Source organism: Marmota monax, unplaced genomic scaffold (genome assembly GCF_021218885.2).
Source record: "Marmota monax isolate L192 unplaced genomic scaffold, Marmota_monax_Labrador192_F-V1.1 WCK01_AAM20220418_F8-fsc00005, whole genome shotgun sequence".
In the NCBI taxonomy this organism is placed as follows: Eukaryota; Metazoa; Chordata; class Mammalia; order Rodentia; family Sciuridae; genus Marmota; species Marmota monax.
The window spans coordinates 32,843,790-32,987,968 of record NW_026692254.1 but is presented as its reverse complement, the minus strand read 5'-3'; positions in this window follow the sequence as shown (position 1 = coordinate 32,987,968).

Sequence of the window (144,179 nt, the reverse complement as noted above, 5' to 3'; positions counted from 1 at the left end):
AGTGTCAGGGGAGCTAACACTGCACCCAGGGTCGAGGGGACCTCCTCCTCTATGGCGGAGAACTCTCAAAACAGATGTCGGGGGAAGCTCCCACTGCACCCAGGGTTGAGGGGACACTCTCTAAGGGGGAGCACCTTCGAATAGGGTGTCCTAGGGAGCTTACACCACAACCAGGATTGAGAGAACACTCCCCACTAGGGGGGAGAACCCTTGAACTGGGGTATCGGGGGGAGGCCCTCTGCACCCAGAGACAAGGGGACCACCCTCTAGGGAAGAGAACCCTCGAACTGGGGTTTTGGCGGGAGCTCTCACCACACACAGGTTCAAGAGGACTCCCCCATCTAGGGGGAGCCCCTTCGAATCGAGGTGTCAGGGAGACCTCTCACCACTCCCAGGGTCTAGAGGACTCCCCCCACTAGGGGAAAACCCCTTTGAACCAGGGTGTCAGAGGAGCTGTATATACCATCGCACCCAGGTTAAGGGGACACACCCCTCTAGTGGGAAATCCCTCTGACCAGGGTGTTGGGGAGAGCTCCCACTGCATTCCGGGTAGAGGGGACCCCCACTCTAGGCCAAAGACCCCTCAACTGGGATGTCGGTGAGAGCTCTACCGCACCCAGGGAAGAGGGGACCCCCAGTATAGGGGGGAGACTCCTCTAACAGGGGTGTCAGGGGGAGCTCCCACCCCCCCAGTGTTGAGGGGATCCCCCCTCTAGGGCAGAGATAATGTGAACCAGGGTGTTGTGGGAAACTCACACCCCCACTCTACGAAGAACACCATGGAACCGGGGTGTCATGGGGAGCTCCCACTACACCCAGGGTCAAGAGGACCACCCCTCTATGGGGAAACCCCTTGAACTGGGGTGTCAGGCGGACCTCCCAGTGCACCCAGGTTCGAGGAGACTTCCCCTGAAATGGGACTGTTGGGGAAAGCTCCCACTGCACCCAGGGTCAAGGGGACCCCCTTCTGAAGGAGACCCCTCACAAAAGGGTGTCGGCGGGAGCTCCCATCACACCCAAGTTCGAGGGAAACCCTCCTCTAGGGGGGAGACCCCTCAAACCGAAGAGTCAGGGGACCCCCCCACCGCACCCAGGGTGGAGGGGCCTACCCCTTCTAGGGAGGAGACTTCTGGAACCGAGGTGGCGGGGGACCCCCACCGCACCCAAGGTTGGGGGACTCCCCTGAAGGGAAGAGACCCTTTGAACCGGGGTGTTGGGGGACCCTGACACTGCACCCAGGGATGAAGGGACTCCCCCTCTATGGGAAAGACCCCTCAAAACGGGGCATCGTGGGGACAACCCTACCACACCCAGGGTCGAGGGGACTCCCCACTCTAGGAATGAAACCCCTCCAACCGTGATGTTGGGGGTCCCCCTCCACCACACCCAGGGTCGAGGGGACTCCCCTTCTAAGGGGGAGATGCCTCAAACCAGAATGTAAGGGTGACACCCCTCCACTGTACCCAGAGTCCAGGGGACTCCCCACTGTCAGGGGAGACACTTTGAACCGGGGTGTAGGGAGTAGCTCGTATACCATCGCACTCAGTGTCGACGGGACTCCCCCATCTAGGGGGAGACCATCCGAACTGGGGTGTCGGGGGGACCTTTCTCCAAATCCAGGGTCTAGGGGACTCTCGCCTCTAGAGGGGAGACCCCTCAAACAGGGGTGTCAGGTAAACCTCCCACCAAACCCAGAGTTGAGGGCACTCACCTCTCTATGGGGGAGCCCCGTCAAACCAGGGTGTCGGGTGGAGATTGTATACCATCTCACCCAGGGTTGAAGGGACTCACCCCTCTAGTGGGAAACCCCTTGAACCGGGGTGTTAGTGGGAACTCCCACTGCTCCCAGGGTTGTGGGGACTCACCCCACTAGGGGGGAGACCACTCGAACCAGGGTGTCGGGAAAGCTCATATATCATCACAGCCCTCTCGATCTGAGGTGACAGGGGGAGCTCCCACAGCACCCCGGTTGGAGGGGACCCACTCCTCTATGGTGGCAAACCCTCGAACCTGGGTGTCTGGGGAACTCCCACTCCACCCAGGGTCGAGGAAACCCCTTCCTCTAGGGGGCGAGATGCCTTGAACTGGGTGTCAGGGTTAGCACCTACCGCACCCAGGGTCAAGGGGATCCCCTTTTGAAGGGTAGACTGCTTGCCCAGGGTGTTGGGGGAAGCTCCCACCACACCCAAGTTCGAGGTGAACCCCTCTCTCAGGGGGTTATCCCTCAAACTGGAGAGTCAGGGGTACCCCCACCGCACCCAGGGTAGAGGGACCTCCTCACTATAGGGGGGGAGAATACTTGAAACAGGGTGTGGGGGGACCCCCACCACACCTAGGGTCAAGTTAACTCCCCCCTCTAGGGGGTGTTTGGGGGACTTCTCACAATTCCCAGGGTCGAGGGGTCTCCCCCCTCTAAGTGGAAGGCCCTTTGAACAGGGGTGTCAGGGGGACCTTGTATACCATCACACCCAGGGTTGAGGAGACGCACCCATCTAGTGGGAAACCCATTGAACCAGGGTGTCGGGGGGAGCTCCCACTACACCCCGGATAGAGGGGACCCACCCTTCTAGGTCAAAGATCCCTTGAACATGGATGTTGGTGAGAGATCCCACCACAACCAGGGTGGAGAGGACCCTAAGTATAAAGGGGAAACTCCTCGAACCAGGGTGTCGGGGGGAGCTCCCGTCCCACCTAGTGTAGAGGGGACCCCCCCAGTGTAGAGACACCATGAACCGGGATGTATGAGGGAGCTCCCACCACACCCAGGGTTGCAGTGACCCACCCTCTAGGCCGTAAACCCCTAGAAACGGGATGTTGGGGGTGCTCTCACCACACACAGGATCGAGGGCACTCCCCCCTAGGGAGGAGACCCCTCGATCAGGGGTGTTGGGTGGAGCTCCCATAGCATCCAGGGCCAAAGGGACTCCCTACTCTAGGGCGGAGTTCCCTCCGGGGGGGTGGGGGTGGCGGGGCTCCCTCCGCACCTATGGTCGAGGGCACCTTCCACTCTAGGGCAGAGACTCCTTGAACTGGGGTGTCGAGGGGAGGTCCCACTGCACCCAGAGTCGAGGGGACCCACTCACTAGGGGAGAGATGCCTTGAACCAGGGTGTTGGGGTGGGCTCATATACCATTGCACCCAGGGTCAAGGAGATTCCCCCTGTAGTGGGGAGACCCTTTGAACTGGGGTGTCGGGGACAACCCACCATATGAAGGATCCGGGACTCTCCTCCCTGTACGGGGGAGACCTATCAAACCGGGATATAGGGAGGACACCCCACAGCACCCAGGGTTGTGGGTGATCCCCTCTGTAGGATGGAGACCCATCAAACCCGGATATGCGGGGAACGACCACTGAACCAAGAGTCAGGGCCTCTCCCTTGTGTAGGGATGTCGGGGGACCCCCCCACCGCACCCAGGGTTGGGAGGGCTCCCCACTGTGTGGCAAAGACCCCTCTAACCGGGGTGTCAGGGACCCCTCACAGCACCAGGGTCGGGCTCTCCCCCCTCTAGGGGGAGACCTATTGAACCCAGAAGTCGGGGGGACACACCACCGCACCCAGTGATGGGGGCATTCCCCTCTCTAGGGGGGAGACTACTCTGACATGGGTGTTGGGGGGAACATCCCTGCCACCAGGGTCAGAGGCGCTCCCCCATCTTGGTGGAGACCCCTCGAACTGGGGTGTCAGGAGAAGCTCGTATACCATCGCACTCAGGGTCGAGGGGATTCACCTCTCTAGGAGGAGAACCCTCAAACCGGGGTGTTGGAGAAACCTCCCACAACATCAAGGGTCAACAGGAACTCCCTCATCTTGGGGGGAGACTCCTCAAACCGGGGTGTTGTGGGGAGCTCTTATACCACCGCACCCAGGGTCCAGGGGACTCACCTCTCTAGGGGGATACCCCTCGAACAGGGGTGTCAGGGATCACACCCAGGGGTAGAGGGGACTCTATGTCTTCTCTAACCGGCATGTCGGGGGTACCACCCACTGTACCCAGTGTCCAGTGGACTCCCCACTCATAGGGTGGAGACCCGGTGTCAGGGGGAATTCCTCACTGCACCCAGAGTTGAGGTGACTCCCCCACTGTATGGGGGAGACTTCTTGAACCAGGGTGTCATGGGACACCCCTCCGCAACATGGTAGATGGGACTCTACCCCCATAGGGGGAAGACGCCTTGACCAGGGAGTTGGGGGAACACCCCACCACACCCAGGTCAAGGGGTCTCCCCCATTTAGGGGGGGAATCCAAAAACCATTGTGTCGTGTGGACCCCCCTCCGCACCAGTGTCGAGTGGACTCCCCCCTCTAAGGGGAAGACATCTTGAACCGGGGTGTTGGAGGGACGCCTCCTGCACCACAACCAGGATTGAGGAGACTCCCCCCTCTAGGGGGAGAAACCTTGAACTGGATTGTTGGGGGGACCCCTGCACTGTACCCAGGGTCAGGGGCTTTCCCCTCTAGGGGGAGACTCCTTGAAACAGGGTATGGGGGGAGCTCATACACAATCGCACCCAGTGTTGATGGGACTCCCCCCTATAGGGGGAGACCATCCGAACCGGGGTGTCGGGGTACCCCCTCTGCACCCAGGGACGAGGGTACTCCTCAATCTAGAGGGGAGACCACTGAAACGAGTTGTCGTGAGGATTCCCCCAACACATCCAAACTCGAGGGGACTCCCCCCTCTAGGTGGGAGACACCTCTAACTGGGTTGTCGGGGTGACCCCCCTCCACTGCACCCAGGGACCAGGGGACTGCCCCCTCTTGTGGGCAGACACCTCAAACCAGGGTGCAGGGAGAGCTCCCTCTGCAACCAGGGTTGAGAAGACCCCCCTCTATGAGGGAGACCCCTCAAACAGGGGTGTCAGGGGGAGTTCATATACATTCGCACCCAGAATCTAGGGGACCCCACCTCTAGGGTGGAGACCTATCAAACAAGGGTGTCAGTGTGAGCTCATATATCATTGCACCCAGGGTCTAGGGAACCCATCTCTATGGTGGAGACCCCTCGAACCGGCGTGTTGGTGAGAGCTTGTATACCATCGCACCCAGGCTTGAGGTGACCCCTCTCTAGGGGGGAGACCCCTCAAACCAGGGTGTCAGGGGTAGCTCATATACCATCGCACCCAGTGTCAAGGGGATCCCCCCTAGGCGGGAAACCTCTCAAGCCGGGATGTCAGGGGGAGCTCATACACCAATGCACCCAGGGTCAATGGACACCACCCTAGGCAGGAGACCCCTCGAACCAGGGTGTTGGTGGGAGCTTGTATACAATTGTACCCAGTGTCGAGGGAACCTCCCTCTAGGTGGGAAACCACTCAAACTGGGGTGTCATGGGGAGCTCGTACACCATCCACCCAGGGTCGAGGGGATACCTTCTCTAGGGGAGAGACCCCTTGAACCAGCGTGTTCGGGGGAGCTCCTATACAATCACACCCAGGGGCGAGGGGACTCCCCCCTGTAGATGGGGTGTCAGGAGACCCCTCCCACCACATCCAGGTTCGAGGAGCTCCACCCTCTAGGGGGGAGATGCCTCAAACGGGGTGTCGGGGGATCATCCCCACCACACGCAAGGTTGGGAGGACTGTGCCCTCTACTGGGTAGATCCCTAGAACTGGGGTGTCGGGGCCCCCCACCACACCCCAGGGTCGAGGGGACTCCCCCCTTTAGGAAAGAGTCCCTCTAACCATGGTGTCATGGGAATCCCCCTCCACCGCACCCTGGGTTGGGAGTGGAGACCCCTCGAACCGGGGTTCTAGGGAAACACCCACTGCACCCAGGGTCAGGATGATTTCCCCTTTAGGTGGGAAACCTCTCAACCCGGGGTGTCTGGGGAAGGTTGTATACCATCGCACACAGAGTCGACGTCACTCCCCACTTTAGGGGGAGACCATTTGAACAGTGGTGTCGGGAGGACCTCTCACCGCACCCAGGGTCAAGGGGACTCCCCCGTCTAGAGGGGAGAACATCCAAACCAGGGGGTCAGGGGAACCTCCCTCTGAACCCAGGGTCGAGGGGACTCCCCATTCTAGTGGGGAGCCCCTTCGAACTGGGGTGTTGGCAGGATCTCTCAGCACATCCAGGGTTGAGAGGACTCCCCACTCTAAGGGGGAGCCCCTTTGAACTGGGGTGTCTGGAGGATCACCACTCTAGGGTCGAGGGGACTCCCCTGTCAAGGGGGGAGTCCCTTCAAAATGGGGTGTTGGGGGAAGCTCATATACCATTGCACCAGGGTTTAGGGTATGCAATCCTCTGGTGGGAAACCCCTCAAACCAGGGTGTCGGGGGGAGCTTGTACATCATCACACCCCCCTCCAACCATGGTGTCAGGGAGAGCTTCCACCACACCCAAAGTAGAGGGTACCCCTCTCTGGGGCAAAGACCCCTCAAACTGGGGTTTCGGTTAGAGCTCCCACTGCACCCAGGGTCAAGGAGACCTCCAGTATAGGGTGGAGACTCCTCGAACCGGGGAGCCTAGAAGGGCTCCCAGTGTCTAGGGGACACCCCTCTAGGGCAGAGACACTGTGAACCAGGGTGTTGTGGGAAGCTCCCACCACACCCAGGGTGGTGGTGTTATCCCCCTCTAGGTCATAGACCTCTCGAACCAGGGTGTCATTGGGAGCTCCCACTTAAACCAAGGTCAAGGGGACTGCCCCCTCTAGGACAGACTCCCCTCAAACTGGGGTATTGGGTGGAGCTCCCACTGCACCTATTGTCAGGGGGACCACCCCTCTAGAGGGGAGACCTCTCGAACCAAGGTTGTGAGGGGAGTTTCCACCCCACCCAAAATCAAGGGGACCTCCCCCAATAGGGTGGAGACCCTTCAAACCGGGGCATCGGGTGGAGCTCCCACCACACATAGGGTCAAATGGACCCCCCTTCTAGGGAAGAGATCCCACTAAACGGGGTGTCAGGGGAGCTCCCAACCCATCCAAAGTTGAGGGGACCCCACTTCTAGGGTGGAGGCCCCTCGAACCGGAGTGTCAGGGGCAGCTCCCACCGGACCCAGGGCTGTTAGAGTCTGTAAACAAGTCAAAATAACACCTGGCATTTTGCCAGGGGAATGTTAGAGTTCCTAAACAAGTCTGGAAGGTGCCTGGCAAAATGCCAGAGGGAGTGGTTTGAGAAGTAACAAAAGCGAGCCATTAAGTGTGGAGATTCCTTATTGGTTGACTGATGTATCTAGTTTATGCTAATTAGATAAGCTGTGTGGAATGTATAAATACTGCTCCTGTCCTGCAATAAAGGGCTTCCACTCCTGCTGTATCAAGGTACACAAGTTGCTCGTCACCCCCCCCCCCCCCGGTTATTTTGCTGCAGCTGGCCTGCAGCAGATGGTGGCCCGTACCAGGAGCCCTGGGACACTTGGGGGTAAGTGACGAAAAAAAAAAAAAAGCTGCCCGTCCATAGATAGGACGGAAGCAAATCTGCTCGTCCCTAGGCAGATAGGGCTAGAGGAAAAATGGCCATTTTGAGAAAATGGAGAAGATTGATACAGTATGTTTGTGTCTTGTTTGTCTCAGTGTATTGTATTGTCTTTGTGATGAAAATATGGAAGGGGTGAGAAGTAAATTACTAAGGGAAGAAGGCACCCCAGTGGAACCAAGAATAGTTAGGGCATGTGTTGATAAGAGCCCAGGAACTCTAGTCAGAAAGAAAAAGAAAGTTCAGAAGAAGAAGGATTATCAGGAAAAAAGTTGCAGCAAAAGGCTATTACTGAATACTTTTCATTACCGGAGGGTGCATCAATCAGCACAGCGGTGGCTGCCATGTGCTCAAGCTGGTCATGGCGCAGCAAGGGCTTTCCAAGCGGCGGCAACCGGCTCTTCCCCGCCCCCTGCCCCACTGCAAGAGCCCAAATCCAAGCCTGACCCGGAGGCACAGTCTCGCAGGCTCTTGCTCCCTGTGCCCAGTAGCAGTTTGAGTGCGGGACACTCCCCAGGACCATCTGGGGCTGCCCTGGACGCTACAGCCAGCAGAAGACGCTACCGGCGTCCCTGATGTTTGGTCATTTTTAATGCCAATAACTAAGCTACAATGGTTCTCCCACACCTGGAAGCTGATGAGTAATGAGCACTATTAATGCTTATTTCAAATGCAAAAAAACCTTGAGATAATGTACTAAATTGTACAGAAGGTTGTTTTCTTAGTAGAATGCTACAGGATTTTCTTTAGCCATCCAGAGTTCCTGCCTTCGTCCCAGTGCCGGTAAAGACCAAGGTGGAAGAATTTTCAGTGTTGCTGAAAACCGGACCAGACTTCGGATCAAGGTAGCTGCCTGCAGAACTTACCTGGACTGTGATTTAAGCTAGTTACCTGCAGAATTTACCTGGACTGTGATTTAAGCTAGCTGCCTGCAGAACTTACCTGGACTGTGATTTACCTGGACTGTGAGTTAATCTATTGAGACACTGCTTTACCTGGACTGAGACAACAAAATGTAATCTACAACAAATTGTAACTCGGTAACTTTGCAAATGGTGTCATTGCTGGTATAATTTTTCCAAGGGCTTCTTGCATGGAGCCATCAATTGGCTTGGTATTGTGGCATTTTGTATCCTCCCTTTCTGTTTGTAGCAGGTTATTTATGGTGTTTCTGTAAAAACCACTATGATCGTTATTTAAATTAAACAGAAGGGGGAAATGTTAGAGTCTGTAAACAAGTCAAAATAACACCTGGCATTTTGCCAGGGGAATGTTAGAGTTCCTAAACAAGTCTGGATGGTGCCTGGCAAAATGCCAGAGGGAGTGGTTTGAGAAGTAACAAAAACGAGCCATTAAGTGTGGAGATTCCTTATTGGTTGACTGATGTATCTAGTTTATGCTAATTAGATAAGCTGTGTGGAATGTATAAATACTGCTCCTGTCCTGCCATAAAGGGCTTCCACTCCTGCTGTATCAACGTACACAAGTTGTTCGTCACACCCCCCCCCCCCGATTATTTTGCCCAGCCAGCCCGGCTGTGGCACAGGGCCAAGAGGACTCCCACTCTAGGGTGGAGACCCCTGGAAACAGGGTGTCAGGGGAACTCCAACAGCACCAGGATTGAGGGGACCATGCTTTAGGGTGGAGACCCCTCAAACTGGGGTGTCGGGGGAGCTCCCACCACACCAAGGCTCAAAGGGACCCCCCCCCTTGAGGATGGAGACTTCTTGAACCAAGGTGTCGTGGGGAGCTCCCACCACACCCAGTGTCAAGGGAACCCCCCTCTAGGACAGAGACACTGTGAACCGGTGTGTTGGGGGGTGCTTCCACCGCACCCAGGTTCGTGGTGAACCCCCCTCTAGGGCAGAGACCCCTCGAACCAGGGTGTCAGAGGGAGCTCCCACAGCACCCAGGGTCAAGGGGAGCCCCCCTCTGGTGTGGACACTCCTCGAACCGAAGTTTCAGAAGGAGCTCCCACGGGACCCAGGGTAGAGGATTCCCCCCTATAGGGTGGAGACCCCTCAAACTGGGGTGTCTTGGGGGGGAGAGATTGTATACCATTGCAACCCCCTCTATCCGATGTGTTGGGGGCAGCTCCCACAGCACCCAGGGTCTAAGTGCCGGGCATGTAGACCCCTCCAACCAGGGTGTCACGGGGAACTCCCACCACACCCAGGGTTGAGGAAACTCCTCCTCTGGGGCGGAGATCCCTCCAACCAGGTTGGCAGCGGGAGCTCTTACCGCACCCTGGGTCAAGGGGACCCCACAATCTAGTGGATATCCTGCAATCTGGGAAATGGGGGAGCTCCCACCACACCCAGGGTCCAGGGATCCCCGTTAGGGCAGAAACCCCATGAATGGGGGTATCAGTAGGAACTCCCACAACACCCAGGGTCGAGGGGACCACCCCTCTAGGGCAGAGACCCCTCGATCCAGAGTGTGGAGGGGAGCTTCCACTGCACCCATAGTTGAGGGGATGCTGCAGTCTGGCTGGGCACAAAATAACTGAGCCTCCACATAGCCTTGTAGGTTCAAAACAGGAACTCCTTTATTCTCTGCACTCCTGTGAATGCCATGCACCTGGCCTTCTCCCAGGACACACCACACACCAACCGGAAATCCCTCCTCCAGCACTTCTCCAACCAATGGTAACTCTCTAGGAATCCCAGAGAGAACTCCAAAGTAGCAGGCCTAGGCTGACAGCAGGGGTCTAATATACAATTGAATACACAGCTTAACATAACCATTATCATCTCAATGGCTTGCTGGTGTCACCTCTCAACCACTCCATTCTGGCAAAAATGCCATGCGTCATCCTGACTTGGCTGTGGCCCTCAACAAGGGGACACCCCTTCTATGACAAAGATCCCTCTAACTGGGGTGTCAAGGGGAGCTCCCATAACACCCAGGGTGGAGGGGACTCCCGCCTGTAGGGGGAGACCTCCAACACCGGGGTGTCCTTGGAGTTTCCACCAAACACAGGGTCTAGGCGACTCCCTCTTCTAGGTGGGAGACCCTTCGAACTGGAGTGTCAGGGGGAGTTTGTATACCATCGCACCCAGGATTGAGGGGACTCACACTTCTAGGGGAAAACACCTCATACCAGGGTTTTGTCAGGGGACTTCCCACTGCACCCAGGGTCGAGGGGACTCCCCCCACTAGAGGAAAGACCCTTGGAACTCCTGTGTCCGGGGTAGCTTGTATACAATCGCACCCAGGGTTGAGGGGACTCACACCTCTAGGGGGAACCCCCTAACATGGGTTTGAGGGGAGCTTATACACCATCTTACTCAGGGTCAAGGGAACCCCCCTCTAGGGGGGAGAACCCTCAAACCACGTGTCGAGGGGAACTCGTATATCATCGCACCCATCTCGAACCAGGGTGTCTGGGGAAGCTTTCACCACATCCAGGGTCGAGGGAAACCTCCATCTAGGGGGGAGACCCCTGAAACAGGGGTGTTAGGGGAGCTCCCACTGTGCCCAGGGTTGAGGGGACCCCCCAACTTGGGCAGAGACCCCTTGAACTCAGTGTTGGGGGAACTCCCACCACACCAATGTTAGGGGACACACCAATCTAGGGGGTAGACCCCTCAAAAGAGGGTGTTGGGGGACCCACCCCACTGCACCCTGGTTTGAGGGGACTCCCCTCTTTAGGGGGAGATGTCTCAAACCTGGTTGTCAGGGTGATCCTCCTACACCACACCCAGGATCCAGGGGACTCCCCACTCTCGGGGGGTGACACCTTGAAATGGGGTGCCAGGAGAGCTCCTACAGTACCCAGGGTCGAGGGGACCCCCACTATGTTGGACTCCCCTTGAGCTGGGGTGTCGGGGGGAGCTCACACCACACCAAGTGTCAAGAAGACATCGGCATTAGAGAGGAGACCCCTCGAACTGTGGTGTTGGGGAGAATTAACACAGCACCCAGGGATGAGGGGCCCCACCCCACTAGGACGGAGATCCTTTGAACCAGGGTGTTGGGGGAAGCTCCCAGGGTGCCCAGGGTCGATACGACCCCTCCTCTAGGGCAGAGATCCCTTGATCAGGGGTGTCAGGGGGGGAGATTTCATTGCACCCAGGTTCGAGGGGCCCCCCAATCTAAGGCGGAGACCCATCTAACCAGGGTGTCAGGGGAAGCTCCCACCACATCCAGGGTAGAAGGAACCCCCAACTCGAGGGTGGAGACCCCTCAAACCAGGGTATATAGGGAGCTCCCTTCACACTCAGGGTTGAGGGGAGCCCCCAACTAGGGTGGAGACCCCTCCAACCAGGGTTTCTTGGGGAGCTTCACCACACCCATGGTCCAGGGGGTTCCTGCTTATAGGGGGAGACCTCCCAAACCGGGGTGTCTTGGGGAGTTCCCATCATACCCAGGGTCGAGGGGACTCACCCTTCTAGGGGGGAGACCCTTTGAACCAGGGTGCTGAGATGGAGCTTGTATAACATCACACACAAGGTTGAGGGGACTCAACCCTCTGGGGGAAACACCTCCAAACGGCGTGTTCGGGGAACCTCCCACTGCACTCAGGTTTGAGGGAACTCCTGCCTGTAGGGGGGAGATCTCCCGAACTGGGGTGTCCTGGGGAGTTCCCACCACACCCACGGTTGACAGGACTCCCCCCTCTAGGGGGAGAGCCTTTGAACCAGGGTGTCAGGGATAGCTTGTATACTATCGCACTCAGGGTTTAGTGGACTCACATCTCTAGGGGAAAGTGTGTCTAATCATGGTGTCGGTGGGAAATTTTATACCATTGCAAACCCCTCGAATAATTGGGGTGTCGGGGGAAGCTTTCACCACACCAAGGGTCCCAGGGACTCCCTTCTAGGGGGAAAACCCCTGTAATGGGGGTGTTAGGGGGAGCTCCCACCTCAACCATTGTCGAGGAGACCCCACCTTCTAGGGGGGACACCTCAAAATGGAGTGTTGGGGGGAGCTCCCACCACACACAGGGTTGAGGGAACCCTTCTCTAGGGTGGAGACCCCTAGAAGCGTGGTGTCAGGAAGAGCTCCAACCACACCCAGGGTCGAGGTGACCTCTCCCTCTAGGGTGGAGACCCCTTGAACAAGGGTGTCAAGGGAAGCTCTCACCACACCCAGGGTTGAGGGGACCTCCCCCTCTGGACAGAGACCCCACGAACCAGGGTGTCGGGTGGAGCTCCCACCGCACCCAAAGTTGAGGGGACCCGCCCCCTCTAGGGTGCAGACCCCTCGAACCAGAGTGTCTGGGGACTCCCACCACACCCAGGGTTGAGCAAACCCACTTTAGGGCAGAGACCCCTAGAACCAAAGTGTCGGGGGGGCTCCAACCGCACCCAGGGTCAAGGGGACCCTCCTCCTAGGATGGAGACCCCACAGCACCAAGGGTCGACAATATCCCCAATCTAAGGCAGAGAACCCTCAAACTGGGGACTCGAGTAGAGCTACCCCGGCACCCAGTGATGAGAGGACCTCCCCCTCTGGGAGGAGATCCTTCGAACTGGGGTGTTGGGGAAGCTCACACAACACCCAGGGTCGATTGGACCCTGTCTTTAGGGCAGAGACCCTTCGCACAAGGGTACTGGGGGGGGAGCTTTCAACACACCCATGTTTGAGGGGACCCCCATTTGAAGGCGGAGACCCTTCAATCTGGGTTGTTGGGGTGCTCCCACCGCAGCCAGGGTCTAGGGGACTCCCGCCTGTAGGTGGGAGACCTCTCAAACTGGGGTGTCCTGAAGAGTTCCCATAGAACCAAGGGTCGAGGAGCCTCCCACTCTAGGGGGGAGACCCTTATAACCGGGGTGCCTGGGAGAGCTCATATACCATCCTGTTGAGGGACACAGCCGAGTCGGGATAATGCATGGCATTTTTGCCAGAAGTAGTGGTTGAGAGGTGACTCTAGCGAGCCATTAAGATGATGACTTTTGAGTTCTGGCGGAGTTCCCATTGAGTTCCGCTTGAGCTCTTGTGGAGATACCTGGAGAGTTCCCATTGGTTGGGGAAATGCTGGAGGAGGGATTTGCGGTTGATGTGTGGTTCCTGGAGGAGCCGCGTGGTGTTCGGGGGAGTTCCAAGGAGCATGTGTGGAGTGTGCTGGTGGAGTTCAGAAATAAAGTTTGTTCCTGCTTCAGTGGCTCGTGATTTGTGCCCAGCCAGACTGCAGCATTTGGCAGCCCATGCGGGGAATGCCTGAAGCTCGGAGGTAAGGAAAATTGCTCGCCCCTGAGGGAAGGCGAGAGAATGGGTTACCATTTCAAAAAACAATGTGTTCTTGTTTTGATTTGTTTTGTTTTTGTGTCAAGCCGCCAATCCCTGGAACTTTCTCAGGCAAACTGGGAAAAATGCTTGGCTCAAGGTTTGAAGTTTTTCGCCCCTGAGGAAGAGATAGAAATAGACCACAAATGCACATGTCAAGAAAATAAGAAAATAATACAACGATTTTTTGTTCCGTTTTTGTTTCATTCTGTTTCAGTTTTGTTTTGTGTTTTCTTGTTGGGTTGCATTATCTTTATAGTAGATTAGAAATTAGTGAAAAACAAACTGAAAGAGTGTTAAGTAAATTGTTAGAGGCCCAGACTATGATAGAAAACATGTTAGATCAAGCAAAAGAGAAGGTCTCTCGAGCTAGTCAGATAGAGGAAGAAAATTTAAAGGAAGAAAGCTTAGAGGAGAAACAGCTATGAGGGGGGAAGCTACAACAGGAGGCTGCTACTAACTCTGTTCTATCACCAGAGGGTGTAATTCAACCAACAGCTCGACCTATGGAGACAGCTGAGTGGCCCTCATCTCCTATAGTTGATAGATGGGATCCTGAGACAGGACCTCAAAGATTAGCATGCCCTGTACTTGAGCAGGCAGGAGGGCAGAAAATTCAATGTGCTTTAGATTACAAAACAGCGAAGCAGTTAAAGGAGGCTGTAACAACCTATGGTCCCCAAGCACCCTTCACTGTAAGCATGGTCGAATCCATTACCAACTTGGACATGACACCAGCAGACTGGGCTAGCATGTGTAAATCTGTGCTAAATGGAGGACAATATTTGTTATGGAAGGTTGCCAATGAAGAATTTTGCATGGAGATGGCTAGGCAAAATGCAGCAGCCAGTTACCCTCAAAGAAATCTAGATATGTTGTTACGAAAAGGACCTTATGAGGGTCAACGGCAGCATATTGAGTATGATCCTGCTATATATTCACAAATTGCTGTAGATGCAGTTAGGACATGGAAGACTTTACAAGGACATGGAGATTTACAAGGTCAATTATCTAAGGTAATACAGGGAGCTAATAAACCTTATGCTGAATTTGTAGATAGAGTTACCCAAACAGCTACCAGAGTTTTGGGGGATACAGAACAAGCAATGCCATTATTAAAACAACTGGCTTATGAGCCAGCAAATTGTTGGTGCAGAAAGGTCATTAGACCATGGAAACATGAAGATTTAAACACATATATTAAATTATGTAGAGACATTAATGAACAAGGGCAAGTCTTGGCAGCTGCAGTACAACAGGCTTTAGATGCCAGGATAAAAACATGATACAATTGTGAACAAACAGGACATTTTAAAAGGAATTGCCCCATAGGAGGACAGTTTAACAAAAATAGGTATCAAAGGGATAGAATACAGGGTATTTGCCCACGATGCCATAGAAGGAGACATTGGGCTAATGAATGCCATTCTCAAACCACCATAGAGTGTACTCCATTATCAAAAAACGGAAAAGGACCAGGTGTTTACCCACCACATTGTGGAGAAAGGCATCGGGCTCCATTGCCAAAAATGGACAGGGGGGCCCAATGCTCCAGGGCCCATGACCACAAATATACGGGGAACTGGAGAAACCCAGAAACACCATGGAGGAACCCAGCAACACCATCAGGGTATAGTTGAAAGAGCTCATCAAACTATTAAAATGTACTTATTAAAGCAAAAAGAGGGAATTGGAAAGGGGTATATATCCCCCAAAGATAAACTTAAAATAACCCTTTTTACTCTAAACTTTTTAAATTTGGATTCATCAGGGCTTAGTGCTGCGGAAAGGCATATGTATCAAAAAAAATGTACATAAGCCTAAGGTACTTTGGAAGGATATTCTAACAGGACAATGGAAAGGTCCTGACCCATTGATTGTCTGGAGTCAGGTTCTGTTTGTGTGTTTCCACAGGGAGAACAGCAGCCAATTTGGATTCCAGAGAGACTAACCAAAGCGATTTCTACAGACCAAAAAGAAGATGATTTGACTCAAATCCATAATAGCTGATATCCAGAGCTCCAGCTTGGCTATTCTTACATCTGCAATAGTGATTAACCAGGATGATTTTTTCAATATCTATTTTATTATTGCCCTTTCCCACATCATAAAGTTCTATTTTATTTTTTGAGCTCACACAGACCTAGGTTAATGTTTTTCTGATCAGTTTTATTTTTTGACTGGAGTTTTTAAACATTTCAATGGAGATTTCATCTGTGTAAAGCTACAAGGCCTTTACTATTGTCTTATGTGTTGTATGTTATGTGTGCACACTTGTGTTTTGTGTTGTATGTCTGTATGTGCCTATGTCCATATATCATATATGATGAGCGCTCATGAAAAAATGGATCCAAATTTTTTATTCATGTGATTTAAATGGTTTAATTTAAATTGGGTAAACAGCTGTTGAGGATTGTTTTAATATGCGAACAAAAAAGGAGGTTAACAGATCTTTTTGTTTACTTTCACCTTTCCTTTTCATTATATTTAATAATTCTGTTCAGGATAATGTAAATTGTTCAGAAAATTATTTTCTTAGTACCTGTTGGAATGTTACATAATTTTATTTTTAGCCATCATTGCCAGAATTCCTATCTTCATCCCAGTGCGGGTGAAGACAAAGATAAAACCAAACTACAGCTTCTTCAATAGTTATCACTACAAACTGTATAAACTGATGCATCAATGAATAATAACTCAACAAGTAATGCTCAATCAAGGAGTCGATTTACTTTGGGAGGAAATGGACATATATGGATTCCTCTGCTTTAAACTGCTTGCAGAACTTGCCTGGACTATGTATCACTTGTATGCATTGTGAATTATCTGTTGATGCAACGAATTGTGGTAGTGCTGGCGTATCTTTGCAGATGGTGTCACCAGTGGTACAATTTTTCCAAAGGAGCCGTCAATTGGCTTGGTGTCTAGGCATTTCTGTATCCTCCTCCCTTCTGCTAGTGATGGTCTAAAATTTGGGGGCAAAGAACCTCAGCCCCCCCACTGGCACCAAGGCCAAATTTGGGGGCCAACAGAGGTGAGGCAAAAAACCTCACCCCCCACTGGTGCAAAGGCCAAATTTGGAGGCCAACAGAGGGGAGGCAAAGCTCTCACGGGGATTCCCGGAGAGTTCCCATTGGTTGGGGAAATGCCGGAGGAGGGATTTGCGGTTGGTGTGTGGTTCCTGGAGGAGCCGCATGGCGTTTGGGAAAGTTCCCGGGAGCGTGTGTGGAGTGTGCTGGTGGAGTTCAGAAATAAAGTTTGTTCCTGCTTCAGTGGCTCCTGATTTGTGCCCAGCAGACTGCGGCACCATCCTACCCAGGGTTGAGGGTACTCACACCTCTAAGAGGAAACCACTCAAACTAGGGTGTTGGGGGAACTCATATAACATCACACCCAGGATCGAGGGGACAACCATCAAGGTGTGAGACCCTTCGAACCGGGGTGTCGGGGGGAGCTCATATACCATCAACCCAGGGTCAAGACTACTCCCTCACTAGGGGAGAGACCCCTCAAACCGGGGTGTTGGGGGGAGCTTGTATACCATCCCACGCCAGTGGAGGGGAGTCCCCCTGTAGTGGGGGTCACCTTGAACCGGTGTATCAGGCGAACTCCCTAACATAAACAGGGTCAGGGGCACTCCCCCCATATGAGGGAGACCCCTTTAACCGGGGTGTTTGGGGGACACCCACCACACCCAGGTCCTGGGTGCTCCCCCCCTTTAGAGCAGAGACCCCTCTAACCAAGGTGTTGGGGAGACACCCACCGCACCCAGGGTCGAGGACGCTCCCCCTTGTAGGGCGGTGACCCCTCAAATTGGGGTGTGGAGGAATCCCCCACTGAAACCAGGGTTGGGGGCACACCCCCCTCTATGGCAAAGACCACTCGAACCCGGGTGTGGGGGGACCCCCACCAAACCAAGGTTTGAGGGCACTGCCCCATGTATGGTGGAGACCCCTCAAACAGGGGGGTTGGGGGACCTCCACTGCACTCAGGGTAGGGATGCTACCCCTGTAAGTCAAAGATCCCTCGAAACGGAGTGTTGGCAGGACCCCTCACCGCACCACAGTTGGGGCGCTCGCCCAGCTAGGGGCAAGACCCCTCGAACCAGGGTGTCAGGGGGAGCTCCCACTGCATCCAGGGTTGTGGGGACTCCCCACTCTAGGGCAAAGACCCCTTGAACCGAGGTGTTGGGGGGAACTCCAACAGCACCAGGGTTGAGGGGACCCCCCTTTAGGGTGGAGGCCCCTCCAACTGGGGTGTTGGGAGGAGCTCCCACTACACCCAGGCTCGAGGGGACCCCCCTCTAGTGGGGAGACTCCTCGAACTGGGGTGTCTCAGGGACCTCCCACTGCACCCATGGTCAAGGAGACTCCCTTCTCTAGGGGGGAGATGCGTCCAACCGGAAGGTCAGGGTGACCCTCTTCCACTGTACCCAGGGTATAGGGGATTCCCTGCTCTCGGGGCAGACACGTCAAACCAGGGTGCGGGGGAGCTCCCTCCGCACCCAGGTCAAGCGGATCCCCCCTCTACAGGGTAGACCCCTCGAACTGTGGTATTGGGGGCAATTTGTTTACATTCGCACCCAGAGTCGGGGGTACCCCCCCTCTAAGGAGGAGACCCCTCGAAGAGTAGTGTCAGTGTAAGTTTGTATACCATCGCATCCCGGGTCCAGGGGACCCCCCTCAAGGGGGGAGACCCCTCAAACCGGGTTGTTAGAACGATCTCATATACCATTGCACTCAGGGTTGAGGGGACCCCACCTCTAGAGGGGAGACTCCTTAAACCGAAGTGTCAGGAGAATCTCATATACCATCACACTCAGGGTCTAGGGGACCCCCTCTAGGGGGGAGACCCTTCAAAAAGGGGTCTCAGGGGCGCTCATATACCATCGCCCCCAGGGTCGAGAAGACCCCCCTCTAGGGGAGAGACCCATTGAACTGGGGTGTTGACTGGAGCTCGTATACAATCTCACCCAGGCTCATGGTGACCCACCCTAGGTGGGAGACCCCTTGAACTGGGGTGTCAGGGGGAACTCATATACCATCGCACCCAGGTTCGAGGGGACCCCTCCTAGGCTGGAGCCCCCTCAAACTGGGGTGTTGGGGGCATTTCATATAAAATCACACACAAGTTCAAGGGGACTCCCTCCTGTAGGGGGGAGACCCCTTAATCCGGGTGTCAGTGGGACCCCCACCACACCCAGGATCAAGGGATTTCATCCCTCTAGTGGGGAGATGCCTTGAAATGGGGTGTTGGGGGGATTATCCCCACTGCACCCAGGGTCGGGGGGACTACCCTATCTATTGAGGAGATGCTCGAACTGGGATGTTGGGGTCCACACCACCGCATCCAGGGTCGGGGGAATCCCCCCTCTAAGGAAGAGTCCCTTCTAACCCATGGTATCTGGGAGACCCCCTCCACCTAACCCAGAGTCACAGGGACTCCCTCCTCTAGGGGGGAGACCCCTCAAACCACGGTTTGGTGGGAACACCCCACCACGCCCAGGTTCAGGGGGATTTCCCCTTTAGGCGGGAGACCTCCCACACCAGGGTGTCTAGGGGAGCTCTTATACCATCGAAGACAGTGTAGATGTGACTCCCCTCTTTAGGGGGGAGCCCCTTCAAACTGGGGTGTTGGGAGGAACTCCCTTCTCACCCAGGATCAATGGGACTTCTTCCTCTAGGGAGGAGCCCCTTTGAACCTGGGTGTCAAGGAACCTCTCAACACCCCCAGGGTCAAAGGGCCTCCCCCCTCTAGTGGGAAACCCTTTGAACTGGGGTTTGGGGGTAGCTCATACACCATCGCACCCCCTCAAACCAGGGTGTCCGGGAGAGCTCCCAATGCACCCCGGGTAGAGAGACCCCCAGGATAGGGGAGAGACTCCTCAAACTGGAGTGTTGGGGGGAGTTTCACGCCACCCAGTTCGGGGGGACCTCCTCTCTAGGGCAGAGACACTGTGAACCTAGGTGTAGGGAGGGGCTCATACCCCACCCAGGGTCACAGTAAACCCCACTCTAGGGCAGAGATCCCTCTAACCTGGGTGTCAGAAGGAGCTACCACCACATCCAGGGTTGAGGGGACCCACCCTCTAGGGCATAAACCCCTCAAACTGGAGTGTTGCAGGGAGTTCCCACTGCACCCAGGGTCAAAGGGATCACCCTACTAGGGCTGAGACCCTGCTAACTGGAGTGTTGGAAGGAGCTCCCACCTCACCCAGTGTCAAGGGGACTCCCCCATGTAGGGCAGAGACCCCTGCGAGCCAGGATATTGGAGGGAGCTCCCACTGCACCCATTGTTGAGAGGACCCCCCTTCTATGGCAAAGACCCCTCGAACCAGGGTGTTGGGGGGAGCTCCCATAGCACCCAGGGTCAAGAAGACCTCCCCTTCTTGGGCGGAGAACCCTCAAACCGAGTGTCAGGGGGAACTGCCACTGCATCCAGGCTCGAAGAGACACTCTTCTAGTGTGGAGACCCCTCAAACTGGGGTGTCAGTGGGAGCTCCCAGTGCACCCAGGGTCGAGGGAACCTTCCACTCTAGGGCAGAGACCCCTTGAAATGGGTGTCGGGGGTGGTCCCTCCACACTCAGGGTCTAGGGAACCCCCTTCTAGGGCAGAGACCCCTGGAACCATGGTGTCAGGGGAAGCTCCTATAACATTGCACCCAGGTTTGAGGGGACTCATTCCTCTAGGGGGAAACACCTTGAACCAGGTTATCGGGGGAACCTCCCACCGCACTCAGGTTCAAGGGGACTCCTGCCTGTAGGGGGGATACCTCCCAAACCAGGTTGTCCTGGGGACCTCCCACTGCATCCAGGATTGAGGGGACTCCCCCTTTTAGGAGGGAGACCCTTTGAACCGGGTTCCCAGCTGGAACTCGTATACCATTGCACCCCCCTTGAACCAGGGTTTCGGGAAAAGCTTTCTCCGCATCCAGGGTCGAGGGAAACCCCCGTCTAGGGGAAAGACCCCTGAAACAGGGATGTGGGAGGGAGCTACCACTGCATCCAGTGTCGAGGGCACCCCTCCCTCTAGGGGGGGAGACCCCTCAAACTGGGATATCAGGGGGAACTCTTACCGCACCCAGGGTCGAGAGGACCCTGCCTCTAGGGCAGAGACTCCTCGAACTGGGTGTTGGGGGAATCTCTCACCTCACCCAGGTGAGGGGACGCACCCTCTAGGGGGGAGAACCCTCAAACCAGGGTGTCATGGGGAGCTCCCATCACACTCAAGGTTGAGGGGATCCCCCAATCTAGCTCTAGCGGGTAGAACCCTCTAACCCGGATGTCAGGGGAGCTCCCACAGCACCCAGGGTCGAGTGGACACCCTTTCTCGGGGGGAGACACCTCAAACCGGTGTGTCAGAGGGAGCTTATATACCTTTGCACCCAGGGTAAAGGGGACTCCCCCTCTAGGGGTGAGTTCCCTCGAACCAGGGTGTCAAGGGGACCTTCCACTGCACCCAGGGTTGAGGGCACTCCCCCGTGTAGGGGGAGACCCCTAGAACAATGGTGTCGGGGGAACTGCCACCACACACAGGGTCGAGGCACTCCCCCATGTAGGGGGGAGTCCTCTCCAACGGAGGTCTAGACGAGACCTCCCACTGCTCCCAGGGTCAATGGTGCTCCCCCACTATAGGGAGGAGACCACTTGAACTGGGCTGTCTGAAGGATCTCATCTACCATCGCACCCAGGTTTGAGGGAACAATCCCTGGGTGGGGGAACCCCTATAACTGGGGTATAGGGGGAGCTTGTATACCATTGCACACAGGGTCAAGGGGACTCTCCCCTCTAGGGGGTAAACCCCTCAAAACGGGGTGTTTGGAGGAACCCCTCTACCACACCCTGGGTCGATGGTCTCCCCCGTATAGGGGGGAGATGCCTCGAACAAGGTTGTTGGGGTGACCCCATACTCTGCACCCAGTGTCCATGGACTCCCTATTCTCTGGGTAAGACACCTCAAATTGGGGTTAGGGGGGAGCTCCTCCTGCACCCAGGGTCGAGGGGACCTCCACTCTATGGGGTAGAACCTTCAAACCGGGGTGTCAGTGTGAGATGGTATACCATCGCACCCAGGGTGGAGGGTCTGCCCCCTCTAGCGGGGAGACCCTTCAAACTTGGGTGTCAGGGGGAGCTTGTATACCATCGCATGCAGGGTCAAGGGGACCCCCCTCTAGTGGGGAGACCCCTTAAACTGGGGTGTCGGGAGGAGCTTATATACCATTGCACCCAGGGTCGAGGTGACCCCCCCAAGAAGGAGACTACTAAGAACGGGGTGTCAGGGGAGCTCGTATACCATCACACCCAGGGTAGAAGCGACCACCCCTCTAGGGTGGAGACCCCTCGAACTGGGGTGTCGGGGGAGCTCGTATACCATGAGACCCAGGGACGAGGGGACCCCATCCTAGGCTGGAGACCCCTTGTACAGGGGTGTCAGGGAATGCTCTTATACCAACTTACCCAGGGTCAAGGGAACCCCCCCTCTAGGGGGGAGTTCCCTCGAACTGGGGTGTCTGGGAGAGCTGGTATACCATCGCACCCAGTGTCAAGGGGGACACCTTAGTAGTGGGGAAACATCTCAAAGCTGAATGTCAGGGGGAGTTTCCACCACACCCAAGTTCAAGGGGAACACCCCTCTATTTGGGGAGACCCCTCAAACTGGAGAGTCAGGCGACACCCCTACTGCACCCAGGTTCGAGGGTCCTCCCCCCTCTAGGGAAACTCCCCTCGAACCGGGGTGGCAGGGGGAGTTCCCAACACACTCAAAATCGAGGGGACCTTTCCCAATCAGGTGGAGAACCCACGAACCAGGGCGCCGGGTGGAGCTCCCTCAGCACCTAGGGTCGAGGGGACCCTACCTCTAGGGCGGAGACCCCTATAACCGAGGTGACCGGGGGAGCTCCCACTTCACCCAGTGTCGAGAGGACCCCCCCCACTAAGGTGAAGACCTCTTAAACAGGGTTGTCAGGGGTAGCTTCCACCGCACCCAGGGTCGAGAGGACTCCCACCTCTAGGGCGGAGAGCCCTTGAACCAGGGTTTTGCGGGAGCTCCCACTGTACCCATAGTTGAGGAGACCCCTCCTCTATGGCAATGACCCCTCAAACTGGGTGTCTGGGGGAGCTCCCCCTGCACCACTGTTTGAGGGGACTGCCCCATCTTGGGTGAAGACCCCTCAAACCAAAGTATAAAGGGGAGCTCCCATTGCACCCAGAGTCAAGGGGACCCCCCCTTCAGTGGAGACCCCTCGACAAGGAGTTGAGGAAGAAGCACCCACTGCACCCAGGGTCAAGAGGATCCACCCCTCTAGGACAAAGACCCCTCGAACCAGGTCTCAGGGGGAGCTCCTATTGCGCCTAGGTTCAAGGGGACCCCAACTCTAGGGAGGAGACCCCTCGAACTGGGGTGTCGTGGGGTGCTCCAATCGCACCCAGGGTCAAGGGTACCTTCCACTCTAAGGCAGAGACCCCTCGAACCATGGTGTCAGGGGGGGGTCCCACCGCACCCAGCGTCGAAGAGACCCCCCCCTTCATGGGCGGAGACTGCTTGAACGGGAGTGTCAGGGGGAGCTCCCACCACACCCAGGGTCCAGGGGACACCCCCTCTAGGGCTGAGACCCATCGAACTAGGGTATCGGGGGATCTCCCACCACACCCAGGTTCTAGGGGACTCCTGCCTGTAGGGGAGAGACCTCCTGAACTGGTGTGTCCTGGGGAGCTCCCACCACACCCAGGGTCGAGGAGACTCCCCCCTCTAGTGGGGAGACCCTTCGAACCAGAGTGTCGGGGGGAGCTCATATACCATCGTACCCAGTGTTGAGGGGATTCACCCCTCTAGGGAAAACCCCTAGAACGGCGGTATTGAGGAGACCTTCCACTGCAACCAGGTTCTAGGGGACACCTCCTCTAAGGGAGGAGACCCCTCAAATTGGGGTGTTGTGGGGAGCTTATATACCACCGCACCCCCCATGAACCAGGGTGTTAGGGGAAGCTTTCACCGCACCCAGCATTGAGGGCCCCCATCTATGTGGGAGAGACTTCTAACTGGGGTGTCAGGGGAGCTGCCACCACACCCAGTGTCGAGGGGACCGCCCCTCAAGGGGGAGACACCTTGAATCTTGGGTGGGGGGAGCTCCAACTGTACCCAGGGTTGAGGGGACCCCCATTCTAGTGTGGAGACCCTGCGAACCAGGGTGTCGGGGAAAGTTTCCACTGCACCCAATGTCAAGGGGTGCCCCCCTCTAGGGGGACACCCTTCGAATAGTGTGGTTGGGGGAGCTCCAACTGCACCCAGTGTTGAGGGAACCCCCACTCTAGGGCAGAGACCCTGTGAACGGGGTGTTGGGGGGAGATCCCACTGCACTCAGGGTCGAGGGTATCCCCCCTCTAGGGCAGAGACCCTTCAAAACAGGGTGTCAGGGAGAATGCCCACATCACCTAGGGTCAAGGGGACTCTAGCTTTAAGGTGGAGACCCCTCAAACCGGGGTGTCGGTGGGAACACCCAAGGCACACAGGGTCAAGGGGACACCCCCTCTAAGGTGGAGACCCCTCCAACTGGGGTGTCAGGTGGAGCTCCCACCTCACCAAGGTCGAGAAGACCCGCGCTCTAGGGCGGAGAACCCTTGAACCATTGTGTCGGGGAGAGCTACCACCGCACCCAGAGATGTGGGGACCCCAGTCTAGGGTGGAGACCCCTAGAACCAGGGTGTTTGGGGAAGCTCACACCACACCCAGGGTTGATGGGATCCCCCCATTTAGGGCAGAGACCCCCTTGAAACGGATGTCATTGGGAGCTTTCATTGCACCCATGTTCGAGGGGACCTCCCACTCTGAGGCAGAGACACTTAAAACCGGGTTGTGGGGGGGGGGAACTCCCACTGCACTAAGTGTCGGGGGACTCCCCCACTAGGGAGGAGACCTTTCCAACTGGGGTGTCCGGGGGAGCTCCCACCACACCCAGGGTCGAGGGGACCCCCCTTAAAGGGCTGAGACCCCTCTAACCAGGGTTTCTGGGGGGGGGGGACTCCCACCACACCCAGGGTCGAGGGGAATTCCGTCTGTAGGGGGGAGACCTCCAGAACTGGGGTGTCCTCGGGAGTTCCCACAGCCCCCAGGGTCAAGGGGACTCCACCCTCGAGGGGGAAGATCCTTCCAACCAGGGTATCGGGGAGAGCTCGTATACCATCACACCCAGGGTTGAGGAGACTCACCATTCTAGGGGAAAACCCCTCGAATTGGGGTGATGGCGGGACCTCCATCCGCACCCAAGTTCGAGGAGACTCCTCCATCTCTGAGGGAGACCCCTGGAATGGGGGTGTGGGGAGAGATCCCACTGCACTCAGCATCAAGGGTAACCCCCACTCTAGGGCAGAGACCCCCTCAAACTGGGTGTTGGTGGGAGCTACCACCACACCCAGGGTGGAGGGGACCCCAGCTCTAGTGCAGAGAACCCTCGAACTCGGTGTTAGGGAGAGTTCCCACCACACCCAGGGTTGAGGGGATGAACCCACTAGGAGGGAGATCCCTTGAACTGGGTATCATGGGGAGCTCCGCACCCATCGTCGAGGGAACACTCCCCTCTAAGGAAGAGAACCCTGTAACCGAGGTGTTGGGAGGAGCTCCCATCGTACCCAGGGTAATTGGCCTCCACTTTAGAGAGGAGAACTCTCAAGCTGGGGTGATGGGGGGAGCTCCCAACACACCTAAGGTCATGGAGAACCCCCCTTCCAGGGGGAAGAACACTCACACAGAGGTGTAGGGGGGAGCTCCCACCACACCCAGAGTCGAAGGGACACCTCCTGTAGGGAGGAGATCCCTCAACCTGGGGTATCAGGGGGAGCTCCCATCGCACACAGGGTCAATTGGACAATCCCTCTCGAGGGGAGAACCCTTGGACTAGGGTGTCAGTGGGAGCTCTCACCACATAGGGTCGAGGGAAGCCCTCCCGTAGCAGTAGAACCCTCGAACCTGGGTGTCAGGGGGAGCTCCCACTGCACCCAGGTTTGAAAGGACTCCCTTCTCTAGGTGGGACAACCCTCAAATCTGGGTTTTGGGGGAGCTCTATACCATCGCGCCCCCCTGGAACCAGGGTGTCGGGAGAAGCTATCACCGCACCCAGGTTCAAGAGGACCCCCAATCTACAGGGGAGACCCTCGAACCAAGGTGTCGGGGGAGCTCCCATGACAACCAGGGTCGAGGGGACCACCCCCTCTATGGGGTGAACTCTTGAACCGGGGTGTTGGAGGAAACTTTCACTGCATCCAGTGACGAGGGGACACCCCACACAAGGGGGAAAAATCCTTGAACCGGGGTGTCGTGGGAAGCACGCTTGGCACCCAAGGTTGAGGTGACCACCCCTCTGGTGGAGACCCCTTGAACTGGGGTGTCAAGGGGGCCCCCACCACTGCACAAGGGTCAGGGACTCCCCCTTTATGGAAGAGACTCCTCTAACTGAGGTGTCAGGGGAACCCCAAACGTACCCAGATTTAAGGGGACTCCCTCCCATAGGGGCAAGACCTCTTGAACCGGCGTGTTGAGGGGACCCCCCACTGCACCCAGAGTCGAGGAGACTGCCTTTTTTAGGGGGAAACCCCTCAAACTGGGGTGTCAGGGGGACCCCCTTTGCACCCAGGGTCAATGGGAATCTACCCCCATAGGAAAAAGACCCCTCGAACTGGGCTGTCAGTGGAACCCAACACCACATCCAAGTCGAGGTGTCTTCCCCACCACAAACTGGGGTGTTGGGGGGAACCTCCAACCAAACCCATGGTTGAGGGGGCTCCCCCCTCTAAGGGGGAGAGTCCCCTAAAACTGGGGTATTGGGGGACCCCCATCTGCAACCAGGGTCAGAGGAATTTCCACTCTAGGTGGGATATCCCTCTAACCGGAATGTCAGGGGGAGCTCCCACTGAACCCAGAGTTGAGGGGACCCCCTCTCTGAAGTTGGAGACCCCTCACACCGGGGTGTCGGGGTAGCTCCCACTGTACCCAAGTTCAAGGAGAACCCCCCCTCTATGGGGGGAGAACCCTCTAACCAGAGTTGAGTGGACCAACCCCTCCGCATCAAGGGGCCAGGGGTCTCCATTCACTAGGGGGGAAACCCCTTGAACCGGGGTGTTGGGGAGACCCCCCCACTGCACCCAGGGTCAAGGGGACTCCCCCCTCTAGGAAAGATACCCCACCAATGTAGTGTAGCTGGACCCCCCCCCCACCGCACTCCTCCCTCTAGGGGGGAGATGCCTCGAAATGGTTGTCAGGATGAGCCCCCTCCACAATACTCAGGGTCCAGGGGACTACCCCCTCTCGGCTGACACCTCAAACCGGGTGCGGGGGGAGCTCCAGCACACCCAGGTCCAGGGGACCACCCCTCTACGGGGAAGACCACTCAAAGTAGGATGTTGGGGGGAGTTCGTGTACATTAGCACCAAGAGTTGAGGGGAACCCCCTCTAGGGGGAGACCCTCAAACAGGAGTGTCAGTGTGAGCACGTATACCATCACATCCAGGGTCGAGGGGACCCCCCTCTAGTGGGGAGACTACTCGAAAAGGGGTATCAGGGGAGCTTGTATACCATCGCCACCAGGGTCACAGGAACCAACCCTCTACGGGGGAGAGCCCTTGTACCGGGGTGTCAGGGGGAGATCCCTCTGCACCCAGAGTCGTGGGACCCCTTCTCTAGGGCAGAGACCCCTCGAACCAGGTGCCAGGGGGAGTTCCACTGCACCCAGGGTTGAGGGGACACAGCCTATAGGAGGGAGATCCCTCTAATGAATGTCTGGGGAGCTCCCATTGCACCCATAGTCGAGAGAATACTCCCCACTAAGGAAGAGAACCTTCTAATTGAGGTGTCGTGGGGAGCTCCCACCGCACCCAGGGTAATTGGCTGCCCCTCTAGAGAGGAGAACCCTCAAACCACCACACACAGGGTCGAGGGGACACCCCTCTCTAAGGGGAAGAACCCTCAAACCAGATGTTGGGGGAGTTCCCACTGCACCCAGAGTCAAAGGGACACCTCCTCTTGGGGAGAGACCCCTCAACCAGGGTTGTCAGGGGGAGCTCCCACTGCACCCAGGGTCGAGTGGATGCCCCCTCTAGAGGGGAGAACCCTCAAACCGGGGTGTGGGGGGAGCTCTTACCACACATAGGGTCGAAGGAACCCCCCGAGTGGGTAGAACCTGGAACTGGGATGTTGGGGGAGGTCCCACCATGCCCAGGGTTGAGGGAAACCCCACCGTAGTGGATAGAACCCTTGAACCAGGGTGTCAGGGGAAGCTCCCACTGCACCCAGGGTCGAGAAGACTCCCTACTCTAGGTGAGACAACTATCGAATTGGGGTGTCGGGGGAGGTCTATACTATTGCAGCCCCTGGAACCAGGGTGTCAGGGGAAGCTATCACCCACCCAGGGTGTAGAGGACCCACCCTCTAGGGCGGAGACAACTCCAACAGGGGTGTCAAGAGGAGTTCCCACCGCAACCAGTGTCAAGGGGACCCCCCTATAGGGGGGAGACCCTCAAACCAAGGTGTCGAGGGTAGCTCCCACTGTACCCAGGGTCAAGGGGATACCCACTTTAGGGCAAATACCCCTCAAATTGGGGAGTGGGGGGAGCTCCCGCAGCACCCGGGGTCAGGGGGCTGCCACCTCTAGGGGGGAGACCCCTCAAAATGGGGTATTGTGGGAATCCCCACACCGCACCCAGGTCAAGGGGACTCCCCTCACTAGGAAGGAAACCCTACCAACCGGGGTGTAGGTCGACCTCCCACTGCACTGAGTATCGAGGAGACTCCCCCTTCTAGGGGGGAGATGCCTCGGACTGGGTTGTTGGGGTGACCCCCCACCACCATACACAGGGTCCATGGACTACCCCCTCTCAGGGAAGACACCTCAAACCAGGGTGTGGGGGGAGCTCCAGCGCACCCAGGGTGAGGGGATCCCCCCTCTACAGGGACCACTTGAACCAGGATGTCGGGGGGAGTTCATATACATTCACATCCAGAGTCGAGGGGAACCCCCTCTAGGGGGAAGACACCTTGAACAGGGGTGTCAGTGTGAGCTCATATACCATCACATCCAGGGTCTAAGGGATACCCCTCTAGTGGGGAGACCCATCCAGACGGGGTGTCGGGAGAGCTCCTATACCATGGCCCCCAGGGTCAAGGGGAACCCCCTCTAGGGGGGAGAACCCTCAAACTGGGGTGTCAGGGGAGATTGTATAAAATTGCAACCAGGTTCGAGAGCACTCCAACTAGGCGGGAGACCCCTCCAACTGGGGTTTTGGGAGCAGCTCCCTCCAAACCCAGAGTTGAGGGGACCACTTCTCTAGGGTGGAGATCCTTTGAGCCTGGATGTTGAGGGAAGCTCCCACCGCAACAAAGGTCGACAGGACCCCCGATCTGGTGCAGAGACCCCTCGAACCAGGATGTGTATGGAGCTCCCACCATACCCATAGTTAGGGGACCCCACCTCTATGGCAAAAAACCTTCAATCCATGGTGTCAGGGGGAGCTCCCGCAGCACCGGGCCGAGGGGACCACCCCTCTAGGACTGAGACCCCTCGAAACTGGGTGTCCTAGGGAGCTTTCACTGCACCCAGGGTTGAGGGGACTCCCATCTGTATGGGGAAGACCTCCTGAACTAGAGTGTCCTGGGGAGTTCCCACTGCACCCAGAGTCAGGGGGACTCCTCCCTCTAGAGGGGGAGACCCTTTGAACTGGGGTGTCATGGGGAGCTCATATACCATAGCACCCAGCATAGAGGGGACTCACTCCTCCAGGGGGAAATCCCTCGTACCGAGGTGTTGGGGGACCTCCCACCATAACCAGGTTTGAGGAGACTCCCCCATCTACGGGGGAGACCCCTGGAATGGGGTGTTGGGGGGAGATCCCACTGCACCCAGCATCAATGGGACCCCACCTCCAGGGCAGAGATCCTTCAAACTGGGTGTCGGGGGAGCCCCCTAATAGGGCAGAGACCCCTCTAACGGGGTGGCAGGGGTAGCTCACACTGCACCCATGGTCAAGGGGACCCCACAATCTAGGGCAGAGACCCTGCGATCTGGGGTGTCGGGGGGAGCTCCCACTGCACCCAGCATCGAGTGGACCCCCCTTTACGGCAGAGACCCCAAGAACTGGGGTATTGGGGGGAGCTCCCAACACACCCAGGGGTGAGGGGACCCCACCTCTATGACAAAGACCCCTCGAACCAGGGTGTCAAGGGGAGCTCCCACCACACCCAGGGTTGAGGGGACACCCGCCTGTAGGGTGGAGACCTTCCGAACTGGGTGTCCTTGGAGTTCCCCTTTAACACAGGGTAGAGTTGACTCCCCCTTTTAGGGGGGACACCCTTCAAACCAGGGTGTTGGGGGTAACTCATATACCATCACAACCCCTCGAACCGGGGTGTCGGGGGAAGCTTTCACCACATCCAGGGTCAAGGGGAATCCCCCTCTGGGGGGAGACCGTTGAAACAGGTGTGTCGGGGAGAACTCCCACCGCATCCAGTGTTGAGGGAACGCCTCCATCTAGGGGGGAGACCCCTCAAACCAGGATGTTGGGGGAGTTCCTACCACACCCAGGGTTGAGGAGACCTCCTCTCCAGGGTGGAGAACCCTCGAACTGGGTGTGGGGGGGAACTCCCACGGCACCCAAGTGAGGGGACGCACCCTCAAGGAGGGATAACTTTTGAACTGGGGTGTCCAGGGGATCTCCCTCCGCACCCAGGTTTGAGGGGACCCCCCACTCTAGCAGGTAGAAGCCTCTTACCGGGGTGTCGGGGATAGCTCCCACCACACCCAGGGTCTACTCGACCCTGGGGAGACCCCTCCAACCGGGGTGTGGGAGGGAGCTCATGTACCATCGCACCAAGGATACAGGGGACTCCGCCCTAGAGTGGAAATCACCCAAACCGGGGTGTCGAGGGGACCTTCCACTGTACCCAGGGTGTAGGGCACTCCCCTTTGTAGGGGGATGTTAGGGTCTGTAAACAAGTCAGGATGGCGCCTGGCATTTTGCCAGAGGGAGTGGTTTGTGAAGTAACGCCAGTGAGCCATTAAGTGTGGAGATTCCTTATTGGTTGACTGCTGTATCTAGTTTATGTTAATTAAGATAAGCTGTGTGGAATGTATATATACCGCTCCTGTCCTACAATAAATGGCTCCCACTCCTGCTGTATCAATGTACACAAGTTGCTCCTCACCCCCCGGTTATTTTGCTGCAGCCGTACTGCAGTAGGGGGAGACCCGTCCAAGCAGGGTATCAAGGGAACCGCCACCGCACACAGGGTCGAGACACTCCCCCATATAGGGGGGAGACCCTTTGAATGGGGGTGTTGGGAGGACCTCCCACTGCTCCCAGGGTCAATGGCGCTCCCTCCTGTAGGGGGAAGACGACTTGAATGGGCTGTCAGAAGAATCTCATGTACCATCACACCCAGGTTCCAGGAGACAACCGCTAGAGGGAAACCACTATAACTGGGCTGTCAGGGGAGCTCGTATACCTTCGCACACAAGGTCAGGGGGAGCCCCATTGAATCAAGGTGTTGGGGAGCTCATATACCATTGCACCCAGGATAGAGGGGACCCCCCATCTACATGGGGCACCCCTCAAACCAGGGTGTCGAGGGGAGATCGCATAACATCACACCCAGTGTTGAGGGGACTCCCCTTTCTAGGTGGGAGACCCCTCCAAACAGGGTATAGTGGGGACACCCCCACCACACCCAGGGTCGAGGGAACTCACCCCCTTAGGGGGAAGATGCCTCGAACCAGGTTGTCGGGGTGACCCCCATACAGAGCACCCAGGGTCAAAGGGACTTCCCACTCTCAGGGGAAGACACCTCAAAACCAGGAGTGGGGGAGCTCTCACCGCACCCAGAGTTGAGGGGACCCCCTCTCTAGGGGGGAGACCCTTGAACGGGGGTGTCAGTGTGACCTCGTGTATCATCACACCGATGGTCAAGGGGAACCCCTCTCTATGGGGGGGACACCTCAAACCGTGGAGTTGGGGGGAGCTCGTATACCATCACACCCAGAGTCGAGGGGAACCCCCCCTCTAGGGGGGGAGACCATTCGAAACATTGTGTCAGGGGAGCTCCACCATCGCACTCAGGGTCGAGTTGACCATCCCTCTAGTGTGGAGGACCCACAAACTGGGGTGTTGGGTTGAGGTTGTATACCATTGGACCCACGGACCAGGGGACCCCACTCTATGCGAGAGGTCCCTTGAACTGGGGTGTTGGGGAAAGCTTGTTGAGGGACCCCCCCTCTAGGCGGGAGACCCCTTGAACTGGGGTGTCAGGGGGAGCTTGTATATCATTGTACCCAGGGTCGAGGGAATCCCCCATCTAGGAGTGAAACCCCTCGAGGTGTCGGGGGGGAGCTCCTATACCATTGCAGGCAGGGTCAAGGGGACCCCACCTAAGCAAGAGACCCCTCGAAGTAGGGTGTCTGGGGGAGTTGCATAAAATTGCAACCAGGGTCAAGGGGACTCCACCCTGTAGCAGGGAGACCCCTTGAACTGGGGTGTCGGTGAGACGCCCCCACTGCACCCAGGATCGAGGGGACCCATCCTTCTATGGGGGAGATACCTTGAAACGGGGTGTTGGGGGATCCTCCTCACCGCATCCAGGGTCAGGGAGACTCCCCCATCTACTGGGGAGATCCCTCGAACCAGGATGTTGGGGGACCCAACACCGCACCCAGGGTCTGGGGTCTCCACTTTCTAGGGAAGAGTCCCCTCTAATCATGGTATCCAGGAGACACCCCTCCACCTAAGCAAGGATGGGGTGACTCCCCACTATAGGGGGGAGACCCCTTGAACCAGCGTTCCGGGGGAACACCCCACTGCCCTCAGGTTCAGGGTGAATTCCCATTTAGGTGGGAGACCCCTTGCACCGGGGTGTTGGAGGGAAATCCCACCACACCCAAGTTCGAGGGGAACCCCCTTCTATGGTTGGAGACCCCTCTAACCAGAGGTAAGTGGACCACACCCACCGCACGCAGGGTCAAGGGGCCTCCCTCCTCTAGGGGGGAGACCCCTAGAACTGGGGAGTGGGGGGGACCCCTCTATCGCACCCAACATTGAGGGGATGCCCCCCTCTAGGGAAGAGACCCCTCGAAACGGGGTGTCCGAGGGACCACCCCAACACACACAGGTCAGGGCACTCCCCCTGCTCTGGGGGTGACCCCTCAAACTGGGGTGTCTGGGGGACCCCCACACCACACCCAGGGTCAAGGTGACTCCCTCTCTAGGAAGGAGACCCCTTCAACCGTGGTGTCGTTGGACCCCCCTCACCGTACCCAGTGTTGAGGGCACTCCACCCTCTAGGATGGAGATGCCTCAAACCAGGTTGTTGGGGTGACCCCCCCAACATACCCAGGGTACTGGGGACTACCCGCTCTCGGGGGAGACACCTAGAACTAGGGTGCGGAGGGAGCTCCCAGCGCACCCAGATCTGGGAACCCCCTCTATGGTGGAGACCACTCGAACCAGACCAGGATGTCTGGGGGAGTTCGTATACATTTGCACCTAGAGTCGAGGGGACTCACCCTCTAGGGGGGAGTCCCCTGGAAAAGGTGTGTCAGTGTGAGCTCGTATACCAACGCACCCAGGGTTGAGAGGATCCCCCCTCTAGGGGGGAGATCCCTCGAAATGGCGTGTCGGGGGAGCTCCTATACCATGACCCCCAGGGTCGAGGGGACACCCTCTCTAGCGGGGAGACCCCTTGAACTGGGGTGTCAGTGTGAGCTTGTATACAATTGCACTCATGGTCAAGTGGACCTCGACTAGGCAGGAGACCCAGCGAATTGTGGTGTCAGGGAGCTCGTATACCATCGAACACAGTGTCAAGGGGACCCCCCCTCTAGGAAAGAGGCACCATAAACGGGGTGTTTGGGGGAGCTTCCAACACACCCAGGGGCCTGGTGAACCCCCCTCTAGGGCTTGGAACACTCAAACTAGGGTCAGGGGGAGCTCCCACTGCACCCATGGTCGAAGGGACCCCCCCTAGTGTGAACACCCCTCAAACCGGGTTGTTTTTGGAAGCTCCCACTGCACCCAGGGTTGAGGTTACCCCCCGGTAGGGGTGAGACCCCTGGAACTGGGGTGGCAGGGGGAGTTCCCATCACACACAGGATCTAGGGTACCTCCCCATAAAGTGTGGAGACCCCATGAAGCGGGGCATCAGGGGGAGCTCCCACTGCACCTAGGGTTGAGGGGAGCTCCCACCACACCCAGGGTAGAGGGGAAACCCCATCTAAGGTGGAGACCCCTTGAACCACGATGTCAGGGGGTACTTTCCCACCACACCCAGGGTTAGGGGGAATTTCCCCTCTAGGGGGGAGACTCCTCGAACTGGGGTTTGGGGGTAGCTCGTATACCATCGAACTCAGTGTAGACGTGACTCCCCACTGGAAGGGGAGACCATCCAAACCGGGGTGTCAGGGCGATCTGCCTCTGAATTCAGGGTGGAGAGGACTTCCCGCTTCTAGGTTGGAGACCACTCGAACTGGGGTGTTGGGCAAACCTACTACCGAAACCAGTGGGGAGTGCACTGAATCCCTCTTGGGGGGAGCCCCTTCTAAACCAGGGTGTCAGGGGAGCTTGTATACCATCGCACCCAGGGTTGAAGAGACTCACCCCTATAGTGGGAAACCCCTTGAACAGCGGAGTCAGTGTTACCTCCCACCACACCCAGGGTTGAGAGGACTCCCCTTCTAGGGGAGAGACCACTCAAACTGGGGTGTCAGGGAAAGCTCCTATACCATTGCAGCCCATTCAATCCAAGTTGATGGGGGGAGCTCCCATAGCACCCCGGGTTGAGGAGACCCACCGCTCTAGGGAGGTGACTCCTCAAACACGGTGTCAGGCATACCTCCCACCGAACCCAGGGTCCAGGGCATTCACCCTTCTATGGGGGAGCCCATCTAACCGGGATGTCTGGGGGAGCTTGTATACAATTGCATTCAGGGTTGAAAGGACTCACCCCTCTAGTGGGAACCCCCTTGAACCAGGGTGTCGGTGGAACCTCCCAACGCACACAGGGTTGAGAAGACTACCCCACTCTAGGGGGGAGACCCCTCGAACCAGAGTGGGGGGAGGAGCTCCTAAACCATCACAGCCCCTTTGATCTGAGGTGACTTGGGGAGCTCCCACAGCACCCCAAGTCGAGGGGACCCACTCCTCTATGGTGGAAAACCCTCAAACTCGGGTGTCTGGGGGAGATCCCACTGCACTAAGGGTCGAGGGGACCCCCTCCTCTAGGGGAGAGACGACTGGAACCCGGGTGTTGGGGTGAGCACCCACCACACTCAGGGTCGAGGGGACTCCCCTTCTAGGGGGAGCCTCTTTGAACCGGGGTTTTGGGGGATCTCTCACCACTCCCAGTGTGGAGGGGGAGTCCCATTGAACCAGGGAGTAGGGGGGGAGCTCATATATCATCACACCCAGGGTTGAGGGGATGCACCCCTCTAGTGGGAAACCCCTCAAACCGGGGTGTTGGGGGGAGCTCATACACCATTGCACCCACCTCAATCTGGGGTGCTGAGGGGAGCTCGTATACAATCATAGCCAGGGTAGAGGGAACCCCTATCTATGGGGGAGACCCCTCGACCCAGGGTGTCATGGGTAGCTCGATACAATCACACCCAGTGTCGATGGGACCCCCTAAGTGGGAGACCCCTCCAACTGGGGTGTCAGGGGGAGTTTGTATAAAATCCCACCCAGGGCCAAGGGAACTCCCCCGTGTAGGGGGGAGACCCCTTGAACTAGGTATTGGTGGTACCCCCGACCACCACCACACCAGGGATCGAGGGCACTCATCCCTCTAGGGAGGAGATGCCTAGAAATGGAGTGTTGGGGGTACCCTAACCACCACACCCAGAGCTGGGAGGACTCCCCCATTTACTGGGGAGATCCCTCAAACTGGGATGTCGGGTCCCCCCACCGGGCCCAGGGTCAGGGGGAATCCACTCTCTAGGGAAGAGTCCCTCTAACTGTGGTATTGGGAAGACCCCCCTCCACCTAACCTAGGGTTTGGGGGGAACCCCCATCACACTCAGGTTCAGGAGGAAATGTTGAGAGCCACAGCCGAAGGGGCCCCAGCAAACTTCCAGCTGCCAGCAAACTTCCAGCTGCCGGCTGATGATTGGCTCACAGTGGCCCCAGCAACATCTAGTTGATTGGCTCCTCGGCCGCAGCAACATCTAGCTGACTGGCTCCTCTGTGGTGATGCTCATTGGGCTGTTTCCCTGCCCTTTCAGACCACGGAGCTGCTCATTGGGGGACTTTTTTGGCTCCGCCCACGTGACCCAGCCAATCGGCCTCAAGAGCAGGAGGATTGTGGGAGAGGGAGAGAAGCTTGTGTGGGAGAGAGAGGCTTGTGGAAAGCCGGTGGTGGCAGTTGAGGCTCTGAGGGTTTTTCCTGAGAGGCTGTTCAGGGTAGTGCCCAGGACACATTGTCCATCAGATCCCTCATCAGACAAACCAGAGGGAGCGCAGGGTTGGACATCTGCACCTCCGCCAGAGCAGTACTAACTCCAGAGATGGGAGTTCAAATCATTCCCACAGGGGTGAAAGGACCTCTTCCCAAAGGAACAGTAGGCTTATTATTGGGATGCAGCTCTTCTACTCTAAAAGGACTTATGATAAGTCCTGGGGTAATTGATCCCGATTATGAAGGTGAAATAAAAATTATAGCCAGTTCTCCAAAGGGTATATCAGTAATTTCACCAGGAGATAGAATAGCACAGTTACTAGTAATACCCAGCCTACATGATAAATTTTCCAGTCGTACTGTAGAAAGAGGTTCCAAGGGATTAGGCTCCACAGGTGTAGATTGGGCTATGCTTTCTTTAAATTTAGATTCTCGCCCCATGCTAAAACTAAATATTCAAGGACATGAATTTAATGGACTACTGGATACAGGTGCAGACCTTAGCATCATCTCTCGTCAAGAATGGCCAAAACATTGGCCATTACAACAAGCCACTCAAACGCTTCGAGGCCTAGGAGTGGTGACTAATCCCCATAGAAGTGCAATGGTATTAGATTGGGAGGATCGTGAAGGATGTGAAGGAACTATACAGCCATATGTATTGGATCATCTTCCCGTAAATTTATGGGGACGAGATGTCCTAGATCAATTAGGTTTGACATTAACAAATAACATCAACCAAAATGCACCCACTATTATGACTAGACAAGGTTTTAGGAAAGGAAAAAGATTAGAAAAACAAGAACAAGGTATAGCAGCACCAATACAAATAGATCAAGGAACAGAAAGACATGGGATGGATTTTCAGAAAGGGCCACTGAGACAATAAAAATTACTTGGAAATCAGAAAGACCAGTATGGGTTCCTCAGTGGCCCCTGACTAAAGAAAAGATACAAGCAGCCCATGACCTGATCAAACAACAATTAGCGGAAGGACATATACAACCTTCTGGATCTCCCCATAATACTCCCATTTTTGTCATCAAAAAGAAATCTGGTAAATGGAGATTATTGCAAGATTTAAGAGCCATTAATAATGAGATGGTTATTATGGGACCTGCTCAATCAGGGATTCCTCAGTTGTCTGCTTTGCCAAAAACCTGATATGTTTTAGTTATAGATATTAAAGATTGTTTTTTTCAATTCCAATTCATCCTGAGGATAGTCCACGTTTTGCATTTACTATCCCTGCACTGAATCATGAAGGTCCTGATCAGAGATATGAATGGAAAGTACTCCCTCAAGGGATGGCTTACAGCCCAACTATGTGTCAAATTTATGTTAACAAAGTAATCCAGCCACTTAGAAATCAAAATCCTGAACTACAAATATTTCACTATATGGATGATGTATTATTAGCACACAAAGATAAAAACACATTGCTAGAATGTTATGCCACACTTACAAACTTATTAAAAAATTATAATCTAGAGATAGCAATAGATAAAGTACAATTAAATTTTCCAATTAATTATTTAGGAGTTCTATTATCCTCAACCATGGTCCATCCACCAAAAATTCAAATACGAGTAGATCAACTCAAATCACTTAATGACTTTCAAAAGTTATTAGGAGACATAAATTGGATAAGGCTTTATTTAGGTATACCAACAGGAGAGTTGGGACCTTTATTTGATATCCTAAAAGGTCCATCAGATCCAAATTCACCCCAAATGTTAACGCCTGAAGCAAGAAAGGCATTAAAAATCATTGAAACATATATGGAAAATATGCATTTGGATAGAATTGATATAAGTTTGCCTTTATTATTTATTGTACTACCAACAAAAAATATTCCTACAGGAGTATTTTGGCAAGAAGGCCCATTATTATGGATACATTTATCTTATTCTCCTAACACTCTTCTTACTAGGTATCCTGAGGCTGTAGGACAATTAATACTCAAAGGAATAAAAGCAGCAAAGGGAGTGTTTGGAATTTCTCCCAATAAAATTATTACTCCATATACTATGGATCAAATTGATGAGTTAGCTAATGAGTTAAATACTTGGGCAATAATCATGTGTAAATCTAATGTTTCATTTGATAATCACTTACCGTCTAATCCTTTGTTGTCTTTTTGGTCTAAACATCCTGTAGTTTTTCCGAAGATGACAAAAAAAACCCCTATCATAAATGCTCCAAATATATTCACTGATGGGTCAAATTATGGTACAGCAGCAGTAGTTACCCCTGATCAAACTTTTACATTTTTAGTACCCAAACAATCAGCTCAAAAGGTAGAGCTTAATGCAGTTTTACAAGATTTTGTGATGTTTAAAGATTCTGTATTTAATTTATTTTCTGATAGTCAGTATGTAGTTAATGCTATAGTATCTCTTGAAGATGCTGGTAGGATTTCCCCTTCTTCTACTGTTTTCTCTTTGCTTTCCACTATACAAAGTCTAATCTGGGACAGAAAAGATCCATTCTTTATAGGACATATCAGGGCACATACAGGATTGCCTGGAGCCCTTAGTTTTGGCAATGATTTAGCAGATAAAACTACACATGACATACATATTTTTTCTACACTAGAAGAAGCTATAAATTTTCATAAAAAGTTCCATGTCAATGCTAATACTTTACAAAAGCATTTTAAAATAACTAAGGAACAAGCTAGCCAAATAATAAAACAATGTCAAAATTGTGTGACCTTTTTACCACAAGTTAATCTTGGAGTCAATCCTAGAGGACTGATACCAAACCATATTTGGCAGATGGACGTCACACACTTGCCAGAATTTGGAAAATTAAAATATTTGCATGTTACAGTTGATACTTCTTCCAGATTTTTGATAGGCTCCCTTCATGCCGGAGAAAAAACTAAAGATATTATAGCTCATTGCTTACAAAATTTTGCCACTGTGGGCGTTCCAAAACAGTTAAAAACAGATAATGGTCCTGATTATACTTCTACTTCTTTTAAACAATTTTGCTCATCATTTGGCATTACTCATATAACAGGAATCCCATACAATCCACAGGGACAAGGCATAGTTGAAAGAGCTCATCATACTATTAAAATGTACTTATTAAAGCAAAAAGAGGGAATTGGAAAGGGGTGTATATTCCCCAGAGATAAACCTAAAATAACCCTTTTTACTCTAAAATTTTTAAAATTTGGATTCATCAGGGCTTAGTGCTGCAGAAAGGCATATGTGTCCAAAAAATGTGCATAAGCCCAAGGTACTTTGGAAGGATATTCTAACAGGACAATAGAAAGGTCCTGACCCAGTAATTGTCTGGAGTCGGGGGTCTGTTTGTGTGTTTCCACAGGGAGAACAGCAGCCGATTTGGATTCCAGAGAGATTAACCAAGGTCCTGACCCAGTGATTGTCTGGAGTCGGGGGTCTGTTTATGTGTTTCCACAGGGAGAACAGCAGCCGATTTGGATTCCAGAAAGATTAACTAAAGCGATTTCTACAGACCAAAAAGAAGATGATTTGGCTCAAATCCATAACAACTGATATCCAAAACTCCAGTTTGGCTATTCTTACATCTGCAACAGAACCAGGATGCTTTTTTCAATATCTATTTTATTATTGCCCTTTGCCATATCATGAAGTTCTATTTTGTTTTTTGAGCTCATACAGACCTAGGTTAATGTTTTGCTGATCAGTGCTATTTTTTGACTATAGAGTTTTTAAACATTGCAATGGAGATTTCACCTGTAAAAAGTTATAAGGCCTTTACTATAATGTTATGTGTTGTATGTATTATATTATGTGTGCACACTTGTGTTTTGTGTTATATGTTTGAATGTATGTATGTCCATATATCATATATGATGAGCACTCATGATAAAATGGATCCAAATATTTTTTTTCACGTGATTTATATGGTTTAATTTAAATTGGGTAAACAACTGTTGAGGATTGTTTTAATATGTAAACAAAAAAGAAGGTTAACAGATCTGTTTGTTTATTTTCACCTTTCCTTTTCATTATATTTAATAATTCTCTTAAAGATAATGTAAATTGTTAAGAAAATTGTTTTCTTTTAGTGCCTTCTGTAATGTTACATAATTTTTTCTTTAGCAATTATTGCCAGAATTCCTATCTTCATCCCAGTGCTGGTGAAGTCAAAGATAAAACCAATCTACAGCTTCTACAATAGCCATCACTGAACTGCTTGCAGAACTTGCCTGGACACATTGTGAGCTCACCTGTATGCATTGTGAACTATCTGTTGGTGCAGTGACTTGTGGTAGTGTTGGAGTATTTTTGCTGATGATGTCATTGGTGGTACAATTTTTCCAAAAGGAGCCGTCAATTGGCTTGGTGTATCTTCCTCCCTTCTGCTTGTCATGATCGTCCAGCTAAAATTTGGGGGCCAACAGAGGTGAGGCAAAGAACCTCACCCCCCCACTGGTACAAAGACCTCTCCACAGGTGTGGCTGTATACTGGACCAGTAGTCAGTGACGGGTAAGATCCAATTGCAATGGTACCAACCTAAGGACCATATGTACTATTGGACAACCTAAGGCAGGCACGGTCCCTAAGCCACATGCTTGTTGTTTAAACAGAGAGGGGGAGATGTTGAGAGCCACAGCCGAAGGGGCCCCAGCAAACTTCCAGCTGCCAGCAAACTTCCAGCTGCCGGCTGATGATTGGCTCACAGCGGCCCCAGCAACATCTAGCTGATTGGCTCCTCTGCGGTGATGCTCATTGGGCTATCACCCAATGATAAAAAAAAAGTCCCCCAATGAGCAGCTCCGTGGTCTGAAAGGGCAGGGAAACAGCCCAATGAGCATCACCGCAGAGGAGCCAATCAGCTAGATGTTGCTGGGGCCGAGGAGCCAATCAGCTAGATGTTGCTGGGGCCGCTGTGAGCAATCATCAGCCGGCAGCTGGAAGTTTGCTGGCAGCTGGAAGTTTGCTGGGGCCCCTTCGGCTGTGGCTCTCAACAGGGAAATCCCCTTTAGACAGGAGACCCCCCACACCAGGGAGTTGGGGGGAGCTTCCACTGCGCCCAGGGTCGAGGAAAACCCCTCTCTATGGGGGGAGACCCCTCTAACCAGAGGTGAGGGGACCATCCCCACCGCACCCAGTGTCAAGGGGCCTCCCTCCTCTAGGTGGGAGACCCCTCGAACTGGGGAGTTGGGGGGACCCCTCCACTACACCCAGGGTCAAGGGAACTTTCCCCTCTAGGGAACAGACCCCCCTCGAACCGGGGTGTAGGGGGACCCCCCAACACACCCAGTGTCTCCGTCTATGGGGACACCCCTCAAACTGTGATGTCGGGGGGACTATCCCACCACACCCAGTGTTCAAGGGGACTCCCCCCTCTAGGAAGGAGACAGCTCCAACCATGGTGTTGTTTGAACCCCCTCACCACACCTAGTGTCGAGGGGACACCCCCCTCTAGTGGGGAGATGCCTTGAACCAGGTTGTCGTAGTGACCGCTCTCCACCATACCAGGGTCCAGGGGACTACCCCCTCTCAGGGGAGACACCTTGAACCAGGGTGTGGGGGGAGCTCCCAGAGCACACAGGTCGGAGGACCTCCCCCCTACATGGAAGAACACTCAAACCAGGATGTCTGGGGGAGTTTGTAAACATTCACACCCCGAGTTGAGGTGACCCCTCCTCTAGGGGGAGACCCCTCCAACAGGTGTGTCAGTGTGCACTGGTATACCAAAACAACCAGGATCAAGGGGACCCCCCCTAGGAAGGAGACTCCTCAAAATGTTATGTTGGGGGTGCTTGTATAACACAGATCAAGGGGACTGCTCCCCTCAAGGGGGTGAGACCCCCTCTGAATGGAATGTCGGGGGACAAGCTCTTATTCCAATGCACCAGGGTCAAGGGACACTCTATAGGGGCAGTCCCCCTCTGACCAAGATGTCGGAGGGAGCTCATACACCACCGCACCCCAGGTGGAGGGGACTTTCCCTCCAGAGGATGGGAGATACCATCAGACAGGGGTGTTGGGGATAGCTCGTATACCACCACACCCCAGGTCCAGGGTCTCCTGCCTTCAGAGGGGTGAGACACCCTCCAACTGGGTGTGTGGGCGGGGAGAGCTCCTATACCACCAACTCTGGATAGAGGAGACTCCCCCCTCCAGAGGGGGAGACCCCTCTGACCAGGGTGTGTGGGGAGCTCATATTCCAAGGCATCCTGGGTTAAGGGGACACTCCCCTCAAGCGGGGGATACCCCCTCTGACCAGTGTGTCGGGGCAAGCTCATATTCCAAGGCACCCTGGGTTCAGGGGACTCCCCCCTTTGAGGGGGGAGATCCCCTCCGACCAGGGTGTAGTGGGAAGCTCGTATACCACCGCACCCCAGATCAAGGTGACTGCCCCCCTCGAGGGGGTGAGACCCTCTCTGAATGGAATGTCAGGGCAAGCTTGTATTCCAACAAACCCGGGTTGAAGGGACTCCCCACTCGATAGGGCAGTCCTTCTCCCACCAAGGTGTTGGAGGAAGCTCATATACCACTACACCCCACGTCGAGGGGACTTTCCCATCAAGAGGGCGGGAGATACCATCAGACAGGGATGATGGGGAGAGCTCATATACCACCACCCCAGGTTGAGGGTTTCCCGCCTTTGAGGGGGTGAGACACCCTCCGACCGGGGTGTCGGGGGAGCTCTTATACCACCACACTCCGGGTCAAGGGACTCCCTCGAGGAGTAAGACCCCTCTGACCGGGGTGTTGGGTGGAGCTCATACATCACTGCAACCCAGATCGAAAGGAATCTACTGCTCGAGGAGGGGAGACCCCCTTTGACCGTTGTGTTGGGGGAAGCTGATTTACGACCGCACCATGGGTGGAGGGGACTCCCGACCTGAGGGTGGGAGACCCCCTCCAACCGGGGTGTCATGGGGAGCTCGTATACCACTGCACTACGGGTAGAGGGGTCTCTCGCCCTGATGGGGGGAGACCCCCCTCTGACCAAAGTGTCAAGGGAGCTCATATAACACCACACCCTGGATCGAATGGACTCCCCATTTTGAGAGGGGGAGACCCCCTGTGACAGGGGTGTTGAGGGAGCTCGAGGGGACCCAAGGCACCCCGGGTCCAGGGGACTCTCCCCTCAAAAGGGGAAGACCCTCTCCGACCAGGGTGTCGGGGCAAGCTCGTATTCCAACGCACACCTGGTCAAGGGAAGCTTGTATTCAAATGCTCCCCAGGTCTAGGGGGCTCTTGCCCTAGAGGGAGTGAGATGCCCTCCTATCAGGGTGTCAGGGGGAGCTTGTATACCACCGCACACCGGATTGAGAGGACTTTCCCCTGGAGGGGTGGAGATCCCCTCTGACCTGGGTGTCGGGGGAGCTCATATACCATCGCACCCTGGGTTAAAAAGACTCCCACCCTCAAGGGAGGGAGACCTCCTCTGACCGGGGTGTCGGGGGGGAGTGCGTATTCCAAGACACCCTTGGCAGACGGGACTCCCCACTCAAGAAGGGGAGACCTCCTCCGACCGGTGTGTCAGGGCAAGCTGGTATTCCAAGGTACCCCGGGTCAAGGGGACTCCCGCCCTCAATGGGGGAGACCCCCAGGGTGTAGGGGGGAGCTCATACCACAGTACCACCTTAAGGGGACTCCCCCTCTGGAGGGGTGGAGACCCTCTCTGACCTGGGTGTTGGGGTGAGATCCCCACCCCGGGTCTAGGGGACTCCCCCTCTTGAGGGAAGGAGACCCCATCTGACTGGGTTGTCGGGGGAGCTCGTATACCATCACACCACGGGTTAGAACACTCCCCCCACCTCAAGGAAGAGAGACTGCCTCCTTTCAGGGTGTCGGGGGGAGCTCGTATACCACCACACCACAGGTCGAGGGGACTCCCGCCCTCAAAGGGGGGAGACCTCCTCCACCCTGGGTGTCAGGTGTCAGGGGAGCTCATATACCACTGCACTCGGGGTCGAGGGGACTCCCGCTCTCAAGGGGGGGGAGACACCCACTGGCCAGGGTGTCAGGGAAGCTCGTATACCCCCACACCCCAGGGCAAGGGGACTTCCACCAAGAGAGGGGGAGACCACCTCCAACCAGAGTGACGGGAGGAGCTTGTATATCACCGCACCCTGGTCGGGGTGGGGAGACTGCCTCCGACTGGGGTGGCAGGGGGAGGTCATATACCACTGCACCCTAGGTTGAGGGGACTCCCGCCCTTGAGGGGGGCAGACACCCTCTGACTGGGATTTCGGAAGGAGCTCATATAAAACCGGAGCCTGTTTTGAGGGGACTCACTCCCTCGAGGCAGGGAGAAGGCCTCTGACCAGGGTATCACGGGACCACATATACTACAGCACCCCAGGTCAAGGGGACTGCTCTATCGAGGATGGAAGACCACCTCCAACCTGGGTGTCATGGTGAGCTAGTATACCACCACAACCCGGATCAATGGGATTGCCCCCCTCGAGGGGGGGAGACTCCCTCAGACCGGGATGTTGGAGAAAGCTCATATTCCAAGGCACCCTGGGTTGAGGGGACTCCCCCCACCTCGAGGGTGGAAACCCCATTTGACCGTGGTGTCAGGGCGAGCTCGTGTTCCAACGTACCCAGGGTTAAGGGGACTCCCTCCCTCCTAAGGTGCAGATCCCCTCCGACCCGGGTGTCTGGAGGAGCTCCTATTCTAAAGCACGCCGGGTTGAGGGGGACTCCAGCCCTCAAGGGGCAGAGATAACCTCTGACCGGGGTGTCGGGGGAGCTTGTATACCACCGCACACCAGGACGAGGGGACTCCCCCCTCTAGGGGGGGAAACCCTCCAACTGGGGTGTTGGGGGGGAGCTCGTATACCACGGCACCCGGGTTGAGGGGACTCCCCCCTCAAGGGGGGGATACCACCTCTGACCAGGTTGTTGGGTGGAGCTTTATACCACGGCACCCCAGGTCGAGGGGCTCCCCACATTGAGGGGGGACGACCCCCTCCTACCGGGATGTTTGGAAAGCTTGTATACCACCGCACCCCAGGTCAAGGGGTCTCCCCAGCTCAAGGAGGTGAGACCCCCTCCGACTGAGGTGTGGGGAGAGCTCATTTTCCAACACACCCCGGGTAGAGGAAACTCCCGCCCTTGGCGGGGGGAGACCCCCTTCAAAAGGGGTGTCATGGTGAGCTCTTATGCCACCACACCCCAGATGGAGGGGACCCCCCTCCCTCAAGGTGGGGAGACCCCCTCCAACCGGAGTGTCAGGGGGAGGTCCTATTCTAATGCACCCCGGGTCAAGGGGACTCCCACAATCGAGGGGGGAAGACCTTCTCCAACCAGAGTGTCGTGGGGAGCTCATATTCCACTGAACCTTGGATCAAGGAGACCTCCCTCCCTCTTGGGGAGGAAATGCCTTCCGACTGTGGTGTCAGGGGAGCTCGTATACCACTGCACCCCAGTATAAGGGGACTCCCCCTCTCACGGAGGAGACACACTCCAACCGGTGTGTAGGGGGAGCTCGTATACCACCGCACCCAGGATCAAGGAGACTCCCCCGAGAGGGGGGAGACCCCGTGGGACCCAGGTGTTGGGGGGGATTGTATACCAGTGCACCCCGGGTCAAGTGGGGGAGACCTCTTCTGACTGGGGTGTTGGTGGGAGCTTGTATACCACCGCACTGCAGTTTGGGGAACTCCTGCCCTCAAGGGGTGAGACACCCTCAGACCGGGGTGTCAGGGGGAGCTCATATACCATCGCAGCCCGGGTCGAGGGGACTCCCACCCTCGAGAGGGCGAGACCCCCTCTGACGGGGTGTGGGGAAGGAGCTCATATAACACCACACCCTGTGTTGAGAGGTCTTTCGCCCTTGAGGGGTGGAGACGCCCTCTGAAGGGGGTGTCTGGGGCAGCTCATACAACACGGCACCCTGGGCCGAGGGGACTCCCGCCCTCAAGGGGGGGAGGACCCTTCGGATCACTGTGTCAGGAAGGAGCTCCTATACCACCACACCCCAGGTCAAGGGGACTCCCCCCTTGAGGGGTGAGCCCCCCTCCAACAGAGGTTTCAGGGGGAGCACATATACCACCGCACCCTGGGTAGTGGGGACTCCCTCCCTCAAGGGGGGAGACCCCCTCGACCAGGGTATCATGGGGAGCTCATATTCCACTGCACCGGGAATCGAGAGGACTCCCGCCTCCAGTAGGTGAGACACCCCTCCGACGGGGTGTCAGGGGGAGCTCATATACAACCTCACCCTGGGTCGTGTGGACTCCCCCCACAAGGGGGGAGACCCCCTTTGACCAGACTGTTGCTGGGAGCTTGTATTCCACTGCACCCCCAGTTGAGGGGATTCCCCCCCTCTAGTTGGGGAGACCCCCTCTGACCGGGGTGTTGGGTGGAGCTCGTATACCACCACACCCCGGGTTGAGGGCACTCCCCCCCTCGAGGGTGGGAGACCCCCTATGACAGGGTGTCAGGTGGAGCTTGGATACCACCGCACCCCGGGTCAAGGGGAATCACCCATCTTAGAGTAGGATCTTCTGGAACGGGGTGTCAGAGGGAGCTCGTTTACCACCGCAACTCAGGACGAGGGGACTCCCCTCAAGGGGAGGAAGACCCCCTCTGACTGGAGTGTCAGGGGGAGCTCATATACCACCACTCCATGGTTCGAGGGGACTACCGCCCTTGAAAGTGGGAGACCCCCTCAGACCAGGGTGTCATGGGGAGCTCATATACCATCACAACATGGGTCCAAGGGACTCCTGCCCTTGAGGGAGAGACCCACTCCGACGGGGTGTCTGGGGGAGTTCTTATACCACCCAACCCTGGGTTGAGGGGACACTGCCCTCGAGGGAGGGAGACCCCCTCCATCTGGGGTATAGTAGGGAGCTCATATACATCAGCACCACAGGTCGAGGGGACTTCCGCCCTCGAGGGTGTGAGACACCCTCCGACTGGGGTTTCGGGAGGAGCTCATATAACACGGCTGGCTGGGTCAAGGAAACTCCCCCCCTCAAGGGAAGAGACACCCTCGGACCAGGGTGTCGTGGGGAGATTGTAAACCACCACACCCCGGGTTAAGGGAACTCCCCACCTTGATGGAGGGAGACCCCCTCCAAATGGAGTGTCATGGGGAGCTTGTATTCCAATGCATCTCGGGTCTAGGGGACTTCTGCCCTCGAGGGAATGAGACCCCCTCCAACCAGGGTGTCATTGAAAGCTCGTATACCATTGCACCCCGGATAGGGGGGACTACCCGCCTTGAGGGGGTGAGACCCCCTTTCACTGGGGTGTCGAGGGAAGCTAGTATTCCAACGCATCCTGATTGAGGGGACTCCCCCCTCGAGGAGAGGAGAACCCCTTCAAACGGGGTGTCAAGTCGAGCTCGTATTCCAATGCACCCTGGGCCGAGGGGACTCCCCCCCTCAAGGGGGGAAGACCCCTTCTGACTGGGGTGTTGGGGGGAGCTCATATTCCAACACACCCAGGGTCAAGGGGACTCCCCCCCTCAAGGGGGAAAGACCACATCCAACCAAGGGGTTGGGGCGAACTCGTATTCCAACACACCTTGGGTCGAGGGTACTACCCTCCTCGAGGGGGGGAGACCAGCTTTGACCAGGGTGTGGGGGGAGCTGTTATACCACTCCTCCCTGGGTCAAGGGGAGTACTCCCTTGAATGGGGGAGACCCCCTCCAACCGGGATGTCAGGAAAATTCATATTTGAACACACCTCGGATCAAGGGGACTCTCGCCCTCGAGGGGGGGAGATCCCCTCTGACCAGGGTGTTGGGGGACAACTCGAATACCACCGCACCCCATGTCACAGGGATTCCCGCCCTTGAGTGAGGGAGATCCCTCCAACCAGGTTACGGGGAAGCTCCTATACCACCGCGCTCTGGGTGGAGAAGTCTCCCGGCCTCGAGAAGGGGATACCCCATCCAACCCGGGTGTCGGAGGGTCCTTGTATACCACTGCACCCCATGTCGAGGGGATTCCCACCCTCGAGGGGGGATGACCCCCTTTGACAGGGGTGTCAGGGGTAGCTCATATAACACCTGACTCGGGGTTGAGGGGACTCCCACCCTTGAAGGGGGGAGACCCCTTCCAACCTGGGTGTTGGGGAGAGATCGTATTCCAACACACCCCGGATAGAGTGGACTGCCCCTCTCGAGTAGGGGGGCCCTCTCTGACCGGGGTGTCAGGGTGAACTCATATTCCACAGCACCCTGGGTCGAGGGGAATCCTGCCCTCGAAGGGGTGAGACACCCCCAAGGGGGTGTTGAGGGGGAGCTCCTATACCACCACAAACCTGGTCGAGGGGACTCCCGCCTTCCAGTATGCGAGACACCCTCCAACAGAGGTGTTGGGGGGAGCTCGAATACCACCGCATTCTGGGTCTAGGGGACACCCGCCCTTGAGGGGAAGAGATCCCCTCCACCTGGGGTGTTGGGGGGAGCTCGTATTCCAAGCACCCTGGGTTGAGGGGAATCCCCCCTCGAGCAGGGCAGACCACCTCCAACTGGGGTGTTTGGGGGAGCTCATATTCCAACACACCCCAGGTTGAGAGGACTTCCCCGCTTGAGGGGGGAGACCACCTTCGTTTGGGGTTTCTGGGGGAGCTCATATACCACTGCACCCCGGGTCGAGGGGACTCTTCCCCAATATGGGGGGAGACACCTCCGAACGGAGTGTCAGGGGGAGCTTATATACATCTGCACCCCGGGTCGAGGGGGGGAGAACCACTCCGACCGGTGTGTCGGGGGGAGCTGATATACCAAAGCACCTCAGGTCGAGGGGACTCCCCCGCCCCCTCTAGGGGGGGAGACCCCCTCCGACCGAGGTGTCAGGGGGAGCTCCTATTCGACTGCACCACGGACAAAAGGGACTCCTGCTCTCGCGGGGGGAGACCCCCTATGACCGGGGTATCATGAGGAGCCCATATACCACCAAACTCCAGATCGAGGGGACTCCACCCCCTTGAGAAGGGAAGACCTCCTCTGACCAGGTTGTTGTGGGGAGCTCTATTCCAAGGAACCCCGGATCTTGTGGACTCCCCACCTGGAGCGGGGAAGACCTCCTGCGACCGTATTCCAATACACCCTGGGTCTAGGGGACTCCCCTCATCAAGGCGGGGATATCCCCTTAGACCAGGGTGTCAGGAGGAGCTCTTATACCATTCCTCCCCGGGTCCAGGGGAGTACCCCCTTGAAGGAGGGAGACCCCCACCAACCGGTGTGTCAGGGGAACTCATATTCAGTTGCACCTCGGATTCAGGGGACTCCCGCTCTCGAGGGGGGGAGATCCCCTCTGACTGGGGTGTTGAGGGCAGCTCGGATACCACCACACCCTGTGTCAAGGGGACTCCTGCCCTTGAGTGGGGGAGATCCCTCTGACCGGGGTTACGGGGGAAGCTTGTATACCACCGCATCCTGGGCCAAGAAGTCTCCCGCTCTTGAGAAGGGGAGACCCGGTCCAACTGGGGTGTCTGAGGGAGCTCATACACCACTAAACCCCATGTTGAGGGTATTCCCACCTTTGAGGCAGGGAGACCCCTTTTGACAGGGGTGTTGGGGGTAGTTCGTATACCACCCAACCCTGGGTCGAGAGAACTCCTGCCCTTGAAAGGGGGAGATCCCTTAAACTTGGGTGTCAGGACGAGATCGTATTCCAATGCACCCTGGATAAAGTGGACTGCCCCCCTCGAGGGGGGAGACTCCCTCTAACCGGGGTGTCAGGGTGAACTCATATTCCATTCCACCCCGGCTCAAGGGGAATCCCACCCTAGAGGAGGTGAGACACCCTCTGACCGGGGTATTGGGGGGAACTCGTATACCACCACAAACCTGGTCAAAGGGACCCCCGCCTTCGAGGGGAAGAGATCCCCTCCAATCAGGGTGTTGGGGGGAGCTCGTATTCCAAGCACCCTGAATCGAGGGTACTCCCCCCCTTGAGGGTAGAGACCACCTTCGACCGAGGTGTTTGGGGGAGCTTTTGTTCCAATGCACATGGGGTGGAGGGGACTTCCCTACTTGAGGGGGGATAATACCTTAATTTGGGGTTTCGTTTGGGGTTTCCCTCGAGGGGGAGAGACCCCTTTAACCAGAGTGTAAGGGAGAGCTCATATACCACCGCAGCAAGGGTCAAGGCAACTCCCGTCCTCGAGAGGATGAGATACCCTCTGTCTGGGGTGTTGGGGGGAGCTCGTATATCACCCCACCCCAGGTTGAGGGGACTCTCCCCATTGAGGAAGGAGACCCCCTCAACCGGGGTGTCGGGGGGAGCTCATATTCCAATGCACCCCAGGTTGAGTGGACTCCCCTCCTTGAGGGGGGGAAACCACCTCCGGCTGGGGTTGGGGGGAGCTCATATTCCACCGCACGCCAGGTCGAGGGGACTCTCCCCATGGAGGGAGGAATATACCCTCCAACCAGGGTGTCGAGGGGAGCTTGTATACCACAGCACCCTGGGTCTAGGGGATTCCCGTTCTCAAAGGGGGGAGATCCCCTCCGACTGGAGTGTCGGGGGGGAGCTCATATATCAGTGCATGATGGGTCCAGAAGACTACCCGACTAGAGAGGGGAGACCACCACTGACCAAGAGTCTGGGGGATCTCGTATACCACCACACTCTGGGATGGGGGGACTCCCCCACTCTCGGGGGGAGACAACCAGCACCACTGACCAGGGTGTCAGGGTGAGCTTGTAATACCATGGAACCCTGGGTCAAGGAGCCTTTTGCCCTCAAGTGGGGGACAGAACCACCGACTGGTTTGTCGTGGGGAGTTCATATACCACTGCACCCCAGGTCGAGGGGACTCCCCGCCTCAAGAAAGGAGTCCAATCCAACTGGGGTAACAGGGTCAAGTGCCGCAGTCCGGCTGCAGTAAAATAACCGGGGGGTGAACAACTTGTGTACATTGATACAGCAGGAGTGGGAGCCATTTATTGCAGGACAGGAGAGGTATTTATACATTCCACACAGCTTATCTTGATTAACATAAACTAGATACAGTAGTCAACCAATAAGGAATCTCCACACTTAATGGCTCGCTGGTGTTACTTCACAAACCACTCCCTCTGGCAAAATGCCAGGCGCCATCCTGACTTGTTTACAGACTCTAACAGGAAAGCTCTTATTCCAATGCATTCCAGATGGAGTGGACTCCCTCCCTCCAGGGGGAGAGACCCCCCTTGACCGGGATGTTAGGGAAAGCTCATATACCACCGCACCCCGGGTTGAAGGGACTCCCTCCCTTGAGCCCATGAGACCCCATCAGATTGGGGTGTCGGGGGAAGCTCGCATACCACCCCACCCTTGAGCCCATGAGACCCCATCCGAATGGGGTGTCGGGGGAAGCTCGCATACCACCCCACCCTTGAGGTGGGGAGACGTCTGATCGGGTTATCAGGGGGAGCTCATATACCACCGCACCCCTGATCGAGAGGACACCCCCCCTTGAAAAGGGGAGACCTCCTACCGGGTTGTCGGGGAAAGCTGGTATTCCAAGGCACCCTGGATCGTGTGGACTCCCCCCCTCGAGAAGGAAAGACCCCATCCAACTGGTCAGGGATAGCTCGTATTACAATGCACCCTGTATGGAGGGGACTCCCCCCCCCTCAAGGCAGGGAGATCCCCTTTGACCAGGGTGTCGGGGGGAGCTCTTATAACACTCCTCCCTGGGTCAAGAAGAGTACCCCCTTGAAGGGGGGAGACCCCCTCTGACAGGGGTGTCAGGGGAGCTCGTATTCCAAGGCACCCCGGGTCAAGGGGGCTCCCTGCCTCCAGGGCGGATACCCACTCCAAAATGGGTGTCGGGGGAGCTCTTATCCCAACACACCCCAGATTGAGGGGACTCCCGCCCTTGATGAAGATAGACCCCCTCCGACCGGGGTGTTGAAGGGAGATCGAATATCACCGCACACTGGGTGGAGGGGACCCCCTCTCGAGAGGTGGAGACCCCCTCCGACCAGGGTGTCAGAGGGAGCTCATATACCACCGCACCCCGGGTCAAGAGAACTCCCCACCTCAAGGGGGGACACCCCCTTCCACCGGGTTTTCAGGGGGAGTTTGTATACCACAGCATCACTGGTCCAGAACACTCCCCCACTCGAAGGGGGGAGACCGTCTCTGACAGGGGTGTCAGGGGGAGCTCTATACTATAGCACTCCGCGTCAAGGGGACTCCCATTCTCTCGGGGGGAGACACCCTCTGACCAGGGTGTCGGGGAGAGCCTGTATACCACTGCACCTTGAGACGAGGGGACTCCCCCCTCTCAGTGGGGAGAGTCCCTCCAAACGGGTGTCGGAGGGAGCTCATATACCATCGCAGCCCAGATGGAGTGGACTCCCCTCTCGAGAGGGAGAAACCCACTTCGACTGGGATGTCAGGGGGAGCTCATATACTTCCTCACCCCGGGTCGATGGGACTCCATCCCTCGAGGGGAGGAGACCCCCTCCAACCAAGGTGTAAGGGGGAGCTCGTATACTGTGGTGAGCCGCTTCTGCCATTTCTGCAGACTATGGTCGCCATTACAAGATGGCGCTGGCTCCGCTGTGGTCTGTGACAAACAACTCCTTATTTGGGAGAGTTGGCGCGTGGTTTTTCACCACCCTATGAGAAAGCTCCACGTGGCAGCTTCGCATTGGGGCTTGAGATGCTTTATTAAGGCTGGGAGGGGCATCCGGGAGGAAGAAGAAGAAATATCAAGGGCCTGAATAAACTGCTGAAAGAAGATTCCTGAGTTGCGTCTTCCTTGCGGGCAAGGGGTCGCGACAAGTGGTGCCGAAACCCGGGAACCAGAACTTTCAGCAGTCAGAGGTGGTGCACAGGTTAGTCCCAGGTAAGTGGGATCCGCGACCAAAGCGGGGTTAGTCCCAATAAGTGGGATCCGCGACCAAAGCGGGGCAGCTCCTCTGTAAAGAAAGAGAGAGCATTACATTTTATTGCAGCTGCACTGTGTACTTTCGCTTCTACTTTCGCTTTTGTTTTCTGTGTTTCTTTTATTGTGTCATTTCGCTTTTGTTTTTTGTGCTTCTTTTGTTGTTGTGTCATGGGTGCCGCATCTTCAAGTCTGCTTCTCCTGGCCCTAGATGGCCTGTTACGTTCCAAGGGCCTGGAAGTGAAACATAGTACTTTACAGAGATTTTTACAGAAGATAGATATCGCTGCACCGTGGTTTGCATTTTCGGGCAGCCTTACTGTACCTAGTTGGGATAAATTAGGCAAAGATCTTGACTTTGCTTCTGAGAAGGGCATATTAGAGGGTGGGGTGATACCCCTTTGGAAAATGGTCCGTAGTTGCCTTACAGATGGCAGATGTCAGGAAGCACTTACTAAAGGACAGGAAGTTCTAGAGCAATTACATGAGGAGAAATCAGAGACGGCAGGAAGTGAGGTGCCTCAGGAGGATGGGAGTGTGCGGAGCGTGAATCAGGGGAGGAGACGATTGTCTCCGGCAAGAAGTGAGGTATCTCAGAAGGATGGGAGTGTGCGGAGTGTGAAACAGGGGAGGAGACGATTGTATCCAGATCTCAGTACGCTGCGCACACCCCCATGTGAAAGTGGGTCAGAGGAAGAGGAGGATGAGGAGGAAGAGCTCGGGAGGCTGTCTCGTCAGCTAGAGAGTTTAGCTATAGGAGAAGGGAACAGAAATAAACAGGGGCTCAAGAAAAGCAATCCCCTGGATCCACCGCCGTATGGTGGGGGTGTTTCGGGGAGAGCTTTCCATGCCCAAACATGGAGGGCTCTTAACGCTGAGATGGGTCTTGCTTATCCAGTTTTTCAGGATGACAATAGGGGAAGATTCCATGAACCCTTAGATTTTAAAATTGTGAAGACCCTGGCGGAGTCTGTGCGCACTTATGGGGTGGATGCCGCCTTCACACTAACTCAGGTGGAGAGTCTGTCTAGATACTGCATGACTCCCTCTGATTGGGCTAGCCTTGTTCGGGCTTGTGTTTCCCCGGGTAAATACTTGGACTGGAGAGCATTTGTGCTAGAGGGCGCAATAGAGCAGGCCGCCCAAAACCATGCGGCGGGACACCCCCATTGGGAAAAGGATATGCTTTTGGGGCAGGGTAGATTTGCAAATCAACAGACAGGATTTCCTCTTGAGGCATATGATCAAATTAACAACATTTGCATTCGGGCATGGAAGTCGCTTCCAAATAGAGGAGAGGTGTCTGGTAATTTGACCAAGATTCTACAAGGCCCTACAGAACCCTTTTCAGATTTTGTAGCAAGGATGGTGGATGCCGCTGGAAAGATTTTTGGGGATCCTGATAGAGCCATGCCCCTTATCAAGAAATTGGTCTTTGAGCAATGCACCAAGGAATGTAAAGTGGCAATCACTCCTTATAAAAATAAGGGCATAGAAGCATGGATGAAAGTGTGTAGAGAGATTGGAGGACCTTTAACTAACGCAGGTCTTGCAGCTGCTGTCCTTCGGATTGCAAAAAGGGGCAGTCCTGGTGCTGGAACATGCTTCCATTGTGGTCAACCCGGTCATTTCAGACGTGAATGTCCCAAAAAAGACAATTTTACTGGACCTCCTCACGGTGGCCTTTCCAATGGCCTTCGTCAACCGGGGCTGTGTCCAAAATGTAAAAAGGGGAAGCATTGGGCAAAAGAGTGTAGATCAGTGAGGGACATCCATGGACAGCCTATTTCAGCTGGGCCAAAAAACGGCCGAAGGGGCCCCCGACCCCAGGGCCCACAAATATATGGGGCAGTGGAGAATGTCACACCCGAACCCAAGACATGGCCATCTCTACGCCATCCCATGAGACGCAGAGAGCCACTACAGGTGCCACGGGATTGGACCTCTGTTCCACCTCCAGACTCGTATTAACACCTAAGATGGGAGTCCAATTGGTGGAAACTGAGTTCAAAGGGCCTTTACCACCTGGCACTGTAGGTTTGCTAATTGGACGTGCATCCTCTATCTTACAAGGTCTTCATGTCTTTCCCGGAGTCATTAGCCCTGATACTGTAGGGGCAGTAAAGGTTATGGTGGAGGCTCCAAGGGGCATTGTGTCTATCTCCCCAGGGGATCGGATTGCTCAATTACTAATTTTGCCTAGCTTACATAATCACTTCCCTGCTGACTCAAGGTCACGGACGGGAAGTGAGGTTGGTACCACCGGAGGGAATTGTGCCTATTTGTCACTAGATATGAGCAATCGCCCCACTTTGGAATTAAGCATAGAAGGTAAATCTATTGTGGGATTGCTGGATACAGGAGCAGACCGTAGTATCATAGCCCTTAAGGACTGGTCTAAGGGATGGCCAGTGCAGACTTCTGATCAATCCCTGAGAGGACTTGGATATGCCCAAGCCCCTCAAATCAGCTGTAGACATCTATCTTGGAAGGACCCAGAAGGACACAATGGCACCTTTCAGCCTTATGTACTTGACTTACCTATCTCTTTATGGGGCCGTGATCTGATGAAAGACATGGGGTTCACTCTTAGTAATGACTATTCCCCAGTGTCTCAACAAATTATGCAAAATATGGGGTATAGGCCAGGTCTAGGACTAGGAAAACACCCACAGGGGCGTAGGCATCCTGTGCAAGGTCATCAAAAGCTTAACAGATTTGGTCTGGGTTTTTCCTAGGGGCCACTGGGGCTCAAATACCCATAACATGGCTCACCGAGGAGCCTGTTTGGGTGCCTCAGTGGCCTCTTCCCTCGGTTAAATTGGCAGTAGCCCATGATCTAGTCAAAGAACAACTTGACTTGGGTCACATCCAACCTTCTACTTCTCCATGGAATACTCCCATATTTGTTATTAAGAAAAAATCAGGAAAGTGGCGCCTACTGCATGATCTATGAGCAGTTAATGCTCAAATGCAACTTATGGGGCCCATTCAAAGAGGGCTGCCTCTGCTCTCCTCTGTTCCTCAGGGCTGGCATATTATTACTATTGACATTAAAGACTGTTTCTTTTCTATTCCTTTGCATCCTAAAGACTCACAGCGTTTTGCCTTCACCCTTCCCTCGTGTAACCACGAGGAACCAGATCAAAGGTTTGAGTGGGTAGTGTTGCCGCAGGGAATGGCTAATAGTCCCACGATGTGCCAGATGTATGTGGGGAAGGCACTCGCACCTCTCAGACATAAGTATTCCTCCATCAAGGTCATTCATTATATGGATGATGTGTTATTGGCCGCTAAGTTAGAGCAGACAGTTAATGAGGCCTATAAAGAATTAGTAAAGCTGTTAGCTCAATATGGGCTACATATCGCACCTGAAAAAGTTCAAACGGGGAATTCTACTGAGTATTTGGGAGCGATAATTGGGTATGACAAATTAAAACCACAAAAAATCACTATAAGAACTCAGGATCTCCAAACTCTAAATGATTTTCAAAAACTGCTGGGAGATATTAATTGGATAAGGGGATATTTACATATTCCTAATGGTGTGGTCCAGCCTTTGTATGCTACCCTTAAGGGTGATCCAGATCTTGCTTCTCCTCGTAGCCTCACCAAAGAGGCTAGAGCGGCTCTTATAACAGTAGAAGAAGCTATACAACATGCTACTCTATGCAGGCTCCAGAGTGATAAACCTTTCCAGTTATGTGTGCTTGCCACTATGCGGCAGCCTACTGGAGTACTGTGGCAAGATGGGCCTTTACTATGGATCCACCCACATGCATCCCCAGGAAAATCCTTAGAATACTATCCTGATGCTGTTGCAGCGTTAGCACTTAAAGGGATTCAACAAAGCATTCAATTTTTCGGACAATCACCTTCTTCTCTTATTATACCCTATACTAAAGCTCAACTTAATGTTTTGTGTGCTACTCTAGACAACTGGGCTATTCTATGTTGCTTATTTCAAGGGGATATTGATAATCATTACCCTTCCCATCCATTACTCCATTTTGTTAAAGAACATCCCATCATTTTCCCTAAGGTAACTTCACCCAATCCAATTCCGGGGGCTGTTAATATTTTTACTGATGGTTCCAAGTCTGGAATGGGAGCTTATGTAATTAATGATTCTCCCCCTGTTCAGCATCAATTTGCTCCTGGAAATCCACAATGGGTGGAACTGCAAATTGTTATTGAGGTTTTTAAACAGTGTTCTTTTCCTTTTAATCTTATTTCAGACTCCATCTATGTGGTACAAGCACTAAAAGTCCTGGAGGCCGTGGGAGCTATTAGTAATGCCCATAATGTATCTGCTTACTTTAATCAGCTTCAACAGCTTATCTGTAGCCGCACTGCTCCTTTTTATCCAATGCACATCTGGGCTCACACCTCTCTTCCTGGTCTGTTATCACAGGGTAATGCCTGTGCGGACTCAGCCACTAGAGTTCAGTTGATATGCTTGGCTTCCTCCTTAGAGGGGGCTAAATTATTTCACCAGAATTTCCATGTTAATGCTTTAACGCTGTGCAGGCGTTTTTCCATTTCAAGAGCGGATGCTCATCAGATAGTATTACAATGTCCCCATTGTGTCACATTCCTTCATCCCCCTAATTATGGAGTGAACCCATGGGGATTGAAGCCATTGGTTGTCTGGCAAATGGATGTGACACACATACCTGATTTTGGTAACCTCAAGTATGTGCATGTTTCTGTTGATACGTGCTCTGGAGTTATTCATGCTTCTGCTTTATCGGGAGAAAAGGCACGTAATGTTATTACTCATTGCCTAGAAGCATGGGTAGCATGGGGTGCTCCTGCATCCCTTAAGACTGATAATGGACCTGCTTATACTGGCAGACAATTTACATCCTTTTGTTCTACCATGGGAGTGCAACTTACTCATCGTCTGCCTTACAATCCTCAAGGACAAGGCATTGTTGACCGTGCTCATCGCACCTTAAAGGAAACTTTACAAAAACAAAAAGGGGGAATAGGAGCTGAACACACTCCTAAAGAACGCCTGTCCTTAGCTCTCTTTACCATTAATTTTTTGAATTTGGATATTCATGGTCGCTCTGTGGCCGATAGACATGTGTCCCCTCAGCCCTCTGTGATTGGCTATGTTAAGTGGAAGGATGTTCTTACGGGCCAATGGAACGGCCCCGACCCCGTGCTGACATGGGCGCGAGGATCTGTATGTGTTTTTCCCCAGGATCGCACGGAACCGTTGTGGGTCCCTGAACGCCTGACAAGAAGAGTCTTGACATCAACCGACCAGCAACAAGAGATACCACAGCAATCCCGTGATGAGGATCTTCACTCTGCTACGTGCTCTGGTTCTGGTGCTGGTGCTGATGGCACAGACGACACCAATGCAGTGGTGGGCAGTGGCACGGGCTTGGCCAATGCTGATGCCGGTTCATGGTAATTCTAGTGTCCTCCCCACTCTTTTCTCTACCTCATGTGAGATGTCTGCTCCCTGTGCCTCTCCTAGAGGGGACATGGAGAGCATTTTTAATCAATCTCAAGTTAATCTCACAGGAGTTTTTTGTTTCAGCCTTGGAAACGCTAATTGCATCAGCCTTAAGACCAAAAATTTGAGTAACTGGGAGGACCCATTGCAGTCCAGTCAGGTCTCAGGGAGCATTATCAGTGCCGTACTGAGCCAAGTAGTTTCGGGGAAGCAATCAGGCTCAGGGACCCCCGCAAATAACTCTGCTTTAAACATAACTACCTTGGCTATTATCTCCAAGGTACTAATCCCAGTGCCTCCTTCTTCTAATAATACTTACAATGCCACTCATTTCAAGGCCTCCCCTTACTGTACCCCTAATCTTGGTTTCCCCCCAACATTTATGCCTTGTCAGGATCATTCTTGGGAGAAACATCAAGTTTCTAAAGGTTTCTCCCTTTCCCCCTCTCTTAAGAGGCATGTTTATAACTTTAACAACAGTGCCAACTCCTCTACAGGAGTAGGTTGGTCCTGGTTTCAATGGCTGATTTCCAATGAGAAGGGGGCTTCAGCCGATATTTCTGCATTGGCTCAATTGCTGGGAGCCAAAAGCTGGCTGGATAATGTTTCTGGCACTGTTAGGGAGAGTGAACGAGGTAATAGACTTACATCTGTTTCGTTCAACTCTCTGCTATATAATGCCACATTGCCCCCTGCAATGGTCTGTGTCCAATCCCCGTTCTTGCTCCTTTTGGCTAATGACACCTCGTCGGGGATGCTGGATTGTTCTAATGTTACCTGTCTGTTATCTGAGTGTTCTAATGGTTCTTGGACTGTAGCAGTGGTTATGAAAATTCCAACTTTTGTCCCAATCCCAGTCACTGCGGACCCAGATAAATTCCCCATTGTTGAGCTACTTAGAGTCCGCAGGGATTTTGGAATTACGGCAGCTATAGTGACAGCTGTGGCAGTGTCTGCTGCTGCAGCGGTTACGGCCGGAGTGGCCATGGCCAGTCAAGTACAAACTGCTGCCACCATTAATCAAGTTGTTCAACAAACTTCCACCATACTTGAATCCCAAAATACAATTAATCAACATATTTTGTCAGGGATTTTAGCTGCCAACCAAAGAATAGATTTACTCCAAGCTCAGGTAGAAGAATTGGCTGACTTGGTGCTTTTGGGTTGTGTTGACCAACGTGCACATTTATGCATAACCTCTGTCAGATTTAATGATTCTAGGAATGCCTCCCGCATCATTGGCGAATATTTGGCAGGAAATTGGTCCATGGCAGCGGAAGACATGATCCAGTCTCAACTAACCCAGATAGCTGTCTTGAACAGTACCCGTGTCGATCCCGTGACTTTGGGTCAATTCACCGATTGGATATCTTCTGCTTTTTCCTTCTTCAAAGAGTGGGTGGGGGTAGGCATTTTTTGTGCAATGTGTTGCTTCGGTATGTTCCTCTGTTTGTGGTTTCTCTGTCGCCTTAAGGCCCGCAGTGCTCACGATAAGGCTATGATCATACAAGCTCTTGCAGCTTTAGAAAATGGCAACTCACCTCAAGTCGGGCTTGCGCATCTTAAACAGTAAACCTTTGACATGGTCATTACACCCCAAGTTATTATAACATTGCACTGGGATCGACATGACTTTCCTTGTTATTCTCTTAGTGTTGGAAAGCCCTTGCACTCTGCCGGTCTTACTGCCATTGCACGCAGATGGGTTTCCACACTAGTGCTTTTCTATCGCCTTAAAGTCCGTGCCTTTCTTTCAGGGTGCTGTCAACTTGTTTGTCGTTATAAACAGCCACAGTTCAGCCTCAGCTATCTCCCTTTGTCCACCATCCTCATGATACAGGATGCGAGGCAAGGCACTGCACTTGAGTGATCCTTGACGAGGACCTCAAGGAGAGCATGTCCTATTGCATGCGGGTTAGACGCGTCCATGCCCCGCCCCACGAAAAAAGGCGTCGGCTGATATGGCCCCAGATCTGGGGAAGGGCCTTCCTTAGGACTGAGCCATACTATGCAGCCACTTCTGCACAGTGGGATAGGACCTCTACTCTCGCCTGTATTGTTTTAAGAAAACAGAAAGGGGGAACTGTGGTGAGCCGCTTCTGCCGTTTCTGCAGACTATGGTCGCCATTACAAGATGGCGCTGGCTCCGCTGTGGTCTGTGACAAACAACTCCTTATTTGGGAGAGTTGGCGCGTGGTTTTTCACCACCCTATGAGAAAGCTCCACGTGGCAGCTTCGCATTGGGGCTTGAGATGCTTTATTAAGGCTGGGAGGGGCATCCGGGAGGAAGAAGAAGAAATATCAAGGGCCTGAATAAACTGCTGAAAGAAGATTCCTGAGTTGCGTCTTCCTTGCGGGCAAGGGGTCGCGACAGTATACCATGCACCCTGGGTTGAGAGGACTCCCCCCTTTGGGGGGGAAGACCTCCTTTGACAGAGGTGTCAGGGAGAGCTCATATTCCAATGCACACCGGGACAAGGGGACTCCCTCCCCTCCAGAGTGGGAGACCCCCTCCAACCAGAATGTCGGTGGGAGCTCATATACTTCCGCACCCTTGGTCAAAAGGACTCCCCCCCCCAGGAGAGGACACCACATTCGACCAATGTTTCTGGAGAGCTCATATACCACTACACCCAGGATCGAGGGGACTGCCACCCTCGATGGGGAGGTTGTATGCAACTGGACCCCTAGTTGAGGGGACTCCCCCCTCGATGGGGGGAGACCTCCTCCGACCAGAATGTCGGGTGGAGCTTTATACCACCGTACCCCAGGTTGAGGAGACTCCCCACCTCAAGGGAAGGAGACCCCCTCTGACCTGGGTGTCAGGGGGAGCTTGTATTCCAACGCACCCGGGTTGAGAGGACTCCCCCCATTAAGGGGGTGAGACACCCTCCAACCGATTATTGGGGGGTTCATATACTACTGCACTGTGGGTCAGGGGGATTCCTGCCCTCAAGAAGGGGAGACCCCTTCTGACCAGGGTGTCAGGGGGAGATCAAATACCACCGCACCCAGTTCAAGTGGACCCCACCCTCAAGAGGTGGAGACCCTCTGACCGGGTTGTTAGGAGAGCTCGAATACCACCGCAAACCAGGTCAAGAGAACTCCCCACCTCAAATGGGGGAAACCCCTCCAACCGGATTGTCAGGGGGAGCTTGTATACCACAGCACCATTGGTCCAGAACACTCCCCCACTCAAGAATGGGAGACACCCTCTGACAGTGGTGTCAGGGGGAGCTCATATACCACCACACCCTGGGTCAAGAGGACTCCTGCCCTCAAGGGAGTGAGACACACTTCGACCGGGTTGTCTGGGGGAGCTGGTATACCTCCGCACCCTGGGTGGAGGGGACTCCCTCCCTCAAGGCTGGGAGACCCACTCTGACCGGGGTGTCAGGGGGAGCTTGTATACCACTCCACACTGGGTCAAAGAGACTCCCCCATGGAGGGTGGGATACCTCTTCGACCAGGGTGCTCGTATACCACCACACCACGGATCGAGGGGATTCTCCCCCTCAAGGAGGGGAGACCCCTCCATCCGGGTTGTCGGGGGAGAGCTCCTATACCACCGCAGCCCAGGTCGAGGGGAACCCCCGCCGAGGGGGGAAGACCCCCTCATTCTGGGGATTCAGGGGGAGCTTGTATTCCAAGGCACCCCGGGTTGAGGTGTTTCCCCCACTCGAGGGTGGATACCCACTCCGACCAGGGTGTCAGGGGGAACTCATATTCCAACGCACAGCCGGTCGAGGGGACTCCCGCCCTCAAGGGGGGGAGACCCCCTCCGACAAGGGTGTCAGGGGGACATCGAATACCACCGCACCCTGGGTGGAGAAGATCCCACCCTCGAGAGGGGGAGACCCATTCCTACCGGGGTCTCAGTGGGAGATTGAATACCACCGCACCCTGATTCGAGGGAACCCCCTTGAGAGGTGGAGACCACGTCCGACTGGGATGTCCGGGGGAGCTCATACACTACCACACCCCAGGTCAAGAGAACTCCCTCCCTTGAGTGGGGGAAACCCCCTCCAACCGGGTTGTCAGGGGGAGCTTGTATACCACAGCACCACTGGTCCAGAACACTCCCCCATTTGAGGGGGGGAAGACCCCCTTTGACAGGGGTGTCAGCGGGAGCTCGTATACCATGGCACCCCCGGTTGAGGGAACTCCCCTTCTCTCGAGGGGGAGACATCCTCCAACCAGGGTGTTGGGGGGAGCTCGTATACCACCACACCCGGAGACAAAGGGACTCCCTCCTCTCGGTGGGAAGACACCATACGAACAGGGTGTCGGAGGGAGCTCATATATCACCGCACCCTGGATAGAGTGGACTCCCCCCATAGAGAGGTGGAGACCCCTTCAACCAGGATGTCTGGTGGAGCTCGTATATTTCTGCTCCCCAAGTGGAGGGGACTCTCTCCCTCAAGGGGAGGAGACACTTCAAACTGAGGTGTCAGGGGGAGTTAGTATTCCACACACCCTGGGTCAAGGGGACTCCCCCCTTTATGGGGGAGACACCCTCCAACTGAGGTGTCGGGGAGAGCTCGTATTCCAATGCACCCCGGGTCGAGGGGACTCCCCCCCTCAAGAGGGGCAGACCTTCTCTGACGGGGGTGTCGGGGGGAGGTCGTATTCCTATATACCCTGGGTTGAGGGGACTCCCCCGCCTCGAGGAGGGGAGACCACCTCTGTTCGTGGTGTTGGGGGGAGCTTGTATTCCAATGCACCTCGGGTGAGGGGACTCCCCCCATTGAGGGAAGGAGATCCCCTCGGACCAGGGTGTCAGGGTGAGCTCCTATTCCAATGCACTCCTGGTCGAGGGGACTCCCTCCCTCGAGAGAGGCAGATCCCCTCCCACTGGGGTGTTGGGAGGGGCTCCTATTCCATGCACCCCTGGTCAAGGTGACTCCCCCCTTGAGGGGTGAGACACCCTCCCACCGGGGTGTCCGGCGGTGCTCTTATACCACCGCACCCCAGATTTAGGGGACTCCCTCCCTCGAGAAGGGGGACCCTCTCTGAACAGGATGTTATGGGGAGCTCATATACCACTGCACCCCAGATCGAGGGGACTCCCAACCTCAAGAGAGGGAGACCCTCTCCAAATGGGATGTCGGGTGGAGCTCGTATACCACCGCACCCCGGGTCGAGGTGACTCCAGCCCTTGAGGTGGGGAGACACCCTCCGACAGGGGTGTGTGTGGTGGGGGGGGAGATCTTCTACCACTGCATCCCAGGTCGAGGGAACTCCTGCCCTCAAGAGGGTGAGGCACCATCCAGCCAAGGTATCTGGGGAGCTCCTATACCATCGCACCCTTGGTCGAGAAGACTCTCGCCTTCGAGAAGGGAAGATTCCCTCCGACGGAGTGTCCGGGGGAGTTCGTATACCACCACACCCAGTGTCAAGGGGACTCCCGCCCTCAATGGGGGGAGACCTCCTCATACCGATTTTTCTGGGGAGGTCGTATATCACCGCACCCAGATCGAAGGGACTTCCGCTCTCAAGGGGGGTAGATCCCCTCCCACCGGGGTGTCGGGGGAGTTCGTATACCCGCTCATCTTGGGTCAAGGGGGCTCCTGCCCTCCAGGACGGGAGACCCCCTCCAACCGGGATCTCTGGCCAATCTCATATACTACTGCACACGGGTCGAGGAGACTCCCGCCCTCAAGGGGTAGACAATCTTTGACCAGGGTGTGTGGGGAGCTCTTGTACCACTGCACCACGCGTGGAGGGACTCCCGCCTTCAAAGGGGGGAGATTTTCTCTGACCATGGTGTCAGGGGGAGCTCGTGTATCACCACACTGCAGGTCGAGGGGACTCCCCCCCTCAAGAGAGTAAGACCCCCTCTGACTGAGGTGTCAGGGTAGCTCGTATTACAACTCACCCTGTGTCGAGGGGACTCCCCCCAATCGAGGGGGGAGACCACCTCCAACTAGGGTGGGGGGGAGCTCGTGTACCACCGCATCACATGTCAAGCGGACTCCTGACCTCAAGAGAGTGAGACACCCTCCAACCGGGGTATGGGGGGGGGAGCTCGAATACCACCGCACCTCGAGTCGAGGGGACTTCCACCCTCGAGGGGTGGAGACCCCCTTTGAAAGGGGTGTGGGAGGGAGCTCATATACCACTGCACTTCAGGTCAGGAGGACTCATCCCCTCGAGAGGGGGAGACTCCCTCTGACCAGGGTGTGGGGGGAGCTCATATACCACCGCACTCTGGGACGAGGGGACTCCCTCCCTCTGGGGGGGGGGAGACACCCTCCTGCTGGTGTGTTGGATGGAGCTCATATACCCACCGCACCCCGGATAGAGGAGACTCCCACCCTCAAGTGGGGATACACCCTCCGACCAGGGTGTGGTGTAGAGCTCGTATACCACCGCACCACGTTTGAGGTGACTCCCGCCCTCAAGAAAGGGAGTCCTCCTCTGACCGTGGTGTCGGGGGGAGCTCGTATTCAACCACACCCCCGGTCGAAGGGACTCCTGCCATCAAGGGGAAGAGACATCCACTGAAGGGGGTTTCGGGGGAAACTCATATGCCACCACACCCCAGGGCAAGTGGACTCCCCTGCAGAGAGGGGGTGATAACCCCACCCACCATGGATTCGTGGGGAGCTCCTATACCATCACATCCCTGGTCAAGGGATGAAGAACCCCTTTAACCAGGGTGTCAGGTGAACCTCGTATACCACTGCACCCTGGGTCGAGGGGACCCCCGCCCTCGATGCAGGGAGTCACCCACCAACCGATGTGTCAGGGAAGCTCCTATACCACCACACCTTGGGTCGAGGGGACTCTCCCACTGGAGGGGGGAAGACCCCCTCCAACCAGGGTGTTGGGGAAAGTTCATATACTACCGCACCCCGGGTCAAGGGGAGTCTCACCCTCAAGGGGGGGAGACCCCCTTTAACAGGATTGTCAGCTGGAGCTTGTATACCACCTGGGGGGAGCTCATATACCACCGCACCCCTTGTTGAGGAAACTCCCGCCTATTCCAATGCGCACTAGGTCAAGGTGCCTCCCCCCGTCAAGGGGGGAGACCACCTCCAACCGAGGTGTTGGGGAAGCTTGTATTCCAATTCACCCTCCCTGGAGGGAATGAGATCCCCTCCGACTGGGGTGTCAGCGCGACATCATAGCGCAAGATCATATTCCAACCCACCCTGGTTGAGGGGACTAGCCCCATTGAGAGAAGCAGACCCCCTCTGATGAGGGTGTGGGGGGGCTCATATTCCAATGCACTCCTGGTCAAGGTGACTCCCCCCCTCAAGAGGAGGAGACCCTCTCCGAATGGGTTGTCTGGGGGAGCTCGTATACCACTGCACCCCAGATCGAGGGGACTCCCGACTTCTACAGGGGGAGACCCTCTCTAAATGGGATGTTGGGGTGAGCTCGTATACCACCGCACCACGGGTCGAGGAGACTCCCGCCCTCGAAAGGGGGAGACCCCCTCTAACCAAGGTGCTGTGGGGAGCTCTTAACCAACACACCCTGGGTCAAGGGGACTCCCCCACTTGAGGGGTGGAGACCCCCTCTTACCTGGGTGTCGGGGGGAGTTCTTATTCCAATGCACCTGGGGTTGAGGGGACTCCTCCCCTCGAGGGGAGGAGACCACCTCTGACCTTGGTGTTGGGGAGCTCAAATTCCAATGCACCCATGGTGAGGGGACACCGCCCCCCCAGAGGGGCAGACCCCCACCAACCGGGGTCGTATTCCAATGCACCCTGGGTCGAGGTGACTCCCCCCCTCGAGTGGGGAAGACCACTTCCGACTGGGGTGTCATGGGAGCTCGTATACCACCGCACCCTAGGTTGAGTGGACTCCCCCACTCTCAGGGTAAAGGTACCCTGTATGAACAGGGTGTCGGAGGGAGCTTGTATACCACCGCACCCCAAGTCGAGGAGGGAGACCCTGTCCAACCGAGGTATCAGGGGAGCTCATATACCACAGCCCCCCATGACGAGGGTACTCCCGCCCTCAAGGGAGGGAGACCCCCTCCGACCAGTGTGTGGGGGGAGCTCGTATACCACCACACCCCAGTCAAGGGTATTCCCGCCCTCGAGGGAAGGAGACATACTCCGATTGTTGTGTCGGTGCAAGCTCATATACCATCGCACACCATGTCTACCATCGCACACCATGTCGAGGGGACTCCTGCCCTTAAGGGGTGGAGACACCCTTCGACCAAAGTGTCAGGGCGAGCTCACCACTGCACCCTGGGTTATGGGGACTCCCTTCCTAGACAGTGGGAGACTCTCTTTGACCGGGGAGTCAGGAGGATCTTGTATACCACCGCACCACAGGTCGAGGGGACTCCCTCCCTCAAGGGGTGGAGACCCCCTTTGACTGGGTGTTGGGGGGAGCTTGTATACCACTACAACCCGAGACGAGGGGACTCCCCCCTATCGGTGGGGCGACACCCTCCAAACGGGGTGTTGGTGGGGGCTGGTAAACCACTACACTCTGGGTCGAGGAGACTCCCGCCCTCAAGGGAGGGAGACATCCTTTGACCGGGGTGTCAGGGGAGCTCATATACCACCGCACCCCTGGTTGAGGAAACTCCCGCCTTTAAGGTTGTGACATACCCACTGACCGGGGTGTCTTGCGGAGTTCATATACCAACACACCCCGGGTTGAGAGGACTCCCCCTCCTCGAGGGAGGAGACCCACTCCAACCGGGAATTTGTGGGGAGCTTGTATACCACTGAACCTGGGATAGAGGGGCCTCCCCCCTCGAGGGTGGGAGACCCCATTCAACAAAGTTGTCGGGGCATGCTCATATTCCAAGGCAACCCGAGTCAAGGGGACTGCCCCCCTCGAGGGTGGTGACCCCCGCCGACATGTGTGTCAGGGCAAGCTCGAATTCCAACACACCCTGGGTCAAGGGGACAACCCCCTCCTGAAGGGTAGACACCCTTTGATCGGGTTGTCGATGGGAGCTCATATTGAATGCACCCCGGGTGGAGGGGACTCCCACCCTCGAGGGGGGGAAACACCCTCCAACTGGAGTGTCAGGGGAAGCTCATATACCATCGCACCCCGGGTCGAGGGGGCACCCTTCCTCGAGGGGGAAAGAACCCTTCTGACCAAGGTGTCGGGGGAAGCTCATATACCAGGGCACCCTGGGTGGAGGAAAACCCCCATCGAGGGAGGGAGACCCCCTGTGACCGGGGTGTCAGGGGGTAGCTAGTATACCACAGCACTAGGTCATACAGCACCTCACCATGGGTCGAGGTGACTCCTGCCCTCAAGGGGGAGACTCCCTTCCACCCGGGTGTCGGGGGTAGCTAGTATACCACAGCACTCTGGGTTGAGGGGACTCTCCCCCTCTCAGAGTGAGACCCCCTACGACCAGGGTGTCAGGGGGAGACCGTATACCACTGCACCATAAGTCCACATGACTCCCCTCCTCGAGGTGTGGACACCCTCTTCGACTGGGGTGGCCCGATTGAGCAAGGAGACTCTCTTTGACCATGGTGTTGGGGTGAGCTCTTATACCACCACACCCCTGTCGAGGGGACTCCCTCTCTCGAGGGGTGTTGTGGTTTGCTCGTATACCACTGCACCCCTGTCGAGGGGACTCCCTCTCTCGAGGGGGGAGACCCCTCCAACCGGGGTGTCGGGGGGAGATTCCACCGCATCCTGGGTTGAGAACACTCCCCCCTCGAGGGGGGATACTCCTTGAATCGGGGTGTCAGGGGGAGCACCCACTGCACCCTGGGTTGATGGTCTCCCCCATCTATGGGGGAGACCCCTGCAACCGAGGTGTCAGGGAAAGCTTGTACATCATCCCACCCCGGGGAGAGGGGACTCTGCCCTCAACGGGAGAGACCCCTCTAACCAGGGTGTTGCGGGGAGCTCCCACCATACCCCAGGTAGAGGGGACTCCCCCTTCTAGGGGGGAGACCCTACAACCAGGGTGTCAGGGGTAGCTCATAAACCATTGCATCCTGAGTAGAGGGGACTTCCCCTTCTAGGGGGGAGACCTCTCCAATCGGGGTTTCGGAGGGAGCTCCCACTCAACCAGGGTCAAGGTGACTCCCTCCTCGAGGGGGGACACCCCTCCAATCAGGGTTTTGGGGGAGATCCCAGAGCACCCCAGGTCTTAGGAACCCCCCTCAAGTGGGGAGACCCCTCCAACTGGAGTTTCAGAGGGAGCTCCCACTGCACCCCAGGTCGAGGGGACTCCTTCTTCGAGGGAGGAAGGTCTCACAGCAGCCCGGATTGAGGGCACTCCCCGCTCAAGGGGGGAGACCCCTGGAACCAGGGCCTGGGGGGAGCTCTCACCACACCCAGGTCAATGGTACTCCCCCATCAAGGGGAAAGACCCCTGCAATTGGGGTGTCAGTGGGAGCTCCCACCGCACCCTGGGTGGAGAGGACCCCCTCTTGAGGGTGGAGACCCCTCCAACTGGAGTGTTGGGGGGAGTTCACCTCACCCCCACTCAAGGGCACTCCCCCCTTGAGGGGACAGACCTCTCCAAACGGGGTGTCAGAGGAAGCTTCCCACTTCACCATGGGTTGAGGGGACTCCTTCATCGACGGGGGAGACCCCTCCAACCAGGGTGTCGGAGGAGATCCCACCACACCCCAGGGTCAAGAGGACTCCCCCCCTTGAAGGGGGATACCCATCCAACCGGGGTGTCAGGGGGAGCTCGGATACCATCAAACCCCGGTAGAGGGCTCGCTACTCTAGGGCGGAGACCCCTCCAACTGGGGTGTCGAGGGGAGCTCCCACCGCACCCGGGTAGAGGGGACTCCCTTCTCGAGGAGGGAGACCCCCCAAATGGAGTGTCATGGGGAGCTGTATACCATCGTACCCAGGATAGAAAAGACTCCCCCCTCTAGAGGGGAGACCCCTCCAACCTTGGTTTCAGGGGGAGCTTCCACTGCACCCTGGATAGAGGAGACTGCCCCCTCGATGGGGGAGACCCCTCCAATCGGGGTTTCAGGGGAAGATCCCAGTGCACCGCAGGTTGAGGGTACTCCCCCCTTGAGGGGGGAGACCCCACCAACCGGGGTGTCCAGGGTAGCAGCCACCACACCCCAGGTCAAGGGAACTCCCCTATCGAGGTGGGAGACCCCTGCAACCAGGGTGTCATGCAGAACTCCCACTGCACCTGGGTCGAGGGGACTCCCCATTGAAGGGGAGACCTCTCCACCCGGGATGTCAGGGGAGCTCCCACCACACCACCGGTCGAGGGGACTCCCCCTCTCGAGGGTGGAGACCCTTCAAACCGGGGTGTCAGAGGTACCTCCCACCACAAACCAGGTCAAGGGAACTATCCCCTCGAGGGGGGAGACCCATCCAACCAGGGTGTCTGGGGGGCTCTCACCGCACACAGGGCAGAGGCGACTCCCGCCTCGAGGAGGGAGACCCCTCCAATGGATTGTGGTGGGGGGTTTCCACAGCACTTCGGGTGGAGGCCACCACAACTCAAGGAGGAGACCTCTCCAACTGTGTCCGGGGGATCTCGCATACCATCGCAACCCACATCTAGGCGACTCCCCAATAGAGGGAAGAGAGCCCTCCAACCGGGGTGTTGAGGGGAAATTGCATACCATGGCACTCCCGTCGAGACAATTCCCCCCTTGACGGGGGAGACCTTCCAACCGGGGTGTCAGAGGGAACTCATATACCATTGCACCCCGGGTAGAGCAGAATTCCCCTTGAGGAGAGAGACCCCTCCAACCGGGGTGTCAGAGGGAGCTCCCACTGCAGCCCAGGTAGAGGGGACTCCCCTCTCTAGGGGGGAGACCCATCCAACTGGGGTGTGGGGGGAGCTCGTATACCATCGCACCCCAGGTAGAGGGGACTCGCTACTCGAGGGCGGAGACCCCTCAAACCGGGGTGTGGGGGGACCTCCCACCACACCCTGAGTAGAGGGGACTCCCTTTTGAGGAGGGAGACCCCTCCAAATGGGGTGTCATGGGGAGCTCATATACCATCACACCTATGGTAGAAAGGACTCCCCCCTCAAGGGGGGAGACCCCTGAAACCGGGTTGTTGGGGGAAGCTCCCACCACACCCTGGGGCAAGGTTAGTCCCCCCCCTCGAGGGGTGAAACCCCTACAACAGGGGTGTCGTGCGGAGTTCCCACTGCACCCCCGTCAAGGGCACTCCCACCTCAAGGGGGAGACCCCTCCAAGTGGGATGTCAGGGGGCTCCCACCGCCCCCCCTAGGAGGGGACTCCCACCTCGAAGGAAGAGACCCCTCCAACCGGGGTATCGGGGTGGCTCCCACTGCATGCCATGGTCGAGGGGACTCCACCTCAAGGGGGTAGACCCTTCAACTGGGGTATTGGGGGAGCTTGCATACCATTGCACCCCAGGTTGGGGTAACCCAACTTGAGGGGGGAGACCCCTCCAACCTGGTGTCAGAGGAGCTCGCATGCCATCACAACGAACAGCGAGTCTACTCCCCTTTCAATGGAAGAGACCCCTCCACCCAGGGTGTGGGGGGAGCTCATGTACTAGGGCACCCTGCTTCGAGGTGGCTCCCCCTTCAAGGGGGAGACCCCAACAACCGGGGTGTTGGGGGAAGCTCACATACCATGGCACCCGGGTTGAGGGGACTCCCCCTCTCAAGGGAAGACACCCCTCCAACCGGGGTGTCGGGGTGGCTCCCATCACACGCCATGGTCGAGGCGACTCCTCCCTCAAGAGGGTAGACCCCTCCAACCGAGGTTTCGGGGAGCTTCCACTGCACGCTGGGTAGAGGCGACTCCCCCCCGAGACAGGAGACCTCTCCAACCAGGGTGTTGCAGAGTTCCCATCCCATGTCGGGTCGAGGCGACTCCCCCAACGAGGGGGTAGACCCCTTAACCGTGGTGTCAGGGGGAGCTCGCATACCATCACACCCCGGTCGAGGTAACCCAACTTGAGAGGGAAGACCCTTCCAACAGGGGTGTCAGGGGGAGCTCACATGCCATTGCACCCCAAGTCAAGACAACTCCCCTTTCAAATGTAGAGAGCCCTCCACCCGGGGTGTTGGGGAGAGCTCACATACCACAGCACCGGCGTCAAGGAGACTCCCTGGGAGACCCCTCCAATAGGGATGTTGGGGGAGCTTTCACTGACCTGGGTTGAGGGAACTCCCCCCTCAAGGGTGGAGACCCCTCCAAGCAGAGTTTCGTGGGAAGCTCCCACCGCACACCAGGTCAAGGGGGAGACTTCTGCAACCAGGGTGTCAGGGGGCTCCCACTGTGCGGTGGGTCGAGGCAACTCCCCCCTGGAGGAGGGAGACCCCTTCAACGGGTTGTCGTGGGGGGCTCCCACAGCACGTCCTGTTGAAGTCACCCCACCTCCAGGGGGGAGACCCCTCCAACCCGGGTGTCAGGGGGGGCTCGCATAACATTGCAACCCGAGTCGAGGCAACTCACTCCTAGAGGGGGGGGAGAGCCCTCCAACGTGGGTGTCGGGGGGAGCTCACATGCCACGGCACCCGAAATGAGACGATTCCCCCCTCGAAGGGGGATACCCCTCCAACTGCATTGTCAGGGGAGCTCCCACTGCACCCTGGATCGAGGGGACTCCCCTCTCTTTGGGGGAGACCCCTCCAACGGGGTGTCATGGCGAGCTCCCTCTGCACCCCTGGTCTAGGAGACTCCCCACTCTAGGAGGGAGACCCCTCCAAACGGGGTGTCAGGGGTAGCTCCTACCAAACCCCAGGTTAAATGACACCCCCCTCAAGTGGGGAAACCCTTCCAACCAAGGTGTCTTGAGGAGCTCCCACCGCACCCTGGGTCGAGGGGACTCGCCTCTTGAGGTGGGAGAACCTTACAACTAGGTGTCGGGGAGAGATCCCACGGAACCTCAGTTTGAGGGGACTCGCCCCTCGAAGGGGAGACCCCTCCAAATCTGGGGTATGTGGGGAGCTCCCACCACACCCAGGGTCTAGGGGACTCCCCCCTCGAGGGGGAGAGACCATTCCAACCGGTGTGTTTCAGGGAGCTCAAACCGAACCCCGGGTCGATGGGAGTCTCCCTTTGAGAGGGGAGACCCCTCCAACCGGGGTATCGAGGAAAGCTCCCACCGCACCACAAGTCGAGAGGATGCCCCCCTCAAAAGGGGGAGACCCCTTCACCCGGGTTGTCTGGGGGTAGCTCCCACCGCACCACAGGTTGACCCCCCATCCGTTTGAGTTGTTTCCCCCCTGGAGGGGAAGATCCCTCCAACTAGTTGTCGGGGGGCTACCACCACACATCAAATCGAGGTCATCCCACCTCGAGGAGGGAAACTCCTCCAACCGGGGTGTAAGGGGGAGCTCGTATATCATGGCACCCTGCATTGTGGCGACCCCCCTTTTGAGGGTGGAGCCCCCTCCAAACAGGGAGTCAGGGGTAGCTCCCACGCACTCTGGGTAGAGGGGACTCCCATCTTGATGGGGGAGACCCTTCCAACCCGGGTGTCGGTGGAAGCTTGTATACCATTGCACCCTGTGTAGAGGGGACTCCCCCCTCGAGGGGGGAGACCCTGCAACTGGGGTGTCCAGGGAAGCTCCACCACACCCCAGGTCGAGGGGACTCCCCACTCAAGGGGGGGAGACCTCTCCAAGCAGTGTTTCGGGGAAGCTCCCACTGCACACTGGGTTAAGGGGACTGCCCCCCAGGAGGGGGGGAGACCCCTGCAACCAGGGTGTCGTGGGGTGCTCCCACCACACCTCGAGTTGAGGGGACTTCCCCTCGAGTGGGGATACCCCTGTAACTGGGGTGTTGGGGGAGCTCCCACCGCACCCCTGGGCAAGGGGACTCCCAGCTCAAGGGGGGAGACCCTTGCAACCTGGGTGTTGGGTGGAGCTACCACTGCACCTCGGTTTGAGGGGACTCCCCCCTCCAAGAAGGAGACCCCTGCACCGGGGTGTTGGGTGGGGCTCCCACTACACCCCAGTTCAAGGGGACTTCCCCTCAGAGAGGGGAGACCCTAGCAACCAGGATAATATGTGGAGTTCCCACTGCACACCGGGTCCAGGGTCTTCCCCCTCGAGGAGAGAAACCCTTGCAACTGGGGTTTTGGGGGGATCTCCCACTGCACCCCTGTTTGAGGGGACTCCCCCATCTAGGGGGGAACCCCTCAACTGGGCTGTTGGCGGTAGCTCCCACCGCACCCTAGGTCAAGAGGATTCCCACTCAAGGGGGCAGACCTCTCCAACTGGGGTGTCCTGGGGAGCTCCCACCACACTCCGGATTGAGGGTATTGACCCTCGAGATGGGAGAACACTCCAACCAGGGTGTGGGGGGAGGTCGGATACCATCGCACCCTGAGACGAGGCGACTCCACCCTCAAGGGGGGAGAGCCCTCAAACCGGGGTTAGAGGGGGGAGATCCCACAGCACACCTGGTTGAGGGAACTCCCCCCTCGAGGGGGGAGACCCCTTCAACCGGGGATTCTGTGGGAGCTCCCATGGCAACTTGGGTTGATGGGACTCCCCCGTCTTGGGGGAGATCCCTGCAACCGGGATGTCGGGAGAACCTCCCACCGCCCCATGGGTCGAGGTGACTCCCCCATCGAGGGGGGAGCTCCTGCAACTGGAGTGTCAGGGAGAGCTCCCACCACACCCCAGCTTGAGGGGACTTCCCCCTTGAGGGGGGAGACCCCTGCAACCAGGTTGTTGGGGGAGTTCCCACCACATCCTGGGTCGAGGGGACTCCTTCCTCCAGGGGGGAGAAACCCCTCCAACCGTGGTGTCAGGGGAGCTGCATCACACACCGGATCGAGGGGACTCCCCCCATGAGAAAGGAGACCTCTTCAACCTGGGTGTCGTAGAGAGCTCCCATCGCACACAGGGTCTAGAGGACTCCCCCCTAGAGGTGGGAGACCCCTGCATTCGGGGTGTGTGGGGGGGAGCTCACACCGCACACCTGGTCGAAGGGACTCCCCCCTAGAGGGGCGAGATCCCTGCAATTGGGGTGTCAGGGGAGCTCCCACCGAATTCGGGTTCGAGGGGATTCTCCCCTCGAGGAAGGGGACCCCTGCAACTAGGTGTCATTTGGAGCTCCCACCGCACCCCAGTTCTAGGGGACTCCCCCTTCTAGGGGGTAGACCTCTACAACTGGGGTGACGGCAGAGCTCCCACCACACCCCCAGTCAAGGGGACTCCCCTTTTGAGGGAGTAGACCCCTCCAATAGAGGTGTCGGGGGTGCTACCACAGCACCCCTGATCGATTGGACTCCCCCCTCCAGGGGGCAGATCCCTCCAACTGGGGTGGGGGGGGGCTCCCACCACACCCCGGTCAAGGGGACTCCCCCCTCGAGGGTGGAGACCACTCCAACTGGGGTGTCGGTGGGGGCTCCCACTGCACGCTGGGTTGAGATGACTCCCCCTTCCAAAGGGGAGACCCTTCCAACAGGGGTGTCGGGGGGCCCCCATCGCACGCCGGGTCAAGGCGACTCCGCCCTTGAGAGGAGAGACCCCTCCAACCGGGGTGTCCGCAGGGCTTCCATGCACATCGGGTAGAGGCGATTCCCTCCTCAAGGGTGGAGACCCCTCCAACCCAGATGACAAAAAAAGCTCGCATACCATTGCACCCGCGTGGAGGCAACTCCCATTTCGAGGGGACAGACACCCTCCAATCTGGGTGTGGGGGGAGCTCCTATACCACGGCACCTGCGATGAGTCGACTCCCTTCCCTAGGGGGAGACCCCTTCAACGGAGGTGTCAGGGGGAGCTCGTATACCATCGCACCCCCGGGAGAGGAGACTCCCCCCTCAAGGAGGGAGAACCCTCAAAACACGGTGTCGGGGGCAGTGCTCACACTTCACCCCAGGACAAGGGGACTCCCCCTTCAAAGCGGGAGACCCCTCCTACTGGGGTGTCTGAGAGGAGCTCCCACAGCACCCCAGGTAGAAGGGACTCTCACCTCGGTGTCCAGGAGAGCTCGTATACCATCACACACCGGGTATAGTAGACTTCCCCCTCGAATAGGGAGACCCCTCCTACCGAGGAGTAGGGGGGATCTCCCACCACACCCAGGGTAGAGGAAACACTCCCACCTCGAGGGGGAGACCCCTCTACCGGGGTGTCAGGGGAGCTTGTATACCATCGCAACCCTGGTAGAGGGGACTCTCCATTCAAGGGCAGAGGCACCAACAACCAGGGTGTCAGGGGAAGCTCCCACTGCACCCGGGTAGAGGGCACTCCCTTCTCGAGGGAGGAGACTCCTCCAACCAGGGTGTTAGGGGGAACTCCTATACCATGGCACCCGGGTAGAAAGGACTCCGCTCTGGAGTGGGGAGACCCCTTCAACCAGGGTTTCAGGGGAAGCTCCCACCCACCCAGGTAGAGGGGACTTACCCCTCGAGGGGGGAGACCCCTCCAACCGGAGTGTCGGGGGCAGCTTCCACCGCATGCTGGGTCGAGGCATCTCCCCCATCGAGGTTGGAGACCCCTCGAACTGGGGTGTTGGGGGAGCCCTCACTGCACCCCCTGTCGAGGGAACTCCCCCCTCAAGGGGGCAGACCACTCCAAGTGGGGTATGGGGTGCTCCCACTGCACCCGCGTTCGAGGGGACTCCCCCCTCAAAGGGGGAGACCCCTCCTACCAAGGTGTCGGGGGAGCTCCCACACCAACGTACTCTGGGTCGAGGGGACTCCCGCCTTGAGGAGTATAGAGCTCCCCCCAGACTCCCAGGTTGGATGGGCCTGCCCCATGGAGGGGGGTGTCCCCTCAACCCTGGATGCAGTGGTTACAAAATTCCCGCCAGGACACCCAGGTTCCAGGGGCCTGCCCTTGGGGGGGGAGTCCCCACTTCCCTGGGTGCAGTGGTGTACCGGTCTCCCCCAGGGACACCCAGGTTGGAGGGGCCTGCCCCCTGAAGGGGGGAGTCTCCTCTACCCTGGTTGTGGTTGTATACGGAGCTCTCCCCCGACACCCAGTTTGCAGGGGCCTGCCCACTGGAAGGGGGAGTCCCCTCTAACCTGGGTGCGGTGGTTTATGGAGCTCCCCCACAACACCCAGGTTGGAGGGGCCTACCCCCTAGAAGGGTGTTAGAGTCTGTAAACAAGTCAAAATAACACCTGGCATTTTGCCAGGGGAATGTTAGAGTTCCTAAACAAGTCTGGATGGTGCTTGGCAAAATGCCAGAGGGAGTGGTTTGAGAAGTAACAAAAGCGAGCCATTAAATGTGGAGATTCCTGATTGGTTGACTGCTGTATCTAGTTTATGCTAATTAGATAAGCTGTGTGGAATGTATAAATACTTCTCCTGTCCTGCAATACACCGCTTCCACTCCTGCTGTATGAATCTGCACAAGTTGTTCGTCACCCCCTGGTTATTTTGCTGCAGCGGGACCGCGGCTGATGGTGGCCCATTACGGGGAGCCCCAGGACACTCGGGGGTAAGTGATGAAAAAAAAAAAAAAAAGCTGCCCATCCATAGATAGGACAGGAGCAAATCTGCTCGTCCCTAGGCAGATAGGGCGAGAGGAAAAATGACCATTTCGAGAAAATGGAGAAGATTGATACAGTATGTTTGTGTCTTGTTTTGTCTTGAAATGTTGTATTGTCTTTGTGATGAAAATATGGAAGGAGTGTTAAGTAAATTGATAAGGGAAAGAGGCACCCCAATGGAACCAAGAATAGTTAAGGCATGTGTTGATGGAAGCCCAGGAACTCTAGTCAGAAAGAAAAAGAAAGTTCAGAAGAAGAAAGATTATCAGGAAAAAAGTTGCAGCAAAAGGCTATTACTAAATACTTTTCGTTACTGGAGGGTGCGTGAAGCGGAGAGGCAGCTGCCAAGTGTGCAAGCCAGTCACAGCGCAGCAAGGATTTTCCAAGAGGCGGTGGCAACTGGCCCTTCCCCGCCTCCTGGCCCTTCCACTGCCGGGAGCACAAATCTAGACCTGACCTGGAGGCACAGTCTCGCAGGCTCTTGCTCCCTGTGCCCAGAAGCAGTTTGAGTCCGGGACACTCCCCAGGGCCATCTGGGGCTGCCCAGGCACTACAGCCAGCAGAAGATGCTACTGGTGTCCCTGATATTTGGTCATTTTCAATGCCAATTAACTACAATGGTTCTCCCACACCTGGAAGCTAATGAATAATAAACACTATTAAGGCTTATTTCAAATGTAAAAAACCTTGAGATAATGTACTAAATTGTTCAGAAGGTTGTTTTCTTACCGCCTGCTGGAATACTACAGGATTTTCTTTAGCCATCCTGAGTTCCTGCCTTCGTCCCAGTGACGGTGAGGACAAAGGTGGAAGAATGTCCAGTGTTGCTGAGAACCGGACTGAGATTTCAGCTGAGAACTGGACAAGACTTCGGATCAAGCTAGCTGCCTGCAGAACTTACCTGGACTGTGATTTAAGCTAGCTGCCTGCAGAACTTACCTGGACTGTGATTTACCTGGACTGTGAGTTAATCTATTGAGACACTGCTTTACCTGGACTGAGACAACAAACTGTAATCTATAACAAATTGTAACTCGGTATCTTTGCTAACAGTGTCATTGCTGGTATAATTTTTCCAAGGGCTTCTTGCATGGAGCCATCAATTGGCTTGGTATTGTGGCATTTTGTATCCTCCCTTTCTGTTTGTAGCAGGTTATTTATGGTGTTTCTGTAAAAACCACTATGGTCGTTATTTAAATTAAACAAAAGGGGGAAATGTTAGAGTCTGTAAACAAGTCAAAATAACACCTGGCATTTTGCCAGGGGAATGTTAGAGTTCGTAAACAAGTCGGGATGGTGCCTGGCAAAATGCCAGAGGGAGTGGTTTGAGAAGTAACAAAAGCTAGTCATTAAGTGTGGAGAGTCCTAATTGGTTGACCGCTGTATCTAGTTTATGCTAATTAGATAAGCTGTGTGGAATGTACTGCTCCTGTCCTGCAATAAAGGGCTTCCACTCCTGCTGTATGAATCTACACAAGTTGTTCGTCACACCCCCCCCCCCGTTATTTTGCTGCAGCCAGACTGCGGCAGAAGGGGGACTCCCCTCTACCCTGGGTGCGGTGGTGTAAGGAGCTCCCCCTTAGACACTCCTGTTTGAGGGGCCTGTGCCGTGGAATGGGGAGTCCCCTCTACCCTGGGTGCTGTGGTGTACAGAGCTCACACACACACACCATGGTTGGAGGGGCCTGCCCCCTGGAGAGGGGAGTCCCCTCTACCCTGGTGTACCGAGCTCCCCCAGGGCACCAGGTTTGAGGGGCCTACCCCCTGTGGGGGGGAGTCCCCTCTACTCTGGATGCAGTGGTGTATGGAGCTCCCAGCTCCCACACACACACCCCAGTTGGAGGGGCCTGCCCCCTGGAGGTTGAGTCCCCTGTACCCTGGGTGCGGTGGTGTCTGGAACTCCACCCTGGACACCCAGGTTCCAGGGACCTCCCCCTAGATATGGGAGTCCTATCTACCCTGGGTGCGATGGTGTATAGAACCCCCCCTCCCAACACACAGGATGGAGGGGCCTGCCCCCTGGAGGGGCAAGTCCCCTCTACCCTGGCTGCGGTGGTGTACGGAGCTCCCCCCCAGACACCCCGGATGGAGGGGCCTGCCCACTGGATGGGGGACTCCACTCTACCCTGGGTGTGCTGCTGTATGTAGCTCCACCCTGGGCACCCCTGTTGGAGGGGTCTGCCCCCTGGAGGGGCGAGTCCCCGCTACACTGGGTGCCATGGTGTACAGAGCTCCCCCTGGAAACCTCGTTTGTAGAGGCCTGCCCCCTGGAGAGAGGACTCCCCTCCACCCTTGGTGCAGTGGTGTATGGAACTCCCCTCAGGACACCCAGGTTGGAGGGGCCTGCCCCCTGATGGGGGGAGTCCTCTCTATGCTGGGTGCGGTGGTGTAGGTAGCTCCATCCCCAGACACACAGGTTCCAGGGACCTGCCACCTAGAGATAGGAGTCCCCTCTACTTTGGGTCGGTGGTGTATCGAGCTTGTCCCCAGACACCCAGGTTTCAGGGACCTGCCCCCTGGAGGAGCGAATCCCCTCTAGCCTGGGTGTGGTGGATTATGGAGCTCTGCCCCTGGATACCCCAGTTCCAGGTACCTGCCTTCTAGTGGTGGGAGTTCCCTTTATCCTGGGTGCAGTGATGTACAGAGCTCTCATCCTGGACACCCAGGTTCCAGGGACATGAATCCTTAAGGAGCGAATCCCCTCTAGTCGTGATGCGGTGGTGTACGGAACTCCCCCAGCCCGGACACCCCAATTTGAGGGTCCTGCCTCCTGGAGGGGGGAGTCCCCTCTATCCTGGTGTGGTGGTTTATGGAGCAACCCCCCGAAACCCAGTTTGGAGGGGACTGCCCCCTAGAATGGCGGATCCCCTATACCCTGGGGGTGGTGGTGAACCGAGCTCCCCCCAGGACACCCAGGTTGGAGGGGCCGTCCCACTGGAGGGGTGAGTCCCTGTCTCCCCTGGGTGCTGTAGTGTAAGGAGCTCCCACTTGCACACCCAGGTTGGAGGGGCCTGTCCCCTGGAGGGGCGAGTCCACTCTAACCTCGGTATGGTGTTTTTATGGAGCTCCATCCCAGACACCCAGTTTCCAGGAACCTGCCCCCTGGAGGGGGGAGTCCCCTCTACACTGGGTGTGGTGGTGGACAGAGCTCCCTCCTGGACACCCAGGATGGAGGGGCCTGGCCCCTGGGGGTTGAAGTCCCCTCTACCCTGGATGCGGTGGTGTACTGAGTTCCCCACATCCCAGACACCCAGGTTGGAGTGGCCTGCCCCCTGGAGGGGGGAGTCCCCTCTAACATGGGTGTGGTAGTGTATGGAGCTTTCCCCCCAACACCACGGTTGTAAGGGCCTTCTCCCTGCAGGGGCGAGTCCCCTCTATCCTGGGTGCGGTGGTGTTCTGAGCTCCCCCGCCCCACACCCAGGTGTGAGATGCGTGAACCCTGGAGGGGGGAATCCCCTCTACCCTGGGTCCAGTGGTGTACGGAGCTCCCCCACCCCAACCCCCACCCCGCACACCCAGGTTGGAGAAGCCTACCTCCTGGAGTGTGGAGTCCCCCATACCCTGCTGCAGTAGTCCCTATGGACACCCAGGTTGGAGGGGCCTGCCCCCTGGAGGGGTGAGTCTCCTCTACCCTGTTTGCGGTAGTGTATGGAGCTCCCTGTCGGAAACCCCAGTTGGAGATGCCTGCACCCTGGAGGGGTGAGTCCTCTCTACTCTGGGTGCGGTGGTGTACGGAGCTCCCCCTTGGACACCCAGGTTGGAGGGGCCTGCCCCCTGAAGGTGGTAGTCCCCTCTACCTGGGTGCGGTGGCATACGGAGCTCCCCTTCCCAAACCCAGTTTGAGGGGCCTTCCCCCTGGAGGGGGAGTCACCTCTACCTGGGTGCGGTGGTGTATGGAGCTCCCCACCAGACACCTAAGTTGGATGGGCCTGCCCCCTGGAGGGTCAAATCCCCTCTATCCTGGGTGTGGTGGTGTACGGAGCTCCCTCTGGACACCCAGGTTGGAGGGGCCTGCCCCATGGAGGGGTGAGTAGAATCTACCCTAGGTGTGGTGGTGTATGGAGTCCTGCCGCCAGACACACCGGTTGGAGGGTCCTGCCAGCTGGAGGGTCCAATACCCTCTACCCTGAGTGTGGTGGTGTACGGAGCTCCCCCCGGGATACCCCAGTTGGAGGGGCCTGCCCCTGGAGGGGCGAGTCGACTCTACCCTGGGTGCAGTGGTGTTGGAGCTCCCCCCAGAAACCCAGGTTGGAGGGGCCTGCCCTCTGCAGGAGCAAGTACCCTCTACCCTGGGTGTGGTGGAGTACAGAACCCCGCCCCCTCAGACAACCCGGTTGGAGGGGCCTGCCCCCGGATGGCGAGTCCCCTCTACCCTGGGTACTGTGGTGTACGAAGCTCCCCCCTCACACACCTAGATGTGAGGGGCCTACCCGCTGGAGGAGGGAATCACCTCTACCCAGGGTCTGGTGGTGTAGCTAGCTTCCCCCACACACACCCTCAGGTTAGAGGGGCCTGCCTTCTGGAGGGGGGAGTCTCCTCTACCCTGGGTGCAGTGGTGTAAGGAGCTCAGCGCCTGGACACCCAGGTTCCAGGGACCTGCCCCCTGGAATGGGGAGTCCCCTCTACCCTGGGTGTGGTGGTGTACAGAGCTCCGACCCCGGACACCCAGGTTCCAGTGGTGGGTGGTGTACGGAGCTCCCCCCCCCCAGAAACCCCTTTTGGAGGGGCCTGCCCCCTGGAGGGAGGAGTCCCCTCTACCTGCATGCGTCTACCCTGGGTGTGGTGGTGTATGAAGCTCGTCTTCGGACACCCAGGTTCCAGGGACCTGCCTCCTGAAGGGGGAAGTCCCCTCTACCCTGGGTGTGGTGTTGTACGAATATCCCACACACACACCCCTATTGGAGGGGCCTGCCCCCTGGAGGGGCGAGTCCCCTCTATCCTGGGTGTGGTGGTCTACAGCACTCCCTCCCAACATGCAGGTTGGAGGGGCCTGCCCCCTGTAAGGGGGTATCCCCTCTACCCTGGGTGCGGTGTTCGGAGCTCCCACCCTAGAAACCCCTTTTGAAGGGGCCTGACCCTTGAAGGGGCGAGTCCACTCTACTCTAGGTGGGGTGGTGTATGGATTTCCTCCCAGACACCCAGGTTGGAGGGGCCTGCCCCCTGGAGGAAGGAGTCCCCTCTACCCTGCATGCGGTGGTGTACGGAACGCCACCCCTGGACACCCATGTTCCAGGGACCTGCTCTCTGGATGGGCGAGTCCCCTCTATCCTAAGTGCGGTGGTGTACAGAGCTCTCTCTCCCCACCAGGACATCCAGGTTGCAGGGGCATGCTCCCTGGAGGGGGGATTCCCCTACCCTGGGTGCAGTGGTGTATGGAGTTCCCACCTGACACCCCAGTTAGAGGGGCCTGCCCCCTAAAGAGGAAAGTCCCATCTACCCTGGGTGCGGTGGTGTAGTGAGCTCCCCACCCCAGACAATCTGGTTGGAGGGGCCTGTCCCCTGGAAGGGCAAGTACCCTCTACCCTAGTTGTGGTGGTGTTCAGAGCTCACCCCTGGACACCCAGGTTCCAGAGACCTGCCCCCTGGAGGGGCGAGTTTCCTCTACTCTGGGTTTGGTGGTGTAGGGAGCTCCAACTTTCAACACCCAGATTCCAGGGACCTGCCTCCTGGAGATGGGAGTCACCTCTATCCTGGGTGCAGTGGTGTATGGCACTCCCTCCCAACACCCAGGTTGGAGGGGCCTTTCCCCTGGAGAGGGGAGTTCTCTCTACCCTGGGTGCGGTGGTGTGCAGAGCTCCCCTATCGGACACTCTGGTTGGAGGGGCCTGCCCACTGGAGAAGCGAGTCCCTTCTCCCCTGGGTGCTGTGGTGTAAGGAGCTCCCACTTGCACACCCAGGTTGGAGGGGCCTGCCCCCTGGAGGGGCGAGTCCAATCTAACCTCGGTGTGGTGTTTTTATAGAGCTCTGCCCCAGACACCCAGGTTCCAGGAACCTGCCACCTGGAGGGGTAGTTCCCTCTACACTGGGTTTGGTGGTGTACAGGGCTCCATCCCCGGACACCCAGGTTCCAGGGGCCTACCCCATGGAGATGGGAGTCCCCTCTACCCCGGGTGCAGTGGTGTAAGGAGCTCATCCCCAGGAAACCCAGGTTCCAGGGACCTGTCCCCTGGAGGGGCGAGTCGCCTCTACCCTGGGTTTGGTGGTGTATGAAGCTCTGCCCCCAGTCACCCAGGTTCCAGGGAGCTGCCTCCTCCAGGGGGAAGAGTCCCTTCTACCCTGGGTGCGATGGTGTACGGAGCTCCGAACCCAGACGCCCAGGTTCCATCGACCAGCTCCCTGGAGTGGCAAGTCCCCTCTACACTGGGTGTGGTGGTGGACAGAGCTCCCCCCTGGACACCCAGGATGGAGAGGCCCGCCCCCTAGAGATTGGAGTCCCCTCTACCCTGGATGCGGTGGTGTACGGAGTTCCCCTCCACCCCAGACACCCAGGTTTGAGAGGCCTGCCTCCTGGAGTGGGGAGTCCCCTCTCCTCTGGGTGTTGTGGTGTGCGGAGCTCTCCCCCAGAAACCCCAAATGGAGGGGCCTGTCCCCTGGAGGGGCGAGTCCCCTCTATCCTGGTTGCGGTGGTGTACGGAGTTCCCCCCCGACAACCCGATTGGACGTGCCTACCCCTAGAGGAGCGAGTCCCCTCTATCCTGGGTGCAGTGGTGTACAGAGCTCCACACTGGACATCCAGGTTGGAGGGTCCTGCCTCTGGAGGGGCGAATCCCCTCTACCCTGGATGAGGTTGTGTATGGAGCTCCCCCCACACACACACCCAGGTTGGACGGGGCTGCCCCCTGGAGGGGTGAGTCCCCTCTACACTAAGTGCAGTGGTGTACAAAGCTCCACCTCAGACAGGCTAGATGGGCCTGCCCCCTGGATGTGTCAGCCCCCTCTACCCTGTGTGCAGTGGTGTTCAAAGCTCCCCCCCACCCCGGGGCACCCAGGTTGGAGAGGCCTGCCCTCTGGAGGGGCGAGTCCCCTCTACCCTGTGTGCCATGGTGTATGGAGGTCCACCCCAGGTCACCCAGGTTCCAGGGACCTGCCCCCTGTAGGAGCGAGTCCCCTCTACCCTGGGTGTGGTGGTGTACGGAGCTCCCCTCCGGACACCCTGGTCTGAAAGGCCTGCCCTCTGGAGGGGGGAATCCCCTCTACCTGGAGTGCGGTGGTGTACAAAGCTCCCCCAGACACCCCGCTTAGAGGAGCCTGCCCCTTGGAGCAGCAAGTTCCCTCTACCACCGGTGCAGTGGGGTATGGAGCTCTCCCCAAGACACCCGGGTTAGAGGGGCCAGCCCCCTGTAGGGGCGAGTCCCCTCTACCCTGGTTGCGGTGGTTTACGGTGCTCCACACACACACACACCCAAGTTGGAGGGGCCTGCGTCCTGGAAGGGTAAGTCCCCTCTACCCTGGGTTTGGTGGTCTACGGAGCTACCCCCAGGACACCCTGGTTGGAGGAGCCTGCCCCCTGGAAGGGGTAGTTCACTCTACCCTGGGAACGGAGGTGTACAGAGTTCCCCCCACCGACACCCTGGTGGGAGGGGCCTGCCCCTGGAGGGGCGAGTCCCCTCTACCCTGGGTGCAATGGTGTACAGAGCTCCCTGGCAGATACCCAGGTTGGAGCGGCCTGCCCACTGGAGGGGCGAGTCCTCTCTACCCTGATTGCAGTGGTGTACGGAGCTTCCCCCAGACACCCTGTTAGAGGGGCCTACCCCCTGGAGAAGTGAATCCCCTCTACCCTGGGTGCGGTGGTGGACGAGCTCTCCCAGTACACCTGGGTTAGAGGGGCCTACCCCCTGGAGGGCCGAATCTCCTCTACCCTGGGAGCGGTGGTGGACAGAGTTCCCCCCACACACACCCAGGTTGGAGAGGCCTGCCCCTCTGGAGGGGGGAGTCCCCTCTACCCTGGGTGCGTTGGTGTACGGTGCAGTGATGTACAGAGCTCCCCAGCCCCGACACCCAGGTTGAAGGGGCCTGCCCCCTGGAGGGGCGAGTCTTCTCTACCCTGGGTGCCGTTGTGTGTGGAGCTTCCCAACTGACACCCAGGATGGAAGGGCCTGCCTCCTGGAGGGGAGAGTCCCTTCTACCCTGGGTGCGGTGGTTTTCGGAGCTCCCCCACGACACCCAAGTTGGAGGGGTCTACCCGCTCTAGGGGTGAGTCCCCTCTACCTGGGGAGCAATGGGAGCTCCCCCCGATATTCCAGTTGAATGGGTTCCCCCTTCGAAGGGTGAGTCCCCTCTACCCGGGATGTGATGGTATACAAACTCCCCAACACCCCTGTTGGAGGTGTATCCCCCCTAGAGGGAGGATTCCCCTCTACCAGGGGTGTGGTGAAAGCTCCCCCCTACACCCTGGTTTGTGGGGTCTCCCACCTCGAGTTCGTAGTCCCCTCTACCTGGAGAGTGATGGTATATGAGCCCCACCACACACACACACCCAGGTTGGAGGGGTGTCCCCACTAGATGGTGGAGTCCCTTCTACTCAGGGGAGAAGCGGGAGCTTCCCCGACACCCCCTTGTGAAGGGTCTCCCTGCTAGAGTGGGGAGTCCCCTCTATTAGGTGTGTGGTGGGAGCGCCCCACAACATCCTGGTTGGAGGGGTCTCCCCCCTCAAAGGGGGATCCCCTCTACCCACAGTGCAATGATATAGGAGCTCCCCCCGAACACCCCGTTGGGAAGGGTCTCCCCCTGAGGGGGCATTCACCTCGACCCTGCGTGTGATGGTATATGAGCTCCCTCCGACACCCCAGTGGGAGGAATCTCCCCCCTAGAGTGGGCAGTCCCCTCCACCTGGCCTGCAATGGTATAGGAGCTCCCCCTGACACCCTGGTTGAAGGGATCTCCCCCCTCGAGAAGGGAGTACCCTCGACCCGGTGTGCGGTATTTTAAGAGCTCCACCCTACACCCTGGTTGAAGGGGTCTCCCCCCTAGAGAGGGGAGTCCCCTTGACCCTGCATGAGGTGGTTAGGAGCTCCACCCTACACCCTGATTGGAGGGGTCTCCACGCTCGGGGGGGAGTTCCCTACACCCAGCGTGCGGTGGGAACTCCCCTCGACATCCCATTGGAGGGGTCCCTCCTCAAGGAAGGAGTCTCCTCCACTTGGGGTGTGGTGGTGGTGGAGCTCCCAGCGACACTCAGGTAGGAGGGGACTCCCCCCTTGGGGGGAGTCTGGTGGGGGAGTCCCCTCAAGCCGGGGTGTGTTGGTGTGGGAGCTCCCCCTGACACCCCGGTTGAAGGGGTCTCCATCCTCTCCGAGGGAGTCCTCTCAACCCGTGGTGCAGTGGTGTGGGAGCTTCCCTAACACCCCAGTTGGAGGGGTCTCCCCCTTTGAGGGAGTGTACCCTCGACCCGGGGTATGGTGGGAGCTCCCATTGACACCCCAGTTGGAGGCATCTCCCTCCTTGAGGGGGAGTCCCCTCGACCCGGGGTGCAGTGGTGTGGGAGGTCCCCTGACACCCCGGTTGTAGGGTTCTCCACCCTCCTTGGGGAGATCCCTCAACCCGGTGTGCAGTGCTGTGGAGCTTCCCCCGACACCCTGGTTGGAGGGGTCTCCCCCCTCGACAGGTGGAGTCCCCTCGACCCGGGTGCAGTGGTGTGGAAGCTCCCCTCGATATCCCGGTTGTAAGGCTTCCCCCCCTCGAAGGGAGGAGTCCCTCCACCGGGAGTGCGATGGGAGCTCCCCCCATCACCCTGGTTGGAGGCGTCTTCCTCCTCGAGGAGGGAGTCCCCTCGACCAGGGGTGCAATGGGAGCTCCCCCGGACACCCTGGTTGGAGGGGTCTCCCCCCTCGAAGGGTGGAGTCCCCTCGACCCAGGGTGCAGTCGTGTGGGAGCTCTCCCTCGATATCCCGGTTGTAAGGCTTTGCCCCTCAAAGGGAGGAGTCCTTCAAACCGAGGTGCGGTGGGAGCTCCCGCTGTTACCTGCTGTTACCCCGGTTGGAGGCGTCTCCCTCCTTGACAGGGGAGTCCCCTCGACCCAGGGTGCGATCGGAGCTCCCCTGGACACCCTGGTTGGAGGGGTCTCCCCCCTTAAAGGGGGAGTCCACTCGACTCGGGTGTGGTGGTGTGGGTGCTCCCCCTGACACACCATTTGGAGGGGTCTACCCCTCGAGGGGGAAGTCCCATCCACCTAGTGTGGGTGGTGTGGGAGGTCCCCCACACCCTGGTTGGAGGGGTCTCAAGCCTCGATGGGGAATCCCCTCGAACCCAGGTGCGGTGTTGTGGGAGCTCCCACCAACACCCCATTTGGATGTGTCTTTTACCTCAAGGGGAAAGTCTCCTCCACCCAGGGTGCAGTAGTGTGGGCGTCGCCCCCCCACACCTCAGTTGGAGGGGTCTCCACCCTCAAAGGGAGGAGTCCCCTTGACCCAGGGTGCAGTGGTGTGGGGGCTCCCCTGACACCCCGGATGGAGGAGTCTCCCCCAGGATAGCGGGAGTCTTCTTGATCTGGGGTGTGGTGGTGTAAGAGCTCCCCTCAGGTTAGAGGAAATCCCACCCCCCCTCCAGGAGGCAAGCCCCTCCAACCCGGGTGTCCAGAGGAGAGCTCTGTACACCAGTGCACCAGGGTAGAGGGGACTTGCCCCTCCAGGGGGCAGGCCCCTTTAACCGGGGATTCTGGGGGGAGCTCCGGACACCATCACACCCAGGTTAGAGGGGACTCCCCCATCCAAGAGGCAGGCCCCTCCAACCTGGGTGTTGAGGTGGGGTGGGGGGAGCTCCGCACACCACTGCACACAGGATAGAGAAAATTCCCCCCTCCAGTGAGCAGGCCCCTCCAACCTGGGTGTGTGTGTGTGTGTGTGTGTGTGTGTGTGTGGCGGGGGGGGAGCTTCGTACACCACTGCACTCAGGGTAGAGAGAACTCGCCCCACCAGGTTGGGGGTGGGGGAGCTCTGTACACCACAGCACCCAGGGTAGAGGGAAATCGCCCCTCCAGGAAGGCAGGCCCCTCTAACCGGGTTGTCTGCGGTGGGGGGGGGGAGATCTGTACAGAATAGAGGGGACTCCCACCACCAGGGGGCAGGTCCCTCCAACCCGGGTGTGTGTGGGGGGGGAGCTCCATACACCACCGCACCCAGGGTAGATGGGACTCCCCCCTCCAGGGGTCAGGTACCTCGAAGCTAGGTGTACGAGGGCGGAGCTGTTACACCACCCCACCCAAGGTAGAGGGGACTCCCCACTCCAGGGTGCAGGCCCCTCCAACTGGTGTGTCGGAGGGGGAGAACCGTACACCACTGCACCGAGGATACAGCGGACTCACCCATCCAGGGGGGAGGCCCCTCCGACTGGGGTGTCCGTGGGGGTCTCCATACATCACTGCACCCAGGGTAGAGGGGACTCCCCCCCTCCAGGGGGCAGGCACCTCCACCCAGGATGTCCAGGGGGTAGCTCCGTACACCACCCAACCCAGTGTAGAGGGGAATCGCACCTCCAGGGGGCAGGCCAATCCAACGGGTGTGTCCAGGTGGGAGGTCCTTACACCATGGCACTCAAGGTAGAGCGGACTCGCTCCTCCAGAGGGCAGGCCACTCCAACCAGGGTGTCCGGATGGGAGCTCCACACACCACCACCCCCAAGGTAGAAGGGACTCCCCCCTCCAGGGGGCGGGCCCCTCCAACCTGGGTGTCCGGGGGAGAGCTCCATACATCACCACACCCAGGTTAGAGGGGACTCCCCACTCCAGGGAGCAGGCGTTTCCAACTGGGTGTCCGGGAGGGGAGCTCCGTCCACCGCAACCATGGTAGAGGGTACTCCCCCGTCCAGGAGGCAGGACCCTGCAACGGGGTTTGGGGGGGAGGGGCTCCATACACCACTGCACCCAAGGTAGAGGGGACTCATCCCTCCAGGGGGCAGGCCCCTCCAACCTGGGTGTACAGCGGGGAGCTCCATACACCACGGCACCCAGTGTAGAGGGGACTCCCTTCTCCAGAAGGAAGGCCCCTCCAACCAGGGTGTCGGGGGGGAGCTTCATACACCACTGCACCCAGGGTAGTGGGGACTTGCCCCTCCAGGTGGCAGGGCTCTTTAACCTAGGTGTCTGTGGGTAGCTGCGTACACCTCCGCACCAGGTTAGAGGGGATTCCCCACTCCAGGGTGCAGGCCCTCCAACCAGGGTGTCCGAGGGGGAGCTCTGTACACCACTGCACCCAGGGTAGAGGGGACTCTCCCCTCCAGGGACAGGCCTCTCCAACCTGGGTGTGTGGTGGGGAGCTCCATATACCACTGCTCCCAGTGTAGAGGAGACCTGCCTCTCCAAGGGCAGTCCCCTCCAACCTGGGTGTCCGGGGGGGAGCTCCCACACAACTTCACCCTGGGTAGAGGGGACTCCCCATCAAGAGAGGGAGACCCCTCCAACCCAGGTGTCAGGGACCCCGGGTAGAAGGGACTCCTCCCTCGAGGGGGGGAACACTACCAACCCGGTAGTCATGGGGAGCTCCTATACCATCACACCCCTGGTATAGGGGACTCGCCCCTTGAGAGGGGAGACCTCCCAAACCCGGGTGTCTGTGAGAGCTCCCACACCACCACACCCCAGGTCGACGGGCCTCTCCCCTCGTGGGGGGAGACCCTCCAACCCGGGTGTCCGGGGGAGCTCCCACACCACTGCACCCAAGTCTGGAGGAGACCCCCAGTTGGAGGGGTCTCCTCCCTTGAAGGGAGGAGACCCCTCCAACCGGGGTGTCAGGGGGAGCTCCCACACCACCACACCCCAGGTGAGGGGACTTCCCCCTTGAGAGGGGAGACCACTCCGACATGGATGTTGGCAGGAGCTCCCACACCACAGCACCCCGGGTGGACAAGACTCCCCCCTCGAGGGGGGAGACCCCTCTGACTGGGGTGTTGGGGGAAGCTCCCACTGCACACCGGGTCAAGTGGACTCCACCCTCAAGAGGAGAGACTTCTCCAACAGGGGGGTCGGGGGGAGCTCGTATACCATTGCACCCCAGGTTGAGAGGACTCCCCCCTCGAGGGGGAAGACCCCTTAGACCAGGGTGTCAGGGGGAGCTCCCACCACACCCCGGGTAGAGGGGACTCACTGCAAAAGTGGAGACCCCTTCAACCGAGGTGAGGGGAGGAGCTCCCCCCACATCTCGGGTCAAGGGGACCCCCCCTTGATGGGGTAGACCCCTCCAACCGGGGTGCCGGGGTAGCTCCCATCACACCCTGGGTAGAGGAGACTTCCCTCTCGTGGGTGGAGACCCCACCAACTGGGGTGTCAGGGGGAGCTCATATACCATCGCAACCTGGGACCAGAGGACTCCCCCTTCCAAGGGGGAGACCACTCCAACCTGGGGGTCAGGGGGAGCTCCCACACTACAGCACCCCTGGTGGAGGAAAATCCCCCCTCGAGGGGGAAGACCATCCAACTGGGATTTTGGTGGGAGCTGCCACACCTCTGCACCCTGGGTCGAGGGGATTCTCCCATAGAGGGGCGGAGATCCTGCCAACTGGGGTGTTTTGGGGAGCTCCCACGCCACCGCACCCGGGTAAAGGGGTCTTTCCCCTTAAGGGGGGCAAACCTTCCAACCAGGGTGTCAAGGCAAGCTCCCACAGCACTCCAGGTTGAGGGGACTTCCCCCTCGAGGGAGGAGACCCCTCCAACCGGGGTATCAGGGGAGCTCCCACCACACCCTGTGTCGAAGGGACTTTCCTCTCGAGGGAAGAGACCCCACCAACTGGGGTGTTGGGGGGAGCTTGTATACCATCACACCCTGGGTCGAGGGGACCATCCCCTCGAGGGGCAGACCCCTCCAACCGGGGTGTCGGGGGAGCTCCAACACCACAGCACCCCGGGTCTAGGAGACTCCCCATTCGAGGAAGGAGATGGCTCCAACCAGGGTGTTGGGGGGGGGGAGCTCACACAACACCGCATTTTGGGTCGAGGGGACTCCCCCCTCAAAGGGGGAGACCCCTCCAACCGGGGTGTCAGGGGGCTCGTATATCATCACTCCCGGGTCAAGGAGACTCACCCATCAAGGAAGGAGACCCCTCCAACTGGGGTGTCCAGGGAAGCTCCCACCACACCCCGAGTTGAGGGGACTACCCCCGTGAAGGGGGAGACCCCTCCAACCGGGTGTCGGGGAAAACTCCCTCCCTAACCCTGGGTTGAGGCAATCCACACTCTAGCAGGAATACCCCAACAACCAGGGGTGTCGGGGGAGCTTCCACCACACCATGGGTGGGGGGACTCCCCCCTCTAGGGGGGAGACCCCTCCAACCAGAGTGTCAGGGGGAGCTCGTATACCATCGCATCTCAGGTGGAAGGAACTCCCCACTCTAGGGAGGAGACCCCTCCAAATGGGGTGTTGGGGGGAACTCCCACCACACCCCAGGTCGAAGGGATTCCCCCCTCTAGCCAGGAGACCCCTCCAACCAGGTTTCCGGAGGTGCTCATATACCATCGCATCTCAGGTTGAAGGGACTCCCCACTCTAGGGGTGAGACCTTTCCAAACGGGGTATCGGGGGAACTCCTACCACACCCCAGATCAAAGGGACTCCCCCCCTTTAGTGGGGAGCCCCCTCCAGCCGGGGTATGGAGGGAGCTCCCACAGCACCCCACGTGGGAGACCCCTCCAACCAGGTGCAGTGAGTAGCTGGTATACCACCGCACCCCTGGTCGAGGGCAATTGTCCCAGTAGGGAGGGAGGCCCCTCGAACCGTGGTGTCCAGGGGAAGGGGGGAGCTCTTATACTACCACTCCCCAGGTCAAGGTGACTCCCCCATGTAGGGGGGGACCCCTCCAACAAGGGTGTGTGGGGGGCAGCAGGAACACTTTTACTTTCAGTCCTATCAGAGAAATCCCAATTTGCTGAAAAGACACTGAAAATGTTTCCTGTTTGCTTTGATAATGTGCAGGAGGGAGCTGTTCACCATTGCACTTGGCTCTTGAAGATTCATTGTCCTAGGTTCAACCATTCATTTGCAGGAAAAGTTGGAATTTTCAGGTTTCACTTGGGAAAACTTGTACTCCAATAAAATAGAAAATATGAATGCATCAACAAATTTCTAGAGTTATATAATTTGCCCAAATTGAGTCAGGATGATATACACAATTTAAACAGATCAATTTCAAGTGACAAAATAGCAGATGCCATCAAAAGTCTACCAATCAAGAAAAGCCTAGGACTGGATGGATACACAGCTGAGTTCTACAAGACATAAAGAAGAACTAATACCAGTACTCTTCAATTTATTTTAGAAAATAAAAAAAGAGGCAGATGGAAGGTGGTCCAGTGTGGAGGTTGGCACTGATGGAAGTTTGTCCCCTGCTCCACCTGGCACCAACAGAAGGCAGTGTGGCGAGGCAAGCAGCGCTGATGGAAGGCGATCCCACACAGTGCAGAAAGCACAGGCTTTCCTTGTGGGTCACCAGACTGAGCTCTGGACATAGCACAAGGTCATCCCAGCACCCCCCACCTCACCAAACACCCTACACAGGAAACAGACAGAATCCATCTTGGAAAATCTTACTGGCCATCTATAGGTGGGTGCCACTTCCAGCAAGGTTCTGTGGCTGATCAGGTACCCAGTTTCCAACTCCCCCACCCTCAGATGTGATAACTCAAAATTTTTCTCACAAGCTTTTGGGGGCCATAGCTATCAACACAGATTAGCAACTCTACAGGCACCTGATTTCCAACTCAGAGACTAACAGCAGGAGGCTCCAGGCAGAAGCTCAAGCCCTCTCACACTAGCTACCTCCAACACCCTGAATGCAGAGACTCAAGCTAGGAATAGACAACTCTACCTATTGGAAGAAAAGAAAGCAGAGATCTGAGAGGCCTTTTTTTTTTCTTTTCTTTTCTCTCTCTTCTCATCCATTCTCCTCTACCCTTCCCCCTCTGGTCCTCACAGCCTCAACATATGTGAAACCAAGAACTCTGCCTGAAATAGGTCTTTAAGAACTGAATCACCAGAATAATATAATATAGAGGAATTGCATATGCCCCACCTCCACCCCTTTTTAAATTTTCTTTCTCATTCTCTCTTTTTCTTCTTTCTTTCCTTGTTATTTTTTCTTTTTCTTCCTCCCTCTATTCCACTTTCAACCTCCTAACTTTTACTATTTATATGTAGGGTAATTTTCTAAATACAGATAGGAGTTTAAATTTATACATTCTTCCATAAATTACCACTGTCTATGCATTAGAGTTCTCCTCCCCATACACTCACTCCTTTCCCCCTTAACATAATGGTGAACAATTTTTCCTCAGATTGCTTTGATACTGGGCAGGAGGGAGCCTTTCACCAACTGCACTTGGCTCCCCAAGTTTGGTTGTCCTAGGTTTCACTTGGTTTTGACTTTTGAGAAGAATGGACATCAGCCTGGAAATCAAATATGGTTTGTGCTAGTTCTTGAAACTTCACAAACTCAATGAGTTCTCAGTGTGGGCACTGTGCATTATTCCTGCTTGAAGTGGTGCTAAGCACAAGCACACAGGAACACTTTGACTTTCAGCCTTATTAGAGAAATACCAATTTGCTGAAAAGGAGCTGAACAATTTTTCTCACTCTGCTTTGAGTGTGGGCAGGAGGGAGTCTTTCACCAACTGCACTGGGCTCCCCAGGTTTTGTTGTTCTAGATTTATCTGTTTGTTTGCAGGAAAAGTTGGAATTTTCAGGTTTCACTTAGTTTTGCCCTATTGGAATCAATGGAGTTTGGCCTGGAAAAAAATACGGTTTGTGCTAGTTCTTGAGTTGTGAGTTGTCAGTGAGAAATACCAATTTGCTGAAAAGGCGCTGAACAATTTTTCTTCAGATTGCTTTGATACTGGGCAGGAGGGAACCTTTCATCAACCACACTGTGCTTCCCAGGTTGTGTTGACCTAGGTTCAACCATTCATTTGCAGGAAAAGTTGGAAATTTTCAGGTTTCACTTTGTATAGCTTCATAGGGATGAATGGATTTTGTCATGGAAATCAAACATGGTTTGTGCAAGTTTCTTGAAGCTTCACACACTCAAAGAGTTCTAAAAGAGGGCTCAGTGCTTTACTCCTACTTGAAGTACCCCTAAACACAAGCACACAGAAACACTTTGACTTTCAGCCCTAACAAGAAATACAAATTTGCTGAAAAGGCGCTGAAAATTTTCCCCTTGGATTGTTTTGATATTGGGCAGGAGGGAGCCTTTCACCGACTGCCCTGGCTCCCCAGGTTGATTTTCCTAGGTTTATGCATTCCTTTGCAACAAAATTTGGAATTTTCAGGTTTCATTTAGTTTTGCTCTATTGGGATGAATGGAGTTTGGCCTAGAAATCAAACATGTTTTGCGCTAGTTTCTTCAAACTTCACACACGCAAAGAGTTCTCAGAGAGAGCACTGTGTTTTTTTCCTACTTGAAGTAGCCCTAAGCACAAGCACACAGGAACACTTTGACTTTCAGCCCTATCAGAGAAATACCAATTTGCTGTAAAGGTGCTGAACAATTTTTCCTCTGATTGCTTTGATACTGGGCAGGATGGAGCCTTTCACCAACTGCACTTGGCTCCCTAAGTTTCATTTCCTAGGTTCAACTGTTTGTTTACAAGAAAAGTTGGAATTTTCAGGTTTCACTTCATTTTGCCCTATTGGGATGAATGGAGTTTGGCCTGGAAATCAAACACAGTTTGTGCTAGTTGCTTGAAACTTCACACACTCTTTGACTTTAAGTCCTATCAGAGAAATACCAATTTCCTGAAAAAGCACTGAACAATTTTTCCTCAGATTGCTTTGATACTGGGCAGGAGGGAGCCTTTCACCAACTGCACTGGGCTCCCCAGGTTTGGTTGTCCTAGGTTCAACTGTTAGTTTGCAGGAAAAGCTGGAATTTTCAAGTTTCACTTCGATTTTCCCTATTTGGATGAATGGAGTTTAGCCTTGAAACCAAACATGGTTCATGCTAGTTGCTTTTAACTTCACTCAGTGATTGATTTCTCAGTGAGGGCACTGTGCTTTGTTCCTTTTTCACTCAGTGATTGATTTCTCAGTGAGGGCACTGTGCTTTGTTCCTTTTTGAAGTAGCCCCAAGCACAAGCACGCAGAAACACTTTGACTTTCAGCCTTATCAGAGAAATACCAATTTGCTGAAAAGGCACTGAACAATTTTTCCTAGGATTGCTTTGATACTGGGCCAGAGGGAGCCTTTCACCAACCCCACTGGGCTCTCCCTAGGTTTTGTTGTCCTAGGTTCAACCATTCGCTTGCAGCAAAAGTTGGAATTTTCAGGTTTCATTTGGTTTTACCCCATTGGGATGAATGGAGTTTGGCCTGGAAATCAAACATAGTTTGTGCTAGTTGCTTGAAACTTCACAAACTCAAAGAGTTCTCAGTGAGGGCACTGTGATTTGTTCCTACATGAAGTAGTCGTAAGCACAAGCATGCAGGAACACTTTAACTTTCAGCCCTATAAGAGAAATACCAATTTGCTGAAAAGGCACTGTACAATTTTTCCTCAGATTGCTTTGATACTGGAAAGGAGGGAAGCTTTCACCAACTGCACTAGGCTCCCCAAGTTTGGTTGTCCTATGATCAGCCATTCGTTTGCAGGAAAAGTTGGAATTTTCAGGTTTCACTTCGTTTTGCCCTATAGGGACGAATGGAGTTCAGCCTGGACATCACACACGGTTTATGCTAGTTGCTTGATACTTCACACACTTCTGCCCCCTTTATTAAACCTATACATGAATACTAGGATTATGTATTACTAATTTTATCCAGCATAATTTTATACCATATTTTATAATGCTTATATGATTCTGATAGTTATAATCATAAGGTTTTCTTTGTTCTAATGGATAGTGTACAGCCTCACTCTTTTGTGTAAAATAGAAGTAATATGCTAATAGCAGAATAAGAAATTATTTCCAATATTTAAATTCTTATTTCTTAAATTTTTTACATCAAAACTTGTTATGAATGATTTTATAGTTCATTTCTTTAAAATGTTACTGATCTAACCACATGCCACCTAGTCAACATTTCTGCTCTGTATGGATGCAGTTACAGTTGGGAATCATTGATATTTAGGATTCTTAGGATTGTCTTTCAATACCATACTGTTTTTATTCATGATTACATGATTTTATATTTTTCTTAACATTATTGTACAAATTAATAATTCTTTTTTATTTTTAATGGAGAAAGTCCTTCAAGTCAGCTTTTTTTATTTTGGCTTTCACCTGTATTCTATGATTGTGGGTGACAATTTTTACCTTGGTATGCTTCTTACAATGTGAAGTAAACTTTCAATATGAATCAGTCATGTGTCTATTGCCAATAAAGTTATGTGTGTGTGTGTTTGTGTGTTTTCCTATATGTATTAAAACACTGTTTTATGGCTCATATGTTTCCATTCTTGCTTGATATCAATGGTTGTTTTAGCCTATGCAGTCATGGAAATTGTTTTAATTTCTCCATCTGTTTATTGAAAAATCTGCATATTTTCTTTGTGAGAAAGAAATATTTTTGTGATTTAAATGTAATTTTTGCAGTTTTATAAATTTACCTCTCTTTTGAGTATTAGTATAAATTTTAATTAAAATAACAAGATATATAACATACAATTTAGCATCATAAATATTTTAAGCATACAGCTCAGCAGTGTTCAGTGTAGTCACATTGTTATGGAACATGTCTCTAAACATTTTCACCTTGTTTTAAGACCCAGTACTCAATTTCTACCTACACTGTAAGGCAAACATAATTACTTTTAATTCTATGAGTTTGAGTACTTTGGTGTCTCATGTAAGTAAGTCATATAGTAATTGTTTTTGTGCCTGCCTTATTTCACTTAGCAAAAAGTCCTCAATATTTATCTGCATTGTAGATGCTGTAAATTTTTTGTTTTGTACTGTGATATAATATTCTGTTTTTATATTATAACCTTCTTGAACTCTTTCTATATTCAAGCATATTTCAGTTGCTTTACCTTTCATATTTTGTGTAAAATACTGTATTGAATATGGATGTGCAAATATGTATGTCAGAGTTTACTTCTGTGCTCTCTATCCTATTCTTTTAATTTACTTGTTTGCTTTTATGCTAGACCAAACTATTTTTACAATTGTATATTTGTAATATATGTTAAGTCAAGAGCTGTGATACCTCCAATGTTTTCCTTTTTTTCTATTTCTATAAAGGAAAGGCATTGAAAGTTGATAGGAATTTCATTGAATCTATAGCTTAATTTGGGTAATATAGGCATCATCATGATGCTAAACCTTTTAACCCTTTAACAATAGTACATTCAAGAGTGTATTGTTTGATTTTTTATGAATTCAGAGATTCTCCAGGTTTTCTTTTGCTTAGATTTCTAACTTTGTTTCATTTTTTCTTGAAGTTAATATATTGTAAGGTCAGTTCTTTTAAGTTTATAATGGTTGTGTTGTGGTGTAAGAGGTGGTCAGTCTGGGGACTGTATTATGAGCTATTGAGAAGGTTGTGAAGTTTACTATTGTAGCATAAAATGTTCTCTCTAGGTCTGTGGGGTCTAATTGTTTTATAATGTCAAAGATCTCTGTTTTTTATTAATATTGGGTCTGGCTTTATCATCCATTATTGACAGTGAGGTGTTGAAGTCTGCTGCCATTGCTGTGCTCCTGCATGTTTTTCACTTCAGTTCTGTCAATGTTTGCTTCACTTTGGGGAACACAGATATGAATTGCATATATATATTCATAATTGCTATAACTTTACACTGAATAGACAATTGTATAATTGCCATTATCTTTTTTGTTCATCATCACAGTTTTTGACTAAAAATTATTTTTTAAATACAATTATGTTGCTCCTCACTCTCATTTTGTTCCTGTTTGCACATAATCTTTTTCCATGCTATCACCTTAAGCCAATTTGACTCCTTAGGTCTTAAAAAAGTAATTTGTTTACAGATTACATGTAGTTGAATTCTGTTTTTAAGTTGATTTGTCTAATTTATATCTTCTTTTTGAGGGATTTATTCCATGTGTGTTTAAAAACATGAAAAGAACAGCCAAGCACAGTGGCACATATCTGTTATCCCAGTGACTTGGGAGGGTAAGATAGGAGGATTTCAAGTTCAAGGCCAGCCTCAGCAATTTAGTAAGGCCCTGAGCAACTTAGTGAGACCATGTCTCAAAATAAAAAATAAAAGTGACTGGGGATGTGGCTCAGTGGTAAAGTGTCCTGAGTTCAATCCCTGCTACAACCAAAAAAGAAAGAAAGAAAGAAGAAAACTTGGTATTTTGTGAATATTTTTGTTTGCTTGTTTGTTTATTGCATCAGTGTTGTCCTGCTCTTCATTTTACTCATTTCATGTGTATTGACATGCTTTGACTATGTTCTAGTTTCCTTTTATGTATCTTTAATACGAATTTCCTTCATGATTACCATAAGGAGTACAAAAAATAGCTTAACGTTTCAATGATATATTTTTAATTTGTAATGACCTAACTTCAATTTATATTCATTCTTTCTAGACCTTTTTGTTGTTGATGATAATGATTTTGTTGATAATCTCATTTCTATGATTTTGGTTGTAGGTTCTCAATCAGCAAATTGGTCATCATTAAGTCAGTAGTATTTTACTTTTCCTTAAATAATTCATACCTTTCTAAGATTAGAGTAAATTCATTTTGTTATTTTGGGGTTTTTATCTTTTATTGATTTTATTTTTTTAAATACATGACAGCAGTGGAATGCATTACAATTCTTATTACATTTATGAGCACAGTTTTTGTTTTGTATCTCTGTATATAAAGTATGTTCACACCAATTTATGCCTTTATATATATATACTTTGTGGGGTTTTTTGCATTACAATTCTTAGTACACATGCATACCACATTTTTTATATCTCTGTCTGTATATAAAGTATGTTGACACCCAATTCAAGTCTTCATACATGTACTTTGTATAATGATGTCATCACATTCCACCATACTTGCTAATCCCCTGCCCCCTCTCTTTTCCTCCCACCCCTAATCTCTATCTAGAATTCATCTAATTCTCCCATGCTCTTCCTCCCTGCCCGATTATGAGTCAACCTACTTATATTAGAGAAAACATTTGGCATTTGTTTTGGGGGGGATTAGCTAACTTTACTTAGCATTATCTTCTCCAACGCCATCCATTTACCTGCAAATGACATGATTTTGTACTTTTTTAATGCTAAGTAAAATTCCATTGTGTATATATGCCACATTTTTTATCCATTCATCCACTGAAGGACATCTAGGTTTGCTCCACAGTTTAGCTATTGTAAATTGTGCTGCTATAAACATTGATGTGGCTGTGTCCCCGTAGTATGCTGTTCTTAAGTCCTTTGGGTATAGTCCAAGGAGAGGAATAGCTGGGTCAAATGGTGGTTCCATTCCCAGATTTCCAAGGAATCTCCAAACTGCTTTTCATATTACCTGCACCAATTTGCAGTCACACCAGCAATGTATGAGTGTACCTTTTTCCCCACATCCTCGCCAACACTTGTTGTTTGTCTTCATAATAGCTGCCATTCTGAATGGAGTGAAATGATATCTTAGAGTAGTTTTGATTTGCATTTCTCTGATCGCTAGACATGATGAACATTTTTTAATATATTTGTTGATTGATTGTATATCCTCTTCTGAGAAGTGTCTGTTCAGGTTCTTGGCCCATTTGTTGATTGGGTTATTTGTTTTTTCAGTTTTTAGCTTTTGAGTTCTTTATATACCATAGAGATTAGTGCTCTATCTGATGTGTGAGAGGTAAAATTTTGTTCCCAGGATGTAGGCTCTCTGTTCACCTCACAGATTGTTTCTTTTGCTGAGAAGAAACTTTTTAGTTTGATTCTATCCCATTTATTGATTCTTGTTTTAATTCTTGCACTTTAGGAGTCTTATTAAGGAAGATGGGGCCTAATCCCACATGATGAATATTAGGGCCTATTTTTTCTTCTATTAGATGCAGATTCTCTAGTTTAATCCCTAGGTCCTTGATTCATTTTGAGTTATGTTTTGTGCATGGTGAGAGATAGAGGTTTAATTTTATTTGGTTGCATATGGATTTCCAGTTTTCCCAGAACCGTTTGTTGAAGATTCTATCTTTTCTCCAGTGCATGTTTTTGGAAGCTTTGTCTAATATAAGATAATTCTAATTTTGTGGGTTAGTCTCTGTGTCCTCTATTCTGTACCATTGGTCTACCAGTCTGTTTTGGTGCCAATACCATGATGTTTTTATTACTATTGCTCTGTAGTATAGTTTAAGGTCTGGTATAGTGATACCACCTGCTTCACTCTTTCTTATCAGGACTGCATTAGTTATTCTTGGTCTCTTTATTTTTCCAGATGAATTTCATGATTGCTTTTTCTATTTCTATGAGGAATGCCATTGGGATTTTTATTGAAATTGCATTAAATCTGTGCTTTTGGTAGTATGGTCATTTTGATAATATTAATTCTGCCTATCCAAGAGCAAAGTAAATCTTTCCATCTTCTAAGGTTTGTTTGATTTCTCTCTTTAGGGTTCTGTAGTTTTCATTGTATAGATCTTTTGTAACTTTTGTTAAGTTGATTTCCAAATATCTTTTTTAAAGGATGTTGTAAATGAGGTAGTTTTCCTCATTTTCTTCTCAGAGGATTTGTCACTGATATACAGAAATGCCTTTGATTTATGGGTGTTGATTTTATATCCTGTTACTTTGCTGAATTCATTTACTAGTTCTAGAAGTTTTCTGGGAGATTTTTAGGTCTTCTAGGTATAGAATCATATCATCAGCAAATAGAGCTAACTTAGGTTCTTCTTTTCCTATATATATCCCTTTAATTTCTTTCATCTGTCTAATTGCTCTGGCCAGAGTTTCAAGAATTATGTTGAATAGAAGTGGTGAAAGGGGAATCCCTGTCTTGTTCCAGTTTTTAGAGGGAATGCCTTCAATTTTTCTCCATTTAGAAGGACGTCGGCCTGAGACTTAGCATAGATACCCTTTATAATGTTGAAATATGTTCCTATTATCCCTAGTTTTCTACTGTTTTGAACATAAAGGGGTGCTGTATTTTGTCAAAAGCTTTTTCTGTGTCTATTGAGATGATTATATGATTCTTATCTTTAAGTCTATTGATGTGATGAATTACATTTATTGATTTCCGTATGTTGAACCAAACTTGCATCCCTGGGATGAATCCCACTTGATCATGGTGCACATTTTTTTGATGTTTTTGTGTTTGATTTGCCAGAATTTTATTGAGGATTTTTGTATCTATATTAATTAGAGATATTGGTCTGAAATTTTCTTTCTTTAAAGTGTCTTTGTCTGGTTTAGAAATTAGGGTGATATTGGCCTCATAGAATGAGTTTGGAAGTGCTTCCTCTTTTTCTATTTCCTGAAATAAATTTAGGAGTATTAGTATTAGTTTTTCTTTAAAGGTCTTATAGAACTCAGCTCGACGACAAATTGAGGAGACTCGGGTGTCTGTGCCTCACCCCCCCTACCAGGAGACCAACTGTTTATGTTCCTGCTGGTATTGATGAAGTTCTCTCCTCCGCCGCTTTCTGATGACATCAGATCTCTGCCATGTTGGTATCCTATGCGAATGGCAGCATTTCGTTCCCCTTGCCGGTCAACCAAAGCAACAGGTGATTCCTGACCGGCCCTCAGCAGGACCCGGACCGAGAAGCAGTTTCCGCGGGCTCCTAGCCCCGGGCCAGGGAAGTTGCAGGAGCCGGAACTTGGCCGCTCCGTGCTCGGTGTAAGCTCCTATAAGTGTAGGCTCCAAGAAGCAGTCCCCGCGGGCTCAGTTCCGGGAGCCGGAATTCGGCCGCTTAGTGCTTGGTGTATGCTCTGATAGGAGCAGGGTCCAAGAAGCAGCCTCTGCAGGCTCCACAGCCCTGGGCCAGGGCGGTTCCAGGACGGTTCCGGGAGCCGGAACTCGGCCACCCCGCGCTCGGTGTTCGCTCCGATAAGATCAGGTTCTAAGAAGCACCCAGGCACTGAACCTTAGCAATCTGTCTGCAAGCCGCAGGCTAATTGCAGCCTGAAATTACCTGTTCTATGGCTGAATGAGCTGCGGTCAGTCGAAAACAGGTATGGTGAAGTCAGCTTTCCAACATGGTGGCTGCTGGCCTCCTCTGTGGTCTGACCGGTGTGGAGAACCGAGATGGACCGCTTCCTTCCCCCGTCTCGAACCCAGAATTCAGCCCTGAGTACGGTGCTTGCACGGCTGGCAGAAACTGCAGTGCTGTATCCCTGCGTCGCTATCTCCTCGTTTCCCAGCGTGCGTTGCAGACTCTAGCCGCGGCGCAATTTGCTGAATAAGCAGTGTTACCCTCCGTGTGACAAACCTCTCACGTTTGAGTCCCCGTAGCTGATCCTCGTGTGATGGAAATCCTTCCTCCAGGTTCCGGAGCACCCCACTATTGCTGGAAATTCCTAACAAGATATCCTTTAGTCGTCCTGACTTGTCATACTCCCACACAGTGAAGCAGCACATGGGGGCAATGCACTCCCCTCGCCGCCATCTTCCTTCTTAGTAAGATTTTTGAAAGTGACAGTTTGCCCCAGAAGAGTGAATCTCCTCCACGCAGCACGGAGATCCAGATCCGCCGGCCACCCGTGCGACCCGGTGACCATCTGCCATCCGCCCCCATGGAGGCCCCAGCCCGCGCAACCCGGCAACCAGTGGGGGCAGCCCTGGCCCGAGCGACCCGGTGACCGGCGGAGGCGGCCCCGGCCCATGCAACCTGGTGTCCAGCCTCTGAGGCACAGGGACTCTAGGAAGAGGTCTCTAGCCAAGCCTTCATGAAATAGCGAACTGGGAACTGAAGCCAACCAGAGACAGATCAGTCCCACCCCTCCCTTTGGACACTCCAGCAAGAAGCATGGGGCCCGCCATAGCAGAGAGGTGATGTCACCGACGGAATTCCTTCCCAGCAGAATCCACTTTAGCAGGCATGTGACTCCCACCCCCTCCAGATACAAGCAGCCAGGAAACCTCAAGAATCTCTCCTGGGGATTCTCTTGGGGCATGTCTGTAGTGAAGCAGAGGGGATTCCTGATCCCCAACTCCCCTTACCACCAGCGGCAACACCCAAGGTTTTAGCCGCCAGTTTCCGGGGGTGTGCCCACCAAAGGGGTCCGGAAAAATTAAACTGTTGATTCCCAGATCACCGCACCACAGCACTGGGGCTTAGATGAATGACAGAGAGAGAGCTCAGTCGTTCAGGAAATAGGACACACGGTGGGGCTACAAGTATAACCAGATCCTTGGGGAACCACCTCCGTTGAACAGGACCTGGATGGCTGGCTGGCAGGAGGAAGGGGGGAGGGGATGGAGAAGTGATAAGGCTCTGGACTAACAGGATTGAGAGACTCCCAGGAGCCACCTTACAGGGATTGCTGTCGGCACATAGAGGGCAGAAGCTCGTCTCGGAGGGCACAGCTCCACCTACTGGAGGAGAAGAAAATGGATCTCTAAGACTTCAATTTTTTTTTCTTTTTCCTTTTTCTCTCTTTGTTCTTTTCTCCCCTTTTCCTTCTCTCTTTCTTTCCCGTTTCAAGTTTTATTGTTCTTTCCATTCTCCCCTAACCTATCTATCTCTCTCTCCTTCTTTCTTTTTAAGAGCACCCTCCTTCCCCTATCCCCCAACTTTCATCCCAAGCATTACATCTTCCATTACGTGTAATTGTCTAAATGCAAATAGGTGAAGGTTTTGAGGCTGTATATAGGGCTTCTAAATACCTAGCTACTACCAAACACCCTGATCCAATCGCCTGTTAGTATCTCCCTTCAGTAGAGCAATCTTCTAAAGTAGCCAAGAATAGTAACCCTTATAACATCATAGCACCTAACCTAAACATAAAGTCCTAAGAACAAACAACAAATCACTATATGCATACAGAATCCGGAAGCCTTTTATAAATTGAATGAATCAGCTTTAAAATACAATAAAGACCAACATTTCTAGGCATAGTCTCCCACCACAAAGGAGAGACAACAGAGATATAAAAAACCAAAACAATTTATAGGAGAAAGCAGAAACACAGCAGTCAAACAGAGCTGGAAAGTAACATGAATAACATGAAAAAAACAAGGGAAAAAAGGATTACAAACAATGCAGGACAACTGAAATCTACAGGAGGACCTAGAAACATCAGAAACACGGACAGGGAAAGAACTCAAGGCATACCAAACTCAGATGGAATGGAATATTAGAGAAGACGTGAGACAGCAAGTCCAAGCAATGAAAGTATTTTTTGAAAATGAATTAAACAAACAAATTCAAATGGCAAAGAACGAGCTTTACCAGGAGAGAGAGATTAAAAAAAAAAATCAAACAGTAATCCTAGAAATGCAGGAAGCCATAAACCAAATTAAAAACTCGAACGAGAATATTACAAATAGACTAGATCAAGTAGAAGTCAGAACATCAGATAATGAAGACAAAGTCTATCAACTTGAAAAGAATATAGTCAGCACAGAAAGGATGGTTAAATCTCATGAGCAATCTATCCAAGAGATATGGGATGTCATAAAAAAACAAACTTGAGAGTCATTGGGATAGAAGAAGGTATAGAGGTTCAAACCAAAGGAATGGACAACCTATTAAATGAAATAATCCTAGAAAACTTCCCAGATATGAAAGATGGAATGGACTGCCAAATCCTGGAAACCTACAGGACCCCAAACATTCAAAACCGTAATAGACCAACTCCAAGACACATAATTATGAAGATATCCAACATACAGAACAAGGAGAGAATATTAAAAGCTACGAGAGAAAGGAGGCAGATTACATTCAGGGGTAAACCAATTAGGTTAACGGCTGGTTTTTCATCACTGACGTTGAAAGCAAGAAGATACTGGAACAACGTATTTCAAACGCTGAAAAATAATGGATTCCAACCAAGAATACTGTATCCAGCAAAATTAAGCTTCAGTTTTGACAATGAAATTAAAATATTTCATGATAAACAAAAGTTGAAAGAATTCACAGCCAGAACCCAGCACTTCAAGGCATTTTGAGCAAAATACTACAAGAAGAGGAACTGAAAAATAGCACCCAAAACTAACAGTGGGAATTATCTCAGTAAAGGGGGAGAAAATAACCAAAGAGGAAAAACTAGCCAAACTAAAATAAATAAATAAATAAACATGACTGGAAGTACTAACCATATTTCAATAGTAACCTTAAATGTTAATGGCTTAAATTCACCAATCAAGAGACATAGGCTAGTAACGTGGATTAGAAAAGCAGATCCAACAATATGCTGCCTTCGGGAGACTCATATGATAGGAAAAGACATACACAGTCTGAAGGTGAAAGGTTGGGAAAAATCATACCACTCACATGGCCCTCGGAAGCAAGCAGAAGTGGCCATACTCATATCGAATAAAATCAACTTCAAACCTAAGTTAATCAAAAGGGATAAAGAAGGACACTATATACTGTTAAAAGGAACCATCCACCAACAAGACATAACAATTATCAATATGTATGCACCAAACAATGGTGCTGCAACGTACATAAAACAAACTCTCCTCAAGTTCAAGAGTCAAATAGACAACAACACAATAATTATGGGTGACTTCAACACACCGCTCTCTCCATTAGACAGATCCTCCAGACAAAAGCTGAATAAAGAAACTATAGAACTCAATAACACAATCAATAACCTAGACTTAACCGACATATATAGAATATATCAACCATCATCAAGTGGATACACGTTCTTCTCAGCAGCACATGGATCTTACTCAAAGATAGACCATATATTATGCCATAGGGCAACTCTTAGTAAATATAAAGGTGTGGAGATAATACCATGCACCTTAGCTGATCATAATGGAATGAAACTGGAAATCAATGATAAAAGAAGGAAGGAGACATCCTGCATCACCTGGAAAATGAACAATATGTTACTGAATGATCAATGGGTTACAGAAGACATAAAGGAGGAAATAAAAAAATTCTTAGAGATAAACGACAATAAAGACACAATATACCAGAATCTATGGGACACAATGAAAGCAGTTTTAAGAGGGAAATTCATTTCCTGGGGTTCATTCCTCAAAAAAAAGGAAAAACCAACAAATAAATGAACTCACACTTCATCTCAAAACCCTAGAAAAGGAAGAGAAAAACAACAGCAAAATTAGTAGAAGATAAGAAATAATTAAAATCAGAGCTGAAATCAATGAAATTGAAACAAAAAAAACCTTTGAAAAAATTGATAAAACTAAAAGTTAGTTCTTCAAAAAAATAAATAAGATCGATAGACCCTTAGCCATGCTAACAAAGAGAAGAAGACAGAGAACTCAAATTACTAACATATGGGATGAAAAAGGCAACATCACAATGGACACTACAGAAATACAGAAGATAATTAGAAAGTATTTTGAAACCCTATATTCCAATAAAATAGAAGATAGTGAAGATATCGATAAATTTCTTAAGTCATATGATCTGCCCAGATTGAGTCAGGAAGACACACACAATTTAAACAGACCAATAACAAAGGAAGAAATAGAAGAAGCCATCAAAAGACTACCAAACAAGAAAAGCCCTGGACCGGATGGGTATACAGCAGAGTTCTACAAAACCTTCAAAGAAGAATTAATACCAATACTTTTCAAGTTATTTCAAGAAATAGAAAAAGAAGGAGCTCTTCCAAATTCATTCTATGAGGCCAACATCACCCTGATCCTGAAACCAGACAAAGACACTTCAAAGAAAGAAAACTACAGACCAATATCTCTAATGAACTTAGATGCAAAAATCCTCAATAAAATCCTGGCGAATCGAATACAAAAGCATATCAAAAAAATTGTGCACCATGATCAAGTAGGATTCATCCCTGGGATGCAAGGCTGGTTCAATATATGGAAATCAATCAATGTTATTCACCACATCAATAGACTTAAAGATAAAAACCATATGATCATCTCGATAGATGCGGAAAAAGCATTCAACAAAGTACAGCATCCCTTTATGTTCAAAACACTAGAAAAACTAGGGATAACAGGAACTTACCTCAACATTGTGAAAGCTATATATGCTAAGCCTCAGGCTAGCATCATTCTAAATGGAGAAAAACTGAAGGCATGCCCTCTAAAATCTGGAACAAGACAGGGATGCCCTCTCTCACCACTTCTATTCAATTTAGTTCTTGAAATACTAGCCAGAGCAATTAGACAGACAAAAGAAATTAAAGGCATAAAAATAGGAAAAGAAGAACTTAAATTATCACTATTTGCAGAAGATATGATTCTATACCTAGAAGACCCAAAAGTGTCTACAAAGAAACTACTAGAACTAATAAATGAATTCAGCAAGGTGGCAGGATATAAAATCAACACGCATAAATCAAAGGCATTCCTGTATATCAGCAACAAAACTTCTGAAATGGAAATGAAGAAAAACACTCCATTCACAATATCCTCAAAAAAAATAAAATACTTGGGAATCAACCTAACGAAAGAGGTGAAAGATTTATACAATGAAAACTACAGAACCCTAAAGAGAGAAATAGAAGAAGATCTTAGAAGATGGAAAAATATACCCTGTTCATGGATAGGCAGAACTAACATCATCAAAATGGCGATATTACCAAAAGTTCTCTATAGGTTTAATGCAATGCCAATCAAAATCCCAATGGCATTTCTTGTAGAAATAGATAAAGCAATCATGAAATTCATATGGAAAAATAAAAGACCCAGAATAGCAAAAGCAATTCTAAGCAGGAAGAGTGAATCAGGAAGTATAGCGATACCAGATTTCAAACTGTACTACAGAGCAATAGTAACAAAATAGCATGGTACTGGTACCAAAACAGGCGGGTGGACCAATGGTACAGAATAGAGGACACAGAGACCAATCCACAAAATTACAAATTTCTTATATTTGATAAAGGAGCTAAAAGCATGCAATGGAGGAAGGATAGCATCTTCAACAAATGGTGCTGGGAAAACTGGAAATCCATATGCAATAAAATGAAGATGAACCCCTTTCTCTGGCCATGCACAAAAGTTAACTCAAAATGGATCAAAGAGCTTGATATCAAACCAGAGACTCTGCATCTGATAGAAGAAAAAGTTGGCTCCGATCTACATATTGTGGGGTCGGGCTCCAAATTCCTTAATAAGACGTCCATAGCCCAAGAGTTAATAACAAGAATAAACAAATGGGACTTACTTAAACTAAAAAGTTTTTTTCTCAGCAAGAGAAACAATGAGAGGTAAACAGGGAGCCTACATCCTGGGAACAAATTTTTACACCTCACACTTCAGATAGAGCCCTAATATCCAGAATATACAAAGAACTCAAAAAATTAAACAATAAGATAACAAATAACCCAATCAACAAATGGGCCAAGGACCTGAATAGACACTTTTCAGAGGAGGACATACAATCAATCAAAAAGCACATGAAAAAATGCTCACCATCTCTAGCAGTCAGAGAAATGCAAATCAAAACCACCCTAAGATACCATCTCACTCCAGTTAGATTGGCAGCCATTATGAAGTCAAACAATAAGTGCTGGAGAGGATGTGGGGAAAAGGGTACACTTATACATTGCTGGTGGGACTGCAAATTGGTGCGGCCAATTTGGAAAGCAGTATGGAGATTCCTGGGAAAGCTGGGAATGGAACCACCATTTGACCCAGCAATCGCCCTTCTCAGACTATTCCCTGAGAACCTTAAAAGAGCGTACTATAGGGTTACTGCTACATCAATAATCATAGCAGCACAATTCACAATAGCTAGATTGTGGAACCAACCTAGATGCCCTCCAATAGATAAATGGATAAAAAAAATTGTGGCATTTATACACAATGGAGTATTATGCAGCACTAAAAAATGACAAAATCATGGAATTTGCAGGGAAATGGATGGCATTAGAGCAGATTATGCTAAGTGAAGCTAGCCAATCCTTAAAAAACAAATGCCAAATGTCTTCTTTGATATAAGGAGAGCAACTAAGAACAGAGCAGGGAGGAAGAGAATGAGGAAAAGATTAACATTAAACAGAGACGAGTGGTGGGAGGGAAAGGGAGAGAGAAGGGATGTTGTATGGAATTGGAAGGAGACCCTCATTGTTACACAAAATTACATATAAGAGGTTGTGAGGAGAAAGGGGGGGGGGAAACAAGGGAGAGAATTGAACTACAGTAGATGGGGTAGAGAGGGAAGATGGGAGGGGAGGTGAGGGGGGGATAGTAGGGGATAGGAAAGGTAGCAGAATACAACTGTCACTAATATGGCATTATGTAAAAATGTGGATGTATAACAGATGTGATTCTGCACTTTGTATTTGGGGTAAAAATGGGAGTTCATAACCCACTTGAATCAAATGTATGAAAGATGATATGTCATGAGCTTTGTAATGTTTTGAACAACCAATAAAAAATAAATAAATAAATAAATAAAACACATTTGATTCAAAAAAAAAAAAGAATCAAATTGAGCACAACTTCAGTGACTTTAACACACCTCTCTCACCACTGGATAGATCTTCCAAACAAAAGTTGAATAAAGAAACTATAGAGCTCAATAACACAATTAATAACTTAGATTTAACTGACATATGTAGAATATTTAAACTGGCAACAAGCGGATACACTTTCTTCTCAGGAGCACATGGATCCTTCTCTAAAATAGACTGTATTCTATTCCACAAAGCAACTCTTAGCAAATACAAGAAAGTAGAGATTCTACCATGCATTTTATCAGATCATGATGGAATGAAATTGTAAATCAATGACAAAATAAAACATAAAAATTTCTGCATCACAAACAAACTGAACAATATGCTACTGATTTAAGCGATGGGTTACAGAAGACATCAAGGAGGAGATTAAATAATTTTGTTATTTTAATTGGGTCTTGTTTGTCTGATTCTTTATATAATGTCTTGTGAACATTGGTTGGGATTTGGGCATTTAAAAACTTCCACTCACCCTTCCAACCAATAGACTACCACGGGAGGTCAAGCCCGGTGGCTCAGATCCACCCACATCAGCCTATGTGGGTCCCAGGATCACAGCAGGCCCAGTAACCTCCCCCCCATAGGAGCAGAAACTGGCCAAAGCCTAGACCCTGGTGCAGAACTGCCCCTTCTGACAAGCAGAATACCACAGGATGTCAAGCCATTATCCCAGATAAACCCACACTTGCCTGTGTGGGTCCTAAGCTCATAGAAGGTTCAATACACCCCCTGGTGGGGCAGACATCCACTAGAGCCTAGCTTCTTGTGCAGGATTTCCCCTTCTGAACAACAGACTATGAAGGGAGGTCAAGCCCAGTGGCCCAGATCAACCCACTCCAGCTTGCACAGGACTCAGATCCAGGATGCAGTAGCATTCATTGAGGGACACCAGCAGGGTCTGAAAACCCAACATCAAGGTGAGGTACAGACAATCTGCATGAGGACTACAAGAATATAGGAAAGAAACTGTAATATCTCAGATCCACACTGCAAAAAAGGAAGGCACATAGACAACATGAAAAAACAAAGGAGGAAAGTGCTCCAAACAAACCAGGACATTATAATAACAGAAACTCTGAACAGCAAAGTTGATGAAATGTCAGAGAAGGAATTCAGAAGGTTCATAATTAAAATAATCTGTGAATTAAAGAATGACTTAAAAAAGAAAATACAGGGAAAAAAATTATCACTCCAACCTTGAGATATGAGAGCAAATACAGGTAGCAAAAGATACTTCAAGAGAGAGATAGAGACTCTGAAAAAAAATAACAATCAGAAATTCTTGAATTGAAAGGTACAATAAATCAAATTTAAAAACTCAACAAAAAGCATAACCAACAGACTAGATTGCTCGGAAGGAAGAACATCAGATAATGAAGACAAAGTATAAAATCTGAAAAATAAAGTTGATCACACAGTGAAGATAGTTAGAACATCCAAGAATTATGGGACAGCATCAAAAGACCAAAGTTAAGAGTTACTGGGTTAGAGGAAGTCACAGAGTTTAAAACCAAAGGAATGCACAATCTCTTCAATGAGATAATATCAGAAAATTTCCCAAGCATGAAGAATGAATTGGAAAACCAAATATAAGAGGCTTACAGGACACCAAATGTACAAAATTCCAACAGATCGACACCAAAGCACATTATAATGAAAATGCCTAGCATACAGAACAAGGATAGAATCTTAAAAGCCACAAGAGAGAGGAATCAGATCACATATAGGGGGAGACCAACTTGTATCTCAGAAGATTTTTCAACCCAGACCCTGAAAGCCAGGAGATGATGAAACAACATGTACCAAGCTCTGAAAGAAAATGGATGCCAACCAATAATCTTATATCCAGCAAAACTAAGCTTTAGATTTGATGATGAAATAAAAAATTTCCATGTTAAACAAAAGTTTAAAAAATTTACAACTAGAAAGCCTTCACTAGAGAACATCCTCAGCAAAATATCCCAAGAGGAAATGAAAAACAATAATGAAAATCAGCAGAGGGAGGGACTACACTAAAGGAATATCTAATTAGAGGAGAAACCAAGTAATGTCAAATACCAAAATTAAACAAAAATGGCTGGGGTTAGCGGGCAGTGGCACCTGGCTCCACTCCCGCCTCTTGCAGGACCAGAAGAGGTGTCATGGAAGGGTTCTTGTTCAACCCAGAGTATCCTCCAGACCCCGACCACCTGTGGATCTGGGAGAAGGCCTTGTATATAGACAAGAACTGGCGCCCCTGGATGCCCATCATCATCAAGACAGAGGATAGCTTCAAGGTGAACATGCACCAGGAAGACCTCCCCTTGGGGGGCACTCAGAGACCACTGAGCTGACATGAGCCTCCTGCCTTTGCTGTGGCAGCTGTACCCTGGGGGAAGATACTGAGGCTCAGGTTCCACCCTCTGGCGCATAGTGTACCACATGGAGTACAACAGCCTAGAGGACATGCTCCTGGAGCTGCTGCTAACCCCGGAATGACATGATCCTGCAGTTCCGGTCTCCACTGGCCCCAGGCCACCAGTGGGGTATTTTTGTGCTGTGTTCACCTTGTTTTCTAGTCCATGTGTTCATTGCCATACTGTGGTCCAAGAGGAAGCAGATGGCCAAGGACAAGCCCACCCATACTGCTGGACTTGCCTGCAGCCCCCTTGACTCCCTTAACACTCAGGACACTAGGATCTCTGTGGGTGGTACCAGGGAGGCCCTGGGTCCCTGTCACTTCCTCCAGGTGTCCAACTGCACCTGTGCCTCTGGTTTTCTCAGCTGGCAGATGATTTTTAGCATCTCTCTCCCCCTGTGTCCCTCACAGCAACTAGCATCTTGTTTGGACACTCAGGGGTGTTTTTCTTCTGTTCCCCTGGCTTCTTGTGCCTCTTGAGAACAGTATCTACTTGCCTGATCATGGGCCAGTTCTTGGAGACCTGGCTCAGCCATCTCCTGGGGTGCTGTGGCTGAAAAACCCCACCCTTATGTGAGGATCAGGTGCAGTTCAAGGGAAAGCCTGAGAGGAACCATGTCTGTGTCCAGGGCTTGGGATCCTGCTGGCCAATGACTGCCACTCACCAGGTAACAGGAGGCCAGGTGACTGGGAACTGCACATTGGCTTTCAGGTTGCCCACCTAGAGAAGGGAAAGAGGTTGTTTTCCCTCCTGACAGGTGCCTTCACACCTGGTATCATGAGTTTTCATGTAGCATGAACACTTTGTAACATTGCCTGATTAAATGTAAGAAAACTCATCAAAAAAATGGCTGGGAATGCAAATCATGTCTCAATAATAACCTGAATGTTAATGGCCTAAACTCACAAATCAAAAGACATAGACTATCAGGTTGGATTAAAAAAAAAAGACTCAACAATATACTTCCTTCAAGAGACTCATCTCACAGAAAAAGACATCCATAGACTGAAGGTGAAGGGTTGGGAAAATCATGCCACTCTTATGGACTGCAGAAGCAAGCAGATGTTTCCATCCTCATATCAAATAAAGTAGATTTCAATCTAAAGTTAATGAAAAAGAATAAATAAGGACACTACATACTGCTCAAGGTATCCCTACACCAACAAGATTTAAACATTATAAATATATATGCCCCAAACAGTGGAGCATCTACATTCATCAAACAAATTCTTTTCAAGTTTGACAGTCAAGGAGACCTTTACATAATAGTTTTTGGTGACTTTAACAGACCTTTTTCATCACTAGATAGATCTTCCAAACAAAAGCTGAACAAAGAAACTATAGAACTCAATAATACAATCATCACTTAGACTTAACTGAGATATATAAAATATTTCATTTTTCAATGAGAGAGTACACTTTCTTCTCAGCAGCATAAGTATCCTTCTCTAAAATGGACCATATACTATGCCACAAAGCAATGCTTAACAAATATAAAAAAGTGAGATACTACCCTAAATTCTATCATATTATAATGCAATAAAATTGGAAATCAATGATGAAATAAGAAACGAAATTCATTCAAACACCTGGAGACTAAATAATATGCTACTGAATGAACAATGGGATACAGGAGACATCAAGGATGAGATTAAAAAAATTTTAGATGTGAATGTGAACACAGATACAACATATCAAAATCTATGGGACACTATGAAAGCAGTTCTAAGAGGAAAGTTCATTGCATGGAGTTTATTCCTTAAAAGAAGAAAAAGTCAACAAATAAATGACCTCACACTGCATCTCAAAGCCCTAGGGGAAAAAAACCAAATCAACACCAAAAGCAGTAAAAGACAGGAAATAATTAAAACCAGAGGTGAAATCAATGAAATTGAAATGAAAGAAACCATTGAAAAAAATGGCAAAACAAAAAGTTGGTTCTTTGAAAAAATAAATAAAATTGACAGACCCTTAGCCATGCTAACGAAGAGTAGGAGAGAGAAAACTCAAATCACTAACATACATAATGAAAAAGGAAATGTCAAAACAAACACTACAGAAATAAAGAGGGTAATTAGAAATTATTTTTGAAAACTTGTACTCCAATAAAATAGAAAATATCAAATGCATCAACAAATTTCTAGAGTTATATAATTTGCCCAAATTGAATCAGGATGATATACACAATTTAACCAGATCAATTTCAAATGACAAAAAAGCAGATGCCATCAAAAGTCTACCAACCAAGAAAAGCCCAGGACTGGATGGATACACAGCTGAATTCTACAAGACTTAAAAGAAGAACTAATACCAATACTCTTCAATTTATTTAGAAAATAGAAAAAGACGCAGACCAAAGGCGGTCCCGCATGGCACGTGGCGCCGGCAGAAGATGGTGATGGGCAGCGCTTGGCGCTGATGGAATGTGGTCCCATGCAGTGCAGAACACAGAGGCTTTGCTTATGGGTCTCCAGACCAAGCTCTGGACACAGCACAAGGTCAACCCAACACTCCCCCACACCTCACCAAACACCCTACATGGGAAACAGACAGAATCCATCTTGGAAAACCTTACTTGCCATCTATCAGTGGGTGTGGCTACCAGCACAGTTCTGTGGCTGATCAGTACACAGTTTCCAAATCCCCTAACCCCAGCTGTGATAAAATTTTTCTCATAAGCTTTTGGGGGCCATAGCTATCAACGCGGATTAGCAACTCTACAGGCACCTGGTTTCCAACTCAGAGACTAAGAGCACAGAAGCTCCAGGTAGAAGCTCAAGCCCTCTCACACTGGCTACCTCCAACACCCTGAATGCAGAGATCCAAGCTAGGAATAGATAACACCACCTACTGGGAGAAAAAAAAACAGAGTTCTGAGAGACTTTTTTCTTTCTTTCTTTTCTTTTCTCTCTCTTCTCATCCATTCTCCTCTACCCTTCCCCCTCTGGTCCTCACAGCCTCAACATATGGGAAACCAAGAACTTTGCATGAAATAGATTTTTCAGAACTGAATCACCAGAATGATTATAGAGGAATTGCATATGCCCCACTCCACCCCATTTTTATTTTATTTCTCACTCTCTCTTTTTTCTTTCTTTACTTGTTATATTTTTCTTTTTTCTTCCTCCTTCTATCCCACTTTCAACCTCCTAACTTTTACTATTTATATTTAGGGTAATTTTCTAAATACAGATAGGAGTTTGGATTTATACATTCTTTCATTCATAAATTACCCATGTCTATTTATTAGAGTTCTCCTCCAAAGTTACTAAGTTAGATTAACCCCATACACTCACTCCTTTCCCCCTTAACATAACGTCCTACCCCTGACACTCAGTTCTCTATATGCCACCAGAAATGGTATGCTTTTTATGAAACTAATGACTATATTCTTAATAATAATTGAAGCCAACATCTATAGAGATAGAGTCTAACTATAAATGTATTAATAATGGAAATTTACTCATACATGATGTATTATTGATATTGGGCACTGTCAACATTGCCTTTCTCCACAAAAGAGAGATTTTGGAACATTACAAGAGCAATATAAATATATAGGAGAGAAACATTATCACAAAAGTCACACAGAACTGGAAAGAAATGTGAGCAGTATAAAAAGACAAGAAAGAAAGGACACAAATGATGCAGGACAATTCAACATTAGAAGAGATAACATCTGCAGCAGAAGGAATGTCAGATAAAGATTTCAGGATATACATAGTCAGATGATCTGGAGTCTCAAGGAAGACTTTATACAGCAAATGCAGACAAGGAAAGAGCTCTTTGACAATGAATTACATAAACAAATCCAAGAAGCAAAAGATCAACTCTACAGGGAGATAGAGGTTATACAAAAAAAAAACAGAAATCCTATAAATGAAGGAAATAATAAACCAAATTAAAAACTCAAATGAGAGTATCACCAGCAGAATAAAACACTTAGTAGTTAGAACATCAGACAACAAAGACAAAGTATATCATCTTGAAAAGAATGTAGACAGCACAGTGAAACTGATAAGAAACCATGAGCTGAATACCCAAGAGATATGGGATAGCATAAAGAGACCAAATTTAAAGAGCTATTGGAATACAAGAAAGTATAGAGGTCCAAACCCAATGAATGATCATTCTGTTCAATGAAATAATATTAGAAAACTTCCCAGACATGAAGAATGAAACAGAAATCCAAATCCTTGAAGCCTACAGGACACTGAATGTGCAAAATCACAAGAGATCCACACCAATGAATGCCCAACATACAGAACAAGGAGAGAATTTTAAAAGCCACAAGAGAAAGGAAGCAGATTACATTTAGGGGTAAACAAATTAGGTTAATGGCTGATCTTTCAACACAGACTCTGAAAGCTAGAAGATCCGGGAACAACATATTTCAAATGCTAAAAGATAATGGGTTCCAACCAAGAATCTTGTATCCAACAAAATTAAGGTTCAGGTTTGACGATAAACAAAAGTTAAACAAATTTGCAGCTAGAAAACTGGTGCTTCAAAACATCCTTGGCAAAATATTACATGAAGAAGAAATGAAAAATAACAATGAAAACCAACACTGGGAGATAGTACAGTAAAGGAAAAACTCGAAGAGGAAAAACAAGTCAAGTTAAATAACAAAAATAAACAAATATGGCTGGAAATACAAACATATCTCAATAGTAACCATAAATTTTTTTTTTTTATTTTTTTTTTTTAATTTTTTATTGTGGGTTGTTCAAAACATTACAAATTTCTTGACATATCATATTCCACACTTTGATTCCAGTGGGTTATGAACTCCCACCTTCACCCCATACACAGATTGCAGATTCACATCAGTTACACAATGGCTCAAACTAACCAATCAAAAGAAATAGACTAGTAGACTGGATTAAAAAAAAAGATCCAACAATATGCTGCCTACAGGAGATTCATCAGATAGGAAGAGACATACACAGACTGAAGGTTAAAGGTTGGGAAAAATCATACCACTCACATGGACCTCAGAAGCAAGCAGGGGTGTCCATACTTGTATCAAATAAAATAGACTTCAAGCCAAAGTTAATCAAAAGGAATAAACAAGGACACTACATACTTCTCAAAGGAACCATACACCACCAAGTCATAACAATCATTAATACATATAACCCAAACAATGGTGCAGCTATGTTCATCAAGCAAACTTTTCTCAAGTTCAAGAGTCAAATACACCACAACAAAATAATCATGGGGATTTTAACACACCTCTCTCACCACTGGACAGATCTTCCAAACAAAAGTTGAATAAAGAAACTATAGAACTCAATAACACAATTAATAACTTAGACTTAATTGATATATATAGAATATATCAACCAACATCAAGTGTATACACTTTCTTCTCAGCAGCACATGGATCCTTCTCAAAAATAGACCATGTTACAGGGCAACTCTTAGCAAATACAAAGGAGTAGAGATACTACCATGCATTTTATCTGTTCATAATGGAATGAAATTGGAAATCAATAATAAAATAAGGAAGAAAAATTCCTGAATGAACAACGGGTTACAGAAGACATCAAGGAGGAAATTTAAAAATTCTTAGAGGTAAATTAAAACTCAGATACAACATATTGAAATCTCTGAGACACTGTGAAAGCAGATCAAGAAGAAAATTCATTGCATGGAGTTCATTCCTTAAAAGAAGGAAAATCCAGCAAATAAATGACCTCACACTACATCTCAAAGCCCTAGAGAAAGAAGAACAAATCATTAGCAAAAGCAGTAGAAGGCAAGAAGTAATTAAAGTGAGAACTGAAATGAATGAAATCAAAACCAAAAAAAAATTGGGGGAAAAAATTGACAAAACTAAAAGTTGGTTCTTTGAAAAAATAAACAAGATTGACAGACCCTTAGCCATGCTAATGAAGAGGAGAAGAGAGATAACTCAAATTACTAGCATCTAAGATGAAAAAGGCAGTATCACAACAGATACAGAAATACAGAAGAGGAGAGGGAAGATGGCGGCGAGGGGAGTGCATTACCCCCGTGCGCTGCTTCACTGTGTGGGAGTATGACAAGTCAGGACGGCTAAAGGATATCTTGTTAGGAATTTCCAGCAATAGTGGGGTGCGCCGGAACCTGGAGGAAGGATTTCCATCGCATGAGGATCGGCTACGGGGACTCAAACGCGAGAGGTTTGTCGCACGGAGGGTAAAACTGCTTATTCAGCAAATCGCCCCGCGGCTAGAGTCTGCAGCGCGCGCTGGGATAGAGACGCAGGGTTACAGTGCTGCAGTTTCTGCCAGACGCGCAAGCACCGCACTCAGGGCTGAATTCTGGGTTCGAGACGGGGGAAGGAAGCGGTCCATCTCGGTTCTCCACACCGGTCAGACCACAGAGGAGGCCAGCAGCCACCATGTTGGTAAACTGACGTCACCACACCTGTTTTTGACTGACCGCAGCTCATTCAGCCATAGAACAGGTAATTTCAGGCTGCAATTCGCCTGCGGCTTGCAGACAGATTGCTAGGGTTCAGCGCCTGGGGGCTTCTTAAAATCTGATCTTATCGGAGTGAACACGGAGTGCGGGGCGGCCGAGTTCCGGCTCCTGGAACCGTCCCGGAACCGCCCTGGCTCAGGGCTGCGGAGCCCGCGGAGGCTGCTTCTTGGACCCTGCTACTATCAGAGTATACACCAAGCACCAAGCGGCCGAATTCCGGCTCCCGGAACTGACCCCGCGGGGGCTGCTTCTTGGAGCTTACACTTATAGGAGCTTACACCGAGCATGGAGCGGCCGAGTTCCGGCTCCCGGAACTTCCCTGGACCGGGGCTAGGAGCCCGCAGAAACTGCGTCTCGGTCCGGGTCCTGCTGAGGGCAGGTCAGGACTCACCCATTGCTTGGGTTGCCTGGCAAGGGGAACGAAATGCTGCCATTCACATAGGATACCAACATGGCAGAGATCTGATGTCAGCAGAAAGCGGTGGAGGAGAGATCTTCATCAATACCAGCGGTGACATAAGCAGTTGGTCTCCTGGTAAGGGGGGTGAGGCTCAGTCACCCGAGTCTCCTCAATTTGTCCTCGAGCCAGAGGGAAGGAGCCGGGCCGCCGCCAGCCCCCGGAGCAGGCCCAGCGGCTCGCCAGCGTGGTGACCGCGTGACCCCAATTGGAGAGGGGGCGGAGCGGAGCCGCCACCCACACCCGCCAGGTGGGCAGACCCACGACCCAGTAGTACATGGGCGTGGTAGGAGGGGCAGGGCAGAGCCGCCCTTCGTGCTTGCAAGGTAAACAGACCTGTGACAGCCTGGCGGGTCAGGCCCAGTGGCCTGCCAGTGTGGTACACACGTCACCCCAACTCGAGTAGGGGCAGAGCAGATCCTTATCCCACGCCCGGATCAGGCCCTGCCAGTGTGGTGGTCACGTGACCCCAATTGGAGTGGGGGTGGAGCGGAACCGCCACCCGTGCCCCCAGGGTGAGCAGACCAGTGATCAACCTGCAGATCAGGCCCAGGGGTCCGCAGGCGTGGTAGGAGGGGCAGGGCAGATCCGCCGCCCGCGCCTTCAAGGTAGGCAGACCTACAACAGACCGGCGGATCAGGCCCAGGAGCCTGCCGGCGTGGTACAAACACCACCCTAATTGGAGTAGTGACAGAGCAGAGTCGCCTCCCTTGCCAGGAACAGACCCAGCATCCTGCAGGCGGGGTAGTCACGACACCCCAATTGGAGTAGGGGCAAAGCAGAGCCTCCACCCGTGCCCGAAAGGTGGGCAGATCTGCGACAGACCAGCGGGACAGGCCCAGTGGCCTGCTGGTACGACAGACACGTCACCCCAATTGGAGTAGGGGCAGAACAGAGCCGCCACCAGCTCCCAGAACAGGCCCAGTGACCTGCCGGCGTGGTAGCCACGACACCCCAATTGGAATAAGGAGAGAGCAGAGCCGCCGCCCGCACCTGCAGGAAAGATACGCAAGCAGTATGAAAAGACAAGGAAAGAAAGGACCACAAGCAATGCAGGTCAACGCAACTTTAGAAGAGGTAACAGCTGCAGCAGATGGAATGTCAGATAAAGAATTCAGGATATACATGCTTCAGATGATCTGGAGTATCAAGGAAGACATTAAACAGCAAAATCAGACAATGAAAGATCACTTCGACAACGAATTACGCAAACAAATCCAGGAAGCAAAGGATCAACTATACAGGGAGATAGAGGTTATAAAAAACAAGCAATCAGAAATCCTAGAAATGCAGGAAGCAATAAACCAACTTAAAAACTCAATGGAGAATACTACCAACAGAGTAGAACACTTAGAAGATAGAACATCAGACAATGAAGACAAAGTATTTCAACTGGAAAAGAACATAGACAGCTCAGCAAGACTGTTAAGAAACCATGAGCAGAACATCCAAGAAATATGGGATAACATTAAGAGACCAAACTTAAGAGTCATTGGGATACAGGAAGGTACAGAGCTCCAAACCAAAGGAATGAGCAGTCTATTCAATGAAATAATACAAGAAAACTTCCCAGACTTGAAGAATGAGACAGAATCCCAAATCCTAGAAGCCTACAGGACGCCGAATGTGCAAAATCATAAGAGATCCACACCTAGACACATTATAATGAAGATGCCCAACATACAGAATAAGGAGAGAATTTTAAAAGCTACAAGAGAAAGGAAGCAGATTACATTTAGGGGCAAGCCAATCAGGATAACAGCTGATCTTTCAACACAGACTCTGAAAGCTAGAAGATCCTGGAATAACATATTTCAAACACTGAAAGATAATGGGTTCCAACCAAGAATTGTGTATCCAGCGAAATTAAGCTTCAGGATGGAGAATGAAATTAAAACCTTCCACGATAAACAAAAGTTTAAAGAATTCGCAGCTAGAAAACCATCTCTTCAAAACATCCTAGCCAAAGTATTACAGGAAGAGGAAATGGAAAATAACAATGAAAACCAACAGTGGGAGGTAGGACAGTAAAGGGGGGGGGAAACAATCAAAGAGGAAAACAAACAATGTCTAGTAACAGAAATAAACAAATATGGCTGGAAGAACAACCCATATCTCAATAATAACCCTAAATGTTAATGGCTTAAACTCACCAATTAAGAGACACAGGCTAGTAGAATGGATCACAAAACAAGACCCAACAATATGCTGCATACAGGAGACGCATTTGATAGGAAAAGACATACATAGGCTGAAGGTGAAAGGTTGGGAAAAATCATATCACTCATATGGACTTCGGAAACAAGCAGGCGTGTCCATACTCATATCAAATAAAATAGATTTCAAGCCAAAGTTAATCAAAAGAGATAAAGAGGGACACTACATACTGCTTAAGGGAACCATACACCAACAAGACATAACAATCATAAATATTTATGCCCCAAACAATGGTGCAGCTATGTTCGTCAAACAAACTCTTCTCAAGTTCAAGAGTCTAATAGACCACCATACAATAATCATGGGAGACTTCAACACACCTCTCTCGCCACTGGACAGATCTTCCAAACAAAAGTTGAATAAGGAAACTATAGAAATCAATAACACTATTAATAACCTAGACCTAATTGACATATATAGAGTATACCACCCAACATCAAGCAGTTACACTTTTTTCTCAGCAGCACATGGATCCTTCTCAAAAATAGATCATATATTATGTCACAGGGCAACTCTTAGACAATATAAAGGAGTAGAGATACTACCATGCATCTTATCTGACCATAATGGAATGAAACTGAAAATCAATGATAAAAGAAGGAAGGAAAAAGCATACATCAATTGGAGAATGAACAATAGGTTACTGAATGATCAATGGGTTATAGAAGACATCAAGGAGGAAATTAAAAAATTCTTAGAGATAAATGAAAACACAGACACAACATATCGGAATCTATGGGACACATTGAAAGCAGTTCTAAGAGGAAAATTCATTGCTTGGAGTTCATTCCTTAAAAAAAGAAAAAACCAACAAATAAATGATCTCATACTTCATCTCAAAATCCTTGAAAAAGAAGAGCAAAACAACAGCAAAAGAAGTAGAAGGCAAGAAATAATTAAAATCAGAGCTGAAATTAATGAAATCGAAACAAAAGAAACAATTGAAAAAATTGACAAAACTAAAAGTTGGTTCTTTGAAAAAATAAACAAAATCGACAGACCCTTAGCGATGCTAGTGAAGAGAAGAAGAGAGAGAACTCAAATTACTAGCATACGGGATGAAAAAGGCAATATCACAACAGACACTTCAGAAATACAGAAGATAATCAAAAACTATTTTGAATCCTTATACTCCAATAAATTAGAAGATAGTGAAGGCATAGATAAATTTCTTAAGTCATATGATCTGCCCAGATTGAGTCAGGAGGATATAGAAAACCTAAACAGACCAATATCAATTGAGGAGATAGAAGAAACCATCAAAAGACTACCAACTAAGAAAAGCCCAGGTCCCGATGGGTATACAGCAGAATTTTACAAAACCTTTAAAGAAGAACTAATACCAATACTTTTCAAGCTACTTCAGGAAATAGAAAAGGAGGGAGAACTTCCAAATTCATTCTATGAGGCCAACATCACCCTGATACCTAAACCAGACAAAGACACTTCAAAGAAAGAAAACTACAGACCAATATCTCTAATGAACCTAGATGCAAAAATCCTCAATAAAATTATGGCGAATCGGATACAAAAACATATAAAAAAAATTGTACACCATGATCAAGTAGGATTCATCCCTGGGATGCAAGGCTGGTTCAATATACGGAAATCAATAAATGTTATTCACCACATCAATAGACTTAAAAATAAGAACCATATGATCATCTCGATAGATGCGGAAAAAGCATTTGACAAAGTACAGCATCCCTTTATGTTCAAAACTCTAGAAAAACTAGGGATAACAGGAACATACCTCAATATTGTAAAAGCAATCTATGCTAAGCCTCAGGCTAGCATTATTCTGAATGGAGAAAAACTGAAGGCATTCCCTCTAAAATCTGGAACAAGACAGGGATGCCCTCTCTCTCCACTTCTCTTCAACATAGTTCTCGAAACACTGGCCAGAGCAATTAGACAGACGAAAGAAATTAAAGGCATAAAAATAGGAAAAGAAGAAATTAAATTATCACTATTTGCAGATGATATGATTCTATATCTAGCAGACCCAAAAGGCTCTACAAAGAAACTATTAGAGCTAATAAATGAATTCAGCAAAGTGGCAGGATTTAAAATCAACACGCATAAATCAAAGGCATTCCTGTATATCAGCGACAAATCCTCTGAAATGGAAATGAGGACAACCATTCTATTCACAATATCTTCAAAAAAAATAAAATACTTGGGAATCAACCTAACAAAAGAGGTGAAAGACTTATACAATGAAAACTACAGAACCCTAAAGAGAGAAATAGAAGAAGATCTTAGAAGATGGAAAAATATACCCTGTTCATGGATAGGCAGAACTAACATCATCAAAATGGCGATATTACCAAAAGTTCTCTATAGGTTTAATGCAATGCCAATCAAAATCCCAACGGCATTTCTTGTAGAAATAGAGAAAGCAATCATGAAATTCATATGGAAAAACAAAAGACCCAGAATAGCAAAAACAATGCTAAGCAGGAAGTGTGAATCAGGCAGTATAGCGATACCAGACTTCAAACTATACTACAGAGCAATAGTAACAAAAACAGCATGGTACTGGTACCAAAACAGGCGTGTGGACCAATGGTACAGAATAGAGGACACAGAAACCAATCCACAAAACTACAACTATCTTATATTTGATAAAGGGGCTAAAAGCATGCAATGGAGGAAGGATAGCATCTTCAACAAATGGTGCTGGGAAAACTGGAAATCCATATGCAACAAAATGAAACTGAATCCCTTTCTCTCGCCATGCACAAAAGTGAATTCAAAATGGATCAAGGAACTTGATATCAAATCAGAGACGCGCCGTCTGATAGAAGAAAAAGTTGGCTACGATCTACATACTGTGGGGTCGGGCTCCAAATTCCTCAATAGGACACCCATAGCACAAAAGTTAATAACTAGAATCAACAAATGGGACTTACTCAAACTAAGAAGTTTTTTCTCAGCAAAAGAAACAATAAGAGAGGTAAATAGGGAGCCTACATCCTGGGAACAAATCTTTACTCCTCACACTTCAGATAGAGCCCTAATATCCAGAGTATACAAAGAACTCAAAAAATTAGACAATAAGAGAACAAACAACCCAATCAACAAATGGGCCAAGGACCTGAACAGACACTTCACAGAGGAGGACATACAGTCAATCAACAAGTACATGAAAAAATGCTCAACATCTCTAGCTGTCAGAGAAATGCAAATCAAAACCACCCTAAGATACCATCTCACTCCAGTAAGATGGGCAGCCATTAGGAAGTCAAACAACAACAAGTGCTGGCGAGGATGTGGGGAAAAGGGTACACTTGTACATTGCTGGTGGGACTGCAGATTGGTGCAGCCAATTTGGAAAGCAGTATGGAGATTTCTTGGAAAGCTGGGAATGGAGCCACCATTTGACCCAGCTATTCCCCTTCTTGGTCTATTCCCTAAAGACCTAAAAAGAGCATGCTACAGGGACACTGCTACATCGATGTTCATAGCAGCACAGTTCACAATAGCAAGACTGTGGAACCAACCTAGATGCCCTTCAATAGACGAATGGATAAAAAAATGTGGCATTTATACACAATGGAGTATTACTCTGCATTAAAAAATGACAAAATCATAGAATTTACAGGGAAATGGATGGCATTAGAGCAGATTATGCTAAGTGAAGCTAGCCAATCCCTAAAAAACAAATGCCAAATGTCTTCTTTGATATAAGGGAAGTAACTAAGAACAGAGTAGGGACGAAGAACAGGAGAAGAAGATTAACATTTAACAGGGATGAGAGGTGGGAGGGAAAGGGAGAGAGAAGGGAAATTGCACGGTAATGGAAGGAGACCCTCAGGGTTATACAGTGGAGGGGGTAGAGAGAGAGGAGGGGAGGGGAGGGGAGAGGTGGGGAGGGGGGAGGGTGGATGATGGGAAAGGCAGCGGAGCACAACAGACACTAGTATGGCAATTTGTAAATCAATGGATGTGTAACTGATGTGAATCTGCAATCTGTGTATGGGGTGAAGGTGGGAGTTCATAACCCACTAGAATCAAAGTGTGGAATATGATATGTCAAGAAATTTGTAATGTTTTGAACAACCCACAATAAAAAATTAAAAAAAAAAAGAAATACAGAAATACAGAAGATAATTAGAAATTATTTTAAAATTTGTACTCTAATAAAATAGAAGATAGTGAAGGCATCGATGAATTCTGTAAGTCATATGATCTGCCCAGATTAAGTCAGGAAGCTATACACAACTTAAAAAGACCAACATCAAGTGAGGATATAGAAGAAGCCATTAAAAGATTACCAACCAAGAAAAGCCCAGGACCGGACGGATATACAGTCGAGCCTTACAAGACCTTTAAAGAATAACTAAGTCCAATACTCTACAATCTATTTCAGGAAATAGAAAAAGATGGAGTACTTCCAAATTCATTCTACAAGGCCAATATCACCCTGATTCCAAAACCAGACAAAGAAACCTCAAAGAAAGAAAATTTCATACCATTATCTAGTGAATATAGATGAAAAAATCCTCAATAAAATTCTGGCAAATCAGATACAAAAATATATCAAAAAGATCGTGCACCATGATCAAGAGAGATTCATCCCAGGGATGCAAGATTGGTTCAATATATGGAAATCAATAAATGTAATTCATCACATCAATAGACTTAAAGATAAGAACCATATGATTTTCTCGATAGATGCAGAAAAAAGCATTTGGCAAAATACAGCACCCCTTTATTTTCAAAACACTAGAAAAACTAGAGATCATAGGAACTTACCTCAACATTGTAAAAGCTATCTACACTAAGCCTCATTCTAAATGGAGAAAAACTGAAGGCATTCCCTCTAAAATATGGAACAAGACAGGGATGCCTTCTCTCACCACTTCTATTCAACATAGTTCTTGAAACACAGGCCAGAGCAATTAGACAGACGAAAGAAATTAAAGGCATAAATATAGGAAAAGAAGAACTTAAACTAGCACTATTTGCTGATGATATGATTCTATACTTAGAGACCCAAAAACTCTACAAAGAAACTACTAGAACTAGTAAAGTGGCAGGATATAAAATCAACACCCATAAATCAAAGGCATTTCTGTATATCAGTAACAAATCCTCTGAAAAGGAAATGAGGAAAACTACCCCATTCACCATATCCTCAAAAAATAAAATAAAATACTTGGGAATCAACTTAACAAAAGAGGTGAAAGATCTTTACAATGAAAACTATAAAAGTCTAAAGAGAGAAACAAAGGAAGAACTTAGAAGATGAAAAGATCTACCTTGCTCATGGATAGGCAGAATTAATATTATTAAAATGACCATAGTACCAAAAGCATTATACAGGTTCAACATGCAATTTTGATCAAAACCCCCAATGGCTTTCCTCATAAAAATAGAAAAAGCAATCATAAAACTCATCTGGAAAAATAAGAGACCCATAATAGCTAAAGTAATTCTAAGCAGGAAGAGTGAAACAGGTGGTATGCTATACCAGACCTAAAACTATACTGCAGAGCAAAATGGTAACAAAAACAGCATGGTACTGGCACCAAAACAGGCTGGTAGACCAATGGTACAGAATAGAGAACACAGAGACTAACCCACAAAATTACAACTACCTTATATTGGACAAAGGTGCCAAAAGTATGCACTGGAGAAAGGATAGCATCTTCAACAAATGGTGCTGGGAAAACTGGAAATCCATATGCCATAAAATGAAATTGAATCCTTATCTCTCACCATGCACAAAAGTTAACTCAAAATGGATCAAGGATCTAGGGATTAAACCAGAGACTCTGCTTCTAATAGAAGAAAAAGTAGGCCCTAATTTCCATCACATGGGGCTAGGCCTCAACTTTCTTAATAAGATGCCTATGGCACAAGAATTAAAACCAAGAATCAACAAATGGGATGGATTCAAACTAAAAAGTTTTTTCTCAGCAAAAGAAATAATATCTGAGGTGAATAGGGAGCCTACATTCTGGGAACAATTTTTACCCCTCACACATCAGATAGAGCTCTAATCTCTAGGGTATATAAAGAGCTCAACAAGATAAGAACCAAAAAATAATAATAATAATAATCCAACCAATAAATGGGCCAAAGACCTGAACAGACACTTCTCGGAAGAGGATATATACAATCAATCAACAAATATATGAAAAAGTGCTCATCATCTCTAGCAATCAGAGAAATGCAAATTAAAACTACTCTAAGATACAATCTCACCCCACTAAGAGTGGCAGCCATTATGAAGAAAAACAACAACATGTGCTGGTGAGGATGCAGGGGGAAAATATACACTCATACACTGCTGGTGGGATTGCAAATTGGTGCAGCCAATTTGGAAAGCAGTATGGAGGTTCCTTGGAAAACTGGGAATGGAACCACCATTTGACCCAGCTATTTCTCTTCTCAGACTATACCTAATGGACCTAAAAACAGCATACTACAGGGACACAGCCACATCAATGTTTATAGCAGCTCAATTCACAATATCTTAGCTATGGAATCAACCTAGGTGCCCTTCAAGAGATGAATGGATACAGAAAATATGGTTTATATACACAATGGACTATAATAGCCATAAAGAAGAATGAAATTACATTATTTGTCAGTAAATGAATGAAATGGAAACTATCAGGCTAAATGAAATAAGTCACTACCAAACAACCAAAATTTGAATATTCTCTCTTATATGCAGACTATTGGGATGAGGGAGAGAAGAATAGAAGTTCATTGAATTATACAAAGTGGAATGAAAGGAAGCAAGGAAATATGGGAATAGAAAAAACAGTAGAATGAATCAGATATAACTTTCCTAAGTTTATGTATGAATACACAACCAGGTTTACTTCACATCATGTTCAATCAGAAGAATTGGATAGTAATTAAAATAAGTTATACTCTATGTATAATATGTCAAAATACGGTCTATTGTCATGTATATCCAAAATGAACCAAAAAATATTATTGCCCTCAATATTTTGATATCTCATTTTGCATCTTTCTCCATCACCTGTATCTTAGCATATAAATAAAGTTGCTATTTTTAGTTGGTTTTTCTTTTTCTTCATACCAAACATATTAATGGTTTATATACCATGTTTACAACATTTCAGCATTTTTGAGTTTATCTGTACCATTACTCTTCCAGCGATCTTCTTTTTTTACATTCACAGGTTTTTTCTTACTCATTAACATCTCTTTCAGTTGAAGAATTCCCTTTAGTATTTTATTTAAGATAGGTGTGTTGGAGTTATACTTTCTTAGGTTTTGTATGTATGTGTATTTATTTACCTTTCCTGTTTTCTAAAGAATAGTATTGCTGAGAGTATTGAACATGGCAGATTAAAAGAAGCCTGCATTTCCAGTTGTTCTACAGATTTTGGAATTCAATTAGTGAGATTACTGCTTCTTAGCTAGGTGAATGAAAAAGGGATTTCACTAAAAGCCAATACTTAACAGTCAGAATGCCTTAGAGAGTAAGAAATTTGGTTGCATTGGAAAAAAATACATCACAGTCAGTTTTAGCAGTGGTAGTGGCACTGGTTCACCACAGAGAATAACACAGAGAGAGCAACACAATGGATAGATTTGGCATTTAAAAAAAAAAAAACCTGTAAATCAGAAAAGCATCCTGAACTTAACTGATCCAGTGGTTACAAAATGAACTGGCATTTAAACTTTCCTCTGTATTTCTCAACTGGCAAACATAGAGCTAAGGCAGGAGCCATCTTGAGGACACCATGCTGCAGGTTGCTGCTGAGGGAGCCTGGGATATTATACCAAATATTTTCATATTTTCATGGAAAGCACCTACTATGTGGCCTAGGATGAATTTGGTAGAAAGTGAATAAAACAAGCACAGAAAAGATTGGACCCATGAGGATTCAAGTCAGAAAAGGAAAGGGGGGTCAAATTCACTTTTTGTTTTAGTTGGGCAACTCATATGACCAGCTGTAGAAGGTTAAGAATCTGAACAGACAGGCATGATTACAGTTGGGGACCAAGCTTGGGAAGGTTGTATTTGGGGGCACCCTAGGCCTCAGGGGTGTGTTAATCTTATGTCTCCAGAGCAGAGATCACCTAACAAAGCCATCAAGGCCTTATTAGATGTAAGCCTCAGTTACCAGAACTTTCTTCACAGAACCCTACAAGAGCCCCATCTTGGGAGTGCATCAATCTGGTCTATGCAGACAAAACTCCAATTGACAGTACTTCTTTTTAAGGAGGCACTCTGAATGACCCACATCTTCCATCCTGAAGTGAGAGTCTCTGACCAATCACTACATTTCATAGTGACTTGGGCATTGTCTTGGTTCATGAAATTGAGGTTGTGTCTTCAGATGTAAGTGTGTCACCCATGGGGTTGAGCTACACTCACCTATTTCTTTGTAATACTACCCCTTTGCCCTGTTTGGAATAGAATGTTCCATGGAAACTCCCTTTGTGTGTCCCCTTCTCTTGTTCTGGCTTTGTGTGTGGCCTTCCTAGATGTCAGTCAACCTGCTGACAGCAGACATCATGAAGTTAGACTCAAACCCCTGAAACCTGACCTCTTGCTTCATTTTAATGTCTTCTCCCCAATAAAAGAGTTCAGCACATGCTCTCTCTCTCTTTCTGTGGACCCTTAAGGTTAGAGGAGCCATCACAGGACCCAAAGAAAAAGGTGTCTCTGTCTCTTGTGTGATTATTTTGTGCAGCCCAGTTCACTTGGAGTGACCCTGAGTGTTATAGATGTGAGGAACACGACACTTCTCACTCCACCCTACCTTATACTGGTGATAAGAAAATGTAAAAGCTATCTTGACAAGCTTCAGTTTTAGGCCATTACATCTGGCAGCTTGGTGAGCAACACAGAAAGTAAAAGGAGTTAACAACCTCCAGTTCTTTTGCACTTTCCCCCACCCCACCCATAGACCAAGAAGAAATGGGAAAATGGACAGTTGGGAAGTTGGGCATAGGCAATCATCATCCATTCTCATAAACTGTTTTGACCATTACAGTGAAAATGAGGAGATGATTTCTCTTATTAAAAATCCTTTTTCTGGTATTTTATTTTGTTTGTTCATTTATTTATTGGTGTTCTTGTTGTGATGATTGGTTCATGGACACATATACATATTTGCTTCTTTTTCTCATTTTTAGATTTTTTTGTCTTCTCTTTTGAGGGTTTTTGGTTTGTTTATTTTGATGTGGTTTGATTTTTGTGTGTTTGATTCTCTTTCTCTCCTCCTTCTCTTTCAATCAAATTCCCAAATTCTCTTGAAATATCTCTATCTATCTATCTATCTATCTATCTATCTATCTATCCCCTTATTATGTTTCTCCTATTTTTCCTCCCCCTTCTTTATAACCCTTGCTTGCTTCATTTCTTGTGAATTTTCTCTGTTCACATTTTGAAACTTCTACACTTCCTTCTACCTTTATACCATGTTGTATATTCTCTTAAAGAATTGTATTTTCAGACGGGAGGAGGAAGCCCAGTGCCAAGTGGAAGCCCGGCGCCAAGCCAGACCAGACTGGAGGAGGAAGCCCGGCACCAAGCCAGGCCAGACTGGAGGAGGAAGCCTGGTGCCAAGCCAAGCCAGACTGGAGGAGGAAGCCCACCCCACCCTAGCACTAGTCGGGACGAAGCCCATCAACACTTAAAACCCATCAAAGGGGTCGTGGCTACCAGCACAGTTCTGCGGCTGATCCAGGTACCCGGTTTCCAACTCCCCAACCCTTAGCTGCGATAACTCAAAATATTTCCCACAAGCTTTTGGGGGGTGTAGCTATCAACGCAAAACAACAACTGTACAGGCACCTGGTTTCCACCTCAGAGACAAGAGTAGGGAGGATACAGGTGGAAGCTCATGTCCTTTCACACTGGCTATATCCACAACCCTGAACACAGAGGCTCAAGCTAGGAATAGACAACACCACCTACTGGAAGAAAGGAAAACAAAGTTCTGAGAGACTTTTTTTCCTTTCTCTCTTCTCTCTCTTTCACAACCTCAACATATGTGAAACCAAGAAATGTGCATGAACAACCAAATCACCAAAATAATATAATATAGAGGAATTGCATATGCCCCACATTCCCCCCATTTTCCCCTTATTTCTTTCTTACTTTCTTTTTCCTTCTCTCTTTTTTCTCTTTTCTTCCTTGATTTTTTTTTCTTTTCTTCATTCTTATTCCCTCTATCCCACTTTCAACCCCCTAACTTTTACTATCTATACATAGGGTAACTACCTAATACAGATAGGAGGTTGAATCTATACATTCTTCCATAAACTACCAGTCTACTGGTTAGAGTTCTCCAAAGTTGCTAAGTTAGTTTAACCTCATACCCTCAATCCTTTCCCTCTAAGTATAACATCCTTTGTCTGAAATTCAGTTTTCTATATGCCACCAGATATGGTATGCCTTTTATGAAACTAATGACTATATTTTTAAATAATAATTGAAACCTATATCTGTAGACTTAGATTCTAACTATAAATGTATTAATAATGAAAACTTGTGCTTAAATGATGTACTGTTGATATTGGGAACTGTTATCATTGTCTTTCTCTGCAAAAGGGGGATTTTAGAGCTATTCAAGAACAATATAAACATATAAGGGGAAAACCATTAACACAACAGTTTCACAAAGCTAGAAAGAAACATGAGCAGTATGAAAAGACAAGGAAAGAAAGGACCACAAACAATGCAGGTCAATTCAACATTAGAAGAGGTAATATCTGCAGCTGATGGAACGTCAGATAAAGAGTTCAGGACATACATGCTTCAGATGATCTTGAATCTCAAGGAAGACATTAGACAGCAAATTCAGACAATGAAAGATCACTTCAACAATGAATTACATAAACAAATCCAAGAAGTAAAAGATCAACTCTAAAGGGAGATAGAGAATATTAAAAAAAAAAAAAAAACGGAAATGCAGGAAAGAATAAACCAAATTAAAAACTCAAATGAGAGTATTACCAGCAGAGTAGAACACTTAGAAGATAGAACATCAGACAACAAAGACAAAGTTTTTCAACTTGAAAAGAACATAGACAGCTCAGCGAGAATGTTAAGAAATCATGAGCAGAATATCCAAGATTTATGAGATAACATAAACAGACCAAACTTCAGAGTTATTGGGATACAAGAGGGTATAGAGGTCCAAACCAAAGGAATGAGCAATCTGTTCAATGAAATAATACTGGAAAATTTCCCAGACTTAAATAATGAAAAAGAAATGCAAATACTAGAAGCCTACAGGATGCCGAATGTACAAAATCATAAGAGATCCACACCAAGACACATAATAATGAAGATGCCCAACATACAGAATAAGGAGAGAATCTTAAAAGCCACAAGAGGAAGGAAGCAGATTACATTTAGGGGTAAAGCAATTAGGTTAATGGCTGATCTTTCAACACATACTCTGAAAGCTAGAAGATCCTTGAACAACATATTTCAAACACTGAAAGAAAATGGATTACAACCAAGAATCATGTATACAGGGAAATTAAGCTTCAGGATTGAAGATAAAATAAAAATCTTTCATGATAAACAAAAGTTAAAAGAATTTGCAGCTAGAAAATTGGTGCTTCAAAACATCCTCTGCAAAACATTACAGGAAGAGGAAATGAAAAATAACAATGAAAACCAACACTGGGAGGTAGTACAGTAAAGGAAAAATTAATCAAAGAGGAAAAACAAATCATGTTAAGTAACATAAACAACCAAATATGGCTGGAAGTACAAACCATATCTCAATAGTTACCCTAAATATTAATGGCTTAAATGCATCAATCAAAAGACAGACGCTAGTAGACTGGATTTTAAAAAAGTTCCAACAATATGCTGACTACAGGAGACTCATCTGATAGGAAAAGACATACACAGACTGAAGATGAAAGGTTGGGAAAAATCATACCACTCATATGGACCTCGGAAGCAAGCAGAGGTGTCCATACTTGTATCAAATAAAATAGACTTCAAGCCAAAGTTAATCAAAAGGAATAAACAAGGACACTACATACTGCTCATGGGAACCATACAACCAATAAGACTTAACGATCATTAATACATATGCCCCAAACAATGGTGCAGCTATGTTCATCAAACAAACTCTTCTCAAGTTCAAGAGTCAAATAGACCACAACACAATAATCATGGGAGATTTTAACACACCTCTCTCACCACTGGACAGATCTTCCAAACAAAAGTTGAATAAAGCAACCATAGAGCTCAATAATACAATTAATAACTTAGACTTAATTGACATATACAGAATATACCACCCAACATCAAGCGGATACACTTTCTTCTCAGCAGCATATGGATCCTTCTCAAAAATAGACCATATATTATGTCACAGGGCAACTCTTAGCAAATACAAAGGAGTAGAGATACTACCATGCATTTTATCTGTTCATAATGGAATGAAATTGGAAATCAATAATAAAATAAGGAAGAAAAATTCCTACATCACAGGAGAATGCACAATATGCTACTGAATGAACAATGGGTTACAGAAGACATCAAGGAGGAAACTAAAAAATTCTTAGAGGTAAATGAAAACTCAAACACAACATATCAAAGTCTCTGGGACTATGAAAGCAGTACTAAGAGGAAAATTCATTGCATGGAGTTAATTCCTTAAAAGAAGGAAAAGCCAACAAATAAATGACCTCACACTACACCTCGAAGCCTTAGAAAAAGAAAAACAAATCAGCAGCAAATAAGCTGGAAGGCAAGAAATTATTAACATCAGACCTGAAATCAATGAAATTGAAACAACAGGAAATTACCTCAAAAAATTGACAAAACTAAAAGTTGGTTCTTTGAAAAAATAAATGATTGATAGACCACTAGCCATGCTAACAAAGAGAAGAAGAAGAGAGAACCCAAATTACTAGCTTAAGGGATGAAAAAGGCAACATCACAACAGACCTTCAGAAATACAGAAGATAATTAGAAATTATTTCAAAACCCTATACTCTAATAAAATAGAGGATAGTGAAGGCATCGATAAATTCCTTAAGGCACATGAGCTACCCAGATTGGGTCAGGATGATATAAATAGCCTAAACAGATCAATATCAAGTGAGGAAATAGAAAAAGCCATCAAAAGACTACCAACCAAGAAAAGCCCAGGACTGGATGGATATACAGCAGAGTTTTACAAGAACTTTAAAGAAAAACTAATACCAATACTCTTAAATCTATTTCAGGAGATAGAAAAAGAAGGAATAATTCCAAATTCATTCTATGAGGCCAAAATCACCCTGATTCTAAAACCAGATAAAGACACTTCAAAGAAAGAAAACTTCAGACCAATATCCCTAATGAATATAGATGCAAAAATCCTTAATAAAATTCTGGCAAATTGGATACAAAAACATATCAAAAAGATCGTACACCATGACCAAGTGTGATTCATCCCTGGGATGCAAGGCTGGTTCAATATACGGAAATCAATCAATGTAATTCACCACATCAATAGACTTAAAGATAAGAACCATATGATCATCTTGATGGAAGCTGAAAAAGCATTTGACAAAATACAGCATCGCTTTATGTTCAAAACTCTAGAAAAATTAGGGATAACAGGAAATTACCTCAACATGGTAAAAGCTATCTACACTAAGCCTCAGGCCAGCATCATTCTAAATGGAGAAAAATTGAAGGCATTCGCTTTAAAATCTGGAACAAGACAGGGATGCCCTCTCTCACCACTTCTATTCAACATAGTTCTTGAAACACTAGCCAGAGCAATTAGACAGATGAAAGAAATTAAAGACATAAATAAAGGAAAAGAAGAACTTAAATTAGCACTATTTGCCGATGACATGATCCTATACCTAGCAGACCCAAAAAGTTCAGCCAAGAAACTTCTAGAACTAGTAAATGAATTCAGCAATGTGGCAGGATATAAAATCAATACCAATAAATCAAAGGCATTCCTGTATATCAGTGACAAATTCTCTGAAATGGAAATGAGGACAACTACACCATTCACAATATCCTCAAAAAATAAATAAATAAAATAAAATACCTGGGAATCAACTTAACAAAAGAGATGAAAGATCTATACAATGAAAATTACAGAACCCTGAAGAAAGAAATAGAAGAAGACCTTAGAAGATGGAAGGATTTACCTTGCTCATGGATTGGTAGAATTAATATTATTAAGATGGCCATATTACCAAAAGCACTTTACAGATTCAATGCAATTCCCATCAAAATCCCAATGACATTCCTTACAGAAATAGAAAAAGCAATCATGAAATTCATCTGGAAAAATAAGAGACCCAGAATAGCTAAAGTAATTCTAAGCAGGAAGAGTGAAATTGGTGGTATTGTGATTCCTGATTTTAAACTATACTATAGAGCAATAGTAACAAAAACAGCATGGTACTGGCACCAAAACAGGCTGGTAGACCAATGGTACAGAATAGAGGACACAGAGACAAATCCACAAATTTACAACTTCCTTATCTTATACAAAAGTGCTAAAACCATGCAATGGAAAAAGGATAGCATCTTCAACAAATGGTGCTGGGAGAACTGGAAATCCATATGCAACAAAATGAAATTGAATCCCTTTCTCTCACCATGCACAAAAATCAACTCAAAATGGATCAAGGAGCTAGGAATCAGACCAGAGACTCTGCATCTAATAGAAGATAAAGTTGGCCCTAAATTTCATCACATGGGGGCAGGCCCCAAATTTCTTAATAAGACACTTATAGCACAAGAGTTAAAACCAAGAATCAACAAATGGGATGAACTCAAACTAAAAAGTTTTTTATCAGCAAGAGAAATAATATGTGAGGTGAATAGGGAGCCTACATTCTGGGAACAAATTTTTACCCCTCAAATATCAGATAGAGCTCTAATCTCTAGGATATACAAGGAACTCAAAAAGTTAAACAACAAAAAAGCAAATAACCCAATCAACAAATGGGCCAAGGACGTGAACAGACACTTCTCAGAAGACGATATACAATCAATCAACAAATACATGAAAAAATGTTCACCATCTCTAGCAATCAGAGAAATGCAAATTAAAACTACTCTAATATACCATCTCACTCCAATAAGAATGGCAGCCATTATGAAGTCAAACAACAACAAGTGCTGGCGAGGATGCGGGAAAAAGGTGCACTCATACATTGCTGGTGGGACTTCAAATTGGTGCAGCCAATTTGGAAAGCAGTTTGGAGATTCCTTGGAAAGCTGAGAATGGAACCATCATTTGACCCAGCTATTCCTCTTCTCGGTCTATACCCAAAAGACCTAAAAAGAGCATACTACAGGGACACAGCCACATCAATGTTTATAGCAGCACAATTCACAATAGCTAGAATGTGGAACCAACCTAGATGCCCTTCAATAGATGAATGGATTTTAAAAGTGTGGCATTTATACACAATGGAATATTACTCAGCACTAAAAAATAACAAGATCATAGCATTTGCAGGCAAATGTATGGCATTAGAGCAGATTATGCTAAGTGAAGTTAGCCAATCCCTAAAAAACAAATGCTGAACGTCTTCTCTGATATAAAGGGGGTGACTAAAATGGGATAGGGAGGAAGAGCATGAGAAGAAGACTACCACTAAATAGGGAAGAGAGATGGGAGGGAAAAAGAAGGAGAAGGGGAGTTGCACAGAAGATGGAAGGAGAACCTCATTGTTATACAGAATACATGTATGATGTTGTGATGAGAAAAAGAGAAAAAAAGTGTGTCACTTTATATTGGATAGAGAGAAAGGATGGGAGAGGAGGGGAGGAGTAGAGGGGATAGGAAGTGCAGCAGAATAGAATAGACAATATGATTGATGTATGTACATTCCATGTATGTATGTATTATATGTCAAAATACGTTCTGCTCTCATGTATGACTAAAACAAATAAAAATAAATCATATGGTTAAAAAAAGAATTGTATTTTTACCGTCATTTGGAACTAATTGTTTCTATAATTCCTGTCCCCACAACTGATGATGTTGCAATTATCACTGCTGTGGATGACATCGTTTGTACCAGCTGTTTACTTTAATGCCAGAACTAGTCAATAATTACTTATTGGTTTTTACTATTGGCAATTGCTGACTCCAACATTCCATTTTGGGGGCAATTAGTATTGAAGATGTCATAGTAGCAACTGGGCATTTATTTTGATGATATATTGTTTGCATTGATTGTTTCTATTCTATGTTTTCCCCTTTTCTGTGAGGTTCGGGGAATCTACTGGGACACAAAATTTTCACAAGGTAGAGACTTGGCTGCTGAGCTAAACTCAGTCAAAAGACAGTGCACTTTGCCCACCACAGAAATTAATACACTCTGTCTATATACTTTGATACAAAGAATAGAAGAGACAAAACCCACACTAATGACTAAGTCCCAAAAAGAAATGGCTAGGGTTTAAGTCCTCAAGTCTCACACACAGACATAGCCTGCTACAACACAAACAGAGAACTAAAACAACTTCTGTAGATATCACATGTATGAGGAGGTCTTGATCTAGATTAGTCTAGCACATTTTGACCATAGAGGGCCAAGCCCTAAAAATCCCACACAAGAATGGAAAAGAAATCCCTCCCAACATATATACAATACTTAAAATAGAAATACAAGAAAAAATGAAAAAAACATGGTAATATTATACCTCCTAAAATTCATAATTTATAGCAACTGACCCCAAAGATATTTAAGAAGATTAAATATCAGATAAAAATTCAAAATAATGTTTATTAAAATGATCAATAAATTCCAAGAGAACAAAGGAAACAAAATGAATTAAGAAATTCAGTACAGAATATGAATGAGAATTTCATTAAGGATATAGAGATATTGAAAAATAAACAAACAGATCTTGGAAGTAAAAGACACAATGAATCAAATAAAATGTTCAGTTGAATATCTCTGGAATAGAGAATACCCCCCTAAAGACAGAATCTCAGAGCTGAAGGTAAAGTTGCCAGACTTGAACAATCAGACAGCATTAAAAAATAGATTATAAGTGACAATGTTCATAATATACAAGATATTTATACCCCAAATATGGGTGCAACTAATTACATAAAAGAGACACAACTAAAATTGAAGCCTGAAACTCTGACTTTCAAGTGGTCTAGTTTGCATGTAATAATCATATATTGCTTGTATGGCTGCAAATTGGTGTAACCACTCTAGAAAGCAGTATGGTGATTCCTCATAAAACTTGAGCTGGAACCACCATTTGACCCAGTTATCCCACTCCTTGGCATACAACCAAAGGACTTAAAATTAACATACTACAGTGGCATAGCCACATCAATGTTTATAGCAGCTCAATTTAAAATAGCTAAGCTATGGAACCAAACTGGATGCTCTTCAACCAATGAATGGATATAAAAAGTGTGGAATATATACACAATGGAATATTAGTCAGTCATAAAGAAGAATGAAATTATGGCATTTGCCTGTAAATGAATGGATCTGAGGACTACCTTGCTAAGTGAAATAAGCCAATCCCCTCCCCCCCAAAAAAAACTGAATGTTCTCTCTGATATGTGCATGCTAACACAAAATTTGGAGGGGTGAAGAGAATAGAAGTTCATTGGATTAGACAAAGGGAATGGAGGAGAGATGGGATTAGGAAAGACAGCAGAATAAATTGGATATAACTTTCTTATTTCATATATGAATAAATGACTAGTGAAACTCTACATCATGTACAACTACAAGAATGGGATCCTTGAGGGAGGTTTCAAGATGCAGTATAGAGAAGGTTGCTTTCCTAGCTGCTCCATGGTGTGAAACCAAGAAAGCAGTTAGACAGCTTCTCAGAAAGATGGGCAAGAAAAAAAAGTGGCAAAAGACTTTACTGGAATTTAATACTGGACATTCAAAGTATATTGGGGACTTAGGAGGTTGGATATAATAAAATAAGAAAGAAATTTCCAGTGCCTCAGCCACTGCTGTGGCTGGAGGCATGAACCAGAGTGGTACCTTTGTGAGCAAAGTGGAGGGTTGAGGGAATTAAAGGAACCTGCATTTTTAAGAGACCTGAGGCATGTCTGGGTACTGAGAGTTTAGAGGTTACCCACACTACCTGACTAAACTGAAAGTCATACTGCACAATACCCTTACGCAGAAAAGAAGCTGAATCTCTCCTGGCTGCTTATGTTTATAGCAACTCAATTTACAATAGCTAAGCTATAGAACCAAACTAGATGCTCTTCAACTAATGAATAGCTATTTAAAAATGTGGAATGTATACACATTGGAATATTACTTAGTCATAAAGAAGAATGAAATTATGGCATTTGCCTGTAAATGAATGGATCTGAGGACTACCTTGCTAAGTGAAATAAGCCAACCCCCCTCACCCCCCCCAAAAAAAAACCCTGAATGTTCTCTCTGATATGTGCATGCTAACACATAATTGAGAGAGGTAAAGAAAATAGAAGTTCATTGGATTATACAAAGGGGAATGAAGGGAATGGAGCAGAGAGGAAGAAACAATTTTACATCCACAGTGCAGGGGCGAACAGCTGGGATTCCAGGCAAACCAGAGTATGACCTGAAATACAGGTCTGCACTGTATTACATACAGTGCATGGGCTCTCTATCCAGTGAGGAGGTCCATGGAACAAGGTAGAGGAGAGTATGGCTGTGGAGTCACTAATCAAGACCTCTGGAAACCAAGCTGGAAGCAGGTCTGATTTTACTCCAGTTTACTTGGACAGTAGCTATATATACCGTGTATATATATTTGAGCAGATTATAAGCAGCCACAAATACAATTTCTTGTTAACTGTCCTTGCAGCAACTAATCAAGGAGAAGGCCATGGAGCAAGCACAGGGACTGCTACACATGGCCTCATGCCAGGGCTGTGCCTATGGGGTAAACAGTCTGCAGCTCACATGCCTAGTATGAGGGCAGTAGCCTTCCACTCAGACACCCTTAAATATGCCATGTATGCAGTACGCCATGCACTTGTCCCCACAATATAGTATGCCTAAGTGACCAGGAGAAAATAAAATGTGGAGAGAGGTTTACACAGGAGACAACTAGTTGTGGAAACCCACCTGGCTCTCCCCTACCCCTTCAATCCAGCTGCTTACAGAACTTGCTGGAAGAGAGTACCTGAGAATTTGAAAGTGTGTGAGTGGGAGGGTTTGAGTTTGGATACTGAACACAAGACAAGGAAACATGAGCTCCTCAGGTGACACAGTAGAATCAGAAATGGTTCCTCAATCACACAAGTGGAATGCAGGGGAGATCCCTAGAGTGCAGTATTCTATTGGCAATTGGCAATTGCTGGGCCCTGGAGGTGTGCTGATGTAAAATTTCCAGACCAATTAGCATTCAACCAAGAGTTTGGAGCCTTACCTGAAATTAAAACTCCACCTCCAGGAGTTCCTCTTATAGGATTACCTTTTTCACAGCAGAACCCCACCCAGAGGGTGGGACATAACATTCCAGATGATGCTGCATAACACTACTGAGAAAAGAAGTTGAGAATCTTTTAAATTCCAACAAAAACAATTCTTCAACTTTTCATCAAGATTCTCTCTCTCTCTCTCTCTCTCACACACACACACACACACACATACACACACACTGTGTGTGTGTGTGTTTTCTTCTGTTTAATTGTAACCTTAATGGCTCATGGATATTTGGACATATTTGTATTTGTATTTTTCCTCATTTCTAGCATTTGTAGCCAGTTATTTTTGATGGATCAGTTTTTGAAGACTAGGATGTTTGATTAGTATATTTTTTCTTTTCTTTTTTCTTTTGCTTTGTATTCTTTTTTTATTTTATTTTTTCCTCTCACCTATTTCTCTTGATTTTTATCAGTTTTCTACTGTTGACAATCTCTACTTTTCTCTCTTTCAATCTTCCTTTAATTTTTTACTTCTATCTTTTCTCTTCCTTCCTCATAATCATCACATCCAGTATCACTTCTGTTTTCTCTCTCCATCATTTGAAATTACAAACACATTTGAAAACTTACTATTTGTATTGTAGGCAATAACAGATCATATCCTTTCTGTTTGTTGCAACAATTAACATTGTAAACATCATTTGTTTTAATGCTGTATATTATTTGCATTAGTTGTTATTATTTGTCTCCCACTAATTGTAGAAAATCAACTTTCAGGAAACTTTCAGGAACACTATAAGTCGATAGGACAAAAACTATACAGCCTAAGACCCATACTGTTAGATGGGTAGACACAAAAACATTAAAAAAACAGGTAATAAATAATCCAAACAAACCACTATGCCCCAATAACAGTGTTCATTGATACCACAGTGGAAAAACGTCAGAGTTTGAGTTTAGAATGTATATACTTAAACTTATCTGCAAGGTAAAGAATTTAAGAGGTGAAACTAGAGAGAATATAGGAAATGGATGATCATTTAAATAGAGATTCTGAAAAAAAATCAGAAACCCCCAAAATGGACATCTACTCACATCGAGTGAACCCTTCTCAAGCTCAAGAATCAAATATAACACAAAACAATAATACTGGATAATTATAACACAAATCCTCCAAACCAAAAAAAATCAATGAAGAAGATATAGAACTAAAAAAAATACAATTAATAATTTAGGCTTAACAGACATATATAGATTATTTCATGCATCAATGACTGAATACACTTTCTTCTCAGCAGCACACAATACTTCTATAAAATAGACTGTATCTATGCCACAAAGCAACCCTTAACAAATACAAAAAAGAGAGATAATTCCTTGCATTCTATCAGATCATAATGAATTATAATTAGAAATCAATGATAAAATTAAAAAGAAGATACTCTAACACATGAAGTCTAAAAAATACTATTGAATGATCAATGGATAGGAAAATATATCGGTGAAATTTTTTTAAAAATGTTTAGAAGTAAATGAGAACAATGACACAACATATCAAAATCTCTGGGACATTATAAATTCTAAAAGGAAAGTTCAATGCATAGAGCTCATTTATTAAAAGAATAATAAATAGCCTAACATTACCCTTCAAAACCCTAGAAAAAGGAGAATAAATGAACACTAAAAGCAGTAGAGGACAAGAAATAGTTAAAACCAGAGATGAAATTGAAGAAACAAAAAAATTCAAAAAAAGTTGTTTTTTAAAAAACATATATAAAATTGATAATTGCTTAGCCAATTAACAAAAAGAAAGAACTCAAATTACTAAAATTATGATGTAAATGGAAATATCATAATAAAGACTGTCAAAATACAGATGATAATCAGAAACTATTTTGAAAATTTACACTCCAATAAAATAGAAAATATTAAAGACATCAACAAATTTCTAGAGACATATGACCTGTTCAGATTGAATCAGAAAAACATTAACATTTTAAACAGATCAATTTCAAGAAGTGACATTGAAGGTGCTATTAAAAGCCTACCAATAAAGAAAAGCCCAGGGACAGATGTTTTCTCAGGCAAGTTCTACCAGACCTTCGAAGAATAACTTACGTCAATACTCTTTAACTTATTCCATGAAATAGAAAGGCAGGGGACCCTTCTGAAACCATTCTATAAATATACTATCACCCTGATACAAAAACCAGACAAAGACACATCACAGAAAGAAAACTTCAGAACAATAACCCTGATGAACAAAGATGCAAAAGTTCTTAATAAAATACTGACAAGTCACATACAAAAAACATATTTTAAATATCATGTATAAATATTGATGTGGCTACATTACTGTAGTATGCTGATTTTAGTCCTTTTAGTATAAAGGATAGCTGGGTCAAATGGTGATTCCATTCCAAGTTTTCTGAGAAATCTTCATACTGCTTTTCATTATGGCTGTACCAATTTACAGTCCCATCAGCAATATATAAGTTTATCTTTTTCACCACATAATTGCCAACATTTATTGTGGGCTGTATTCTTGATGATTGCCATTCTGACAGGAGTGAGATGAAATCTTTGAGTAGTTGTGATTTGCATTTCTCTAATTGCTAGAGATATTGATCACTTTTTCATATATTTTTACTAGTTGTATTTCTTCTTCTGTAAAGTGTCTGTTCAGTTCCTTAGCCTGTTTATTGATCGGGTTATTTGTTTCTGGTGTTAAGATATTTGATTTCTTTATATATCCTAGAGATTAATGCTATATCAGAGGTAAAATGTGGTAAAAATTTTCTCAGAGTCTGTAGGCTCTCTTCTCACATTATTGTTTCCTTTTCTGAGAAGAACCTTTTTAATTTAAATCTGTCCCATTTATGGATCCTTGCTTTTACTTTTTGTGCATTAGGAGTCTTGTTAAGAAAGTCAGATCCTATCCAACAGGGTGAGGATTTGAGCCTACTTTTTCTTCTACTAGGCACAGTGTCTCTGTTAAGGTGTATAAGTCTTTAATGCACTTTGAGTTGATTTTTGTGCAGGGTGAGAGATGGAGGTTTAATTTTATTTTGCTATATATAGATTTCCAGTTTTGCCACCACCATTTTTGAATAGGCTATCTTTTCTCCAGTGAATGTTTTTGGCACCCTTGTCTAGTATGAGACAGCCATAATTGTGTGGGTTCATCTCTGTGTTCTCTATTAGGTACCATTGGTCTACAAGTCTATTTTGGTGCCAATACCATGGCATTTTGTTACTATAGCTTTGTAGTATAGTTTAAGGTCTGGTATTGTGTTGCCTCCTGCTTATTTTTTCTTGCTGATAGTTTTAGCTATTCTAGGTCTCTTATTTTTTTCAAATAAATTTTTTGATTGCTTTTTCTATTTTTGTGAAAAATATCACGGGGTTTTAATAGAAATTGCAATAAAACTAACTAATGCTTTTGGTAGTATGGTCATTTTGACAATATTAATTCTGCCTATCCAGAAGCATGGGAGACCTTTCTATCTTCTGAGGTTTTCTTTGATTTCTTTCTTTAGTGTTCTACAGTTTTCATTATAGAGGTCTTTCACCTCTTTTGTTAGATTAATTCACAGGTATTTTATTTTATTTTATTTTATTTCAAGGTTATTGTGAGTGGGATGGTTTTCTTAATTTTTCTTTCAGTGGATTCATCGCTGATGTATAGAAATGCATTTGATTTATGGGCATTGATTTTATATCCTGCAACTTTGTTCTCAAGGTCTTCTGGTAGAATTTTTTGATCTTCTAGATATAGAATCATGTTATGAGCAAATAGTGACAGTTTGAGTTCTTCTTTACCTATTTGTATCCTTTTAATTTCTTTTTTCTGTCTTACTGCTCTGACTAGAGTTTTAAGGATGAGGTTGAATAGAAGTGGTGAAAGAGGACATCCTTGTCTTGTTCCATTTTTCAGAGGAAATGCTTCCAATTTTCTTCATTTAGCAATGATGTGGCCTTGGGTTTAGCATAGATAGCTTTTATAATGTTAAAGTATGTTTCTACTATCCCTAATTCTTCTAGTATTTTAAACATGAAGGTGTTCTCTATCTTGT